This window comes from Triticum urartu, chromosome 7A (assembly GCF_056163025.1).
Source record: "Triticum urartu cultivar PI428250 chromosome 7A, HENAU_Tu73, whole genome shotgun sequence".
NCBI classification, from domain to species: domain Eukaryota; kingdom Viridiplantae; phylum Streptophyta; class Magnoliopsida; order Poales; family Poaceae; genus Triticum; species Triticum urartu.
This window is the reverse complement of record NC_141879.1, coordinates 337466420-337610598: the sequence shown is the minus strand read 5'-3', so window position 1 is coordinate 337610598 and position 144179 is coordinate 337466420.

Genomic DNA, 144179 nt, shown 5'->3' with positions numbered 1-144179 from the left:
GAATAGCAAGGTGTTTGGAGTTTGCTATAGCTCACACGTGTGGAGATTAAGGCTGAGCTTTGATAGATGTTGATCATTCACTAAGGTGACTTAGATGGCATGTGTCGGTGTCAAAACCGGCGGATCTCGGGTAGGGGGTCCCGAACTGTGCGTCTAAGGCGGATGGTAACAGGAGGCAGGGGACACGATGTTTTACCCAGGTTCGGGCCCTCTTGATGGAGGTAAAACCCTACGTCATGCTTGATTATTCTTGATAATATGAGTAGTACAAGAGTTGATCTACCAAGAGATCGGAGAGGCTAAACCCTAGAAGCTAGCCTATGGTATGATTGTATATTGTCCTACGGACTAAAACCCTCCGGTTTATATAGACACCGGAGGGGGCTAGGGTTACACAAGGTCGGTTGCAAAGGAGGAGATATACATATCCGTATTGCCTACCTTGCCTTCCACGCCATGTAGAGTCCCATCCGGACACAGGACGAAGTCTTCAATCTTGTGTCTTCATAGTCCAACAGTTCGGCCAAATGATATAGTCCGGCTGTCCGGAGACCCCCTAATCCAGGACTCCCTCAGTAGCCCCTGAACCAGGCTTCAATGATGATGAGTCCGGCGCGCAGTGTTGTCTTCGGCATTGCAAGGCGGGTTCCTCCTCCGAATACACCACAGAAGAGTTTGAATACAAGGATATTATCCGACCCTGCAAAATAAGTTCCACATACCACCGTAGAAAGAATAATATTTCCACAAATCTAATCTGCTGACACGTTTTGGTAGCATGACATCATGCCATGGCCCGGTAATTATTCGAACCGTTTTTCTTTAACCAGCCCTGCACATAACGCGAGGCGGTTTCTTGACACGTCTTATCAAAGCAGAGACCGCGTTCCCCTTATTACGGGATTCTCATCAATACGGACGTGGGTAACCCAACCGCACCATCAATTACGACGCTTGGGGGATAAGCGAGTTTTACCAGGCTAGTGGGGCGCATAGCTTAGTCCGCCCTTATAAAGGGATAAGATCTCACATTTTTTCTTCCCACGCCTTCTTCCTCCTTGCTCATCCATTCTCGCGCACTCGAGCTCCAACTCCCATGTCCACATCCTTCTCCTCAAGTCTCTCCAAACATGTCCGGAGCGGGAGGCAAGTGGATGGCCTCCTCCGTCATGGAGGGACACATCAAAAAGCTACATGGAGCCGGATACTTAGCCGCGGATATCGCGCACCGGCTGCCAGCCGCGGGGCAGGTCATCCCTACCCCAGAACCTCACGAAAGGGTGGTCTTCCTCCCCCACTTCGTCCGCGGACTAGGGTTTCCCCTCCATCCATTTGTCCGCGGCCTCATGTTCTATTATGGGTTGGACTTTCATGATCTGGCCCCGAACTTCATCCTCAACATCTCGGCGTTCATCGTCGTGTGCGAGGCCTTCCTCCGCATCCGGCCCCACTTCGCCCTATGGCTGAAGACCTTCAATATCAAGCTGAAGGTGGTGGGTGGCCAAAAAGCGGAATGCGGCGGAGCCATGGTGGGCAAGATGCCCAACGTTATATGGCTCGAGGGCTCCTTCGTGGAGACCATAAAGGGGTGGCAATCCGGGTGGTTCTACATCATCGAGCTGCGGGGCACCAACTGGGTGGCTGCCCCCGAGTTTCGATCCGGAATCCCCACACGGATCACTTCCTGGAAGGAGAAGGGCCTGTCCTGGGGTTCATCGGTGGAGCTGGATAGACTCCAGAAGTGTATCTGGAACATGACAAGCAAGAAACTTAAGCTTGTCAACATAGTCCAGGTCATGCTCTTCCGCCAGATCCTCCCGTGTCAACAACGGGACTTCAACTTATGGGAGTTCGACCCGGCCCAGCACCAAACTCTCAGCGAGCTCTTTGACATGACGCATAAAGACATCTGGAGGGTGCTGTTCAAGGGCGCCGAGGTCCCTCCTTCTCTTACCGAGGACCGCGGGCTAAGAGCGAAGCGCCATGCGAATTCGGTAAGTTCTGTACATCTGGCGGGGTATTTATTTCCCATAGCTTAACCATGTGCGGGGTCTGAGCTCCCATGCCTTTGACAGGACTGGGTGAAGACATCGGAGCAGATCAACTGTCCGGCCCCTCTGCCCGAAGACCCTGCAGATGCTCTCCTGATGGAGATGCAGACTACGGCTCCTTATGAGGTGCCGGACAAGACCAAGAAGAAGGCCAAGGGAACCCTAAAGAGTTCCCGGCGCCAAGTGGTATCGGACTCGTCGTCCAACAACACCAGGACACCCTCCTCCCGTGAAAACGAGGAGAAGGATGATGAAGATTCTCCCCCTCCAGCCGGGGGAGACAAGAAAAGGAAAGCGGCCCCAACCGGGGAGGCCGAAGGGTCCAAGAAGGGAAGGACTCTCCTTCCGGAATGCTCCACCACCGCCGTCGACGGCGAATACGAGTGGCTGCTCAGGGCCAAGCCACTGGCGAATTTGTAAGTATTCGGATACCAGAGTAACTCATAGTATACCTTTGTCGCACTACTTCTCCTAACGTCGAATATGATTATGCAGTCCGCCCCAAGCCCGTATCGATGTATCACCATCGGACGGTTCCTTGGACTTGTCGGACATGAATAGTGATACACTTCCAACCGCCTCCTCCCCTTGCCCTACGGACAATGCCGAGGTATTGTCTCAAGGGGCACCGAGCCGGGGGAGACGGTCCCGGAGGCGCCTCAAGGGGACCTCCTGGACTCCAGGAGCAAAGGGAGCAAGGCTCCCGGGGGCTCCAAGTTCGGCTCTCAGCCGAACACCGCGGCGGAACCTCGAGTGGTTCCGGACTCGAGCAGGCGGCCCTCTTCCAAGAGGGGCAAGCCGCCCGTGTTGGTGACCTATGTCCATCCAGAGGCACCGGAAAACCTGCTGGGAGCGCTTTGCGGAGCTTCCATCGACGAAGAGCACCGCACTATTATGAGTGCGGTGATCAAGAAGGTTCAGTCCAGCAAGAGCGGACTGACTGAAGCTTGTGCCAGCCTTCTAACAGGCTTTGAGGTAAGTATTTAGAATATAGGAAAATATTACCACATAGACAGTAGCCCCTGATGCTCTGTTTGGTGTTCACAAAGAAAAGCCGAATAGAGGATCAAATAATATCCGCAGGAGTCTAAGATAAGTATGTCTGCATGCCTATGCAGGCTTCGCTGCTGACCTCTACCGCACTGACTGCGGAGGTCGCCGCACTGAAGCAGGACCTCGAGGGGTCCGAGAAAGATCTCGGCCTTGCCAAGAGGCAGGTCGAGGAGAACAAAGGTAAGTAATACCTTGTCTATATATAAAAGAAAATGTGGTTGCGAAATGACAGGATCATCATGAATGTGCCAGGGGCCACGACCGAAGTGGCGATCCTAAGCAAGCGCTGTCTGAGGCCGAAAAAAAGCGGCCAAGGAGCGCACTGAGCAGCAGAGGCAAGAGGCACGGGTGGGCGAGGTGCAGCAAGAGCTCCAGGCTCTCGTGAAGAAGCACGAGGCTTTGGAGCTTGACTCGAAGACACGAGATTCCGAGCTTGCCGCGGCCCTTGAGAGCGCAAAGAATGCCAAGGCTGAACCCCAAAAGGCCCTCCAGGAGATTGAGGCGATGAGGAAGATAGCGGCGGGTAAGGCATTCAATATGCAAAGCAAGCATGTGAAAGTAAATTACTTGTTACTTACCCGAGTCCAGAGCTCTCCAGGAGCATTCGCAGATTTGCCCCGCAGCTTGTCAGATGCCACGAGATATTACCAGGCCGAGGAGGGAAGCTCGACGAAGAAGTTGTTCTGGTCTCAGTATACTAGGACCGAACACCCGATGCCCATGAGCGACCAGCTGAAGCAACTGGTCGAGCTGCACAAGGCGGCAGAACAGGCCATGAAGGGCTTTATAGTCCGGATGTGGCCTGGCGACTCCCTTCCCAATAGCTATTTCAGCCTGGTGAGGCGGCTTGTGGATGCCTGCCCACGGCTGGAAGTCATCAAGCGGTTCGTCTGTATCGAAGGTGCCCGCCAAGCTTTTGCTCGTGCAAAGGTGCACTGGGCCAAGATGGACGCTGAGAAGCTGGTGAAGGAGGGGCCACCGCAGGGCAAGGAGCATCGCCACCCCGAGATGTATTATGAGGGTGTCCTGTAGGGTGCCCGTCTTGTAGCGGACGAGTGTGCAAAAGATGTTATATTTGAATGAATTTGCTCGTGTGATCCTGTATTATGAAAACTTGTTCATATGCGCTATGCAATGCTTGTTTGAATTTAAAATATTACCTTCTGTTCGGCTGTTTATCAAATCTGAGAGATGTCTAGTCGTCGGCTTCTGCCCCCATGCCACGAGTGCTGGGGTGTTCGGGATAAACCTGAGCACTCTTTTTCCCATTTTTGGGTCCTTTGAGGGAGGTGCTCAGCACAACGAACAAGGCAATCGGACTATAATACTTTATCACTCTCACTTAGACATAGAATTCTATAATTTTAAATTTTGGCGAAGCTCCTAGTATTCGGAAGGCCGAATTTGGGGCGCTATACACGCCTTTAAGCCGGACAAAACTGACTCCTCGCTCTAAGCGGCATAAGTCTTTAGGGACTCGAAACCTCTCGAGCAACGACCAGCTCTCGCCTTATCATGACAGTCAGTTTTAGCTTTCTCTACTGAGGTGCTTAGCCCAGCTGAACCGCGGCACAATCGCAGTAGTTCACCCAGTGCTACCTTAGCCGATATAGCGGAACGTAAGGTACCAAAACATGGGAGCTGGGCAAACCCAACTATTGACCCAAGACATGATTCGGAGCTGATGCATATAATGATATAAGTTCAAGGTGCCGCACTGTCGAAAGTGTTCGGACTTCTCACGCCGTATTATGGGGTATGCTTAAGCCCCTAGCGTACTGGCCGTACAAGAGTGTACGGGTGCTGAATGTCATGAAAGAAGAATAGAGAGTGCGACAATAGTCTAGTGCTATGCATTGTTTATTCAAAAAGGTGCGTTAAAGCAGAATGATACAAGTAGTGCAATAAGCAGAAAGTAGGACTGTTTGACATGTCCCCTCCAAGGGCAAGCTGAGGAATGTTATTTAAAGTAAGTATTTCAATCGTTATCGGAATCCACCTCGGAGTTCAGTGGTGCGACATAGCTTTCTGCCTCCTTGGTTGCCACATCATGTGTCCGGCAATCATACTGCCGGATAGGGTTTCCAGAGATTAAAGTCCTGAACGAGAGAAAAATAACAAAGCGGGAAGCCCCTAGTGCGGTTGAGCCGCGTCTTGGGGCATGCCGTAGTCGTGCCCCCCTCCCCACCTGTGCCCTTGGTATTTTCAATGCATAGTTGTGTACGCGTGGCACGGATTTCGCCATTTGGCTGGGGCTGGGGTGGGGGCCGCATTGCTATGCGAGCTTGGAACGTGCCAGGCGGTATTGTTGCCGATTACTCCGGGCGCGCTTGAAGGTGTCCGGGTCTTTAATCGCCGAACTGGTGGATTGCCTTAAGAGGCTGATTTGCGATTCTGCTATGAGGGCCGCAGTGTGCTCCTCTGTACGGAGAGAGCGCCCTGTGTTTCCATTAACTGTGATGACCCCCCGAGGTCCTGGCATCTTGAGCTTGAGATATGCATAATGCGGTACCGCAATGAATCTCGCAAATGCGGTTCGCCCGAGCAGTGCATGATAGCCACTGCGGAACGGGACTATATCAAAGATTAACTCCTCGCTTCGGAAGTTATCCGGGGATCCGAAGACCACTTCCATTGTGACTGAGCCTGTGCAATGGGCCACTACACCTGGTATGACGCCTTTGAAGGTCGTTTTTGTGGGTTTGATCCTTGAGGGGTCTATACCCATTTTGCGCACTGTGTCCTGATAAAGCAGGTTCAGGCTACTGCCGCCATCCATAAGGACTCGAGTGAGGTGAAATCCGTCAATGATTGGGCCTAGGAACAGTGCGGTGAATCCGCCATGACGGACACTAGTGGGGTGGTCCCTGCGATCGAAGATGATCGGACAAGAGGACCAAGGGTTGAACTTTGGGGCGACTGGCTCCAACGCATATACGTCCCTTAGCGCACGCTTCCGCTCCCTCTTGGGGATGTGGGTTGCGTATATCATGTTCACCGTCCGCACTTGTGGGGGGAACCTCTTCTGTCCTCCGGTGTTTGGCTGCCGGGGCTCCTCCTCGTCATCTCTATGTGACCCGTTGTCTTTGTTTTCGGCATTTAACTTGCCGGCCTGCTTGAACACCCAACAATCCCTGTTGGTGTGGCTTGTCAGGGGTGCCGTGTATTTGACATGAGCGATCGAGTATACGGTCCAAACTGGACGGGCCCGGAGTGCTTCTTTTGAATGGCTTTTTCCACTAATCGGGTTTAGAGCCTTTGAATCCGGCATTGACTGCCGTATCCTCGGTATTGTCGTTGTTGATGCGGCGCTTATGTTTGTTGCGACGTGGCCTGCCATTGCCGTCCATGGTATCCGAAGTACCATGGTTCTTTGATATGTTATTACTACGAGCCAGCCAGCTGTCCTCTCCCGCACAAAAGCAGGTCATGAGTGTCATGAGGGCTGCCATAGATTTCGGCTTTTCCTGGCCAAGGTGCCGAGCGAGCCACTCGTCGCGGATGTTGTGCTTAAAAGCTGCTAGGGCCTCTGCATCCGGACAGTCGATGATTAGATTTTTCTTTGTTAGGAACCATCTCTAGAATTGCTTGGCCGATTCCTTTAGCTGCTGAATTATGTGGCTCAAGTCATCGGCATCTGGTGGTCGCACATAAGTGCCCTGGAAGTTGTCGAGGAATGCGGCTTCCAGATATTCCCAACAACCAATGGACTCTGCTAGCAAGCTGTTGAGCTAATGCCGAGCTGGTCCTTTGAGTCTGAGTGGGAGGTATTTGATGGCGTGTAGATCGTCACCGCGGGCCATGTGGATGTGAAGGAGGAAATCCTCGATACATACCGCAGGATCTGTTGTGCCGTCGTATCATTCGATATTTACGGGTTTGAAACCCTCTGGGATTTGGTGATCCATTACTTCGTCTGTGAAGCATAGGGGGTGTGCGGCGCCTCTGTACTGGGCTATATCGCGACGCAGCTCAATTGAGTCTAGCCTGCTGTGTTCGGCCCGGCCAGATTTACTTTTACTGTATCCGGCGTGACGGTTATCGTCTCGCATAGTGGCGCACCCTCGTGATCCGTAGATTGATCTTGCGTGCTTTGCTTTGTCCTCTAATACGTCTCGCAGGTCTGGCGTATTTCCCCATGCCTTGACATTTTTATTTGAGTGGCGTCAGAGTGCGGGCTGAGCTTTTGGCTGAAATGCCTCTTGTCGCGGCCACGAGGTGGCCGATCAGCCGCGTCATACGCTAGAGATGTAGGTTTTGGTGCTTCCTCCTTCGGTCGGGGTAGCAACCTGCGCTTTGGGTAACTCTTGGAGGGATGTTCGAGTTTATATTCCTCGGCCACAAGGACTTCAGTCCATCTGTCGGCTAGCAAATCTTGATCAGCTTGAAGCTGCTACTGAATTTTGTTAAGGCTATTTGCCGTGGCTATAAGGCCGGCGCTTGAAGCGCTCTTGTTCGACAGGATCCTTAGGCACGATGAATTCGTCATCGTCGAGGCTTGCCTCATCTTCGGAGGGACGCATGTAATTATCATCCTCCGCCTCTCCATCTGCCGCTCTCTTGGGAGGGTTGGCTTCTCCATCCTCCTGCCCTAAATCTTCCTGGAGGGGATTGTTGTCGTCTTCGGCACTGTCCGGAGTGCTATTATCTCCTGTGCCGGTTTCACCGCTTTTGCTTTGGCGAGACTTAGAGCGGCGCCACTGATGTCGGCGCTTGGGTTGCTTCTTGGAGGGGTCATCCTCCGCTGTCCCATTGTCATTGCCTTCTTTGGGTGTGTCCACCATATATATGTCATATGATGAGGTGGCTGTCCAGTGTCCTGTGGGCAGTGGTTCTTGTTCGCCTCCTGCATCGTCATCCATGCCGTCGATGTCTTCGGAGTCGAAGTCGAGCATGTCGGTTAAATCATCGACAGTGGCTACTAAGTGGGTGGTGGGTGGGCGGTGAATTTCTTCATCATCCGCATCCCAATCCTGCCGGACATAGTTCGGCCACGACTCTCCTGACAAGGAGAGAGTCCTTAATGAGTTCAGTATGTCGCCAAAGGGCGAGTGCTGAAAGATATCCGCGGAGGTAAAGTCCATGATCGGCGCCCAGTCGGATTCGATAGGCACGGGCGCAGGCGGTTCGGAGTCCGTGGCCGGAGAAGGATCCGGCAGTTTGGCATCACGGCTCTCGTGAAGGGTAAGGTCGATATTCGGCTCGATCGCCACTGAGGATACGGCCTCCGTGGCGGGGTCTATCCACCCGCCCATGGATGGTGCAACAGGTTCCGAATTGAGGGTCGGAGCGGTTGCCGGTGCGATCTCCTGAACACTGTCCGATGGTAGAACTAAATCATACTCATCGTGACCGTGTGGCGCACAAGGCAGGGGCTCGAATCCGTCGAAGACCAAGTCTCCGCGGATATCGGCTGTGTAGTTTAAGCTTCCAAACCTGACCTGGTGGCCAGGGGCATAACTCTCAAACTACTCCAGATGGCCAAGCGAGTTGGCCCGCAGTGCGAAGCCGCCGAACACAAAGATCTGTCCAGGGAGAAAAGTCTCACCCTGAATTGCATCGCTATCGATGATTGAAGGAGCCATCAAGCCTAAAGATGACGACACAGAGGAACTATCAATGAAAGCACCAATGTCGGTGTCAAAACCGGCGGATCTTGGGTAGGGGGTCCCGAACTGTGCGTCTAAGGCGGATGGTAACAGGAGGCAGGGGACACGATGTTTTACCCAGGTTCGGGCCATCTTGATGGAGGTAAAACCCTACGTCCTTCTTGATTATTCTTGATAATATGAGTAGTACAAGAGTTGATCTACCACGATATCGGAGAGGCTAAACCCTAGAAGCTAGCCTATGGTATGATTGTATATTGTCCTACGGACTAAAACCCTCCGGTTTATATAGACACCGGAGGGGGCTAGGGTTACACAAGGTCGGTTATAAAGGAGGAGATATACATATCCGTATTGCCTAGCTTGCCTTCCACGCCAAGTAGAGTCCCATCCGGACATGGGACGAAGTCTTCAATCTTGTGTCTTCATAGTCCAACAGTCCGGCCAAAGGATATAGTCCGGCTGTCCGGAGACCCCCTAATCCAGGACTCCCTCAGCATGGTTTCAGCTCAAGAGGAGGAGTTTATCTAGTACCTGCTGTACAAACCACCAGACTGAACAGAAATACAAACTATGAAGTAGCACTCACATGGAGAAGCCACTTGATCTGAAATTTGGCAGGTCATGGTGATTTTTGGCATATGAGGGTGCCATAAAAATTTCATACCATTTGGACAATCCAAATTGCTACCTCCTTCATAATGGTCCTCTCTGAACAGGAACTTGAGAAACTTCCTGAGCGAAAATGGCTATATGAAATGAGCCCAAATTTTGGGGAGCTAGATTATATAGATAGGAGAAGGCCTAGGAAAATTTTCAGCCATAATGGAGCAATATAAAATATACTTGCTTCACTAACTGAAAATTTGGACAGAAACAAGGATTTGATGCTCAGCTCACATGGATGCATTGCATGAGCTCAAATCTTGAGGAGGGCTTTGATTTGATGCTATGAAGGACCATGAAGAAATTCAACTCAATTGGATTGACCTATCTAGCACTTCCTTCACAACCAATTCCCTCAGACAGGAACTTTGAAACATTGCTCAGGAATATTTACTAGGCAAATTAAGCTGAAATTTGTTATGAGGTAATTATTTGGACATGAAAATGTACCCAATAAGTTTGGAGTCAATTGGGAAAAGATTAACGGCACTTGCTTCACAATCTGCCATTCAGGACAGAATAGGAAAAGAATTATTTGAGGATGATGGGAAACATGGCCAATGAAATATTTTGCCATATTTGAGAAATATATGACCCAAACAATTTATGAGAATTATTTGAGAATTTTAGGATTGGTGGAAATATAGGTTAATTCACAACCTAGGGCAAATTGAGTTATTCCTTTAATAGAAAAGGAATATCCCCAATAAAAAGGACTATTGGGATTTGGGCTAGGATGAAAATGGAAAGGTCCAGGAAGGATTTGGGTATGACAAGCCAGTCTGGATGCAAAGAAGAGTTCATCTTCTTCAGTTTCCAGACCACAAAGCCACGGAAAAAGAAATCTCAGGCAAAACCCTCAGAAAATCAAAGAAAAAGAAAGGGCCAAAAATCAGGCTGTTACAAACCTTACCCCCTTAAAGAAATCTCGTCCTCGAGATTTGGTTGCTCAGGGAACAAGTATGAATATACTGACTTAAGGAAACCATTTCCAACTCGGGTCTCCTTTTTCTTTATTGTTGTTCCCACTAAATTTTTACCTGACTGGCTCTAGGTGGTTTGATTCAGTGTATCCATATTCTGACAGATCTTACCCAACTTGTTCATGCTTATACAGGCTCCAATTATTTTCATATCTGCTGACTTAGCTCAGATTCCATGACTGAAATATGTGTCTGTCTCACAAATCCGAGAGTGATTTCCGATGGATGCGTCATCCAGCACTGACAACCTTTCATGAAGTTGTGGCCACATTTTCCTGGTGAACACCCAAGCTCTGGCTTCTTGCATTGGGTTTCTTCACTGAATGTAGGTCCTTTGGGTTCCAAATTGTGAGTTGAGGCATAACCATTTCCTAACAGATTTTGACCCATCGCAGAAGTTTCTGAATCATCTTAACTGGATCCACCTTCTGGAGTATCAGGTCCGTTCCAAATATTCGACTGTTGCTTGCCGGGGCCAGCATGAAGGGGTACGACCTTACATGATAATATCCGCAGACTCGACTAGCGGTGGTTCTGGCAGAAGAATTTGGCTCACGACAGGCTATCCTTTGATAATCCTCATAAGTGAGGGCACATGCCTCAAGACGGTTACTCGACATCCCAATTATTCATTCCGTCGGCATATCCTTGGGGATAGTAGGTTGTGCGAGGCTTTACCATAGTTGCTGGAGTCACACTATTGATTTAACCTTTGGTCTGACTTCGCAGATTCGGATATTTGATACTGACAAATCTGAGCATATGCTGTTGACTGAGCGGGTTGTCTGGATATGAAGCCCTTACCAAAATTGAGCATACCCACCTTAGGTGAATATCCATGGTGCTCCATATTGACTCAGAATGTCCGGGTATCTGCACCATGTGGGTCTTGCAACCATTTTCATACCTGCATCACCGGTCTTGCTACTTCATTACTGTTTTTCTTGTCTGGATCCTTGGCTGAAAGAGCTCGGTCATATTGCTTCTTCGTGTGACCATGGGTTCTGTCAGGTGCAATATTCTAACATGCATACTCTTATCCTTATTTCCTGGCATGGTAGCATGATTCAAATTGCTGGTTCATCACCTCTCAAGTTCTGAGTGTAGAAAAATGATCATCCGAACCCTTGCAAAAAATCGGCAAATAAATCAGTAGCCACCAGAACGGTCTTAACAACTCAGATCTAGGACATTACTAAGATAACTCAACCACGTCTCGGGACGGCTGAAAAGTAGCTCAGAACATGAGACTGGGTTGATAAGAAGAAAGTGGCAGCTCCCTAAAATAGCCAAAAGTAGCTATAGGGCTATTGTCACAAAAAGAAACTCAACAGCTGTATGAGACGGCCGAAAAGCAGCTCAGAACTCATGACAGTCATTGAAGAGAGAAATAAAAATCGGCATCCACCCCGGATAGCTAAAAACGGCTCAGATCACAGGCGTGGTGCCGTTGCTGGAGAAAGAAGACAAGGGCTCATCAGGATCATCTTCCTGATTGACAGGTACTTGTACCGAGCTCATTCATTTTTCACACTATGGTGTATAGCTGGATTCGTTCTTTTAACTATCCTCATGTGCCTGTCAAATCTGCTTTCGAGTGACTTGCAAGACCTTGGTGGTATGCTGACTGCTTATATGTGAAAATCTAATTCTCAAGGCAGACTTTCTTTCTGACTGAACTATTGCAGATTTGATTCTTGAGATGTACCACCATATACTGTCAATCTAGCACATAGCTTACCTTCTTGATCATTTCTGCTATGAAGTGTGCACACTGAGGCAAACTTGATTATCCGTATCATGATCAGATATCCCTAGATCTCAATGCACTCGGCTGAGAATTCCATACTGATGCAAACTTGATACTGACAGTCCATCCAGGATTTCTTTTGCATTCAGACAAGGTATTCCAATTTCACTGCAGTCTGCTGATAATTCCATTATGTTTAGCTGACCTTCCAAACATTTGAACTCCTTGCTGATTCTTCAGGTCCGGTGTCGGTTGATGAGGAACTTTGATAAGGGGGAAAATTGTAAGACCGAAGGCCCAAAGAAAGAAACAAAAGAAACAACGAAAACAAAAGCACACAAGCATACTAATAATATAAAGCAATCAACACATATTACTGCTACTCATACAATAATATGCATGCACACCTAAGCACACAATAGTCGCTGAAGCTCTGGTACTACGGTCTAATATGTTGTGGCGGTGTGCACGAAAGTTAGTCTATGTGTGGAAAGAGTTGGCGTAACCAAGGCTACACCAAGCGATGGCTGAACACCGGCTGGATCTAGATGGATACGGAGGCGAAGACGGACTTGGCGATCATGCAGCGAGACACGGAGGTCACGACTACCTCATCATCAAACGTACGAAGGGAATCGTACACGTCCAAAGAACGAGATGATAGGGCAACCTAAGGGGAGGAAAAGCAAGGCTTGCTGGCATTGCCCTCTTCTGATAACAAAAATCAATAAGGGTTGCCAAAGGGACGAGATGGAGGGCACGATTCGGGATAAGGACACATCTATCACCAAAATGATTTGGGTGGAGGAAAAGATATCGACGCAATATCTGAGCATAACTCCTGCAAATGGTGTCTAGAACACTCGGTACCAGGGCATCACTCTGCTGGGACAAAGGTGACGCCGAATACCGAAGAGCAGGCATGCAAAGAAAGAGGGTGCAGCTAATGGATTGAAACCGATACCACCTACACTCACAAGATTAACCGTTAGCGACCACATAATAATCTATATACATGCTATGCAGCAAACAAATGCAGTAATCAAGTGCAACAAACCAACGGGGCTCTATACTACTGCATTCTAATGTTCGCGTGGTTTAGGGCATCCTACAGCCAGACCTGCTCTGATACCAAGCCTGTGGCACCCCGGATCAGAGAAACCGGAACGCCCCGTATTCCAGCCTAGAGATCGAGGAGAAGTCTTCTAGGATACGGCACTACTTAGCACAAAACAACTCAGCTCTTTATTACAATCTATATGGGTACAAGGGGATTACATCGGCACGACGACACTACTCCTGCCACGGTTGCTCCATGAAAGCAGCAGAACAACACGATGCAGCCGAATAACTCCTGGCAGCGGAACAACATCGGCGGTGGTGAACTCCACTCCACAGGGACTCTGGCTGGAACGCTTATCCTAGCTCGGAAACAAGGAATCCACGGCAAACAAGCAATCAAATCTGGCATGACCTGCAAACTGGCATGACACGCCAAGTCAATACATGTAATGTACTTGCAAGCTCACAGGAACCAAAGCAATCAAGTTGAACAATATCATGGCAATTATAGATTATTAAACAATGATGAACACGATACTATCAGAACACATGGCATGTACAATATGATACAGATAGTACAATACGAGCATGGCATAAATATATGAACATGATGAGACTAGCATGCAACATGATGAAACTATCATGCACCAACTTACTCTGCTCGGGTTACCTCGTAACCATCACATGCATCACTTACCATCACGGACATCACACGATCATCTTAGGATCCAATCAAGCTTGGTATTAACAATACCGTAGTAATCATTTATGACCACAAGGAGCTTGACCTTTGCCAAAAAAGGCTTTTGCCCCGCTTTATATATAAAGCAAAGATCCACAGTGCTCGGTACAACCGCACTCACCCATCACAAACACACACATACGCACCCAAGGCAGGATACATAGGCACTGAGCGCCGCAACACACACCCTAGCACTACAAGAGCCGTCGGGCGCTTCATCCGAAGAAGGGAAGCCGCATATGACGAACCGTGGGCTCCAAAGCGGTGCCTTCAGGAAGGATACGGCACCGGAGCGTCGTCACCGCCCGATCTGAGGATCAGAGTTTCCCCTGGAGCACCACGACGGGCAGTGATAGCCGCGACGACGCCTTGAAGAAGGGAGCGATCTTCGTCGTCGCCAGTCCGTCCGAAGATAGAGAGGTTTTCACCCCGGCCAACATTCACCACCACCGAACGCAACACCCCGGCTACCACGCCCCCACACGACCCTAGTAGCCGGCAGCACCAAGGCACGAGCTCTGCCCAAGAGCACCGCGCCACCACCACCAGGGCCGCCGCCACGGAATCCAAGACCTTGACACCAATTCCCCCGAGCCACACCGCTACCCCCACCGCAGAGACGGGCGGAAAGGATCTGCCTTTCACACCCCAGGCCGGTCCCAATGCCGAGACCCAATAGGCCGGCCACAACAAGCCTCCATCGAGCCGTCCTGCTACACCGGGCGCGAGACGAGCGCAGTCCTGCCGCCGGGCGCGAGACGGGCCGGTCCTGCTGCCGGGCGCGAGACGAGCGCAGTCCTGCTGCCAGGCGCGAGACGAGCCGGTCCTGCTGCCGGGCGCGAGACCAGCTCGGTCCTATGTCACCGGGTGCGAGACGGATGATGGACCGCAGCCGGGAGAAGGCCAGCCCTTTGGTGAGAGAAGCGGACGGATGCCAAGGAGAGGGGTCGAAGGCCGATACATGCAGCCTACAGACGGGCCGACACCAGGAAGATCTGGCCGCCGCCGCGATCAACCTGCCACCACCACCGCTGCTAGCGGCAGCAGCAAGTGCGTAGCCGTGGTCGACGGACATGGCCACGACCACACCCGGTCGTAGCCCACCCCGCGCCGCCCGACGCCCACACGCCCGCCAGACCAGAATGGTGCTGGACGGGGCCGCCGCCGCCAAGCAAGCACCACCGCCCCCGCTGCCACGGACGACCACCGCCGGACCTCACGGCACCGTCCGTGGTCCTCGCCGCCCGCAGCCCGCGTCGCGCCACGGCTTGATCTGGCGGAGCTGCGCTGACCCGCACCATCCGCCACCACCGACCGCCCAGCACGCTCCGCCACCACGACGCCCGTCGCGCAGCCAGCAAGAGGTCGTTGCTGCACAGCTCCGGCTGCCCGCCACGCTGCAGCGCCCGCCGCCAGCGCCGCACCCCAGCCCGGCCGCCCCGTCCCGCCTCAGGGCCCCGCGCGAGAGGACGAGATCTCCCCGCCGCCACTGCCAGCCGTGCTTCGCCCGGCTGCGCCCCCTAGCGGCGGCGAGGGAGGGAGGAGAGGAGGAGGGGGAGCCCCGACGGCGGCGGCTAGGGTTCCCTCCTGGCCGCCTGCGGGGGGAGGGGGGTGACGCAGGAGGGTCCAAGATAAATTGTCAGAGCTTGACCTTTACCCTTGACTCTCGCATAACATCCCAAATATCAAACAAGTTGGTAATCACAATACCACAATGATCCTCTCTCGATCACATAAATATCAACCAACTTCTTTCATCATCGAAACATGGTTGTTATTAGGCACATCATTATTATTACTGTTGACCCATAGTGTGACCGACAGGAACTGGGCCCATATCCGTGGGTGCGGCTATCGATAGATTTAACACACACACTCTGTAGAGGTTAGCACACTGTACCCACACCACGGAACCCATGGCCCTGCACTCCCATTCGGGTGGACCAACAGCGTTCCGACAAAACCGTCCTACTGCCATGCATGACACTCTCCCGGCCACTCCGACCAACTACCCTTTGGTCTAAGTCCTGGGTGTCCCCGTGCCTACCAAAGGCACCAACGGCCACCGTCGTGGCAAAACAGTCCCAAACGGGGACAAGGATCCTTACAAAAACAATGGGCACACAAGGCTTATGCCGTCCTACCTAGCCAACGTAGCGCCCGCGCACAACCTTCCCTCGTGGGAGGCACCGGCGAGAGGCATGACAAGAGACCCAGTTAGGACCCCCCCATGAGGTAAGCGTGGTTGCACTGGTCAGCTCGATATGGTGGCACCATGACTCAGCCAACAATTGTTCAAGTTCAATTTAATCTGGTTAAACTTGAATGCAATATGCCGAGTCATGATAAAAACAACATGATGTGGCTACAATGCATGAACATGATATCAACATAAGCATGGGGTGCATCCAAATCAACGAGCATAACAACATTTAACCATTTATCTAGAGGAGCATGGCATACTGACGAGCATGGATATCACAACTAGAACACTACCCATAGCATAACATGACCACTAGCATCAACAATAAATACCATGCAATAACATAATGATAAAACTACCATTCAAGTATTTAATCAACTAGGTGCAAAAGAGCATGCAGAACAAAGGTACTCAGAACAGACAATAGTCATGCACCGAAGCCCATCACCAATATGTACTACTACCAAGCATGGCCAATATTAAAGTAATACTAGCATGAAGATCATAATAACATAGTGCAAGAAAACATATCATGACGGTAACCACCGATCCATAAGCATAACCAAAATAATGACAGCAGTAGCAAAACAACCAGACATTTATTAAAGACTTCTGCATGGCTATCATGCAAATGGTGGTTGTGGCTTTCCTGGGGATGAACAAGGCTCCGGGGAGAAGTGCGGTGAAGGCGCAGAAAGTTTCACCGGAAAATATTCTCTCTCGAAGGGGGCTAATTAGGGGCAAGGGTAGAATGTTCATTTTTAGTATGTTAAACCATAGTGAAAATGTTACCAACAGATAGGGCTCGACGAGAATAAGAAGTAGGCTTTGGATTCACCTCAATCGGAGTTGCGATCGCGAAGTTATGACCGTTCGTTCGTTAGGAAGAAAAAGAAATAAAAAGTATTCATTTCTGCTTTGAACGGACGAACGTTCACAAACTAGAGGTTTCAGCCGGCTGGGTTAAAACAGAAAACGCATTCTTAAAAATATGTCTTCAGAAGTAGAAAGTGTATATTGGTGGATTACGTCTCCACTTACGCTGACGTGGCGGGGCATGGTCAAAGCGTGTGGCTGATGAGCGGGGTCCACAGGGCTGTGGGACCCGCCACATATCCACGCTAGCAACCGGGTCAACGCCCGTGTCACTGCAGTGGGGCCCACCGGATCTTTCTCTCTCCTCCTCGCTCCTTCCCTTCTTCCTCCCGACGTCGGTTGCAGAATAGAGGAGGTGCGAGCGCCGGCGAGGACTCAGGCCGACTCCGAGCATCAATTGGGACGCCGCAGCCACCGACGAGACGAGGAGGTAGAGCCGCACCCACCTGGACATGAAGCGGCCACCGGGGAGCACCAAGACGAACGAAACGTGAACCGCGGCGGAGGATGGTTTCGGCCGGAGTAGGGAACGGGGCTACGGCCATGGAAACAGAGGGAGGAAGCGAGCGGGCGGCTCTAGGAGGTCGAGGGGCTTGCTGGTGGAATCTAGGCAAGGAGGGAGTGGCCGGACTGCTCAAATTTGAGCCGGAGGGGTCAGCAGCCATGGTGGCCAGGGGGAAGATAGAGAGGCTCAGGCGATGGATTGATGGGTCGGGGAGGTTTCTAGAGAGGAGGTGAGGCTGCTGGTGTGCTCGGAGTGCTTGGGGACGGGCAATATATAGCCGTGGCAAGGCGGTTCGAGCTGGATGCTGCCGCTCAGGTCCGGCCGAAGCTCTGGCGACGAGCAGCAGTCACGGGGGAGCTCGGGAAGGCGATGAGAGGGAAGACGACGAGCATCAGAGCGTCACAGAGATGAGTAGAGCTCGGGGACAAGAGGAGGAAGAAGCCAACAGAGGAGAAGACGATGGTCGGCTACAGTGCGCCCGTGGACGTGCTCTGTTCACGACGGGGACGGCTCACTGGGGAAGAAGATGGAGGGGGCAAAGGCTCCAGAGAGACGGAGACGACACGGGGAACATGCTGGACATGGTTGCATGATGATTGTACGAGTGCACAGAGGGCAGAAGAAGACAGAGGTGCCAGAGCGCGCGGAATGTCATGCTAAAACACTGGTCACCGCATGCACACGATGCTCACACGTGCTCCGAGCGGCCAAATCATGTCTGGGAGACAAGGTGTGCAGAGGGTGATGCCAAGGAAGAGAGAAACAAGCATAGTGCTCGCTGAGATGACCGTAGGTAACAAAGATACAAAGGAACAACAAGGTGTTTGGAGTTTGCTGTGGCTCACACGTGTGGAGATTAAGCCTGAGCTTTGACGGAGGTTGATCATTCACTAAGGTGATTGAGATGGCATGGTTTTAGATCAAGATGAGGAGTTTATCTAGTACCTACTGTACAAACCACCAGACTGGACAGAAATACAAACTATGAAATAGCACTCACATGGAGATACTTGAGCTGAAATTTGGCAGGTCAGGGTTATTTTGGCATATGAGGGTGCCATAAAAATTTCATACCATTTGAACAAGCTAAAGTGGTACTTCCTTCATAATGGTCCTCTCTGAACAGGAACTTGAGAAAATTCCTGAGGGAAAATGGCTATATGAAATTAGCCCAAATTCTAGGGAGCTAGGTTATATAGATAGGAGAAGGCCTAGGAAAATTTTCAGCCATAATGGAGCAATATAAAATATACTTGCTTCACTAACTGAAAATTTGCACAGAAACAATTTGATGCTCAGCTCACATGGATGCATTACATGAGCTCAAATCTTTGAGGCGAGCTTTGAGTTGATGCTATGAATGACCATTCAAAAATTCAACTCAATTGGATTAACCTAGCTAGTACTTCCTTCACAACCAATTCCCTCAGACAGGAACTTTGAAAAATTGCTCAGGAATATTTACTAGGAAAATTAAGTTGAAATTTTTCATGACGCAATTATTTGGACATGAAAAGATATCCAAGAAGTTTGGAGTCAATTTAGCAAAGATAAATGGCACTTGCTTCACAATCTACCATTCAGGACAAAATAGGAAAAGAATTATTTGAGGATGATGGGAAACATGGCCAATGAAATATTTTGCCATATTTGAGAAATATACGACCCAAACAATTTATGATAATTATTTGGGAATTTTAGGAGTGACGGAAATATAGGTTGCTTCACAACCTAGGGTAAATTGAGTTATTCCTTTAATAGAAAGGAATATCCCCAATAAAAAGGACTATTGGGATTTGGGCTACGATGAAAATGGAAAGGTCGAGGGAAGGATTTGGGTATGACAAGCCACTCTGGAAGCAAAGAAGAGTTCATCTTCTTCAGTTTCCAGACCACAAAGCCACGGAAAAAGAAATCTTAGGAAAAACCCTCAGAAAATCAAAAGAAATAGAAAGGGCCAAAAATCAGGCTGTTACAGGCTTGACCGAAAGAGACGAATCGGTATGACGAAGTTCCAGATAGAGAGAACATTTGTCACCTCAGCTCACTAGGCAAATAAGATCTCACAAATATTTGCAAGGAATTAACTGAAGGATTTGCAATGAATTGGATGATGGGAATGCAGAACAAAAACAAAGGAAAAGAAAAGAAATCTAGATGAAGGGAAACAAATATGCAAGAGACAAATGCAAGAACACATAGAAACACTAGAGAACTTCATCTAGAATTGGTCGGCGACAAAGTCACCTATGTTAGAACATATTGACTGAGGAGTCAAGTAAGAACACTTGATCGTAGGTCATACTCATCGTCTAAGCTGAAAATGGGGTTACCATTTTTCGTTTATCCTTTTGATGTATTCGCATCTTGTTGAGCTGCTTTGACCCATGACTTGGAGTAAAGATTCTCTAAGATGGAATAGCATACCTTGGGTGGTGGTATTGAACTTGATCATGTAGTTGAACTTGCATGGGGTGCTCAAGGGTGATGAAGCGCATCAATGGTTGGGAGCGCCACTTGTAGTTTGAGTTCATCTACCTACATGGGTTAGTCTTGCAAGGAAGGGAACTTGTGTATCCAATATGACAATCATGAAATTTGATACCAAATGAAATTTGATATATATAATTTGTCAAAGGATATGTTGAGGGGTTTCATGCTTCCTTGTCTTCAACCACCATTGTGTAGAGACTTGGTGATGTAGAGATTGCTCAAGATGTGAGTGAGTTGCAATCTCATGGATTTAGATTCATCCAAGTAACTACAAGGGTTAGATAGCATGCAATGGTACAAATGTATCCAAGACATGTGATCATCGTCATAAGAGAATAAGTCAAGGATTAGTCAAAGGCTTATGCCTTGCATGTATCCAAATGGAGTTCATACTCCAAGTTTGAAGCATCAATGATGTTCAATTCACCTCTCAAACGACAAAAGATTTTCTCATCAAGCGGTTTGGTGAATATATCCGCCAATTGTTTATCGGTACGAACATGCTTAAGATCAATGTCCCCTTTGGAAACATGATCTCGAATGAAATGATGACTAACTTCAGTATGCTTGGTTCGAGAATGTTGCATGGGATTATGAGCATTCTTAATAGCACTTTCATTGTCACAAAGTAATGGAACATGTTTCACATAGATCCCATAATCTTTTAGAGTTTGGGTCATCCAATGTAATTGAGCACAACATGAACCGGCGGCAATGTATTCCTCTTCGGCGGTGGATAAGGATACCGATTTTTGTTTCTTGGAGGACCAAGATATAAGAGATCTACCAAGAAACTGACAAGTACCCGAAGTGGACTTTCTATCAACATTGTCTCTGGCATAGTACGAATCGGAGTAGCCAACAAGATCAAAAGATGTAACATCCCAAATTTTGAATTTGGCATAGTACGAATCGAATGCATATCATGACTTATTGCATTCCAGTTCCGCAATCCTCGTAATCCTAAGCAACTCAAGGACCCACGGAGAGAGTTGGGTATTTTCCTGTTTTCATATTTGATTTTTATCAAATAATGAAACGAGGATTTTGATTTTAATAATTTTTCTCTCCGAAATATTTCATATTAAATCAAATGAGTGGAGATAATATGACTTCTCCGAAATAATTGAAATATTGGAGGAAAAATATTAAAATCATTTATTGGATTTTATTTGGGTTTTTTCGGATTTTATTTGCATTAGAAAAATTGCACGTTTTCAAAATTGCATTTTAGGGCTAAGAAAATGTTCAACTCCTCCTAAATATTTTATATAGACGGTGAATTTTTTTTGGCATTTTTAGATTTTTTTTATTTTTCTAGGATTTTTCTTCTGTCGGCGGAATTATTTTAAAAAATATATATATCTCACGCCCCACTGGGCCTAAGGCCTAGCCGAGCCAGGCCGGCCCGAGCCGCCACCGCCTCGCGTGCGCGCATCGCCGCCGCCGACCCGGACTCCAAGTCCGAGCCGGACTCCCCGCCGCCGCCGCTGCCTTGCCCCCTCCCCCAAGCAGCCGCCGCCCCCCCTCCCCTTTAAATACCGCCGCCGCCCCCCTAGAGCCCAAGTCGCCGCCACCCGCAGCCCCTCGCCCCGCCGCCTGCAGCCGCCCGCGCCACCGCCAGGAGCCGCCGCCGCCGCAGCCCCGCCACCCCACGCCGCCCCGTCGCCGCACCGGAACCCCGCCGGAGCCGACCCAAGGTAGCCGCCGCACCGCCCCGGTTTTCTAAAGAAAAACCGTTCGGTTTTTTTAGAACCCTAGTTTTCGTTTTTTTAAATAGATCGGTTTTTCTCCAGTTTATTTATTTAGCGAGCATTCGCTCGTTCGTTCGTTTTAACGAACGCGTTCTTCGTTTAGAACTAGATAACGAACGTTCGTTCGTTAATCTGTTCGTCGTTTTTCTTTTTCTCGGTTTTATTCCGCGATTTTTCTGATCGAGATTTCGGATCCGAGCTTAATTTCTGTTTTTCTTCTCGCTCGTTTATCGGAATCAGGCGATTCAAGCGCCTGGAGTTTCGTCTCGAAACCTTCTTTCCGGTTAATCAACTCAAACAAGTTTTCATTACTGTAAAATTTGTCCTAGTTTCAGATTAGTAAACGAAGCTTCTTTCTTTCGCCGTTTGACATTCCTTGCTCCGTTTGATTTTATTCTTTTTGCGTACCGGAGTTCTTAAGTTGAACTTTCTGGTCAACCTCTCTTATTTGAGTTTTGTTTGTGCATCATTGCTTGTTAATTATGTATGTTATTGTTTGCTTGCAATAGAATTCCCGGAGTGCGAAGCGTGTTACTACGAGTCTTTAGGATTCGCGGATCGTTAGCAAGGCAAGTAACACTTTGATCATATCCCATTATTACCCAGTTTTTATGCATTAGTTCCAATCCTGAAACATTGCATGATTAGGATATCATTAACTTGGGGGTTGGGAAGTAGTTGCTGAGGTAGAACCTATTGCCCTGTTATACTCAAACCCTTGGGAGTTACTTCTACGTATTGCTCATATTGCTATGCTATGCTCGTAGACGTGGTTTGGGTTTGAGTAAAATTCATGTCAGATGTGAGATTGTTAATTAATGGTTCAACTTAAGGTGGCAACTTAATCAAACAACTGGGTGGATTGAGGCACCTGGGGAACCCAGTGTTGTCTGTTTTTTTGGAAATCCCGGGGTACCCATGTGATCTTCCTATGGACCGCCACCAAGGCTCAAAGGGAACTGAGATGATTCATGCTAGAAACTTCCGTGTGCATCCACAAGATATTATGGGCTCTAGCATAGTTGAGTAGTTACGTGAAGCTCTTGAAGAGGTAGATCAGCAGGTAGTGGGTATTTTGTAGGTTCAGTATGGTCTACTCGGAGTAGAGAGTTAACGTTCCCGAAAGACTGTGTCTCGGTCATCCGTTTCTCAAATGCCATGTAGTCCGAGAAATCCAACGGAGGCGATCGAGTCTTGTGGGGAAAAGTGCGCAAACCTCTGCAGAGTGTACAAACTAATCATGGTTAGCCGTGTCCCTGGTTATGGACAATTCTTGAGTATCTAGTACTTGGGTTATCACATGTATCTCACCATGTTTAATTAATATTGTTGGGTTGTTAATCACTTTAATTGGGATTGAGTTGGGGTTACCTTCTCAATGATGTTTCAATCACCATGATAGTTAAATTAAAATCTATTCCTTTGTTGTAGGAAAAAATTGGCTTTTCGCAAAACTATAACCATAGAGCTTTCCACCAACCAAATATGCATGTAGTGATAGCATTATTCCGTTTCCGCTCTACTGTGTTATATTGCCAGCATATTCCATGTGCTGACCCGTTTTCGGGCTGCAACGTATGATGTTGCAGACTTTTTAGACGACGAGTAAGGTTCGTTAGGTCGTTGCCGTGCAGCTCAGCTACGCCGTTGGAGTTGATGGACTCACCTTATCTTTCGAGCCTTCCGCTGATATCGCAATAGATGGCCTTAAGCCATATTCGTGTAACAAGTTCTCTTCGGAGACATTCGATGTAATAAGTGTGTGATTGCTACTCTGTTATAAATCCTTCGAGTACTGTGTGTGTCAGCATTACCGATCCAGGGATGACACTGAAGTACAGAGACTTGACCATCTGAGGTCGGGTCGCTACAAGATGGTATCAGAGCACACGCTGAGTGTAGGACACGACCACTAAGATAAACCCTAGGTCACACTTCTCTTCTCATTTCTGACTCCTCTCCATTTTCTACTCTTTAGGATGGTGGAGATGAAGAACAAGTTTGCACAACCGGATGAAGACACACCTTTTGGACGCCACTTGAAGGAAGTCACTAGGTACCTGAACATTGGAATACCAAGCTTCACTGGGACGTACAACGCCACTTTACCAGAAGAAGAGCGCTGGATGATTCAAGTACAAGTTCCAGGAAGGACGTTCTCGCCAACCTCTAAACCCATAGAATTTTCCTTCGATGCACCAACCTGGAGTTTAGGAAAGAGTATGGCAGCTCACATCACCATGGGACGCATTGGAGAAGTTTACAACAGGGAGCTTAAGGACACTATCTACCAAATATGTGGGCACCGAGACGAGTAATGGGAAGTGATCAGCACCAAGAAGGGTAAATCCATTGCAGCTTTCATCCAGGAGTTAAACCAGCACATTCAACGTCAGGAGAACCAGATGTGCGCTGACATGATGGACTTGAAGAGGGCGAAGAATAGGATCATCGAGCTGGAGGAAGAACTCAAGTTTACCCGCGATGGATATGAGGAGGAAATCAAGATCCTACTGGAGAAGAATGACGACCTAGTCAAGAAGATTGGAGTATTCATGGGAGGACCAGCACCAATAGAATAAGAAGAAGAAGAACCCAAGGAAATACGCCCCAAGGACTACATCATCATCGACGACACCGATTCCGATCCTAGTGATGATGACTTTGAAGACGAAGCTGGAGCAGACATCATGGAGTCTTCCACCGATCAAAATTTCTAGATGACCACCAACTATTAGTAGTATTTTCCCCATGTATATAGTAGTAGTGAGCACTTTTGCGATAGTTCTAGACCGTTTGTATGCCCTTCCTTGCTTGATTGAATGAAATGATTGTGTTTGTCTCATGTGCATATGGGTAGTGCCTTCTCATTAGACCCCTTTTCTATTCTAAATCTCTTCCATCTAAACCCATCAGATGCCTCCAAGACGTGACACCGGTTTTGCCTTGCCGCCGGAGCTCACCCAGTTGATCCAGCAGCAGAATGCCTTGATGCAATTGCTAGTTCAGAACCAGGGCAACAACAACAACAACAACCCACCGCCAGTGGACAACCTAGCCCGTTTTCTAAGGTTACAGCCGCCAGTATTTTCAAGTAGCACCGAGCCTATAGTTGCTGATGATTGGCTACGCTTTATTGGAAGGGAGTTGACCACCGCAGGTTGCACAGATGCTGAGAGGGTGCACTTTGCTGCACATCAATTGGATGGACCAGCAGCCTCATGGTGGGAGAATTACATAGCCACTTTTCCTGTAGCCAACGTCACTTGGGACTAGTTTCAGCAAGCTTTCCGCACCGCCCATGTCTCAACTGGAGCTATGCAGATGAAGAAGCGGGAGTTCCGCAACCTACGCCAGGGGAACCGTACTGTGGCTCAGTACGTGGATGAGTTTAGCAAGTTATGACGCTATGCCCCTGATGATGTGGCCACCGATGCCGCGAAGCAGGAGAAGTTTATGGAAGGGCTGAATGATGAGATGAGCATGCAGTTGATGGTAGCAACCTTCAACAACTACCAGGAGTTGGTAGATAAGGCTCTTATGATTGAAGGGAAACAGCGGCAGATTGAGAGCCGGAAGAGAAAATATGGACAAGGGAAGTATAACTCAGGAGCTCAGCAGAAGCCTCGTCTAACCCAGAACTCGGGAAGACTTGTTCACAACCATGGAGGTCACAACCACACTGGAGGAGGATCACATAACCATAGTGGTGCTAAGAATGGGAATGGGAACGGAGCTAACAACAATCAGAACCGCCCCAACCCGTCCACTCCCGCCAAAAGAGACTTAAGTCAGGTTACCTGTTTTAAATGCGGGAAGACAGGGCATTATGCCAATGATTGCCCCGAAGGAAGGAATGGAAACAGAAATGGAAGCGCTGGGAAGAAGCCCAATCCATACAACAAAGGACAAGTGAACAACGTTAACGTGGAGGAGGTTGAGGAGCAGCCGGACGCGGTAATAGGTAAGTTTCTGGTTAAGTCATTTACCGCTCTTGTTCTTTTCGATACTGGTGCATCGCATTCATACATATCAAGGGGATTCATGGATAAGTTTAAACTACCAACCCAAACCCTTAGGACCCCTCTTTTAGTGAGTTCACCCGGAGCAGAATATATGGCTAGCCGATGGTGTGACCAGATACCCTTAACCATTGGCACGCATGTGTTCCCGTCCGACCTAATTATCTTGGAGTCACAAGGATTGGATGTGATATTGGGTATGGACTGGATGTCAAAGTATGGAGGAAGCATTGACTGTGCGAGTAAGTCGATTTATCTCACCACCCCGGAAGGAAAAAGGATTAAGTATGTGTCTAGGCATGTGCCTAAAAGGAGCCAAGTGAATGCCCTTATGGGAGTTGTTCAGGAGGAAGTGCCGATAGTAAAGGATTACCCGGATGTTTTCCCAGAGGAGTTACCAGGCATGCCGCCGGACAGAGACATTGAGTTTTTGATAGAGCTGTTGCCAGGTACAGGACCAATATCCAAGAGACCCTATCGGATGCCCGCAAATGATCTGGAAGAAATTAAGAAACAGATCAAGGAGTTATTGGAGAAAGGATACATCCGAAGAAGTTCATCACCTTGGGGAGCCCCAGTACTCTTGGTTGAGAAGAAGGATAGATCCCTAAGGATGGTTGTTGATTATCGAGCCTTGATTGAAGTGACGATAAAGAACAAGTACCCACTACCGATGATCAACGATCTGTTTGATCAGTTGCAAGGATCTAAAGTGTTCTCAAAGATCGATTTACGATCAGGGTATCATCAGTTGAAGATACGAGAGAAGTACATACCAAAGACGGCGTTCACAACGCGATATGGATTATACGAGTACACGGTCATGTCGTTTGGACTAACTAACAGCCCTGCCTATTTCATGAGCATGATGAAGAAGGTGTTCATGGAGTATTTGGACAAGTTTGTTGTGGTGTTTATTGACGATATCATGGTATACTCGAAGAATGAGGAGGAGCACAAGGAGCATTTGCGTTTAGTTCTCAAGAAGCTCAGGGAACACCAGTTGTATGCTAAGTTTAGCAAATGCGAGTTTTGGCTGAAGGAAGTCGGATTCCTTTGACATATCATATCAGGAGAAGGTATAGCAGTAGACCCCAGCAAGGCTCGGTCAGTCTCTAAATGGTTGGCACCCACCTCAGTTAGCGAGATCCGTAGTTTTCTTGGACTTGCAGGATACTACCGGAGATTCATTGAGAATTTTTCCGAGATTGCAAAACCAATGACTGAACTATTGAAGAAGGATACCAAGTTTAAATGGACAGAAGATTGTGAAGCAAGTTTCCAGGAGTTGAAGAAACATTTGACTACAGCCCCAGTGCTAGTACTGCCAGATATACATAAGGAGTTCCAAGTGTATTACGACGCCTCTCGCTTAGGACTTGGATGTGTGCTAATGCAGGACGGAAGAGTTGTTTTGTATGCCTCACGACAACTAAAACCTCATGAATTGAATTATGCTATGCACAATTGGAGCTAGCAGCCATAGTGCATGCGTTGAAGACTTGGAGACATTACCTTATTGGAAACCGTTGTGATGTGTACACGGATCACAAGAGTTTGAAGTACATCTTCACCTAGAAGGAGCTGAACCTTAGGCAGAGGAGATGGTTGGAGCTTATAAAGGATTATGACATGAAGCTACACTATCATCCAGGAAAGGCCAATGTTGTAGCAGACGCATTGAGTCGGAAGAGTTATGCTACTATCCTTGAAAGTAAAGGACTGCCGAAGGAATTAGCAAAGGACATCATGGAACTTCGATTAGAGATTGTACCTGGAAGGTTCATTGCCACAATGGAGGTTCAGTCGACATTGCTGGACAAGATTTGGGAAGCTCAGAAAGATTATAAAGAGATTGCCGAGATAAAGGAGAAGATGGGCAAAGGAAAGGCCAAAGGTTTTCGTGAAGATGAGCACGATACCCTATGGTTTGAGGACCGAGTTTATGTGCCCAACAACCAGGAGATTAGGAAGTTAATACTTCAAGAGGCCCATGACTCACCATACTCGATACACCCCGGAAACACCAAGATGTATTTGGATCTGAAGGAACATTTCTGGTGGACTGGTATGAAGAAGGATATTGCCGAGTATGTAGCTGTATGTGATGTATGTCAGAGAGTTAAGGCAGAACATCAGAAGCCAGCAGGACTGTTACAGCCTATGCCGATACCTGAATGGAAGTGGGTTAAACTTGGCATGGACTTACCCAGGACTAAAGCAGGATATTATTCCATATGGGTAGTAGTTGATCGTTTGACCAAAGTAGCTCACTTCATCCCAGTGAAAACCACCTATACAAGTGCAAAGTTGGCCAAGATCTACATGTCCAGGATCGTATGTCTGCATGGAGTTCCGAGGACCATCGTATCGGATCAAGGAACACAGTTTACTTCAAAGTTTTGGCATCAGTTACACCAGACTCTGGGAACGAGATTGGAGTTCAGTACAGTGTTTCACCCACAGACGGACGGACAAACTGAGAGAGTCAATCAAATTTTGGAGGACATGTTGAGAGCCTGTGCGCTAGATTATGGATCTAGTTGGGATGACAATTTGCCGTATGCAGAGTTCTCATACAACAATAGCTACCAAGCCAGTTTGAAGATGGCACCGTTTGAAGCCCTGTATGGACGCAGGTGCAGAACACCGTTGATGTGGGATGAGGTAGGAGACCAACAGTTGTTTGGACCAGACCTGATTAAAGAATCTGAGGAGAAGGTAAAATTGATACGAGACCGACTGAAGATTGCTCAGTCCAGGAAGAAGAGTTATGCAGACTCAAAACGCAAGGAGGTAACCTACGAAATTGGAGATAGAGCATATCTGCGAGTATCGCCCTTCCGAGGAGTGAAACGTTTTGGAGTTAGAGGAAAGTTAGCCCCGAGATTTGTAGGACCGTATCGCATTTTGGAACGGATGGGAGAAGTTGCCTACAAGTTGGAGTTACCTGAGGGATTGTCAGGAGTCCACGATGTGTTCACGTTTCATAGCTGAAGAAGTGCCATGCTGAGATGGTTGATATACCATTAAGAGATACAGCACCCCTGGAGGCGATTCAGTTGGACAGTGATTTGACTTACGAGGAGAAGCCAGTTAAGATTCTTGAGTTTGCCAGCAGAGTCACCCGCAGTAAGGTTATCAAGTTCTGCAAGGTTCAGTGGAGCCACCATACCGAGGATGAAGCCACCTGGGAACGAGAGGATGATCTCCGCAAGGACCACCCATACCTATTTTCTAGCCAACCCGAATCTCGAGGGCGAGATTCATCTTAAGGGGGTTTGTAATATCCCAAATTTTCAATTTGGAATGTTATACATCGATCACCCATGCATATCATGACTTATTGCATTCCAGTTCCGCAATCCTCGTAATCCTAAGCAACTCAAGGACCCACAGAGAGAGTTGGGGATTTTCCTGTTTTCATATTTGATTTTTATCAAATAATGAAACGAGGATTTTGATTTTAATAATTTTTTTCTCTGAAATATTTCATATTAAATCAAATGAGTGGAGATAAGATGAGTTCTCCAAAATAATTGAAATATTGGAGGAAAAATATTAAAATCATTTATTGGATTTTATTTGGGTTTTTTCGGATTTTATTTGCATTAGAAAAATTGCACGTTTTCAAAATTGCATTTTAGGGCCAAGAAAATGTTCAACTCGTCCTAAATATTTTATTTAGACGGTGAAAATTTGTTTTGGCATTTTTAGATTTTTTTATTTTTCAAGGATTTTTCTTCTGTCGGCGGAATTATTTAAAAAAAATATCTCGCGCCCGACTGGGCCTAAGGCCTAGCCGAGCCAGGCCGGCCCGAGCCGCCACCGCCTTGCGCGCGCGCACCGCCGCCGCCGATCCGGACTCCAAGTCCGAGCCGGACTCCCCGCCGCTGCCGCTGCCTTGCCCCCTCCCCCAAGCAGCCGCCGCCCCCCTCCCCTTTAAATACCGTCGCCTCCCCTCTGGAGACCAAGTCGCCGCCGCCCGCCGCCCCTCGCCCCGCCGCCAGGAGCCGCCGCCGCCCCACGCCGCCGCCGCAGCCCCGCCACCCCATGCCGCCCCGTCGCCGCCCCATCGCCGCACCGGAGCCCCGCCAGAGCCGAGCCAAGGTAGCCGCCGCACCGCCCCAGTTTTCTAAAGAAAAACCGTTCGGGTTTTTTTAGAAACCCTAGTTTTCGTTTTTTAAATAGATCGGTTTTTCTCCGGTTTATTTATTTAGTGAGCGTTCGCTCGTTCGTTCGTTTTAACGAACGCGTTCTTCATTTAGATCCAGATAACGAACGTTCATTCGTTGATCTATTCGTCGTTTTTCTTTTTCTCGGTTTTATTCCAGGATATTTCTGATCGCGATTTCGGATCCGATCTTAATTTCTGTTTTTCTTCTCGCTCGTTTATCGGAATCAGGCGATTCAAGCGCCTGGAGTTTCGTCTCGAAACCTTCTTTCCGGTTAATCAACTCAAACAAGTTTTCATTACTGTAAAATTTGTCCTAGTTTCAGATTAGTAAACGAAGCTTCTTTCTTTCGCCGTTTGACATTCCTTGCTCCGTTTGATTTTATTCTTTTTGCGTACCGGAGTTCTTAAGTTGAACTTTCTGGTCAACCTCTCTTATTTGAGTTTTGTTTGTGCATCATTGCTTGTTAATTATGTATGTTATTGTTTGCTTGCAATAGAATTCCCGGAGTGCGAAGCGTGTTACTACGAGTCTTTAGGATTCGCGGATCGTTAGCAAGGCAAGTAACACTTTGATCATATCCCATTATTACCCAGTTTTTATGCATTAGTTCCAATCCTGAAACATTGCATGATTAGGATATCATTAACTTGGGGGTTGGGAAGTAGTTGCTGTGGTAGAACCTATTGCCCTGTTATATTCAAACCGTTGGGAGTTACTTCTACGTATTGCTTATATTGTTATGCTATGCTCGTAGACGTGGTTTGGGTTTGAGTGATATTCATGTCAGATGAGAGATTGTTAATTAATGGTTCAACTTAAGGTGGCAACTTAATCAAACAACTGGGTGGATTGAGGCACCTGGGGAACCGAGTGTTGTCTGTTTTTTTGGAAATCCCGGGGTACCCGTGTGATCTTCCTATGGACCGCCACCCAGGCTCAAAGGGAACTGAGATGATTCATGCTAGAAACTTCCGTGTGCAGCCTCAAGCTATTATGGGCTCTAGCATAGTTGAGTAGTTACGTGAAGCTCTTGAAGAGGTAGATCAGCAGGTAGTGGGTTTTTTTGTAGGTTCGGTATGGTCTACCCGGAGTAGAGAGTTAACGTTCCCGAAAGACTGTGTCTCGGTCATCCGTTTCTCAAACGCCATGTAGTGCGAGAAATCCAACGGAGGCCATCGAGTCTTGTGGGGAAAAGTGCGCAAACCTCTGTAGAGTGTACAAACTAATCATGGTTAGCCGTGTCCCCGGTTATGGACAATTCTTGAGTATCTAGTACTTGGGTTATCACATGTATCTCACCATGTTTAATTAGTACTGTTGGGTTGTTAATCACTTTAATTGGGATTGAGTTGGGGTTACCTTCTCAATGATGTTTCAACCACCATGATAGTTAAATTAAAATCTATTCCTTTGTTGTAGGAAAAAATTGGCTTTTTGCAAAACTATAACCATAGAGCTTTCCACCAGCCAAATATGCATCTAGTGATAGCATTATTCCGTTTCTGCTTTACTGTGTTATATTGCCAGCATATTCCATGTGCTGACCCGTTTTCGGGCTGCAACGTATTATGTTGCAGACTTTTCAGATGAGGAGTAAGGTTCGTTAGGTCGTTGCCGTGCCGCTCAGCTGTGCCGTTGGAGTTGATGGACTCACCTTATCTTCCGAGCCTTCCGTTGTTATCGCATTAGATGGCCTTAAGCCATATTCGTGTAATAAGTTCTCTTCGGAGACATTCGATGTAATAAGTGTGTGATTGCTACTCTGTTATAAATCCTTCGAGTATTGTGTGTGTCAGCATTACCGATCCAGGGATGACACTGAAGCACAGAGACTTGACCATCTGAGGTCGGGTCGCTACAAAAGAAGACCTCTTAGGATACCAAATGCCAAAATTTGGTGTATGTATTAGGTATCTCACTATCCTTTTCACAGCCTTAAGATGACATTCTTTGGGGGCCGCTTGATATCGTGCACACATGCACACACCTAGCATAATATCGGGACGGCATGCACATAGATATAGCAATGAACCAATCATAAAGCGATAAACCTTTTGGTCAACTAATTTTCCATCCTTGGTCAAGAACCTGATTTGTAGACCAAGAAAGAACTTGAGTTCACTCATCATGGATATCTCAAACTTCTCCCACATTAGCTTTCATAACTTTTCACTAAAATGAGGGTTATTTGAACCAAATATGATATCATCGACATAAATTTGGCACAACAAATAATTCACCATTAACCCTTTTAGTAAAAAGAGTAGAATCAATCTTCCCAATCTCAAAGCCTTTTTCAATAAGGAACTTGGTCAAGCATTTATACCATGCTCTAGGAGCTTGTTTAAGACCATAAAGAGCTTTTTGAAGTTTGTAAACATGGTCATGTTTCTTAGGATTAACAAAGCCGGGAGGTTGTTTAACATAAACTTCCTCCACAATTTCACCGTTTAGAAAAGAACTTTTAATATCCATTTGGTACAAGGTGATATCATGGTGATTAGCATAGGCAAGTAAGATGAAGATGGACTCAAGTCTAGCAACGGGGGCATATGTCTCACCATAGTCCATACATTCGACTTGAGTGTAGCCTTGGGCGATGAGATGAGTTTTGTTGCGGATGACTTTACCATCTTCGTCTTTCTTGTTGCGAAACACCCATTTGGTACCAATGAGGTTGTGGTTGTTGTCGGGCTTCACGACCAATGTCCACACTTGATTTCTCTGAACGTTGTGCAACTCTTCGTGCATGGCATTTATCCAATCCCTATCTTCAAATGCTTCTTCAACCTTCATAGGTTCAATTCTAGAGATGAATGAATAATGTTCACAAAAAGTAGCCAAACGAATTTTAGAGCGAGTGATTCTCCCGGTTTGAATATCGTTGACAATTTGTTCAACGGGGTGGTCTCGTGAAACTCTTTCTCAAACTCGTGGGAGTTTTTGTTTGGATCGGGGTCGAGCATCTTCTTCATCCTCTTGTTCTCCTTCTTGGCCTTCTTTATTGTTGACGTTGTCGTTCTCTCGTCATGGTGGAGAAGGAGGTTGATGAGGTTCATCTTGGTGTACTTCCTCATTTTCTTCATCTTGACGTGTCCCACTTGTGGATGCTTCCATGTCAACTCTTGGTTCACCTTGTCGTGAGGTAGAAGCTTCCAGTCGGACGGACGAGGTACTCTCCTTCACCTTCGTTGGACAAATCTTGCCAATAGACAAGTCTTGGATTTCTTCCAAAGGGTCCTTGTCTCCTACATCAATTGGCTACTGCTCTACTTGTGAGCCGTTAGATTCATCAAACTTAACATCTACCGTCTCTTCAACCTTTCGGGTGAAATTTTTGTAGACACGGTAAGTGTGAGAGTTTGAGCCATAACCAAGTAGGAAACCCTCATGAGATTTAGGAGCAAATTTAGAATGACAATGCTTATCAAGAATGTAACACTTTGAGCCAAATACTCGAAAGTATCCAACTTGGGGTTTGTTATCGGTGAGAAGCTCGTATGTCGTCTTACCGAGTAGCTTGTGGAGGTACAAGCGATTTTTTGTGTGACAAGCTGTCTCAACCGCTTCCGCCCAAAAGTGTTTTGGCGTCTTGTACTCATCAAGCATCGTTCTCGCCATCTCAATAAGAGTTCGGTTCTTCCTCTCAACAACTCCCTTTTGTTGAGGCATGTACGTAGCTGAGAACTCGTGTGAAATCCCTTCATCGTCGAGAAAGGTATCCACATTTGTGTTCTTGAACTCCATTCCATTGTCGCTGTGAACCTTCTTGATCTTCACATCAAATTGATTTTGGGCCTTCCTAGCGAAGTTCTTGAAGATCTTTTGGACCTGTGATTTATCGTCAAGAAAGAACACCCACATAAATCTTGAAAAATCATCGACTATGACTAGACCAAATGAGTTACCACCGAGACTTTGTAGGCGTTTGTACCAAAAAGATACATATGAAGTAGCTCGAGCGGTCTTCTCGTGGTCATGATGTTCTTCACGGGATGACTTCCTCCGACTTGTTTTCCTGCTTGACAAGCACTGCACAATCTATCCTTGTCGAATATAACATCTTTTACTCCAAGGATGTGATCACCTTTAATAAGCTTATAAATATTTCGCATGCCCACATGACCTAACCTTCTATGCCACAACCAAACTTTCGAGGATTTAGCAATTAGGCAAGTTCAAGGTTGAGCCTTTTTAGTGAAGTCAACAATATATAGATCACCTCTATGTATACCGGTAAAGACCATTTTATGATTATCTATACGAAACAGTTGGCAATCTACTTCTGTAAATAGGACATTGAAACCAAAGTCAGCAAGTCTAGATACGGAAAGTAAGTTGTAGCCAAGAGATTCAATGAGCATAACATTTTGTACAGAGCTATCATGTGAGATGGCCACCTTACCAAGGCCAACCACCTTACCCTTTGAGTTGTCACCAAAAGTGACATACTTTTGAGGGTCGTCGTTTTCAGCAAGCTCACGAAACATATCTTTGTCTCCGGTCATATGATCGGTACACCCACTATGAAGAACCATTCCTTTCCTCCTGCCATGTAGCCGCAAATATTTGCCATAAGACCAAAGTGTCTAATAGACTCATCAAGATCAAGGTCACTATCATCATCCTCATCATAGTATCCATGTTCATCATAGTCTTGTGATGGATCACGTCATCACAATAGTCATCTTTATGAATTCTAATGTCTTCGTAGGTGATATTGCTAATGATTCCAACATCTCCTTTGGCACTCACAAGATTAGTAAGCTCAAATAGACAATCACCAAATTTGGGATCATTAGAACTCATCTTACTCAAGGCAATAGACTTGTGAAGGATCTCATCTAAGTTTTTCAAGGAATAGTTTGGAAATCGTTCCTCAAGAAATCTCCCTATGGTGTAGGCACAATCAAGAGCAGGCAAGCTAGCAAGCATGTTTCTAGGCAAACCTCTAGAGATTAAATTGATAGTTCTAAGATTACGGATCATGTCAATAGACTCATCAAGGGTAGGATGCAAAGGATCAACATGAGGTGCACAAGGGCTAGTAATGTACTTGTTCAAATGATATTCATTGAAAATCTCAAGCATCTCAATTTTCCACTCATGAAATAACTCTCCATCAAGTATAGGCACTCTATGTTTAAGACTCCCCAACGTAGACTCATCTGTCTTCCTCCAAAGGTGTTTAAACCAAAGCAATGGAGACCAATGCTCTGATACCAATTGAAAGGATCAAGAAGAGGTGTCAAGCGGGGGGTGAATAGACTCCTATCAAAGAAAAGTTGCAGTTTTTATTTTCTTCAAGTTAATGTAGAGTTTTAGCACAAGTTTAAACATTCACAATACATTCAAGAAAGCATGGCAAGAGTATATGAGCAGCGGAAAGTAAAGCATGCAATTTGCAAGAATGTAAAGGGATGGGATTGGAGTGTGCAGACGCAATTGGAGACACGGAGATTTTTGGCGTGGTTCCGATAGGTGGTGCTATCGTACATCCACATTGATGGAGATTTCAACCCACGAAGGGTAACAGTTGCGCGAGTCCACGGAGGGCTCCACCCACGAAGGGTCCACGAAGAAGCAACCTTGTCTATCCCACCATGGCCATCACCCATGAAGGACTTGCCTCACTAGGGTAGATCTTCACGAAGTAGGCAATCTCCTTGCCCGTACAACTTCTTGGTTCAACTCCAAAATCTTGACGGACGCTCCCAAGTGACACCTAACCAATCTTGGAGACACCACTCTCCAAAAGGTAATAGATGGTGTGTTGATGATGAACTCCTTGCTCCTGTGCTTCAAATGATTGTCTCCCCAACACTCAACTCTTTCTCATAGGTTTGGATTTCGTGGAAAGATGATTTGAGCGGAAAGCAAGTTGGAGAAGGATAGAGATCAAGATTTATGTGGTTGGAGTGGATTATATTGACCTCAACACATGAGTAGGTGGTTCTTTCTCAGAAAATGCATGCTGGAAGTGTAGGCATGTTCTGATGGCTGTCCTCAGGAATGAAGAGTGGGTGGAGGGATATATATATAGCTTCCACACAAAATCTAACAGTTACACACAAACCACCAAACTCGGTGGGACCGAATCAGGCAACTCGGTCAGACCGATTTAGTTCATAATGTGACTATTAGACATTTCGGTGGGACCGATATGATCAACTCGATGGGACCGATGTGCTAGGGTTAGGGTAATACCTCATCTCGGTTTGACCGATTACAAAAACTCGATGAGACCGATTTTGGTAATAAGCAAAACAGAGAGTTGGTCAAGCAAACTCGGTGGGACGGATTGCATATCTCGGTGGGACCGAAATTATTGCAATAGGTAACAGAGAGTTTGCAAGCCCATCTCGGTGAGACCGAGATCCCATCGGTGAGACCGAATTGATTAGGGTTTGTAGCAGTGGTTGTGTCAAGTGAACTCGGTGGCGTGATACGTCTCCAACGTATCTATAATTTTTGATTGTTCCATGCTATTATATTACCCGTTTTGGCTGTTTAATGCGCTTTATTATGCACTTATATTTTTTTTGGGACTAACCTATTAACCGAAGGCCTAGTGCAAATTGCTATTTTTTGCCTATTTCAGTGTTTCGTAGAAAAGGAATATCAAACGGAATCCAAACGGAATGAAACCTTCGCGAGGATCGTTTTTGGAACAAACGCAATCCAGGAGACTTGGAGTGGATGTCAAGAAAGAAGTGAGGAGGCCACGAGGCAGGAGGGTGCGCCCCAGGGGGTGGGCATGCCCCCACCCTTGTGGGCCCCTCGCAGCTCCACCGACCTACTTCTTCCTCCTATATATACCCATATACCCTGAAAACATCCAGGAGCACCACGAAACCCTATTTCCACCGCTGAAATCTTCTGTACTCGTGAGATCCCATCTTGGAGCCTTTTCCGGCGCTCCGCCAGAGAGGGAATCGATCACGGAGGTCTTCTACATCAACACCATAGCCTCTGCAATGATGTGTGAGTAGTTTACCATAGACCTTCGGGTCCATAGTTATTAGCTAGATAGCTTCTTATCTCTATTTGGATCTCAATACAAAGTTCTCCTCGATTATCTTGGAGATCTATTCGATGTAATTCTTTTTGCGGTGTGTTCGTCGAGATCTAATAAATTGTGGCTTTATGATCAAGTTTATCTATGAACAATATTTGATTCTTCTCTGAAATCTTTTTATGCATGATTTAAATATCACATTCTCGGTTCGAGATGCTTCATCTTTTCTTTTTCGGAGTTCGTTCATGATATCAAAATTCTCGATTTCAATTGTTTCATCTTTCTTTTTCCAGAGTTCCAAGCTCTCCCAGTTAACTCGCCGCGAAGCTCCATCTAAATCATTGCAAGGCTTCATCTTATTGTTTTCAAGATTCTTTTCTTTGCGACCATGTTTTTATCTATCTGGAGTTCTTCAAGAGTTTCTACATGGTGGTTCGTCAAGGATTCTTTTCATTGTTGAATTGTTCTTCAAGATATCTCTCGAAGTTATGATCCGCCAAGCTATACTCAAAATTAAACAGGGTGCTCAACACATGTTTTGTATTGAGGAGTTCAAGTATTCTTCATCGTGCATTCCAAAGTGCACTTCTTCCTACCTTATCTCTTGAGATGGTGTTATGTCATTCTTGTTAATTTCCCTTCGTGTTTCATGATTCCCATATGTCAAGAAGGACATATTCTAAATCCATCATTTTTCAGGATCACTTCTTGATCACTTCTTGATCACTTATGGATTTTTGACCGTTGTGTCGCTTCTCTTCTCGCTCTTATTTGCGTATGTTAGCCACCATATTTGGTTTAAGGGTTTTGGATGCACAAGTAGTAACTCTACTTAGTGCATGTCGGCGTTCTGGGAATGGGGGTCCCCAGACTTGCCTACCTGCGGTCCACGGTGTGGCTTTGCTAGCAGGCCTGTACGACCCATCTTCATCAACAAGACATTCAAGACCCTCGCGAGGGGCCAAGCCTCGTGAGGCGGATGACACAAGACCTCCTCAGGAGCGGCCTCACCAGGCTAGCTCACGAGGGGCGGAGAGTTCAAGCCACGGCAAACCTCGCGAGGTTCTCATGACGTGAGCCATGCCGATCGAGACCAGGCGGGTGCCAGGCAGGTGCCTGCACGCGCGGCGTCCTTGTTTCATCTTTGTTGCTAAGGATGCAGGCGCAGGCGCGGAGTACCGAGGTGTCAAGCAAAGGTTTCCATATCGGTGCAATGAGGCCAAGACCAGACGGACAGCAAGACAGAGGTCACCATGGAGCCTAAGGCGGCGTCACCACCAGAGCCTTTTGCTGGCGAAGCTGCTTTTGTCAGGATAAGCTGTACTAGCTGTCCCCTTTCAAATTGGCTGTTGTTGACTCCCTTCCGCTCAATATTTGGGGAGAGGACCAGGACCTCTATAAATAGGATTATCCACCACTGTAGGAAGAGGAGGGAGGCGGAGAGAGAGTCAGTTCATCCTCACACCCACCCAGCACAAGAACACCTCACCTCAGGAAGCTGTTCTTCCCTTTATACTGTTCATCCTCAGCCCAACAGGCAATCCACCACCACCACACTGGAGTAGGGTATTACACCCCAATGGTGGCTCGAACCAATATAATTCTTGTGTCCTTTGTGTTGCGAGTTCGTCGAATTAGTCCATAAGATCTTAGCCGAGCTAGGACATGGATCGATAGGGGGGAGATCTTCGCGTGCACCCCAGTGTTTGAACCTTAAGGGTTTTGCCAGAACCTGTGATCCAACATTTGGCGCGCCAGGTAGGGGTGCGCCGAAGCTTCCCTTCCGTCGCTTCACGTCACGTCGCTTTATCGTCTCCATGGCGGACGCACGCCGTGCTCGCGCCGAGCGCCGGGCTGCCCTCGCCACCCACGTTGCTCAGACGGTCCCTGTCGGCGTGCCACCCCGTCGCTCTCCATCGCCTGCCGCCAACGCCGCCACCGGTCTGACGGGGAACGAGCAGCAAGCATCCTCGCTGCACCCCTCGGTGCGACCGGACGGCTGCACCGCCACTCCATCACCGACTCCCGCTGGTTCGTCGTCTCACGCTCGCCCCGTTCCCACGGACGAACGGGCCGCGCTCCTCATGGCGCACGAGCTCCTGCGCTACCGCCCGGTCGACGACCTCTACGAGGACTGGCTTGACCGCATCGCCGAGCTTGTCCGCGCCGCAGGAGGCTCCCCTGCGCCCTCCTACCTCTGCCTCATCCTCCGCCGGCCACGGGCGACGCGGCTCATGAAGCACCTCCACCACCTCAGCACCAAGACGACGCCCTAGCGCCAAGGCGCGCGGCTCCATGGCGTGAGCCACCGCGTCCGGCGCCCATGCGTGAAGAAAGAAGCTATCAAGAAGTACCTCAACCGCAAGTGAACGCTCTGCCACTCCTCGCACCGCCGCGCCAGGATCGTTTACTACGGCAAGGCCCCGCGCTGCTTGCCGTAGCGGCGCGTGGGCGCCAAGACCAAGTTCCACGTCCAAGACGGGCCCTGGTGACCACGGCCGGCTGCCGCGCCTTCACCCCCGAGCTGTGTAGCGTCGCCTGGCCGGGGAAGTTCAAGCCAGATCTGCCTCCTCGCTACGATGGCACCCATGACCCCGCGGAGTTCCTGTAGCTCTACGAGCTGAGCATCGAGGCGGCCAACGGCGACGAGAAAGTCATGGCGAACTGGTTTCCCATGGCTCTCAAGGGTGGCGCCCGCTCCTGGCTCCTGAACCTGCCTCCAGGCTCAATTTCCTCCTGGGACGAGATGCGCAACCACTTCATCGCCAACTTCCAGGGCATGCGCGATCGCCCCCCGATCGTGGGTGACCTATGCCGCATCAAGCAACAACCAGGAGAGACCCTACAGAAGTACATCCAGCACTTCAACAACGCGCGAATCAAGATCCCCAAGGTGACTGACAAGGCTGTCATCTCCGCGTTCTCCGAGGGCGTCCACGACGTCAAGATGAAGGGGTAGCTTGCCATCCACGACAAGCTGTGTACGACCTTGGAACTGTTCAACATCGCGACCAAGTGTGCAAGAGCCGAGGAGGGGCGCCTCTCCCTCCTTGAACTCCCTACTGCGGACCCAGAAGGGAAGAAGACCAAGGCCAAGGACGTTAAACGCAAAGGAGTGGCCGTGCTCGCGGCGGAGCCAGACACCAAGCACGGCCGAGATCCTCCCAAGTCATCCAAGAGCAGCCGACCGTTCTGTGCCTTCCATAACATGCATACCCACAACACCAGCGATTGTCAAGAGCTCAGAGCCATCCAAGAAGTATGCTTCGGTCGACGCCCCAAGCACAGCGACCGGAGCTACGGCCGAGGAGGAGGACGTGGTGGCAGACACTGGGACGACCGTGGCTCGCGCCAGGAGTGGCACGACCGGCCTCGTGAGGACCCCTGGTAGGATCAGCCCCGCGAGGGTGCCTGGAGGGACCAGCCTCGTGAGGACCGTCCTCAAGGCAACGTTGGCCTTCCTCTACTACCGCCACCACCCAGGAGGTATGACGACCACCATCAAGATGAGGGGGCTAGGGGCTTCTAGGAGCCGCGCGCTATCGCCTGCATCTTGGGCGGAGCTCAAGCCCCAGCCTCGCAGCGTATCTTCAAACAGTTTGCTCGCAAAGTGAATGTAGTATTGCCAAGCTCGAGGCCACACGCCTGCTCAGATGGTCTAGGTGCCCCATCATGTTCTATTCGGTAGATCAGCTCAAGTGCGCAGCTACTGCAGGCATCTTCCCAATGCTTTGTTCACCAGTCATCAGCAACGTGCAAGTTACCAAGACCCTCATCGACGGCGGCGCAGGGCTCAATGTCCTGTCCGCCGACACGGTACCCCATGCCTCAGAAGCTCCTCCTCGCGCTCCTAGTGGCCCCGTGAAAGCTGTGGCACTACTTCCAGGGCCACCCCATCAAGGTCGTCTCAGCTTACCCATTGGAGCGAGTGCTCAGGAGCCCCAACTTTGCCGGAAGAGTCGTTGAATGGAACATCGAGTTACAAGCTTTCTAGTTGGAGTTCAGTACTACCAGGGTCATCAAGGGAGCCACGCTTGCTGATTTCGTGGCAGAATGGAAAGACGCCCCGGTGCTTGAGGAAGGCGAAGACCGGTCCCTCTCGCCGTGAACCGAGGCGCCTGACGGCTGGGTCATGTATTTTGATGGTGCCTTCGCACGCCAAGGTGTGGGGGCTGGAGCAGTGCTTATCTCGCGCAATATGGAGAAGCAATTTTTGGGCCTGGAGTTGCAGCACGTGCCCCGTCGCACCAACAAGGAAGCTGATGATATCGCCAGAAGAGCATCCAAGCGACAACCCCAGGAGCCTGGCGTCTTTGAGGAGCGGCTCTTCAAGCCATCAGCAACGCCACCGCTTTCAAGAACAGCTCAGCCTCGGGAGGAACTCCCGCAGCCGCCTACCACCGGAGCCCCCACCTATGGCTCGACCTCAGGAGCGCGCCTACTCCTGGCGCTCGAGCCTCAGGAGGGATGCTGGACCAAGGAATTCAAGGAATACCTGATGCAAGGGATGTTGCTAGAGAAGGAGGAGGACATGGAGCGCGTGGCCCGTCAGGCCACAACATACTGCATCTGGGACGGTGAGTTATATAGGAAGCGACCAAATGACATTTCACTGCATTGTATCTCTAGGGAACAGGGGAAAGAGCTGATAGGTGACATACACGGCGGCGACTGCGGGGACCACTCGTCGTCGCGAACCCTCATCGGCAAGGCATTCTGAAGTGGATTCTACTGGCCTACGACACTCAATTATGCGGCTGAGCTGATGAAGTGCTGCGAGGCCTGCCAATTCCACGCCAAGCAGGTCCATCTGCCAGCTCAGGGCCTCTAGACCATTCCACTCTCGTGGCCGTTCCCAGTCTGGGGGCTGGATATTCTAGGCCCATTTCCTCGGGCTCCTAGGCTATCGATACCTCTACATCGCCATCGACAAGTTCACTAAGTGGCCGGAGGTTGAAGCCGTCCGCGCCATCCCAACTGGCTCTGCGGTCAAGTTCATCAAGGGCCTTGTGAGCCGTTTTGGGGTCCCCAGCCGCATCATCACCGATAATGGCTCGCATTTCACTAGTTATCTCTTCAAGTCATATTGTGCTAACCTTTGAACGCAGATCTGCTACGCCTCAGTAGCACACCCCAGGAGCAATGGCCAGGCCGAACGTGCCAATGCGGAGGTCCTGAGGGGCCTCAAGACCAGGACCTTCAAGAAGAAGCTCGAAGCCTATGGCAGGGGCTGGCACGACGAGCTCCAGTCCGTGTTGTGGTCAATCCGCACCACCACCACCAAGCCAACGGGCGAAACCTCGTTCTTCCTCGTCTACGGAGCAGAAGCAGTCCTCCCTCACGAGGTCAAGCATCACTCCGCACAGGTCCTGGCATTTGATGAGACGCAACAGGATGCCACGCGGGGTATGGACCTCGTGCTGGGGGACGAACGTCTCCGCGAAGCTGCACTACGGGTGGCAAGATACCAGCAGGCGCTGCGGCGGTACCACTGTCACAGCGTCTTCTCTAGGACTCCTGAGGTGGGTGACCTCGTCCTGAGGCGGGTGCTCTCCAGGGATGGGCTTCATAAGCTCTCACCCATGTGGGAGGGCCCATTCAAGGTCGCCCACATCTCCTGGCCTGGCGCCGCGCGCCTGGAGACGCAGGACGGGGTACCCGTCCAGAACGCATGGAACATCCAACACCTCTGGAAGTTCAACCCATGAAGAAAGGCCCAGTGCCTGTGAAGATGGCCCGGTGCCTGTGAAGAAAGGCCCAGTGCCTCTGAAGAAATACCAAGTGCCTCTGAAGAAGGCCCGGTGCCTGTGAAGAAAGGCCCAATGCCTGTGCAGCAAGGCCCCGTGCCTTTGAATAATCGCCGCCCGTGACACTCTCATATAATAATGAGTGGGGCTGTACACGCCTGGAGCCTCAAGACAGCCGCCCTTGGGCCTCGAGGGCTCCCTCCCATGCCGAGTGGCAGCCCTTAGCTCCGCGCTGGTGAGAAGACGTCAAAGACTAGACTAGGTGCCGGACGCGGCTTTTTATTTGCTTTCCGACCCTCTTTTAATTGAAATTTTCTTTCTGGTGTCTCTTGCTGGTCCCGTCTTATCGCTTTATGCCTCTGTTTCTGCCTTCATCTCTTTGGTCGACCTGTACTCTCCCTCGCATCCCTCGCGAGGGGGCTGAACAGGTACCTTCGTGAGCTTCCTCCTTCTGTCTTTTCGTGAGGCACCCTCGTTCGAGCCCACAAGCTAGCGCACCTCTCCTAGTCCGTGCCCCATGGGTATCGCGATGCAAGGCGCCGGGTCAAGGCCAGCGGCGCCTATGACCAAGCCCCGGGTGAACGATAAACATCTTGACGATTTTTTTGCAGTTCCTAAGCTCATATCAGGACAAGGAGGCCTCAACAGGTACTAGGAAGCAAGCACCTCGTGAGGAGGAGGCCACTCAAAACAAGTCAAGCTAAGTTATCCCTACTGAGGGAGTCCTGGATTAGGGGGTCTCCGGACAGCCGGACAATATCCTTTGGCCGGACTGTTGGACTATGAAGATACAAGATTGAAGACTTCGTCTTGTGTCCGTATGGGACTCTACTTGGCGTGGAAGGAAAGCTAGGCAATACGGATATGTATATCTCCTCCTTTGTAACCGACCTTGTGTAACCCTAGCCCCCTCCGGTGTCTATATAAACTAGAGGGTTTTAGTCCGTAGGACAAAATACAATCATACCATAGGCTAGCTTCTAGGGTTTAGCCTCTCCGATCCCGTGGTAGATCAACTCTTGTACTACTCATATTATCAAGAATAATCAAGCAGGACGTAGGGTTTTACCTCCATCAACAGGGCCTGAACCTGGGTAAAACATCGTGTCCCCTACCTCCTATTACCATCCGCCTTAGACGCACAGTTCGGGACCCCCTACCCGAGATCCACTGGTTTTGACACCGACATTGGTGCTTTCATTGAGAGTTCCTCTATGACGTCGCTGTTAGGCTTGATGGCTCCTTCGGTCATCGATAGCGATGTAGTCCAGGGTGAGACTTATCTCCCCGGACAGATCTTTGTATTCGGCGGCTTCGCACCGCAGGCCAACTCGCTTGGCCATCTGGAGCGGATCGAGAGTTACGCCCCTGGCCATCAGGTCAGGTTTGGAAACTTAAACTACACGGCCGATATCCGTGGAGACTTGATCTTCAACGGATTCGAGCCCCTACCTAGTGCACCACACAGCCACAATGAGCATGATTTAGCTCAGCCATCGGACAGTGTCCAGGAGATCACGTCGGCAACCGCTCCGACCCTCAGTTCGGAGCCAGCTGCGCCTTCCATGGGCGGGTGGATAGACCCCACCACAGAGGCCGCACTCTCATCGGCGATCGAGCCGAGTATCGACCTTACCCTTCATGAGAGCCGTGATGCCGAACTACCGGATTCCTCCCCGGCCACGGACCCCCAACCGCCTGCGCCCGTGCCTATCGAATCCGATTGGGCCCCGATCATGGAGTTTACCTCCGCTGATATCTTTCAGCACTCGCCCTTCAGTGTCATACTGAACTCATTAAGGTCTCTCTCCTTGTCAGGAGAATCCTGGCCGAACTATGTCCGGCAGGATTGGGATGCGGATGATGAAGAAATTTTCCGCCCACCCACCACCCACTTAGTAGCCACTGTCGACAACTTAACCGACATGCTCGACTTCGACTCCGAAGACATCGACTGCATGGACGACGATGCGGGAGGCGAAGAGGAACCACTGCCCACCGGGCACTGGATAGCCACCTCATCATATGATATATACATGGTGGACACACCCAAAGAAGGCAATGGTGATGAGACAGCGGAGGATGACCCCTCCAAGAAGCAACCCAAGCGCCAGCGTCAGCGGCGCCGCTCTAAGTCTCGCCAAAGCAAAAGCAGTGACCCCGGCACATGAGATAATAGCACTCCGGACAGTGCCGAAGACGACAACAATCCCCTCCAGCAAGATCTAGGGCAGGGGGATGGAGAAGCCAGCCCTCCAGAGAGAGCGGCAGATGGAGAGGCGGAGGATGAGAATTACATTCCTCCCTCCGAAGACGAGGCAAGCCTCGACGATGACGAATTTGTCGTGCCTGAGGATCCCGTCGAACAAGAGAGCTTCAAGCGCCGGCTTATAGCCATGGCAAATAGCCTTAATAAAAAGCAACAACAGCTTAAAGCTGATCAAGATTTGCTAACTAACAGATGGACTGAAGTCCTTGCGGCCGAGGAATATAAACTCGAACGCCCCTCCAAGAGTTACCCAAAGCGTACGTTGCTACCCCGACTGGAGGAGGAAGCACTCAAACCTACATCTCCAATATATGATGCGGCTAACCGGCCACCTTGTGGCCGCAATAGAGAGGCATTTCAGCCAAAAGCTCAGCCCGCACTCCAACGCCACTCAAATAAAAATGTCAAGGCATGGGGAAATATGCCAGACCTACGAGATGTATTGGACGACAAAGCAAAACATGCAAGATTGATCTATGGATCACGAGGGCGCGCCACTATGCGAGACAATAACCGTCACGCCGGATACAGTAAAAGTAGGTCCGGCCGGGCCGAACACAGCGGGTAAGATTCATTTGAGTTGCGTCGCGATATAGCCCAGTACAGAGGCGCCGCACACCCCCTATGCTTCACAGACGAAGTAATGGATCACCAAATCCCAGGGTTTCAAACCCGTAAATATCGAATCATATGACGGCTCAACAGATCCTGCGGTATGGATCGAGGATTTCCTCCTGCACATCCACATGGCCCGCGGTGATGATCTACACGCCATGAAATACCTCCCACTCAAGCTCAAAGGACCAGCTCGGCATTGGCTCAACAGCTTGCCAGCAGAGTCCATTGGCTGTTGGGAAGATCTGGAAGCCGCATTCCTCGACAACTTCCAGGGCACTTATGTGCGACCGCCAGATGCCGATGACTTGAGCCACATAATTCAGCAGCCAGAGGAATTGGCCAGGCAATTCTGGACACGGTTCCTAACAAAGAAGAATCAAATCATCAACTGTCCGGATGCAGAGGCCCTAGCAGCTTTTAAGCATAACATCTGCGACGAGTGGCTCGCCCGGCACCTTGGCCAGGAAAAGCCGAAATCTATGGCAGCCCTCACGACACTCATGACCCGCTTTCGTGCGGGAGAAGACAGCTGGCTGGCTCGTAGCAATAACATATCAAAGAACCATGGTACTTCGGATAGCAAGGATGGCAATGATAGTTCATGTCGCAACAAACACAAGCGCCGCATTCACAGCTACAATACAGAGGATACGGCAGTCAACGCCGGATTCAAAGGCTCTAAACCCGGTCAGCGGAAAAAGCCATTTAAAAGAAGCACTCCAGGCCCGTCCAGTCTGGACCGTATACTCGATCGCTCATGTCAAATACACGGCACCCCCGACAAGCCAGCCAACCACACCAACAGGGATTGTTGGGTGTTCAAGCAGGCCGGAAAGTTAAATGCCGAAACCAAAGATAAGGGGTCGCATAGCGATGACGAGGAGGAGCCCCAGCAGCCGAACACCGGAGGATAGAAGAGGTTCCCCCCACAAGTGCGGACGGTGAACATGATATATGCAACCCACATCCCCAAGATGGAGCGGAAGCGTGCTCTAAGGGACGTACACGCGTTGGAGCCAGTCGCCCCAAAGTTCAACCCATGGTCCTCTTTCCCGATCACCTTCGATCGCAGGGACCACCCCACTAGTATCCGTCATGGCGGATTCGCCGCACTGGTTCTAGACCCAATCATTGACGGATTTCACCTCACTCGAGTCCTTATGGATGGCGGCAGCAGCCTGAACCTGGTTTACCAGGACACAGTGCGCAAAATGGGTATAGACCCCTCAAGGATCAAACCCACAAAAACGACCTTCAAAGGCGTCATACCAGGTGTAGAGGCCCATTGCACAGGCTCAGTCACACTGGAAGTGGTCTTCGGATCCCAGGATAACTTCCGAAGCGAGGAGTTAATCTTTAATATAGTCCCATTCCACAGTGACTATCATGCACTACTCGGGCGAACCGCATTTGCGAGATTCAATGCGGTACCGCATTATGCATACCTCAAGCTCAAGATGCCAGGACTTCGGGGGGTCATCACAGTTAATGGAAACACAGAGTGCTCTCTCCGCACGGAGGAGCACACTGCGGCCCTCGCAGCAGAAGCACAAAGCAGCCTCTTAAGGCAATCCACTAGTTCGGCAATTAAGGACCCGGACACCTTCAAGCGCGCCTGGGGTAATCGGCAACAAGACCGCCTGGCACGTTCCGAGCTCGCATAGCAATGCGGCCCCCACCCCAGTCCCAGGCAAATGGCCAAATCCGTGCCGCGCGTACATAATTACGCATTTAAAATACCATGGGCATAGGTGGGGAGGGGGGCACGACTACGGCACGCCCCAAGACGCGGCTCAGCCGCACTAGGGGCTTCCCGCTTTGTTATTTTTCTCTCTTTCAGGAATTTAATCTCTGGAAACCCTGTCCGGCAGTATGATTGCCGACCACATGATGCAGCAATCAAGGAGGCATAAAGCTACGTCGAACGACGGAACTCCCGGGTGGATTACGATAACGAGTGAAATACTTGCTTTAATGCCATTCCTCAGCTTGCCCTTGGAGGGGACATGTCAAATAGTCCTACTTTTTGCTTATCGCACTACTTGTATCATTTTTCTTTAACGCACCTTTTTGAATAAACAATGCATAGCAATAGACTATTATCTCATTCTTTATTCTTCCTTATATATATATATGTTCATTTCATGACATCCAGCACCCGTACACTCTGGTACGGCTAATATGCTAGGGGCTTAAGCATACCCCATAATACGGTGTGAGAAGTCCGAACACTTTAGACAGTGCGGCACCCCGAACTTATAGCATTATATGCATCAGCTCCGAATCATGTCTTGGGTCAATAGTTGGGTTTGCTCGGCTCCCATGTTTTGGTACCTTACGTTCCGCTATATCGGCTAAGGTAGCACTGGGAGAACTACTGCGATTGTGCCTCGGTTCAGCTGGGCTAAGCACCTCAGTAGAGAAAGCTAAAACTGACTGTCATGATAAGGCGAGAGACTGGTCGCTGTTCGAGAGGTTTCAAGTCCCTAAAGACTTATGCCGCTTAGAGCGAGGAGTCGTCTTTGTCCGGCTTAAGGCGTGTATAGCGCCCCAAATTCGGCCTTCCGAATACTAGGGGCTTCGCCAAAATTTAAAATTATAGAATTCTATGGCTGAGTGAGAGTGATAAAGCATTATAATCTGATTGTCTTGTTCGTTGCGCTGAGCACCTCCCTCAAAGGACCCAAAAATGGGAACAAGAGTGCTCAGGTTTATCCCGAACACCCCAGCACTCATGGCATGGGGGCAGAAGCCGACGACTAGCCATCTCTAAGATTTGATAAATAGCCGAACAGAAGGTAATATTTTAAATTCAAACAAGCGTTGCATAGCACATATGAACAAGTTTTCATACCACAGGATCACACAAGCAAGTTCATTCAAATATTACATCTTTCGCACACTCGTCCGCTACAAGACGGGCACCCTTCAGGACACCCTCATAATACATCTCGGGGTGGCGATGCTCCTTGCCCTGCGGCGGCCCCTCCTTCAACAGCTTCTCGGCGTCCATCTTGGCCAAGTGCACCTTCGCACGGGCGAAAGCCCGGCGTGCACCCTGGATGCAGACGGACCGCTTGATGACTTCCAGCCGTGGGCAGGCATCCACAAGCCGCCTCACCAGGCCGAAGTAGCTGTTGGGAAGGGCGTCGCCAGGCCACATCCGGACTATAAAGCCCTTCATGGCCTGTTCGGCCGCCTTGTGCAGCTCGACCAGTTGCTTCAGCTGGTCGCTCATAGGCATCGGGTGTTCGGTCCTAGTATACTGAGACCAGAACAGCTTCTCCATCGAGCTTCCCTCCTCGGCCTGGTAAAACTTTGCGGCATCCGACACGCTGCGGGGCAAATCTGCGAATGCTCCTGGAGAGCTCCGGACTCGGGTAAGTAACAAGTAATTTACTTTCACATGCTTGCTTTGCATATTGAATGCCTTACCCACCGCTATCTTCCTCATTGCCTCAATCTCCTGGAGGGCCTTTTGGGCTTCAGCCTTGGCACTCTTTGCGCTCTCAAGGGCCGCGGCAAGCTCAGACTCTCGCGTCTCCGAGTCAAGCTCTAATGGCTCGTGCTTCGTCATGAGAGCTTGCAGCTCTTGCTGCACCTCGCCCACCCGTGCCTCTTGCTTTTCCCGCTCGGTGCGCTCCTGGGCCGCTTTGTTTTCAGCCTCGGACAGTGCTTGCTTCAGGGTCGCCACTTCGGTCGTGGCCCCTGGCAAATTCATATTGATCCTGTCATTTTGCAATCGCATCATTTTTTTGCATATATATATACAAGGTATTACTTACCTTTGTTCTCCGCGAGCTGCCTCTTGGCAAGGTCGAGCTCTTTCTCGGACCCCTCGAGGTCCTGCTTCAGCGCGGCGACCTACGCAGTCAGTGCGGCAGAGGCCAGCAGCGAAGCCTGCATACGCATATAGACATACTTATATTAGACTCCTGCAGATATTATATGATCCTCTATTCGGCTTTTCTTTGTGAACACCAAACAGAGCATCAGGGTCTACTGTCTATGCTGTAATATTTTCCCTATAATTTAAATACTTACCTCAAAGCATGTTAGAAGGCTGGCACAGGCTTCAGTCAGTCCGCTCTTGGTGGACTGAACCTTCTTGATCACCGCACTCATAATAGTGCGGTGCTCTTCGTCGATGGAAGCGCCGCGAAGCGCTACCAGCAGGTTGTCTGGTGCCTCTGGATGGACAGAGGTCACCGGCACGGGCGTCTTACCCCTTTTGGAAGGGGGCCGCCTGCCCGAGTCTGGAACAACTAGAGGTTCCGGCGCGGTGTTCGGCTGAGAACCGAACTTGGAGCCCCCGGGAGCCTTGCTCCTGGAGTCCGGAAGGTCGCCTTGAGGCGCCTCCAGGACTGTCTCCCCCTAGCCCGGTGCCCCCTTGAGACAATACCTCGGTGTTGTCCGTAGGGCAGGGGGAGGAGTTGGTCAGAAGTGGATCGCTATCCATATCCGACGAATCCAAGGAGCCGTCCGACGAGGATACGTTGATACGGGTTTGGGGAGGTCTGCATAATCATATTCGGCATTAAGGGAAGCAGTGCGACAAAGGTATGCTTCTGGTATCCGAATACTTACGACTTCTCCACAGGCTTGGCCCTGAGCAGCCACTCGTCTTCGCCTTCGGCGGAGGTGGTGGAGTAGTCCGGAAGGAGAGTCCTTCCCTTTTTGGACCCTTCGGCCTCCCCGGTTGGGGCGGCCTTCCTTTTCTTGTCTCCTCTGGCTTGAGGGGGAGCATCTTCATCTTCCTCCACCTCATCTTCATGAGAGGAGTGCATCGCGGAGTTATCAGATGATGAGTCCGATACCACCTGGCGCCAGGAAGTCTTGCGGGTTCCCTTGGCCTTCTTCTTGGTCTTCTCCGGCACCTTAGAAGGAGTTGGAGTCAGCATCTTCGTCAGGAGAGCGTCTGCAGTGTCTTCAGGCAGAGGGGCCGGACAGTCAATCTTCTCCGATGCCTCCACCCAGTCCTGTCAAAGGCATGGGAGCTCAGACCCCGCACATGGTTAAGCTATAGGAAACAAATATCCTACCAGATGTACAAAACTTATCGGATTCGCGGGGCGCTTCGCGCTTAGCCTGTGGTCCTCAGTGAGAGAGGGGGGGACCTCGACGCCCTTGAATAGCACCCTCCAGACGTCTTTGTGTGTCGTGTCGAAGAGCTCTCTTAGAGTCTGGTGCTGGGCCGGGTCGAACTCCCATAAGTTAAAATCCCGTTGTTCACACGGGAGGATCCGGCGGAAGAGCATGACCTGGACTATGTTGACAAGCTTAAGTTTCTTGCTTGTCATGTTCCAGATACACTTCTGTAGTCTGTCCAGCTCCACCGATGAACCCCAGGACATGCCCTTCTCCTTCTAGGAAGTTACCCGCGTGGGGATTCCGGATCGAAACTCGGGGGCCGCCACCCAGTTGGTGTCGCGTGGCTCGGTGATGTAGAACCATCCCGATTGCCACCCCTTTATGGTCTCCACGAAGGAGCCCTCAAGCCATGTAACGTTGGGCATCTTGCCCACCATGGCTCCGCCGCATTCCGCTTGTTGGCCACCCACCACCTTTGGCTTGATATTGAAGGTCTTCAGCCACAGGCCGAAGTGGGGCCAGATGCAGAGGAAGGCCTCGCACATGATGATGAACGTCGAGATGTTGAGGATGAAGTTCGGGGCCAGATCATGAAAGTCCAGCCCATAGTAGAACATGAGGCCGCGGACAAATGGATGGAGGGGAAACCCCAGTCCGTGGACGAAGTGGTGGAGGAAGACCACCCTCTCGTGAGGTTCTGGGGTAGGGATGACCTGCCCCGTAGCTGGCAGTCGGTGCGCGATATCCGTGGCTAAGTATCCGGCTCCGCCTAACTTTTTGATGTGCCCCTCCGTGATGGAGGAGGCCATCCACTTGCCTCCTGCTCCGGACATGTTTGGAGATAATTGAGGAGGAGGATACGGACTTGGGCGTTGGAGCTCGAGTGCGCGAGAATGGATGAGAAAGGAGGAAGAAGGCGTGGGTAGAAAAAGGGTGAGATCTTATCCCTTTATAAGGGCGGACTAAACTATGCGCCTCCACTAGCCTGGTAAAACTTGCTTGTCCACCAAGCGCCGTAATTGATGGCGCAGTTGGGTTACCCACGTCCGTATTGATGAGAATCCTGTAATAAGGGGAACACGATCTCTGCTTTGACAAGACGTGTCAAGAAACCGCCTCGCGTTATGTGTGGGGCTGGTTAAAGAAAAACGGTTCAAATAATTACTAGGCCGTGGCGTGATGTCATGCTGCCAAAACATGTCAGCATATTAGATTTGTGGAAATATTATTCTCTCTATGGTGGTATGTGGAACTTATTTTGCAGGCTCAGACACTACCCTTGTATTCAAATTCTTCCGTGGTGTATTCGGAGGAGGAACCCTCCTTGCAATGCCGAAGACAACACTGGATGCCGGACTCATCGTCATTGAAGCCTGGTTCAGGGGCTACTGAGGGAGTCCTGGATTAGGGGGTCTCTGGACAGCCGGACTATATCCTTTCGGCGGACTGTTGGACTATCAAGATACAAGATTGAAGACTTCGTCCCGTGTCCGGATGGGACTCTACTTGGCGTGGAAGGCAAGCTAGGCAATACGAATATGTATATCTCCTCCTTTGTAACCGACCTTGTGTAACCCTAGCCCCCTCTGGTGTCTATATAAACTGGAGGGTTTTAGCCCGTAGGACAACAGACAATCATACCATAGGCTAACTTCTAGGGTTTAGCCTCTCCGATCTCATGGTAGATCAACTCTTGTACTACTCATATTATCAAGAATAATCAAGCAGGACGTAGGGTTTTACCTCCATCAAGAGGGCCCGAACCTGGGTAAAACATCGTGTCCCCTGCCTCATGTTACCATCCGCCTTAAACGCACAGTTCGGGACCCCCTACCTGAGATCCGCCGGTTTTGACACCGACACCTACGAAAAAGACGAGGTTGCGACACAGCACAGGAACGACAAACATAGCATAAAAATTGAGATCATAGTTCAATAGACGCCCCTCCAGGGCCCATTCTGGTTTCCTTCTGATGCAGGAAAGGAAAAAAAGAACAAAATAGAAGCATCGCCTATAGTAGTCCACGGGGGTAGGCCCCAGCGCCTTCTCGAGTTCAGCCGGACCCCTCCTCGCGCTTCACGGAGGCGTGGCGACGAGACGACCCGCCATCATCTTCGAAGCGGGCACAAAGACGTGACGACTGGTCGTAGCTGCCACTGCTGGGGCTGTCGCTGGGGGAAGAGCCGGCATAGCCGGACGAGACGCGGTCGGCACCAAGGGCGGGTTCGCCCTCATCCTCGTCGCGGCTGTTGCCAAGGCCGAGCACCTCCTCCTCGTCGTTCACCTCGGGGCAGCACCCGGCGCAGCGACCATCTTCCCCAAACACCCTCACATAGAGGGGCGTGGCACCGTCGTATTTGAAGTGGAGGGTGCACCGCCTGCCCAGGCCGCGCGCGCGGGCCAATGTCTGCCAACCGTGGGCCAGGGCTATGTTGCCGCCGGCGAAGACCTTGACCGCGACCATGGAAGCCCTGCTGCAGTAGCTGTCTGCCTGTAGACAAAGCCCTCCTGGAGCTGAGGCCGGTAGCTCGTCGGCGAAGAAGTGCGGGACCTGAAGCCAGTTGCCGGCCAGGTTCGCCGACCAGACAACGATCTCCGACAGCATCTCCGCCGAGTGGAAGCACGACCGGGGAGGCCGCGCAACCACGGCACATCTCCCTTCATCAACGGGACCGCCACGACTGGAGCGACCCCTGCCCCACGAAGCGGCACCAACACGGCAGTGCGGGGCCACTACGGGGGTTCCGGTGTGCTTGCATGGACGTCCACGTCCACGCTTGGGCACCGGAGAGCCGGGCATCTCGCGAGGGGCCTTCCCCTTCTCCGCGGCAGCAAACCTCCTTGACGGCGCCATTGGTAGCAAGAGAGGAGCAAGGAAGGAGAAGAAGCGGGAGAGGCAGAAGAATAAATGGGTGACTGGGGCTCTGCCCCCCCTCCTCCTTTATAGCAGGAGAAGGCCAACCAGCACCCCCCACGATCACAGGTAATGATGGCCTTCCTTGCATATCGCAGGGACTTGTCAAGTCGGGCAGTTGCCGAGGCAGCATGGGGAAGCGGAGACGCCCACGTCCAGTCAACCACCACGCATCGACCAAGGCCGCAGGCTATTGGGGCCCGTGGCGCTCCGCACTTGACCTTTGGCTTCGCCCCAAAGCCAAGCCCGAGCGCTCCTTGGGCCTGGGGGCTACTGTTGGCATTCTGGGAATGGGGGTCCCAAACTTGCCTGCCTGCGGCCCACGGCGTGGCTTTTCTAGAAGGCCTGTACGACCCATATTCATCAACAAGACATTCAAGACCCTCGCGAGGGGCCAAGACTCGTGAGGCGGACGACACAAGACCTCCACAGGAGCGGCCTCACCAGGCTGGCTCGCGAGGGGCAGAGAGTTCAAGGCATGGCAAACCTCACGAGGTTCTCATGACGTGAGCCATGACGATCGAGACCAGGCGGGCGCCAGGTGGGTGCCTACGTGCGCGGCGTCCTTCTTTCCTCTTTGGTGCTAAGGAAGCAGGCGCAAGCGTGGAGTCCCGAGGCGTCAAGCAAAGGTTTCCATATCAGTGCAAGGAGACCAAGACCAGACGGACGGCAAGCCAGAGGTCACCATGGAGCCCAAGGCGGCGTCACTACCAGAGCCTTTTGCAGGTGAGGACTGCTTTTGTTAGGATAAGCTGTACTAGCTGTCCCCTTTCAAATTGGCCATTGTTGGCTCCCTTCCCGCTCAATATTTGGGGAGAGGACCAGGGCCTCTATAAATAGTATTAGCCACCACAGTAGGAAGAGGAGGGAGGCGGAGAGAGATTCAGTTCATCCTCACACCCACCCAGCACAAGAACACCTCGCCTTAGGAGGCTGTTCTTCCCTTTGTACTATTCATCCTCACCCCAAAAAGCAATCACCAACACCACACTGGAGTAGGGTATTACACCACAACGGTGGCCCGAACCAGTATAAATCTTGTGTCCTTTGTGTTGCGAGTTCGTTGAATTAGTCCGTAAGATCTTAGTCGAGCTAGGGCGTGGATCAATAGGGGGGAGATCTTCGCGTGCACCCCAGTGTTCAAACCCTAAGGGTTTTGTCGGAACCCGTGATCCGACAGTGCGGATTTTTGGCTAGCAAAGATATTGAGGAAGCACCACATGTTGAAGGATCTATGACAATATAACTCCATGTGAATATGAACAAAATAAATCATTATGTTGTCTTCCTTGTCCAACGTCAACAATTTGGCATAAGATATTTAATTGGGGCTCACAATCATAAAAGATGTCGAAGATAGTGTATTTGCATGTGAATCTTCTCTTCCCTTATTAATTCTTTCATGAATTGCATCGTTGACCAATGCTATGTTTGTCAACTTTTAATAAAATTTACCACTTATACTTTTCCTTATGTGATGTCATTGCTTACCATAAGATTAGTGTATGACTCTTTTGATTATTTTCCTTTATTTTTATTAGAACATAAAAGTAAAGAAGCAAAAACTCAAACTAAACTTTATTATATAACTCTCACTTGATTAGATAGATAGATAGATCACGAAACTAGCACTTGAAAATAGATCATGCTAAACTTTTATTCAACTAAATCACGAAATAGCTAAAGATCGAACTAAGGTAGGTAAAGGTAATAAAAGTGATGGTGATACGATATCGGGGCATCTCCCCCAAGCTTGGCACAAGCCAAGGGGAGTGCCCATACCCGTGTGCTTAAGTCTCCTTCTTTGGTGATGATGATGATGATGGTGGTGATGATGAGGCAGTGTTTTCCTCCAGCTTGCGTCTGAAGCTAAAGTTTTCCTCTCTTAGGTCATCTTTCTCTAGATCAAGCTTTAATACCCTTTTGCATAATGCCGCCTTGCTCTCCTGCAGAAAATGGGATGGGATAAATTGAAACTTGGGTCTATTTCCTTTGTTAGTGTCGGGTTCTAGAACAACACCTATGGGATCCCTCGACGGGATCCCTTCTATGGTTGCGGGGCGTGGGGCTGCACAAAGAGCGGGTCTAGAAGATCAACTCGATGGAATTTTCACCCAGGTTCGGGCCGCAAGCGATGCGTAAAACCCTAGTCCTGCTTTGTGTGTATTTAGTGTTCTTGAGTTCTTGAACTAGTTGCGGTGCATGCCCAGTCCAAAAAGTCCGAATCCTTCTTCAGTACGCCTCGGGCCTCCTTTTATATGTCAAAGGGGCCGCCACAGTGGCGCACAGGAGATGTAAAGTATGTACAGTGTACAAGTTTATCTCCTGACATCCTACGACAAAACGCATTTAATGCGCCGCCTATGTGTCCTCTTGCTTTATCGGGGACGGTAAAGGAGCCTGTCCCGTCCATCGCCGCCTCGCCTTGCTTCGACGCGCGTCCAAGGTGATGAGGTATGCAGCGCCACGCTGGCTGGCTGCTGAGCTGGTGCGGTGGCAGGGTCTTCACGAAGATCTGCATGCCACCACGTAGGTGCTTGGCTGGCTGGCCTAGAAGCTGCATGATGCCACACAAGTGTGTGCCTAGTGAAGGAAATATGCCCTAGAGGCAATAATAAAGGTATTATTTATATTTCCTTATATCATGATAAATGTTTATTATTCATGCTAGAATTGTATTAACCGGAAACTTAGTAAATGTGTGAATATATAGACACACAGAAGTGTCACTAGTTTGCCTCTACTTGACTAGCTCGTTGAATCAATGATGGTTATGTTTCCTAAATATAGACATAAGTTGTCATTTGGTTAACGGGATCACATCATTAGAGAATGATGTGATTTACTTGACCCATCCATTAGCTTAGCACGATGATCATTTATTTTGTTGCTATTGCGTTCTCCATAACTTATAGATGTTCCTATGACTATGGGATCATGCAACTCCCGAATACCGGAGGAACACTTTGTGTGCTACCAAACGTCACAATGTAACTGGGTGATTATAAAGCTGGTCTACAGGTGTCTCCGATGGTGTTTGTTGAGTTGGCATAGATCGAGATTAGGATTTGTCACTCCGATTGTCGGAGAGGTATCTCCGGGCCCTCTCGATAATGCACATCAATATAAGACTTGTAAGCAATGTAGCTAATGAGTACTTACGGGATGTAGCATTACGGAACGAGCAAAGAGACTTGCCGGTAATGAGATTGAACTAGGTATTGAGATACCTATGATCGAATCTCGGGCAAGTAACATACCAATGACAAAGGGAACAACGTATGTTGTTATGCGATTTGACCGATAAAGATCTTCGTACAATATGTAGGAACCAATATGAGCATCCAGGTTCCGCTATTGGTTATTGACTGGAGATGTGTCTCAGTCATGTCTACATAGTTCTCGAACCCGTAAGGTCCGCACTCTTAATGTTCGGTGACGATCGGTATTATGAGTTTATGTGTTTTGATGTACCGAAGGTAGTTCGGAGTCCCGGATATGATCACGGACATGACGAGGAGTCTCGAAATGGTCGAGACATAAATATTGATATATTGGATGACTACATTTGGACGTCAGAATGGTTCCGGATGAGTTCGGGCATATACGGGAGCACCGGGAGGTTACCGGCACTACAAAAAAAATACACTTCCGTGATGATACGTGTTTGTCACAGTACGTCGCGTTTTTTGTCATGCATGTACATCCATGAAAAATTTATGACAGAATCAAGATAGTCATACCTGTGCTCTCGTAGAAGTGTTCCATGACATTACCAAAATTATCATCACGGAAGTCTCCACTTCCATGACGATAAATTGCGCGTCACAGAAGTGCTTTCGTCAAGGGTGACCGACACGTGGCATCGACCGTAACGGAAAGCTATCGGGTCGGGTTTGGGATCCGATAACCCGTTAACAGCCTGACCAATGGGAATTTTCCATGTGTAAAATCATCATTGGCTGGAGGAGACACGTGTCAGGTCCGCGTTGGCACATGTGTCACTCATCCAATGGGCGAGACGCGCCTATGATATGTTGACACGTGGGCCGGCCCATCAAGTTTAAATGGGTCGGCCCAACTGAAGGCCCACAAGATTTTGCGGACCATAATGGGCCGGCCCAGCTAAAGGCCCATGAGATTTTGCGGACCATAATGGGCTGGCCCAGCTAAAGGCCTACAAGATTTTGCGGGACATAATGGGCCAGCCCAGGTAAAGGCCCACAAGATTTTTGTGTGCCATAATGGGCCGGCCCAGGTAAAGGCCCACAAGATTCTTGCGGATCATAATGGGCCGGCCCAGCTAAAGGCCCACGAGATTTCGCTGACATTAATGGGCCGGACCAGCTGTAGGCCCACAAGATTTTGAGGACCCTAGTAGGCCGGCCCATTAACTGCCTGCCATGTTTTGGGCCAAATGCCGGCCCATATTTGATCCGGTCCATTAATGGCCTGCCACGCTCCGAGCCTAATAGTGGCCCATATGAGATCCGGCCCGTTAAAAGCCTACCACATTCTGGGCCAAATCACGGCCCAGATCAGGTCCGGCCCTTTAAGAGGCTTTGGGCTCAATTATGGCCCATATCAGATTCGGCCCGTCAACTGGACACTATGCTTTTGGGCCCAGTTGTTAAAGACCCACTTAGTAATTCGGCCTGATATTAGTTTTGGCATGTTAAGGGCCCGTTTAACATTTCGGCCCTATATTAATTTCAGTCTTTTAAAAGCCCGTCATATAGTTGGGCCTAACTACGGCCCGGTTTGCATCCGGCTTGCTCAGAGCCGATATCTGAATGGGCCAAACAAGGACCGAGATAATTTTGGCCTATTAAAAGCCTATGATTTTATTCGCACAATCATGGGCCGGGGTTCATTTCGGGCTGCTGCCGGCCCGTGAGCTGTTCGGCACGTTTCAGGCCCAACCTACATCGTGATTGCATGACGGCCCGATTATGTACCGTAATTTTATGGTTTGGCCGGTTTACTGCGAAGACAGGATATATATACAGTAAAATAACTCCAGCATTGTGAATAAGAAAAAACCTAGACTATACAATAAAGAAATTATGGCATATTACATCCACTGGGCATCAAAGCTCGCCACTATGATAATAAAGCACTAGCAGACAGCAGATTACATACACTGGGCATCAAAGATCGCCACCAGTGCAAATAAACACGCCGACAAAATAATATACAAAACCGACAGCACTTCAATAGAGTTCAAGTAAGGTTAGCCCTGCTGGGGAGCTGCAACGTAAGCAGCTGAGCAAGATGATGAGACTGCGCTTGTTCAACACTTATATCTTCCTAACTCTGAAAGATAAACAAGTAGACAGATGACAGGTTTTGCACATAAAAGTATCAGTGCTGACAATTCATCACATTTCTTACTGACGAATAAAGTGACACCGTTTAAAATTGCATTAACACAATATGGTATTGTTCAGGTCAAGACATGGCAGGAAATGACATTGTGAAGGAGTTGGCAGCTTCACGACACCACTGGATTACAAATCAAGAACTCATAAGTATCAATGGTTAGTGTGCTGTCAATTTATACCATTTCAGAATGGCAAATAAAGAGAGGGTTTAAACAATAGTAGAATGATATGACATTGTTCATAGTTAAGACATTGCAGAATATGACATTGTGTTGTAGTGGGTAGGTTCACCACACCACTGGATTACGGATGAAGAATAGAAGCATACATGCAGTGCAAAATAAGATCACTTGCTCTGTATAGTTTAATTTACATGGTATGAAGAAGGAACTTGGTTGTACAACTGAAAAATTAAATTGAGAAAGGACAAACTTTTGTTTATGAACTACATAATAAACTTTAAACAAGCAATTTGATGCAGACACCGAAAAATAAACAGTTGTTGCAGTCATGCCTAACCAAATATATACAAAAAAGATTGAAGGCTTGAGATGGACAAACTTACATTATTGGTGAAGGCATGCTCTATAAAGGCCTTGTCCATGCTGATGGGGGGGCAAGTCAAGAAGTTTACCACAGAATCTTCTTCAAAACCATTGCCTTTATTCTACATTTTGTTAACAGTAAATATAGATGTGATAATATACGAAAAAATGGAGAATATTTAAGATAAGATGAAGAGTGATGCTACATAACCAAGTAGCTATAAATGTAAGTGCAGTGATACAGGCAAAAGGTATAGCCAAGAGCAATGCACAGCTAAACTTCTTCAGTACCAACCAGAGGGTAAGAGTAAATATAGATCTGATGTGTAGAAAATGGAGGGCAAAGGAAAATAAGCTGCAGGGTGATGGTACATGAACAACTACCTGTCATTATAAGTACACTGATAAAGGACAACATGTACTTACAAGAACAATGCAGAGCTAAAAAACATTGGCCTTGGATATATTCTACACTAATGTAACCGTTCATACATATCATACAATTGATAAGCAAGCTATCATGCATACCGCTGTCACATAATGAACCAGGTATATATGCAAGTACAGTGATACAGGACAACAGGTACTAACAAGAGCAAAGCAGCAGGTAGCATATTTGCGATATCCTGTCGTTCTTGTCAAACTGGAATTCTTCTTTGAGCAGATTTCCTGCAAAAAAGATCCGTAAGGCACATGCGGAAAAGTAGAAGTTTAAATTGTCATGTGATTTCATAGACAGTACCTCATCCTGGGAACGAGACCAGTGCATAACAAGGTTTTTCCATTCAATGTCTTCTAAATTTAGCACAGGAGACTTCACCAGAAATTCGTTTATAGACTTGCCATCAAAGTGTGATTTCCTCAGGTAACACCGATACTGCTGCAATGCTTCCTTGAAAAGCACAAGCAAGCTTTGCTCGTCATGACTATCCAGATTGACCCTGGCCTAGTTACAACAATGTAATGTAAATCATTGATGTGTTCAATCAGCAAAAAGCAGGAAAATAATAGCCATGAATAATAGCACTTACACGTAAGTTGGACAGGAAGATGTGAAAATGGTGTTTGTCTTCGCAATAACCTTTCCATGATGGGAATATATGCACGTAGCCCCTAACAACATTGAAAGCATTGTCTTCTAAACTAGGAATAAATGGAATGGGGTTCCAATCTGCAGGAATTGGCCGTCTCTGCAGTGGACTTGCTGTACTTTTTGCTGGAGTGGGATTTTTCTATGGTACAGCTGGTGCTATGGCAAATGAAATCGGTATACCTTTTGCTGGAGTGCAGGTCCTGTGTGGTGGGGCTAGTGGTGTGGCCAGTGAAGTATGGGTACAGTCTGCTGGAGTCGGTCCTACGTTTTGTGTCACTAGTTGTACAGCCAATATAAGTGGGGTGCTGTCTGATTTCTCCGGCACCACCATGTTTTTCAAGGAATTTGCTGGTGCTCCTTCAGGTTCGGCAATCACCCTCTTCATTTTTGATGTCTGATGCACAAGAACAACATTTGAGTGGAAAAACATGGTATGATGACAGATGGAATATGTATTGATAATGGATGGGCATGGCATCTCGACATATATGATGAGTAAACTAAGAAGATGGCTGTGCAACAAAGTAGAAGAAATGCAAGACAACATATGCAAGATACCCGCAATCAATAAAACATTGCCAAATTAGAACAGGCACCTTGATGGGTGAACAGGATAGGCCATCTGCCTTTGACTCCTCGAGGTTAGAATAGTCATTAGGATCATATTGTGAAGAAGATCAACAGGTGGGGAGCGTATGAGTTTCATTGCATCCAGAATGGCACTCAATGCCTTGGTGCCAATTTTGTAAGTCATTGCAGTGTTTAGCTTCGAGAGTGGACTGCTGCTAGTGCGACACAAAGCAGCTACACAGATCATAGTGTAGATATAACGGGAAAACCTTAAGCATCAGAGTAAAATCAGCAAAGTGGAACTTGCTGGAATATATGTGCTAGTATTGCCGGTACAGCTAGAAAGGCTTCGGATACCAGCTCTCTTCAAGTGAAGGTGCGGTACTGTTAATATCAGTGTAACTCTCAAAGGTGACACAGCTCCCTGCATTTCCTTGCTATTCTTATAGGATTCAAGTGTTCAGGCCACTACAAATCCTATTCCTATGTTTACAAGAACCTACGAATCAAAGAGGCTCAAAGTGTCCATTACAACCGACCGTATAGACCTCTACACTGAAAATGTCCCTGCTCATCTTCAGTACAAGGCACATACTGTACTACTATCATACTCCCTCCATTCCAAAATATAAGTCTTGGTAGAGATTTCCACTATGGATCATATACAGATGTATCCAGATACATTTTAGAGTGTAGATTCACTCATTTTGCTCCATATGTAGTCCATGGTGGAATCTATACAAAGACTTGTATTTAGGAACGGAGAGAGTACATATTAAAGAAGAACGAAAGAGGAACATGGTAAAGAAGAGCAAGCAGATTTTGGATAATAAAATGTTGGTTGCGCAGTGCCCACACATGATGAACCAGAGCGCATTCAGAATGCAACTCCCAGCTGTCTCTCGACCATTTCAGGCGGTTGGATGAAGATCCTACATCTCCTAACCCTTCTTCTTCCTCGTCTCTGATTCTTCCCATACAGAACACCGCACGGGCCTCCAGCCAGACCACCGGCCCCCACCGCATGTGTTCCTCCGCCACCCCCACCCCCGCACCAACCCCCACCCATGTCGAGTTTTCTTCATTCGGCGAGGCCCCACAACCACCCGAGCCCCTTCGATCACACCGGCGAACTCCGGCGAGCTCTAAAAAATCGACTAACCCAATTTTGAAATTTAGTCTACTGTGATTTAACTAGTGTGGAATATAAAGGGGGAAAACCATAAGCATTGGGTGTATAGTGTTGAGCGTGCCATGGCGGATCTGAAGGTGCAGACAAGACAAGAAATCAGAGTAAAGCAGTGGCGATCTATTTTCTTGCTGCGATAAATAAGTTGAGCAGATACGCGAGAGTACCGCCTCTGGTGCGGCGCCGTGTACCCATCTGCTGAGAATTTGACAGTGTTGCGGTAGCGATGGCTATCGGCGGCGTTGAAGCAGATCTAGGAGGGTAGACGATGGCGGCGGGGCGCAGTGGACGAGACAGTCATAGGAGCGGCGTCGGCAAGGTGGACGACGGCAGGGATGAAGCGAGAGGACGGGATGCAAGGATCCCGGACCGAAGCCGTGGATGAGAGAGGTCGATCTCTTGTAATGGACGGCAGCGTCGGGGTATCAGCTCCGGCATGGTGGAGGAGGACGGCGGTGGATGGGGTGGCGGACGGCGGCGGACGGAGGAGGGTGGGGTGGAGAGGGTGTTTTGGCGCCCACGGAGTACGAATGGGGAAAAGGGAGGTAGAGAGGAAGGGGGGACCATGTATTCAGGGCGCGCTTGTCTCAAATGCGAGGAAATTTACAAACTTAGCCCCCATTTTAAATTTCTACTACATCACATCAACATTAGTCGGCTGGGGATAGGACGGTAATCTCGCACACACCGAATATTTGCCGATGAGAGTTTGTTTTTGGCGCCCACCGTGTATGAATATGAATCGGGGAGGGAGTCAATTTCGGCCGAGGACACACTGTGTTTTCACGCCCACCGTGTATGAATCCGGGTGAGAGGCGGTTACGTCACGTTTGGGTGAAATTACAAACCTACCCCTATGGAAACCTATAGAAATCCAGCAGATAGGCTTTGCGTGGCAGGGATAGGCAGTAGTGATTTCCATCTTGCAGATTTTGGTTTCGGGCGGTTACTGCGACTTTCCCCGCTTCATTCAAATTTTGCAAAGTGCACGTTTACTCTGCCAACTCAATTCGAATCCCGTTTGTATTCTATTTTTTTCCAGGCGGGATCCATTTTCAATTGGAATTACATTCTATATACATCATTTTTATATATACTTTCAAAAGCACAACAAAGAATTCTTCTCCTTTATATGTATAATATGATTTACAAATACAACGATCTCGAAATCTTAAGGTTGAATTCGAAAAAAATTAACCAAATTATGTTCTACTAAAATGTATGGATCAATAATATGTACATATTAAATAACATAGATGTGCGTGAATTCATATGAGTATGCATGTTTGATAGATCAATTTTGGTTCGAGTATGGATTACATGTATCATCATCTCGAATTCAAATATTTGAACCCCTTTTTTGTTCACTCCTTTCACGCCCATCTCTCTCGCATGCATGCTCCTTCAGGTAGCTATCACTCTCTTTTCTCCAGCTCACCCACACGCTCACTTCATGTTTCTCCTATCCTCGCAAACATGGTCTCTCGATGTCTCCCTTGAGAAGTGTCACACTCTCCCTATCATTATACATTACACGGTTTTCATTATCTCTCACGTCTCTACTGTTCTCTGGTATCACTCGATACCTAAGCTTTCTTTTTCACCGCCACATACACAGTCTCCACTCGTCTTTCACTTTGTCTTTCTCTCTATGGGATTCTCTCACACACCCTATATGTCTCTACATATGACTCATACCACTAAAATTACTCTCTCTCTCTCTTTCTCTCTCTCCTGTAGACATAACATTTGTTGCGGTCTCCTTTTCGTCTCCATCCCAGACTGCATTATTCATTTGTTTACCGATCAGACAACCCCGACTACCGTCTCCTCTCTCTCTCACAGACACACACACACAACTCCTGCTTCCACTCCCCTTTCCGACTACTGTCTCTCTCTCTCACACACACAAAACTCTTGCTTTCGCACCCCGACTCGTATTTCTCTCACAAACATTTATCGACTAGCTAGCCTCTAGATAGGTTTATACACCCGCACACTCGTGCTTCCACCATCGCATACATGTCTCTCTCCCGCTCCTTGTATCTATGTAGATTTTTCTTCCCTTCTTGAGACACGCCCTCTTGATCGTGAACACACACACTATCGCCTCATTTTAAGCTGATACCTATCGCACACACACTCCTTGTGTCTTTGTCACACATGCACTCCGTCCTCCTCCACTCTCCCTCTCTCTCACACACACATGGGCTTTTTGCAACAACTAGCAAGATGCCCATGCGTTGCACGGAACATCAAGATGCATTTGTATAAGTAGTTTATCTTGTGGGGGAAAAGGATGAACGAGGGAAGGCCTTATTTGCAAATGTGGATAGGGGTGTGGGTATCTTTTTGCAAAATTACCATAATTTCCTTCCTATCCGTCAGATATAGATCGGACGGCCTATATTGCAGGATGGCAGGCACACGATTATCACCAACAATGCTTTTTATAAGAGTAGGGATAAAAAATAAAGTTGGTGATGATGGTGGGCCTGCCATCCTGCAATGTAGGTCGTCCGATTTATATCTGACGGATAGGAAGGAAAATATGGCAATTTACCCGCACTCTTCACCACATTTGCAGATAAGGCCTTCCCTCGTTCATCCTTTTCTCCCACAAGATCTTGATGTTCCGTGCAACGCACGGGCATCTTGCTAGTTAGAGTAGAAATTAGACATATACCACTTCTCGAATCTTTAAACCAACAACATTCCTCCCTTATCTCATCAAAACCGCCAAAGGAATATATTTTGAGTGAAACATAACATATTTTTAGTGATATACGTATTTCAAAACTAGACTTTTTTCTATCAAGTCGGTGAATATGTATTAATCTACTTTGATCCTGTGGCAACGCATTGGCACATTGCTAGTAGTTATTTTAATTTTTTGGACACTAGACAAATGGTGGAGTACATATACGAAGAGAAGAGGCGCACGCACACAGTCGGCCTCTCGCTGTCTCGCACACATGAGTTTTACGTAAAGGCGACGTTAACAAATAAACCCTAAAACCCTAGGTGCATGATTGATGCATTCACGGGTACCAGGTACGTGTTGGGGCACCTTTGTAGGAATAGTCAGCTCAGCACGCCTCCTCGCCGCGTAATTGCTCTGACACGGACGCGACCTCTCATAGCGCAGGCATTGAAACGGCGCGCCGGCCAAGAGGGCCGCACTCGCTGCAGGCCCGGCTGAGCACACCTCCTTGCCGCGTGCCCTTGTGCAACCAGCTTAAGACTGCCCCGCCTGCCTTCATTGATCCGCGCGTGTGCCGTCAACACGTCCTTCCGCGAGCCGGCAGGCATTTTAGAACACAAAAAATTTCTAAAATATAATTAATTTACGCATGGTCTTGACTTGTTGTGCTCGCACTGGTAGCAGGAACTAGTATAGGATTTTCTTTATTTATAACTCTCCTCACATTTTTTTGGCTTTGAAATGAATCATGGTTGTGGACATTATGTATGAATGTGCAGATATCTGTGAACATGAGTTTGATGCGAAAGTTGAACATGAGTTTGTCTAGTGTTTGGTCTTCATTGCTCCTCTGCATGTTCGCACTCGTGGTTTTAAAATCTCAACATGGCAAGAAAAATATAGTACTAGTAATACTCGTGCATCTTGTGGGCAACATTAAAGCACTCGTCTGCCATGTTAGAGCATCTCCAACAGAATCGTAACGCGTGGCGCTTTAAAAATCTCAACATGCTATCTCTACTCTCTTCTCTACTGTTATATTTATTTTATATTTTATATTTAATATTTATCTCTACTTCCTTTACTGTCTACTTTTTTTCTCTATATTTTTTTCTTGCAATATAGGTCGTCTGATTTATATCTGACAGACAGGAAGGAAACAAATGGGAATTTTGCAAAAAGATACCCATACCCCTCTCCAGATTTGCAAATAAGGCCTTCCCTCGTTCATCCTTTTCTCCCACAAGATAAACTACTCATACAAATGCATCTTGATGCGTGCAACGCATGGGCATCTTGCTAGTTCTAAAAACCTTTCCATCATTTGCCACACTACTGGTTGCAGATGAAAAACCAACCCAAGCATAGTGCGATACAGGAGCGACACACAATTACAAGCTGATATTCTGTTGGACAATGGAGGCTATAACCAATTACTTTTACGGGAACAATAGCACCCAGGAAATTTGAAGGGTAGGTATGAACAAAATTGGAACTGCACATGTATTGCTAAGTGATTCAGTACACACATTACCAATCGAGGAGGAGAACGATGGTCACGGCGGCCTATGTGAGTCATGGTCGGCAACGGGAGTCAGTTCATTGTCCACGACGGTGGTACTTCTGCGCTTGGCGTTGGCTTCCAGGAAGCAGATCCGAGACCGTGGAAGACGATGCCGGGGAAGAGGCTCCGTGTACGACGACGACCGTGGACCAGCTCCAGTGCGGCGTACGAGGTCGTCGATGAGGCAGATGCGCTGCGGTGGACTAGTGCGCCGATGTAAAGGGGAGGAGCACGAAGGCTGCGGTGCCGTGGAGAAGTCTATTTTGCGATGGGGATAGAAAATGAGGATTATTCAGGTGTACTACTTGGGTGCCGGGGTGGGGTTGGCTGGGTAGGGTGAACCTGAAGTTACGAAAACAGCCCCCTACCAAGCGTCATCCGTAGACCTTTTCCAAAGGCTATGATGGTAAATTTCCACTGCTCGAATCAGGGTCGCGGGAGATTTTCCCGCCGACCTCAAAATTTTGTGACACTGGACTCCCCGTGTGGCGTGTTGAGTGATTCGGCTAAGCAACTAGCGAGTAGTAGTAGTAAACTCTGCATATTAGGTTTGACCGAAGTCAAACTTCCTAAAGTTTGACCAAGTTTATAGAAAAATATAAATATTTACCATAACAAATATGTATGTTGTGAATGTACATTCAATAATGAATCTAATGGTATTTATTTGTTATTGTATATGTTAATATTTTTGTTATAAGCTTTCTGAGAGTTTACAAAACTTGACCTGGACCAATGCTAATACGCGGACTTAAATAAAAACGGAGGGTGTACACATTTTTTTTCTTAGTTTGTAGTGAACTAATCATTTGTTGAAATTGTGAAATAAATATATTAGGCTATTGACTTCGAATGTAATGGTCTATACAATTCAATAGTTACAATCATTGTCGAATCCCAAGATGTATACAAGGTCTATAGTACTTCACAACATGCTCAAACTCACATAATCCCAGTCAAATGAGAGTCTAAATGCATTTCATAGTTATTACTTTGTAGGATGCAACAAAAACAACCATAACTCTACATCAGCCATTATAGAAGCAACATTTTGACATATCCCAATGTGTGAATGAAACGTGTAGAGAGAGCTTTTGAAGATGGAGCAGATAGGGCGGGAAAGATTGTATGTATGTGGACGAGAGAGTAGGAGACAAACCTAACGAGGTACACACACACACACACACACACACAGAGAGAGAGAGAGAGAGAGAGAGGGAAAGAGAGGAAGAAGTTAGGTTTGTGAGAAAGATGGATATATGTAATATACATGAGATGCGTGTGCATCTGGATTCTATATACGTGGAAGGAGAAGAGACAACATGTTTGATGAGAGAGCTGGAAAAACATGGACGAGAGGGGAAGGATCTCGTGGGTTGAGGGATTGACAATTTTGTGCGGGGGAGAGAGGGATTGGTAATTTTGTGCAAGAGAGAGAGAGAGAGGGTGGGGGGAGGAGTCAGTCAGCCGTCGTCACATCACCCTGCTTCCAAATGACCCCGCATTCTCTAGCGCGGTGTGGTCGCCGTCTTCGGTCTGCTCGATTCCCTCTTTGACGATTGAGGTGTTGTGCATGTTCGGGTGCAAAGAAGCACAAGCAAGAGTGGTCACCGTATAACCTTGGATGGGGATGAATTGTGTGCTCGAGGGAGTGTGTGTGTGTGTGTTGTGCTGCGTGTGTCTCTGTGTGTATGTGTGTGTGTGTCAGATATTAAGAGCAAACAAACCTAAGGAGAGAAATGGGTATTCACGAAGAGATTGTGCGGGCCTTGAGGTGGGCAGGGGCCGGGTGAGGGTGAGGGTGTCAAAATGTGCGCGTTGATGCATGTGTTGCATGCGACCGTGCGAGGGACGGACGAATCGAGAGAGATGGTTGTTGTGTTACAGATGCTCCTCTCTCTGTCTCTATCTCCCTCTCTCTCTCTCTCACACACACACACACACAAGTAAGGCCCTGTTTGGTTCCAAATAAGTCACCAACTTATAAGTCGAAAAGGTTTAAAAAGTGACTTATTTTGCCAAACGGACCCAACTTATAAGTCACCCCAACTTATAAGTCATAAGTTACTCCACCCCAACTTAAAACTTATAAGTGACCCCTTTTTACGTGGGTCCCATCACCTTTACATTAAAAAACAAGGTGGGAAGGTGTGGTCAGGTGACTTATAAGTCAGATGACAACCAAACAGGCGTGACTTATAAGTCACTGATTTTAAGTCACCTGACTTATAAGTCAGGTGACTTATTGGAACCAAACAGGCCCTAAACTAGAAGACCGTTCTCTCATGTATACACAATGTATCGGCATCTGTCTATGTCTCACTCATGCATGATCATTTGCACATTCAAACCTCTCTATGTCTGTATCACACGCACGCCGTCTCCACATTGCCCTTCCGCCACAACACACATATGGACACATACACACGTTCTCTTTTAGTCACACACACAAAATCAGTATTAAAAAAAACTAGGGCGCACCTAAAACGTCGAAATCCAAATAAACATGAACTGGAGCTAAATTCAAATATATGGAAATATTGCAGCGTCAAGAACTTTCACAGGAAAAAAAGTTGAGTAATATTCGAGGATTGTTTTCACACACACAAAAAGGTTCGGTGGATGTCCTTCGAGCGCGACATGGTGACGCACCGTTCAATCGACCGCGCGGCCGCGGTTCACGCGCTTGCACAGGATTCCGTATCTTGGCTGTGGTACTAACTAATAAAAGCGCTGCCTAAGTCTAATGTTTACGTGTACTAGTACGGTTTTCTTTTAAGTTTGACCAACCTTATATATATAACTAAAGTAAGCTCCCACACGCGCACTCATCAATATGCCACCGCCGCCGTTGCGCATGCCGGCGCCCGCCTGCTCCGGCCAACAATTTCTCGCCCATCACTGCCGTGTGCCCGCCATCCCTGTGCCATGAAGCCAAAGGCTCGCCCTCTCACGTCATCTGCAGTCCCTCCTCGCGATGCCGCCGCGCTGCCAAGCACGCGAGCAGCTGGTGGAGCCGCGTCTATGCACGCAGTGTACGAAGAGGAGGACGAGTGCGTGCTCCCACACGCCGGCGAGGAGGAACTACCGTGTCATTGTCGTCTCCGGCCGCGTGGAGGAGGCGCGCATGGTGGCTGTCGCGGCGGAAGCCAGTCGCGCGCGCGTCAAGCCCGCAAACCGGGTGCAGACATGGAATCTACCTTCGAGACCTTGAATGCCACGTGGATCCTGCAATCTGAAGGAGCAATTTGGGTCAGTCGACTCATGTGAGCCTTTTGATGCAACATGGATGGCTGGAAGGGCTTCTTCCACCTCTTCTGCCGTCTTCTTCCTTCGCTCCGTCGAACTTCTTTCACAAATCGACTGACCCAAATTATACTGCTAGTACGAACGTATTAAGTACAGTAGGAACACGAAGATACGAGCAGTAGTACCAACAACAAGAAGAACAGTAGTAAGACATAGTACTAGTACTACTGTACGTACTAAAGAGTTCAAAAAACGAGAAAGAACATAAACATAGTTCTGCTGGGGCCTCAGCACAACACACCCTTAAAAATAAACTAAGCAACTAGTCTGCTTGACACTGCAGTAGAACAGCATGAGCGACGGCACTGCCACCTACTCGGAGTCTGAGTCCATGTCCTCGACTTCGTCCTCATCCCTCTTCCTCTTCCTCTTCGCTGACGCTTCTTTGCTTGAACCGGACACTGGGCTCTGCTTCTTCATCCAACCCTTGTAGATATTTAATCAAAGGTAGGCATCCATTGCTGCGTACAGGATGTGATCTTCATCTAATGTCTTTGACTCCCATGCATGATGAAACTCGTGATGAGGTTTCTTCAGTTTAGCGTACAAAGGATCAATCATGGCTGCTGCCAGGGTCAGCATTGAAGGTTGAGAGGAGGACACCAGGCATGCCTTCTGGAGATTGAAGGGCTGGCCTACAATGAGACCTATCCGACGCAGAACATCTCTGTCGTTCTTAAAGCTTACAGTAACGAATTTCACTCTTTTGTCCTTGAGGAAGTTCTTAAAATCCTGGCACTCAACGTCGGCATGGCATATGTGGTAGACCAAGAAAACGTTATGTACGCAAACCTGGATCACGGCGGGCTTCTTCCTCTCTTCGTCCTTTAGATCCTTCTCTCGTCCCAAGACTGTGGTGTACTCAACATCTAGCTCAGCGATCCACTCATCCGTTGAACTGTTGAACATGCGTAGGAAGCGAGCAAGCCATGCTTTCACTATCTCGGATCCACGTGTGTAGATGACGATGAACTGATCGCGGGTGATGGCTCTAACCTGGTACTCAGCAGCGACCATGGAGATTTGGGAGGCCATGGATTTTGGAGTAGGGTTAGGAGAAGTTGAACTATTGTACTCCGCAAAAAAAACTGGGAGCGAACTAATGTGGAAGGACGGGACGACTGGGAGCGAACTGTTGTAAGGTAGAAGACGGGGACGAGTAGGGCATGCAAACGGCGTGGGGTTGCTGGCTTGCCCGGTGGATAAACGACTGCAAGCCCCCAAAGAGTTCTCGAGAACTATGCGGGACCCACTAGATGTCAGGTCTACTAGACCCATATCGTAGGCCTGACGGTATAGCTTCTGCCTGTTCGCACGCCATGCCGGCGCGTGGATGTAACTTCACTTAATTTCGTCAAACGTCGCGCCTCCCACGACCTTCGCCTCCCTCGCGTGGTCGCGCCCTTTGAGACTTCGACCGGCTATAAATGAGCAATTTTTTTGCCTTTTTTTAGACAAGCAATTTTTTTGCCTACTCCGCATGCATGATACTCCCTCTGGTCCTTTTTACTCCCGTCAATCGTTTGCAAAGTGTTTGACCAAATTTATACTTTTTTTAACACCACCTTATATTAATTAACCAACCACACCAGTACACTCATTCGATACAATATTCACCACACTGGGCGGTACGTTATTTACAAGAATACCATCTAATCTATTGTCAAAGCTATACTTAGAGATTAAGTGTGCCACCTTATTGGCCGAACGGCTAATCTTTGACAATTGAAGATTTTTGATCAACTTCGATATGCTCAACGCTTTCATCTTCAGGTCACGCATAGCAGACCTGTCATAGTCCCCCGATGCAAGAGACGCTACAACAAAAGCACAATCAGTCTCTAAAATTACAGGATTATGAAGACAAATACCTATGCAGAGACTGGCAATGCAAGCCCTAAGCTCCGCTTCCTCCACCCTTTGACATGCATCAATGAAATCCCACGACCAAATTTATACTAAAAATATCAATATCTACAATACTGATTATAATGAGTATAAGAACTATGTTTTATAATGAGTGTAAAAATATTTATTTGACATTGTGAATGTTGACACATTTTTCTATAAGTCTGGTGAAAGTAGAGGTACATTAACTTCAGAAAAAACTTAAATGCACAATGCAGACTAGTTCCTCCATCCAGGTGCATGCCATGTCCTATCTTGTCATCACGACAAGGTTAGCTATTAGAGTACCACTACCTCCCTTCTAGTTTAAAGGGCTCAATTCAAAATTTTCAGCTACTCTTAGCAAGATAGTATAGGCGGTGGAATAGTTTTTGAAGTCTACAAAAGTACTCAACTAGTGCTGTCATTCTTCACAAAAAAAATGTGTTGACCAATGTATGCGTGAACACTAGTTACTCTAACCCCCCTCTCTTCTTTAGTTCTTTTCCACATCAGCATGTTTGCTATTCCCGTGTGTAGGATACCAGCAAAGATACCACCATTATGGCCAGCCTTAATCATCGCATGCAATAATTTAATGCACCTTGAAATATGAACATGTGTGGGGCGTGTATGTTTTTAATGACTTGAGACTATACCTAGCCCGGCATGCAAGATGACTTATTATGTATCGTTCCCCATACCTGCAGGAAGCCTGTTCGTCTCCAAATCTTTTCCTCTCCATGTGTGGAAACAATATGCATGCCGAACTCTCCTTCTCCCTCGGGCGGTCCCACCACTCCACCCCATGTGAAAAAAATCTGCATGCATGACTCTCCTCCCCCCACGCTCGTCCAATCTGTTGTGACCAAGAATATTTCCACCCCTTCGCTCCCCTGTAATTTACTCCAACAAATATGCCCACGTAGCTGTTACTTAACTACAAGAGCATTGGGTCACTGACATGTGGGCCCAACAGGGGTCTGGCCCACATGTCAGTGACGCAACTGGACCTGCAGTTAAGTCAGTGTAGCTCAGTCCATATCTTGCGTAGGTGTGCCATTGCTCGCTATAAATACTGCGCCTCCCACAACATCGCTATCTCCTCCCCCTCACGTTCACATCCATCGCTATCTCCTCCCCCTCTCTCTCACGTCGATCCTCCAGCGACTCTGGCATGGTGAATGGGTAGCACATCTCATACTAGATGTTCTCCGCCAAGGGCCAGCAGTGACCGCTGCACGCATCATTGAGGTGATGCACGTCCGCCGGCGAGCCACAAAACGACATCGAGCACTCATAACACTGGACGAAGGGCTCCTTAGAGGCATCGACCAGGCCATCCATGAAACGAGAGTGGCTATAGGGGATGTTGTGCCAGTTGAATATATGAGCAAGTTACTACGAGATTTAATCCGAATAAGCACAAAATAAATCATGAATTCTACCACAATTTCGAACAGGAAGGACAGAAACACATATGGTGCAACGGGAGCAGCACCGTTGGCGTTGAGGTTGTCGCCCATGTCCAAACACCACGTAGACACGGTCTTTGAGCACGGTTCATAGTCGTTCCAGGCTCAGGCATTGAAGTTTGTAACTATTTTAGATTAGAATATACTACTCCTCCGTGCTAGTAGTAGAGCAGAGTCCTACTCTACTGTTGGGGAACGTAGTAATTTCAAAAAATTTCCTACGCACACGCAAGATCATGGTGATGCATAGTAACGAGAGGGGAGAGTGTTGTCTACGTACCCTCATAGATCGGCAATGGAAGCGTTGACACAACGTAGAGGAAGTAGTCGTATGTCTTCCCGATCCGACCGATCCTAGTACCGAACGTACGGCACCTCCGAGTTCTACACACGTTCAACTCGGTGACGTCCCTCGAGCTCCGATCCAGCAAAACGTTGAGGGAGAGTTTCGTCAGCACGACGGCATGATGACGGTGATGATGTTCTACCGACGCAGGGCTTTGCCTAAGCACTGCTACGATATGACCGAGGTGGAATATGGTGGAAGGGGCCACTGCACAGGGCTAAGGAACGATCACGAAGATCAACTTCTGTGTTATGGGGTGCCCCCTTGCCCTTGTATATAAAGGAGGGAGAGGGGGAGGTGCGGCCGGCCCTAGCGGTGCGCCTGGAGGAGTCCTACTCCCACCAGGAGTAGGACTCCCCCCTCTTGCCTTGTTGGAAAAGGAAGGGGGAAGGGAGAAAGAGGAAAGGGGGGGCGCCGCCCCCCCCTTCCTTGTCCTATTCGGACTAGGGGGGAGGGGGCGCGCGGCCTGCCTTGGCCGGCCCTCCTCTTCTCCCTTATGGCCCATGTAGGCCCAATAACCCCCCCCCCCCCAGGGGGGGTCCGGTAACCCCCCAGTACTCTGGTAAAATCCAGATTTCACCCGGAACGTTTCCGATATCCAAATATAGGCTTCCAATATATCAATCTTTATGTCTCGACCATTTCGAGACTCGTCGTCATGTCCGTGATCACCTCCGGGACTCCGAACAACCTTCGGTACATCAAAACACAAAAGCCCTAATTACGATCGTCACCGAACTTTAAGCGTGCGGACCCTACGGGTTTGAGAACTATGTAGACATGACCGAGACACGTCTCCGGTCAATAACCAATAGCGGAACCTGGATGCTCATATTGGCTCCTACATATTCTACGAAGATCTTTATCGGTCAAACCACATAACAACATACGTTGTTCCCTTTGTCATCGGTATGTTACTTGCCCGAGATTTTATCGTCGGTATCTTAATACCTAGTTCAATCTCGTTACTGGCAAGTCTCTTTACTCGTTCTGTAATACATCATCCCACAACTAACTATATTAGTTGCAATGCTTGCAAGGCTTGAGTGATGTGCATTACCGAGAGGGCCCAGAGATACCTCTCCGACAATCGGAGTGACAAATCCTAATCTCGAAATACGCCAACCCAACAGGTACCTTCGGAGACACCTGTAGAGCACCTTTATAATCACCCAGTTACATTGTGACGTTTGGTAGCACACAAAGTGTTCCTCCGGTAAACGGGAGTTGCATAATCTCATAGTCATATGAACATGTATAAGTTATGAAGAAAGCAATAGCAACAAACTAAACGATCAAGTGCTAATATAACGGAATGGGTCAAGTCAATCACATCATTCTCCTAATGATGTGATCCCGTTAATCAAATGACAACTCGTGTCTATGGTTAGGAAACATAACCATCTTCGATCAAAGAGCTAGTCAAGTAGAGGCATACTAGTGACTCTCTGTTTGTCTATGTATTCACACATGTATTATGTTTTCGGTTAATACAATTCTAGCATGAATAATAAACATTTATCATGATATAAGGAAATAAATAATAACTTTATTATTGCCTCTAGGGCATATTTCCTTCAGTCTCCCACTTGCACTAGAGTCAATAATCTAGATTACACAGTAATGATTCTAACACCCGTGGAGCCTTGGTGCTGATCATGTTTTGCTCGTGGAAGAGGCTTAGTCAGCGGGTCTGCAACATTCAGATCCGTATGTATCTTGCAAATTTCTATGTCTCCCACTTGGACTAAATCTCGAATGGAATTGAAGCGTCTCTTGATGTGCTTGGTTCTCTTGTGAAATCTGGATTCCTTCGCCAAGGCAATTGCACCAGTATTGTCACAAAAGATTTTCAATGAACCCGATGCACTAGGTATGACACCTTCATTTGTTGCTTCTGAAGCAGCTACGTACTCCGCTTCACATGTAGATCCCTCCACGATGCTTTGTTTAGAACTGCACCAACTGACAGCTCCACTGTTCAGTATAAACACGTATCTGGTTTCCGATTTAGAATCGTCCGGATCAGTGTCAAAGCTTGCATCAACGTAACCATTTACGATGAGCTCTTTTTCACCTCCATATACGAGAAACATATCCTTAGTCCTTTTCAGGTATTTCAGGATGTTCTTGACCGCTGTCCAATGATCCACTCCTGGATTACTTTGGTACCTCCCTGCTAGACTTATAGCAAGGCACACATCAGGTCTGGTACACAACATTGCATACATGATAGAGCCTATGGCTGAAGCATAGGGAACATCTTTCATTTTCTCTCTATCTTCTGCGGTGGTCGGACATTGAGTCTTACTCAACTTCACACCTTGTAACACAGGCAAGAACCCTTTCTTTGCTTGATCCATTTTGAACTTCTTCAAAACTTTGTCAAGGTATGTGCTTTGTGAAAGTCCAATTAAGCGTCTTGATCTATCTCTATAGATCTTAATGCCCAATATGTAAGCAGCTTCACCGAGGTCTTTCATTGAAAAAGTCTTATTCAAGTATCCCTTTATGCTATCCAGAAATTCTATATTATTTCCAATCAATAATATGTCATCCACATATAATATCAGAAATGCTACAAAGCTCCCACTCACTTTCTTGTAAACACAGGCTTCTCCAAAAGTCTGTACAAAACCAAATGCTTTGATCACACTATCAAAGCGTTTATTCCAACTCCGAGAGGCTTGCACTAGTCCATAAATGGATCGTTGGAGCTTGCACACTTCGTTAGCTCCCTTTGGATCGACAAAACCTTCTAGTTGCATCATATACATCTCTTCTTCCAGAAATCCATTCAGGAATGCAGTTTTGACATCCATTTGCCAAATTTCATAATCATAAAATGCGGCAATTGCTAACATGATTTGGACAGACTTAAGCATCGCTACGGGTGAGAAGGTCTCATCGTAGTCAATCCCTTGAACTTGTCAAAAACCTTTCGCAACAAGTCGAGCTTTGTAGATAGTAACATTACCGTCAGCGTCAGTCTTCTTCTTGAAGATCCATTTATTCTCAACTGCTTGCCGATCAACGGGCAAGTCAACCAAAGTCCACACTTTCTTCTCATACATGGATCCCATCTCAGATTTCATGGCTTCTAGCCACTTTGCCGAATCTGGGCTCACCATCGCTTCTTCATAGTTCGTAGGTTCATCATGATCTAGTAGCATGACTTCCAGAACATGATTACTGTACCACTCTGGTGCGGATCTTACTCTGGTTGATCTACGAGGTTTGGTAGTAACTTGATCTGAAGTTTCATGATCATTATCATTAGTTTCCTCACTAATTGGTGTAGGTGTCACAGAAACCGGTTTCTGTGATGTACTACTTTCCAATAAGGGAGCAGGTATAGTTACCTCATCAAGTTCTACTTTTCTCCCACTCACTTCTTTCGAGAGAAACTCCTTCTCTAGAAAGGATCCATTCTTAGCAACGAAAGTCTTGCCTTCGGATCTGTGATAGAAGGTGTACCCAACAGTTTCCTTTGGGTATCCTATGAAGACACATTTCTCCGATTTGCGTTCGAGATTATCAGGTAGAAGCTTTTTCACATAAGCATCGCAGCCCCAAACTTTCAGAAACGACAACTTTGGTTTCTTGCCAAACCACAGTTCATAACATGTCGTCTCAACAGATTTCGATGGTGCCCTATTTAACGTGAATGCAGCCGTCTCTAAAGCATAACCCCAAAACGATAGCGGTAAATCTGTAAGAGACATCATAGATCGCACCATATCTAGTAAAGTACGATTTTGACGTTCGGACACACCATTACGCTGTGGTGTTCCGGGTGGCGTGAGTTGCGAAACTATTCCGCATTGTTTCAAATGTAGACCAAACTCGTAACTCAAATATTCTCCTCCACGATCAGATCATACAAACTTTATTTTCTTGTTACGATGATTTTCAACTTCACTCTGAAATTCTTTGAACTTTTCAAATGTTTCAGACTTATGTTTCATTAAGTAGATATACCCATATCTGCTTACATCATCTTTGAAGGTGAGAAAATAACGATATCCGCCACGAGCCTCAATATTCATTGGACCACATACATCTGTATGTATGATTTCCAACAAATCCGTTGCTCTCTCCATAGTACCGGAGAACGGCGTTTTAGTCATCTTGCCCATGGGGCACGGTTCGCAAGTACCAAGTGATTCATAATCAAGTGATTCCAAAAGTCCATCAGTATGGAGTTTCTTCATGCGCTTTACACCGATATGACCTAAACGGCAGTGCCACAAATAAGTTGCACTATCATTATCAACTCTGCATCTTTTGGCTTCAACATTATGAATATGTGTATCACTACTATCGAGATTCATCAAAAATAGACCATTCTTCAAGGGTGCATGACCATAAAAGATATTACTCATATAAATAGAACAACCATTATTCTCTGATTTAAATGAATAACCGTCTCGCATCAAACAAGATCCAGATATAATGTTCATGCTCAAAGTTGGCACCAAATAACAATTATTTAGGTCTAAAACTAATCCCGAAGTTAGATGTAGAGGTAGCATGCCGACCGCGATCACATCGACTTTGGAACCATTTCCCACGCGCACCGTCACCTCGTCCTTTGCCAGTGTTCGCTTAATCTGTAGTCCCTGTTTCGAGTTGCAAATGTTAGCAACAGAACCAGTATCAAATACCCAGGTGCTACTACAAACTCTAGTAAGGTACACATCAATAACACGTATATCACATATACCTTTGTTCACCTTGCCATCCTTCTTATCCACCAAATACTTGGGGCAGTTCCGCTTCCAGTGCCCAGTATGCTTGCAGTAGAAGCACTCAGTTTCAGGCCTAGGTCCAGATTTGGGTTTCTTCTCCTGAGCAGTAACTTGCTTACTGTTCTTCTTGAAGTTCCCCTTCTTCTTCCCTTTGCCCTTTTTCTTGAAACTGGCAGTCTTGTTGACCGTCAACACTTGATGCTCCTTCTTGATTTCTACCTCCGCAGCCTTTAGCATTGCGAAGAGCTCGGGAATTGTCTTATCCATCCCTTGCATGTTATAGTTCATCACGAAGCTCTTGTAGCTTGGTGGCAGTGATTGAAGAACTCTGTCAATGAAACTATCAACAGGAAGATTAACTCCTAGTTGAGTGAAGTGATTATGATACCCAGACATTTTGAGTATATGTTCACTGACAGAACAATTCTCCTCCATCTTGCAGTTATAGAATTTATTAGAGATTTCATATCTCTCAATCCGGGCATTTGCTTCAAATATTAACTTCAACTCCTGGAACATCTCATATGCTCCATGACGTTCAAAACATCGTTGAAGTCCCGATTCTAAGCCGTAAAGCATGGCACACTGAACTATCGAGTAGTCATCAGCTTTGCTCTGCCAGACGTTCATAACATCTGGTGTTGCTCCAGCAGCAGGCCTGGCACCTAGCGGTGGTTCCAGGACGTAATTCTTCTGTGCCGCAATGAGGATAATCCTCAAGTTACGAACCCAGTCCGTGTAATTGCTACCATCATCTTTCAACTTTGCTTTCTCAAGGAACGCATTAAAATTCAACGGAACAACAGCACGGGCCATCTATCTACAATCAAACATAGACAAGCAAGATACTATCAGGTACTAAGTTCATGATAAATTTAAGTTCAATTAATCATATTACTTAAGAACTCCCACTTAGAAAGACATCCCTCTAATCTTCTAAGTGATCACGTGATCCAAATCAACTAAACCATAACCGATCATCACGTGAAATGGAGTAGCTTTCAATGGTGAACATCAATATGTTGATCATATCTACTATATTATTCACGCTCGACCTTTCGGTCTCAGTGTTCCGAGGCCATATCTGCATATGCTAGGCTCGTCAAGTTTAACCTGAGTATTCTGCGTGTGCAAAACTGGCTTGCACCTTTTGTAGATGGACGTAGAGCTTATCACAACCGATCATCACGTGGTGTCTGGGCACGACGAACTTTGGCAACGGTGCATACTCAGGGAGAACAATTTTATCTTGAAATTTAGTGAGAGATCATCTTATAATGCTACCATCAATCAAAGCAAGATAAGATGCATAAAAGATAAACATCACATGCAATCAATATAAGTGATATGATATGGCCATAATCATCTTGTGCTTGTGATCTCCATCTCCGAAGCACCGTCATGATCACCATCGTCACCGGCACGACACCTTGATCACCATCGTAGCATCATTGTCGTCTCGCCAATCTTATGCTTCCACGACTATCGCTACCGCTTAGTGATAAAGTAAAGCATTACAGCGCAATTACATTGCATACAATAAAGCGACAACCATATGGCTCCTGCCAGTTGCCGATAACTCAGTTACAAAACATGATCATCTCATACAATAAAATTTAGCATCATGTCTTGACCATATCACATCACAACATGCCCTGCAAAAACAAGTTAGACGTCCTCTACTTTGTTGTTGCAAGTTTTACGTGGCTGCTACGGGCTTAGCAAGAACCATTCTTACCTACGCATCAAAACCACAACGATAGTTTGTCAAGTTGGTGCTGTTTTAACCTTCGCAAGGACCGGGCGTAGCCACACTTGGTTCAACTAAAGTTGGAGAAACTGACACCCGCCAGCCACCTGTGTGCAAAGCACGTCAGTAGAACCAGTCTTGCGTAAGCGTAGCATAATGTCGGTCCGGGCCACTTCATCCAACAATACCGCCGAACCAAAGTATGACATGCTGGTAAGTAGTATGACTTATATCGCCCACAATTCACTTGTGTTCTACTCGTGCACAACATCAACGCATAAAACCTAGGCTCGGATGCCACTGTTGGGGAACGCAGTAATTTCAAAAAAATTCCTACGCACACGCAAGATCATGGTGATGCATAGCAACAAGAGGGGAGAGTGTTGTCTACGTACCCTCGTAGACCGGCAACGGAACCGTTGACACAACGTAGAGGAAGTAGTCATACGTCTTCCCGATCCGACCGATCCAAGTACCGAACGTATGGCACCTCCAAGTTCTGCACACGTTCAACTTGGTGACGTCCCTCGAGCTCCGATCCAGCAAAACTTTGAGGGAGAGTTTCGTCAGCACGACGGCGTGATGAAGGTGATGATGTTCTACCGACGCAGGGCTTCGCCTAAGCACTGCTACGATATGACAGGTGGAATATGGTGGAAGGGGGCACTGCACACAGCTACGGAATGATCACAAAGATCAACTTGTGTGTTATGGGGTGCCCCCTTGCCCCCGTATATAAAGGAGGGAGAGGTGGAGGTGCGGCCGGCCCTAGGGGTGCGCCTGGAGGAGTACTACTCCCACCGGGAGTAGGACTCCCCCCTCTTGCCTTGTTGGAAAAGGAAGGGGGAAGGGAGAAAGAGGAAGGGGGGGGGCGCCGCCCCCCTTCCTTGTCCTATTCGGACTAGGGGGGGAGGGGGGGCGCGGCCTGCCCTGGCCGGCCCTCCTTATGGCCCGTGTAGGCCCAATAACCCCCCCGGAGGGGTTCCGGTAACCCCCCGGTACTCCGGTAAAATCCCAATTTCACCCGGAACGTTTCCGATATCCAAATATAGGCTTCCAATATATCAATCTTTATGTCTCGACAATTTCGAGACTCGTCGTCATGTCCGTGATCACATCCGGGACTCTGAACAACCTTCGGTACATCAAAACACAAAAACCCTAATTACGATCATCACCGAACTTTAAGCGTGCGGACCCTACGGGTTCGAGAACTATGTAGACATGACCGAGACACGCCTCCGCTCAATAACCAATAGTGGAACCTGGATGCTCATATTGGCTCCTACATATTCTACGAAGATCTTTATCGGTCAAACCGCATAACAACATACGTTGTTCCCTTTGTCATCGGTATGTTACTTGCCCGAGATTCGATCGTCGGTATCTTAATACCTAGTTCAATCTCGTTACCGGCAAGTCTCTTTACTCGTTCGGTAATACATCATCCCGCAACTAACTATATTAGTTGCAATGCTTGCAAGGCTTGAGTGATGTGCATTACCGAGAGGGCCCAGAGATACCTCTCCGACAATTGGAGTGACAAATCCTAATCTTGAAATACGCCAACCCAACAAGTACCTTCGGAGACACCTGTAGAGCACCTTTATAATCACCCAGTTACGTTGTGACGATTAGTGAACACACGATTCTAGCAGCAGTGACTATTGGATGTCCATCCAATGGCCGACGTGCTTCTTCAATCTCTGATCTTCCTGCTCCAGCCGCCTAAACTAGCGCCGACGGGACTGCCTGCTCCCTCCTCTTGTGGCCCGCTGTGATGTCGCGCAGGCTTCCCCGGCCCACCCTACTCCCTCCGCTGGCCTGGGCACACGCAATCAACTGCCTCCTTATTACGTGAAAAAAATGATTCCTCCCACTGACATTTGGGGCGCACCGGTTGGGAGGCTGACCTGTGCGCCTACTAAGTTGACGCGTACGCAGGGCTTGTCAACTTAGTCAACAAACGATTCTAGCAGCAGTAACCGTTGGATTTGAATCGAACGATCCTGCTGCTTCTTCAATCGCTACTCTTCTTGCACCAGCCGCCCAAACCAACGCTGGGGAGACCGCCTGCTCCTGCCTCCAGTGGCCGGCTGTGCTGTCGTTGAGGCCTCATCGCCCCCTACTACTCCCACTGCTAGCCAGGCCCTGCAGCAACGGCAGCCTCACACTGCAGCCGAACCAGTGAACCCTCGTACTCCTCTCCGCGTGGGCTTCCCTGGCTCCGCATCGTCCCCTTCCTAGGCCTCGCCATCATCCACCGCCTTGGTGCTCTCGGCGCGGCGTGGTCAACATGGTCAACGACATTCCATCGGAAGAGTACTATACGTGGAGAGGCCGACGGCTGGGTCCACGGCCACAACCCAGTTTTTTTGTGATTTGCCAAGTAAGTCTCTTTGTCAGGCCTGTTGGGCTGCAAATCTTTCAAGACGAGGAGAGCTTTCATTCGGCTAGCCGAGAAAATGGCCCATGAGTAATGAGAAATGGGATGTACATTTTTAAAACACATCAAACCGGCAATTAGTTTCAAATATCTTTTTTTTATTTCAAGATTTTAAATTACATTAATTTTTTGCATGGAGAATTTGTTGGATTTTATATTGATATACATTTATTTTTAAAATCAGTTTGAATGTGAGTCGAAATATTGGGATTAAAAACAGTTTGGACCGCACCGAAATATGCAAAATTTGATATAATTTTTTAACCGTGGCCACAATATGGGCTGTAATGTTAACAAAAAGAATATGGGCTCCAAAAAAAGCTTAATAATTAGCAAATGGGCTGTAAATTATTAGAAATAATTGCAGATGGGCCATATGCTGTTTTGCAAAAATTTGAGGCTTTCCTAAAAAAAGGTTGACGCACAAGCAGTGACTGTTGGATGGCCATCCAATGGCCGTCGTGCTTCTTCAATCTCCGCTCTTCCTGCTCCAGCCGCTCAAACAAGCGTCGGCGGGACTGCCTGCTCCCTTCTCCCCGCGGCCGGCTCTGCTGCCGCACAGGCCTCACCACCCCACCGTAATCCCATCGCTGGCCTAGCCATCCCTCTACTCACCCACACCTGCTGTTATTCTCCGGCGACGGCAGACGAACCAGTAAACCCTCGTACAGTCGTACTCCCCTCCTTGTGGGAAACAACTGCCGAGTCTTCACTGCCTCTGTGTCGTTCCCTTCCTAGGCATCGCCGTCATCCACCACCCTGGTGCTCTCGGCGCGGCCTGGTCAATGTGATCAATGACCGACATGCATCTGAAGTGGACTGTACGTGGATAGGCCGACAACTGGGTCCACGGCCGCACACAAGGAAATGCCTCCTTACGACGCGCAAAATAATGATTCCTCCACCTGACATCAGGGACCCACCGAAAGGGCCTCTTTATTTCACGAAAAAAACATTACCGTCGCTGACTGCTCGGACTCACCAGCTATATCTTCGCACGCAAGGAAGTGCTTCCTTATTACGCACATTAAAAAAATGAATACTCCCCCTGTTAGCTGGGACCCAGTATAGTGGCAGGCTGACTTGTGGGCCTCCTAAGTTGACGGGGACGGAGGGCTTCGTCAACTTAGTCAATATGCACGATTCTAGCTCCAGTGACCATACGATGTCCATCCAACGGCCGTAGTGCTTCTTCAACCTCTGGTCTTCTTGCTCCAGCCGCCCAAACCAGCCGGTCGTGCCTCGTGCTCCTGCCTCCCGTGGCCGGCTGCGATGCGGCAGAGGCCACACCGCCCCCTACTACTCCCACCGCTGGCCAGGCCATCCCTCTACTCACCCACACCCCCTGTTATTCTGCGACGACGACAACCTCGCACCACAGTGAACTAGTGAACCCTCATACTCCTCTACGCGTGGGCATCCACTGCCGCGTCTTCCCCAGCTCCGCGTCATCCCCTTCCTAGGCCTCGCCGTCGTCCACTGCCCTGGTGCTCTCAGCGCGGCGTGGTCAACATGGTCAAGGAATGGCTTCCATCGGATGTGGACTGTACATGGAGAGGCTGACAGCTGGGTCCACGGCCGCAGCAAGGAAGTTCCTCCTTATTACGTGCAAAATAATTATTCCTACACCTGACAGCGGGGACCCACCGGACGGGCCACTGTATTTCACGAAAAAAACGTTTCCCCCCTGACTGCTGGGACCCACCAGCTACACCTTCGCATGCAAGGAAGTGCGTTTGGGCAAAAAAACAAATGATTCGCTCCCCTGACTGCTGGGACGCAGCCGCTACATCTTCGCACGCAAGGAAGTGCCTGACAGTCGGGACCCACCTGGTCGAAGCGTACGTAGCGTTGTCATTCTGGTCGCGAACGTGTACGTACATACTGGTCGATGTAGAGGCACGCACATGTCATAGTAGAGGTGCGCACGTGTCGTAGTAGAGGCACGCATGTAGCATGTACACGTACGAACAACGGCCAGGGTGCAAGAAAGAAAATACGGCCACATACGTGTACATATGGGCGGGGTCTCGAACGCCTACTCGCGCATACGTACGGCCTGGGCTCGTGTACATGGCTGGGTCAGAACGGAGAAACAACGTCGTCATCGTGTTCATGGGGAGGCAACGGAATGCGCCGTGTTCATGGGGAGGCAACGGAATGCGTCATGTTCATGGGGAGGCAACGGAATGCGTCGTGTTCAACGGGAGGCAACGGAACGCGTGGGAGCCAACTGGCTGGGTCGGAACGGAATGCATGGCCGTGTTCATCGGGAGGGCTTGGATGGAACAAGCGATGGAAACGAGGCCTGGCGTACCGCAGAACGGAGGAAATGGACCTCCTATGGTCGAAACAGGGGTCCTGTTGATCGGGAGGTGTGTAGCATACCGCAAAACGGAGGAAACGGACCTCCTACGGTCGAAACGGGGGTCCTGTTGATCTGGAGGGGTGTGGCGTACCGCAAAACGAATGAAACGGACCTCCTCGGTCGAAACAGGGGTCCTGTTCATCAGGAGGGGTGTGGCGTGCCGCAAAACGGGACTCCACGGGATATTGTTCATCTCCATCGTCGACCTCCTCCAGCCTCCACGGGCTACCGTCGACCTCCTCCAGCCTCCATGGGCTCCTGCTCATCCAGCCTCCACCGCGCGCTACTCCACCGACTACTGTTCAACCACCCCTCCAAGGGCACCCCTCCATCGTCTACTGTTCATCCAGCCCTCCACACCACGGGGTCCTGTTCAACCACCCCTCCATGGGCACCCCTCCACCGTCTACTGTTCATCCAGCCCTCCACCACAGCACGGGGTCTTGTTCATCCAGAGGCAACGCCACCGCTCACTGTTCATCCACCCCCCCCCCCCGCAACGCTCACTGTTCATCCAATTGATCGGCTTCAGTTAGCAGCAGTAGCGAAGGAATCGCTCGATCGGGTTCAGTAACAGCCATCGATCGATCGCTCGGGTTCAGTAACGCGTAGCCTGCAGTGCAATCGCTCGGGTTCAGTTAGAGCCCAACGCCTCGCTCGGGTTCAGTTAGAGCCAATGCCTCGCACACACGCGTGTACGTGTTCGAGAGAAACACGCATCGCTCGGCCCCCGACCTCCCACCGTAACCAGGAACCCCCTGAAATTTTCCTCGCCCTCGCTTCTACCACGGTTTTTTCCGTCATGGACGGCCCAAAGAATGTCATGCAGCTACGTCTCCGGCCCGCCCAGGACGAAAAGCCCATTTTCTGTCATGATTTTTTTCATAGAAGTAGGAGCCCACCACATCTATGATGATACCGGGTTTTGTCACAACTATCGTCATAGAAGTTTCATACGTATGACAAAAAAAATTCGTTCGGCCCAAAATGTCACGGATGTATCTTTTTTTGTAGTGCGGAACCCCCCGAGAGGTATATGGACCTTATTGGGCCATAGTGGGAGAGAAGAGAGGGAGTCCTAGGAGGGGGCGTGCCCCCTTCAAGCCCAATCCGAATTCGGTGGGGGGCCGGCCCCCCCTTTCCTTCCCCCTCTCTCCCCCTTCCTTCCACTCATAGTCCAACTAGGGAAGGGGGGATCCTACTCCCGGTGGGAGTAAGACTCCCCATGGGGCATGCCATAGGAGGGCCGGCCCTCCCCCTCCCCCACTCCTTTATATATGGGGGAGGGGGGCACCCCATAGACACACAAGTTGATCACTGATCTTTTAGCCGTGTGCGGTGCCCCCTCCACCATAATCCACCTCGGTCATATCGTAGCAGTGCTAGGAGAAGCCCTGTTTCGGTAGCATCATCATCACCGTCATCACGCCGTCGTGCTGAAGAAGCTCTCCCTCGACACTCTGCTGGACCGTGAGTTCGTCAGACGTCACCGAGCCGAACGTGTGCAGATCACGGAGGTGCCGTACCTTCGGTACCAGGATCGGTCGATCGTGAAGACGTATGACTACATCAACCGCGTTGTCATAATGCTACCGCTTATGGTCTCCGAGGGTACGTAGACAACACTCTCCCCTCTCGTTTCTATGCATCACCATGATCTTGCGTGTGCGTAGGGAATTTTTTGAAATTACTGCGTTCCCCAACACCTAGTTGGTAGGCTGGTCACCATGCCGGAACGGGCATGGGGCAGCGAAGATTTGGTAAGTGCGGGCCTGGATTTGTCCCCATAGACACCCCCGGCAAGGCCCTTGTCGGGACCTTCCAGGGGGGGGGGTTGCGAGCGTCCCCGGCAAGGGTCTTGCCGAGTGTCTTCAGTCGTCCCCGACAAGATCTTGCTAGGGGTCTTCGTCTTCTGGTGCTCACTTAGGCCTGCAGGCCTTTGGTTTCCACAAAGATCTGCACGCCACCATGCAGGCGCTCCCGAGCCTCGGTCTTGATGTTGTCGATAGCATCATGACTCTCAGACTCAAGGGTGGCGGTCTTGCTAGTTTTGGAAAGTTTCCCCGGCAAGGCTCTTGTCGGGGCCATGTAGGCTGCCCCAGCAAGGCTCTTGCCGGGGGAAGCCCATCTTGTCTATTTGCACTTTATGCTTCTGGCTTGGGTGCTACCTCGGTAGACTTGTATCTTTGCTTCCTCTGCCCTGCCGAGCCCGGCCGCAGGTGTGGCTGCGACTGCCTGTGCACAAGTAAAGGGGTACAGAAGGGCCCCTACTTTTGTACACTGACAGGAGCCCCTAGGCCTGGGCCACACATAAGCACGGAGCGTTGTTGGGCCAGGCCCAGAACGGTGCACGAGCACGCTGGTAGAGTTTTTACCATGGTAACTCCATCGCTAGTTGTGCTTCCCCATGGACCGCATTGAGTGTGTGATGTGGGGGTCGTGCGTGGGGTCGTGATGTGGCGCCCAAGACTGGCAAGGGCAAGGGAGTGGCCAAAGCCGGCGGAGGGAAGGAGGCACAGGAGAGTGAGTTGGTGGAGCTTCGGACGCAACACACCCTCTTCACCTCGACGGTCAATGCGCTCATCCTTAGGGACATGTTCAGGCCCCTGTGGGGAAGCAAGACGTCGGGGCACCCTCCCACGCGTATCATACCCGCCGCCTTTGCCAAGGATGGCCTAAATCAATACCCCTTCTTCGTTGATTACTTCTCATGCGGGCTCTGCCCCCTTTCTCCGATTTCTTCAACGACCTCTGCTACCTCTTGAGCACTGTCTTAGTTTTCCCCGAAGAGGAAGGGATGATGCTGCAAAGTAGCGTAACTATTTCCCTCAGTTTTTAGAACCAAGGTATCAATCCAGTAGGAGGCTACGCGCCAGTCCCTCGCAACCAACGCGATAAGGGGTTGTCAATCCCTACACGACCACTTATGAGAGTGAGATCTGATAGATATGATAAGATAATATTTTTGCTATTTTTGTGATAAAGATGCAAAGTAAAGTAAAAGCAAAATAAAAAGCAAAGGAAATAACTAAGTAGTAGGAGATTAATATGATGAAGATAGACCCGGGGGCCATAGGTTTCACTAGTGGCTTCTCTCGAGAGCATAAGTATTCTACGGTGGGTGAACAAATTACTGTTGAGCAATTGACAGAATTGAGCATAGTTATGAGAATATCTAGGCGTGATCATGTATATAGGCATCACGTCCGAGACAAGTAGACCGACTCTTGCCTGCATCTACTACTATTACTCCACTCATCGACCGCTATCCAGCATGCATCTAGAGTATTAAGTTAAAAACAGAGTAACGCCTTACGCAAGATGACATGATGTAGAGGGATAAACTCATGCAATATGATGAAAACCCCATCTTGTTATCCTCGATGGCAAAAATACAATACGTGCCTTGGTACCCCTACTGTCAATGGGAAAGGACACCGCAAGATTGAACCCAAAGCTAAGCACTTCTCCCATTGCAAGAAAGATCAATCTAGTAGGCCAAACCAAACTGATAATTTGAAGAGACTTGCAAAGATAACCAATCATACATATAAGAATTCAGAGAAGATTCAAATATTGTTCATAGATAGACTTGATCATAAACCCACAATTCATCGGTCTCAACAAACACACCGCAAAAAGAAGATTACATCGAATAGTTCTCCACAAGAGAGGGGGAGAACATTGTATTGAGATCCAAAAAGAGAGAAGAAGCCATCTAGCTACTAACTATGGACCCGTAGGTCTGAGGTGAACTACTCACACTTCATCGGAGGGGCTATGGTGTTCATGTAGAAGCCCTCCGTGATTGATGCCCCCTCCGGCGGAGCTTCGAAACAGGCCCCAAGATGGGATCTCGTGGATACAGAAAGTTACGGCGGTGGAATTAGGATTTTGGCTCCGTATCTGATCTTTTGGGGGTACGTAGGTATATATACGAGGAAGGAGTACGTCGGTGGAGCAACAGGGGGCCCACAGGGGTGGAGGGCGCGCCTGGGGGGGGGGGGGGTAGGCGCGCCCCCTACCTCGTGGCCTCCTCTTGTGTGTCTTGATGTAGGGTCGAAGTCTCCTGGGTCTTGTTCGTTGAGAAAATCACGTTCCCGAAGGTTTCATCCGTTTGGACTCCGTTTGATATTCCTTTTCTTTGAAACCCTAAAACAGGCAAAAAACAGCAATTCTAGGTTGGGCCTCCGGTTAATAGGTTAGTCCCAAAAATAATATAAAAGTGGATAATAAAGCCCAATAATGTCCAAAGCAGTAGATAATATAGCATGGAGCAATCAAAAATTATAGATACGTTGGAGACGTATCAAGCATCCCCAAGCTTAATTCCCGCTTGTCCTCGAGTAGGTAAATGATAAAAACAGAACTTTTGATGCGGACTGCTACTTGGCATAATTTTAATGTAATTCTTCTTAATTGTGCTGTGAATATTCAGATCTGAAAGATTCAAGACAAAAGTTCATATTGACATAAAAATAATAATACTTCAAGCATACTAACTAAGAAATTATGTCTTCTCAACATAACATGGCCACAGAAAGTTCATCCCTACAAAATCATATAGTTTAGTCATGCTCCATTTTCGTCACACAAGAATGCTCTCATCATGCACAACCCCTATGACAAGCCAATCAATTGTTTCATACTTTTGACATTCTCAAACCTTTTCAACTTTCACGCAATACATGAGCATGAGCCATGGACATAGCACTAAAGGTGGAATAGAATGGTGGTTGTGGAGAAGACAAAAAGGGAGAAGATAGTCTCACATCAACTAGGCGTATCAATGGGCTATGGAGATGCCCATCAATAGATATCAATGTGAGATGCCTATAAACTTTCACGCAATATATGAGCGCGAGCCATGGAAATAGCACTATGGGTGGAATAGAATATAATGAGGGGGGTTATGTGGAGAAGACAAAAAAGGAGAATGTCTTACATCAACGAGGCTAATCAATGGGCTATGGAGATGCCCACCAATTGATGTTAATGCAAGGAGTAGGGATTGCCATGCAACGGATGCACTAGAGCTATAAATGTATGAAAGCTCAACAAAAGAAACTAAGTGGGTGTGCATCCAACTTGTTTGCTCACAAAGACCTGGGGCACTTGAGGAGGCCCATTGTTGGAATATACCAGCCAAGTTCTATAATGAAAATTCCCACTAGTATATGGAAGTGACAAAACAAGAGACTCTCTATCATGAAGATTACGGTGCTACTTTGATGCACAAGTGTGGCAAAGGATAGTAACATTGTCCCTTCTCTCTTTTTCTCTCATTTTTTGGGCCTTCTCTTTTTTATGGCCTTTCTATTCTCCTTTTTTTATAATTCCTCACTTGGGACAATGCTCTAGAAAATGATGATCATCACACTTCTATTTATTTACAACTCAATGATTACAACTCGATACTAGAAGAAAGTATGACTCTATATGAATGCCTCCGGCGGTGTACCGGGATATCCAGTGAACCAAGAGTGACATGTATGAAAGAATTATGAACGGTGGCTTTGCCACAAATACTATGTCAACTACATGATCATGCTAAGCAATATGGCAATAATGAATGTGTCATGATAAACGGAATGGTGGAAAGTTGCATGGCAATATATCTCAGAATGGCTATGGAAATGCCATAATAGGTAGGTATGGTGGCTGTTTTGAGGAAGATATAAGGAGGTTTATGTGTGAAAGAGCGTATCATATCACGGGGTTTGGATGCGCCGGCGAAGTTTGCACCAACTCTCAATGTGAGAAAGGGCAATGCATGGTACCGGAGAGGCTAGCAAGGATGGAAGGGTGAGAGTGTGTATAATACATGGACTCAACATTAGTCATAAATAACTCACATACTTATTGCAAAAATCTACAAGTCATCAAAAACCTCGGCACTACGCGCATGCTCCTAGGGGGATAGATTGGTAGGAAAAGACCATCGCTCGTCCCCGACCGCCACTCATAAGGAGGACAATCAAATAACACCTCATGTTTAAAATTTGTTTCATAAAGTAAACCATACGTGCATGCTACGGGACTTGCAAACTTCAACACAAGCATTTCTCAATTTCACAACTACTCAACTAGCACGACTTTGATATTATTACCTCCATATCTCAAAACAATCATCAAGCATCAAACTTCTCTTAGTATTCAAAACACTCATAAGAAAATTTTACTAATCTTGAATACCTAGCATATTAGGATTTTAAGCAAATTACCATGATATTTAAGACTCTCAAAATAATCTAAGTGAAGAATGAGAGATCAATAGTTTCTATAAAACAAATCCACCACCATGCTCTAAAAGATATAAGTGAAGTACTAGAGCAAAACTATATAACTCAAAAGATATAAACGAAGCACATAGAGTATTCTAACAAATTCGAATTCATGTATGGCTCTCTCAAAAGGTGTGTACAGCAAGGATGATTGTGGTAAACTAAAAAGTAAAGACTCAAATCATACAAAACGCTCCAAGCAAAACACATATCATGTGGCGAATAAAAATATAGCTTCAAGTAAAGTTACCGATAGAAGTAGACGAAAGAGGGGATGCCTTCCGGGGCATTCCCAAGCTTTGGCTTTTAGGTGTCCTTAGATTATCTTGGGGGTGCCATGGGAATCCCCAAGCTTAGGATCTTGCCACTCCTTGTTCCATAATCCATCAAATATTTACCCAAAACTTGAAAACTTCACAACACAAAACTCAAAGTAGAAAAGCTCGTGAGCTCCGTTAGCGAAAGAAAACAAAAGACCACTTCAAGGTACTGTAATGAACTCATTCTTTATTTATATTGGTTTTAAACCTACTGTACACCAACTTCTCTATGGTTTATGAACTAATTCACTAGCCATAGATTCATCAAAATAAGCAAACAACACACAAAAAACAGAATCTATCAAAAACAGAACAGTCTGTAGTAATCTGTAGCTAGCGCAAGATCTGGAACCCCAAAAATTCTAAAATAAATTGCTGGACGTGAGTAATTTATCTATTAATCATCTGAATAAAGAATTAACTAAATATCACTTTCCAAATAAAAATGGCAGCAGTTATCGTTAACGCTAAAGTTTCTGTTTTTACAGCAAGTGTAACAAGACTTTCCCCAAGTCTTCCCAACGGTTCTACTTGGCACAAACACTACTTAAACACAAAAAACACAAACAAAACAGATTCTAGATAAATTATTTATTACTAAACAGGAGCAAAAATCAAGGAATAAAATAAAATTGGGTTGCTTCCCAACAAGCGCTATCGTTTAACGCCCCTAGCTAGGCATAACAAGCAAGGATAGATCTAGGTATTGCCATCTTTGGTAGGCAATCCATAAGTGGATCTCATAATAGGTTCATAAGGTAATTTAATTTTATTTCTAGGAAAGTGTTCCATGCCTTTACTTAATGGAAATTGGAATCTAATATTTCCTTCCTTCATATCAATAATTGCACCAATCGTTCTAAGGAAAGGTCTACCAAGAATAATAGGACATGAAGGATTGCAATCTATGTCAAGAACAATAAAATCTACTGGAACATAATTCCTATTTTCAAGAATAATAACATCATTAATTCTTCCCATAGGTTTCTTAATAGTGGAATCCGCAAGGTGCAAGTTTAGAGAGCAATCATCAAAATCACGGAAACCTAACAAATCACACAAAGTCTATGGAATTGTGGAAACACTAGCACCCAAATCACATAAAGCATAGCATTCATGATATTTAATTTCAATTTTAATAGTTGGTTCCCACTCATCATAAATTTTTCTACGGATAGAAACTTCCAATTCAAGTTTTTCTTCATAAGATTGCATCAAGGCATCAACGATATAGTAAACGCTTTATTTTGACTATAAGCTTGAGGAGAATTTAGCACGGATTGTAACAAGGAAATACAATCAATCAAAGAGCAATTTTCATAGTTAAATTCCTTGAAATCCATAATGGTGGGTTTAGCAACATCTAGGGTTTTAATTTCTTCCATACCACCTTTATCAATTTTAGCATCAAGATCAAAAAATTCCGAATTCTTGGAACGCCTTCTAGGTAAAGGTGGATCATATTCAGTCCCATCATTATCAAGATTCATATTGCAAAACAAATATTTAATAGGGGACACATCAATAACTTTTAGATCTTCATCTTTATTTTCATAGGAACTAGAAGAACACGCTCTCATAAAAGCATCTTTCTTAGCACGCATCCTAGCGGTTCTTTCTTTGCACTCATCAATGGAAATTCTCATGGTTTTGAGAGACTCATTTATATCATGCTTAGGAGGAATAGATCTAAGTTCCAAAGAATCAACATCAAGAGAAATCCTATCAACGTTCCTAGCCAACTCATCAATCTTAAGCAATTTTTCTTCAATCATAGCATTGAAACTCTTTTGCGAAGTAATAAATTATTTAATATTAGATTCAAAATCAGAGGGCATCTTATTATAATTTCGATAAGAATTGTTGTAGGAATTACCATAATTATTAGAGGGATTACTAGGATAAGGCCTAGGGTTGAAATTTCCTCTATATGCGTTGTTACCAAAATTGTTCCTACCAACAAAATTCACATCCATAGATTCATTATTATTCTCAATGAAAGTAGACAAGGGCATATCATTAGGATGAGAAGAAATACTCTTACTAGCAAATAATTTCATAAGTTCATCCATCTTTCCACTCAAAACATTAATTTCTTCTATCGCATGCACCTTTTTATTAGTAGATCTTTCAGTATGCCATTGAGAATAATTAACCATAATATTATCTAGGAGTTTAGTAGCTTCTCCTAAATTGATTTCCATAAAAGTGCCTCCCGCGGCCGAATCTAAAAGATCTCTAGAAGCAAAATTCAATCCGGTATAAAAATTTTGTATAATCATCCACAAATTTACACCATTAGGGCAATTACGTATCATTAATTCCAGTCTATCCCAAGCTTGTGAAACATGTTCATGATCAAGTTGCTTAAAATTCATAATATCGTTTCTAGGAGAGATGACCTTAGCGGGAGGAAAATACTTAGAGATAAAAGCATCTTTGCACTTGTTCCATGAATCAATACTATTTTTAGGCAAAGACGAAAACCAAGCTTTAGCACGATCTCTAAGTGAAAAAGGAAATAGCTTCAATTTAACAATATCATTATACACATCTTTCTTCTTTTTCATATCACAGAAATCAACGAAGCTATTTAGATGGGTAGCGGCATCTTCACTAGGAAGGCCGGAAAATGGATCTTTCATGACAAGATTCAGCAAAGTAGTATTAATTTCACAAGATTCAGCATCGGTAAGAGGAGCAATCGGAGTGCTAATAAAATCATTGTTGTTGGTATTGGTGAAGTCACACAATTTAGTGTTATCTTGGGCCATCGTGACAAGCAAGCAAACTAACACACAAGGAAACAAAAAGCAAGCTGGCAAAAAGAGGCAAATAGAGAAAGAGAGGGAGGATGGAGAGGAGGGCGAATAAAACGGCAAGGGTGAAGTGGGGGAGAGGAAAACGAGAGGCAAATGGAAAATAATGTAATGCTGGAGATAAGGGTATGTGATGGGTACTTGGTGTGTTGACTTTTACGTAGACCTCCCCGGCAACGGCGCCAGAAATCCTTTGCTACCTCTTCAGCACTGCGTTGGTTTTCCCCGAAGAGGAAGGGATGATGCAGCAAAGTAGCGTAAGTATTGCCCTCAGTTTTGAGAACCAATGTATCAATCCAGTAGGAGGCTACACGCCAGTCCCTCGCACCTACACAAAACAAATAAATCCTCGCAACCAACACGATAAGGGGTTGTCAATCCCTACATGGCCACTTACGAGAGTGAGATCTGATAGATATAATAAGATAATATTTTTGGTATTTTTGTGATAAAGATGAAAAGTAAAGTAAAAGCAAAATAAAAAGCAAAGGAAATAACTAAGTAGTAGGAGATTAATATGATGAAGATAGACACGGGGGCCATAGGTTTCACTAGTGGCTTCTCTCGAGAGCATAAGTATTCTACGGTGGGTGAACAACTTACTGTTGAGCAATTGACAGAATTGAGCATAGTTATGAGTATATCTAGGCATGATCATGTATATAGGCATCACGTTCGAGACAAGTAGACCGACTCTTGCCTGCATCTACTAATATTACTCCACTCATCGACCGCTATCTAGCATGCATCTAGAGTATTAAGTTAAAAATAGAGTAATGCCTTAAGCAAGATGACATGATGTAGAGGGATAAACTCATGCAATATGATGAAAACCCCATCTTGTTATCCTCGATGGCAACAATACAATACGAGCCTTGCTGCCTGTACTGTCACTGGGAAAGGACACCGCAAGATTGAACCCAAAGCTTAGCACTTCTCCCATTGCAAGAAAGATCAATCTAGTAGGCCAAACCAAACTGATAATTCGAAGAGACTTGCAAAGATAACCAATCATACATAAAAGAATTCAGAGAAGATTCAAATATTGTTCATAGATAGACTTGATCATAAACCCACAATTCATCTGTCTCAACAAACACACTGCAAAAAAAATATTACATCGAACAGTTTTCCACAAGAGAGGGGGAGAACATTGTATTGAGATCCAAAAAGAGAGAAGAAGCCATCTAGCTACTAACTATGGACCTGTAGGTCTGAGGTGAACTACTCACACTTCATCGGAGGGGCTATGGTGTTGATGTAGAAGCCCTCCGTGATCGATGCCCCCTCCGGTGGAGCTCCCGAATAGGCCCCAAGATGGGATCTCGTGGATACAGAAAGTTACGGCGGTGGAATTAGGGTTTTGGCTCCATATCTGATCGTTTGGGGGTACGTAGGTATATATACGAGGAAGCAGTACGTCGGTGGAGCAACAGGGGGCCCACGAGGGTGGAGGGTGCGCCTGGGGGGGGGGGGGGTAGGCGCGCCCCCTACCTCGTGGCCTCCTCTTTTGTGTCTTCACGTAGGGTCCAAGTCTCCTGGGTCTTGTTCGTTGAGAAAATCACATTCCCGAAGGTTTCATTCTGTTTGGACTCCATTTGATATTCCTTTTCTTCGAAACCCTAAAACAAGCAAAAAACAGCAATTCTGGGCTGGGCCTTCGGTTAATAGGTTAGTCCCAAAAATAATATAAAACTGGATAATGAAGCCCATTAATGTCCAAAACAGTAGATAATATAGCATGGAGCAATCAAAAATTATAGATACGTTGGAGACGTATAAACCTCATGCACACCTTCGGCTTCCATCTTCTGGATTTCATGCCGAACACCGTGGCGTGCATGGCCTTCTTTGCCCATCTCTGTTAGGGCTTCGTCGGAGTGCACCCCGGCATGGCGCTCTTCCGACATTACTTGACCCCTCGCATCCAGCCAGGGGCGCCAATCCCAGGCTGAATCACCTAGATCCCAAGGGGTCAGAGCAAGGGCACGTACCTGGAGGGTGCCCAGAAGGAGAGGTGGGAAGAGTGGCGGGGCCGGTGGTGCTGGATTGAGGAGGCAGATCCGCAGGAGTTCTGCTGGGTCTGTCAGAAACCGCCGGTCCGCCGAAAGGACTAGAGCGACGTTGACGCTGACGACAAGAAGTTCACGGTCGCCACCACCAGGATCCATCGCCTCACCTTAGCCGGGCTTACACTCGATATGATTGGGGCTGACTTCACTCACCGCCGGATTGCCCCACTACATAACAAGGGGAGGCCGGCCTGGGACTTCAGGAATGCGGCTGACGTCATGAGGCTCCGCCCCGGCCCGAAACAAAATTTCACGGTGCTGCAACATGCTCATCTTTGCCAGAGACTCTTTCATCTTAAGGCCGACGAGGCCGGTGGGGTTGAGAGGACCGGGAAGGCCGAGAAGGCCGGCAAGCCGCCAAGGTCGGTGGGTCTCTGTTTGGGTTGCCAGCGGGAGTGGTCCCATTGAGCAATGATACATCTCCAACATATCTATAATTTTTTATTGTTCCATGCTATTATATTATCTGTTTTGGATGTTTAATGGGCTTTATTATACACTTTTATATTATTTTTGGGACTAACCTACTAACCCAAGCCCCAGTGCAAATTGCTATTTTTTGCCTATTTTAGTGTTTCGCAGAAAAGGAATATCAAACGGAATCCAAATGGAATGAAGCCTTTGGGAGAGTTATTTTTGGAACAAACATGATCTAGGGGACTTGGAGTAGACGTCAACAAAGGAGCGAGGAGGCCACGAGGCAGGGAGGCGCGCCTGCGCCCTGGGCGCGCCCCCACCCTCGTGGGCCCCTCGTAGCTCCACCGACCTACTTCTTCCTCCTATATATATCCATATACCCCGAAAACATCTAGGGGCACCATGAAACCCTATTTCCATCGCCGCAACCTTCTGTACCCAAGAGATCCCATCTTGGGGCCTTTTCTGGAGCTCCGCCGGAGAGAGAATCGATCATGGAGGGCTTCTACATCAACACCATAGCCTCTCCGATGATGTGTGAGTAGTTTACCACAGACATTCGGGTCCATCGTTATTAGCTAGATGGCTTCTTCTCTCTCTTTGGATCTCAATACAAAGTTCTCCAAGATCTTCTTGGAGATCTATTCGATGTAATTCTTTTTGTGGTGTGTCTGTCGAGATCCAATGAATCGTGGGTTTATGATCAAGATTATCTATGAACAATATTTGATTCTTCTCTGAAATCATATATGTATGATTTGTTATATTTGCAAGTCTCTTTGAATTATCAGTTTGGTTTAGCCTACTAGATTGATCTTTCTTGCAATGGGAGAAGTGCTTAGCTTTGGGTTCAATCTTGCGGTGTCCTTTCCTAGTGATAGCAGGGGCAGGAAGGCACACATTTTATTGTTTTTGTCGAGGATAAAAGATGGGGTTTATATCATATTGCTTGAGTTTATCCCTCTACATCATTTCATCTTACCTAATGCGTTACTCTGTTCTTATGAACTTAATACTCTAGATGCATGCTGGATAGTGGTCGATGTGTGGAGTAATAGTAGTAGATGCAGAATCGATTCGGTCTACTTGTCGCAGACGTGATGCCTCTATACATGATCATGCCTAGATTTTCTCATAATTATGCACTTTTCTATCAATTGCTCGATAGTAATTTGTTTATCTTGAGAGAAACCACTAGTGAAACCTATGGCCCCCGGGTCTATCTTCTATCATATAAGTTTCCCGTCTATTTTACTTTGCAATCTTTACTTTCAATCTATATCATAAAAATGCCAAAAATATTTATCTTATTGTCTCTATTAGATCTCACTCTCGTAAGTGACCGTGAAGGGATTGACAACCCCTTTATCGCGTTGGTTGCGAGGTTCTTATTTGTTTGTGTAGGTTCGAGTTGACTTGCGTGTAGTCTCCTTCTGGATTGATACCTTGGTTCTCAAAAACTGAGGGAAATACTTCACTACTTTTCTCCATCACCCTTTCCTCTTCAAGGGAAAACCAATGCTGTGCTCAAGAGGTAGCAAGAAGGATTTCTGGCGCCGTTGCCGGGGAGATCTCCGCACAAGTCAAGACATACCAAGTACCCATCACGAACTCTTATTCCCCGCATTACATTATTTGCCATTTGCCTCTCGTTTTCCTCTCCCCCACTTCTAAAACAATTTTCGAAAACCTTTGCCTTTTCTTCACCTTCTTCCCATATGTATCTTTGTTTGTGTTCCCTTGTGCCTTCCATTTTCTTGCATCTTTGCTTACTAAAAGTCTATTGATATGGATCCACTTAAAGTGTTCTACTTCGATCATCTTCGATCCTTATGCGCTCGTGCTGAAACCCCAACTAGCCTAGTTGATGGGAAATCTTTAGATGAGCGTGTTGGCGTTCTGGGAACGGGGGTCCCCAGACTTGCCTGCCTGCGGCCCGCGGCGTGGCCAAGCAGCAGGCCATACGGCTCATCTTCACCAACAAAGCATCCAAGACCCTTGCGAGGGGCCAAGCCTCGCGAGGCGGACGACGCAAGACCTCCTCTGGAGTGGCCTAACTAGGCAGGCTCACGAGGAGCGGAGATATCAAGGCGAGGTGAACCTCACGAGGCTCTCGTGACATGAGCCATGAGGATCGACACCAGGCGGGCACCAGCGGGCGCAGCATCCTTGTTTCCCCTTTGGTGCAAAGGAGGCAAGTGCAGCCGCGGAGTACCGAGGCCTAAGGCAAAGGTTGCCATTTCGGTGCAACAAGACCAAGACCAGGTGGACGGCAAGGCGGAGGTCATCGTGGAGCCCAAGACGGCGTCACCCTAGAGCCTTTCACAGGCACAGACTACCTTTTGTCAGGATAACTTGTACTAGCTATCCCCCTTCAAATTAGCCCGTCATTGTTGGCTCCCTTCCCTCTCAATATTTGGGAAGAGGACCAGGGCCTCTATAAATAGGACTAGCCACCACCATAGTAGGGGCATCTCATCTTAGCTTGAGGGAGCTCATCTGAGCTTGGGGGCTCATCGGAGCTTGAGGGGGATCTCATCTTAGCATGAGGGAATCTACATACCACAAGTTGATACGCACAAGAACAACCTCAGGAGGCTGTTCTTCCCCTTGTATTGTTAATCATCAGCCCAAGAGGCAATCCACCACCACACTGGAGTAGGGTATTACACCCCAATGGTGGCCCGAAACAGTATAAACCCCGTGTCTTTCTGTGTTGTGTGTTCGTCGAGTTCGTTCGCAAGATCTTAGCGAGATAGATCATAGATCAGTAGGAGGGCAAGACTTCGCGCGCACCCCAGATTTCGAACCTTAAGGGTTTGCCGGAACCCCACATCCGACATTTGGTGCGCCAGGTAGGGGTGCGCCGTAGCTTCCTTTACGTCAGTCCGTCGCTCCGTCGTTTCCATTTCGGATGCTCACCGTACTCGAGCTGAGCGTCGGGCTTCCCTCACCGCCTGCATCGCTCAGAAGACTCCTGTTGGTGGGCCACCTCGTCGTTCTCCGTCCCCCGCCGCCAACGCTACCACCGGCCCGGTGGGGAACAAGCAGCAGGCATCCTTCGGTACGGCAGGACGGCCGCACTGCTACTCCATCATTGATCCTTGGCGGTTCTTCATCTCACACGCACCATGCTCCCATGGAGGCACGGGCCGCGCTCATTGCGACAAACGAGCTCTTGCGTTACCGCCCCGTCGACGACCTCTATGAGGAGTGGCTCGACCGCATCGCTGAGCTTGTTCGTGCCGCAGGGGGCTCTCCGACGCCGTCCCACTCTCTGCCTCCCCCTCAACCAGCCGCAAGCGACGGGGCTCATGGTGTGCCTCCACCGCCTCGACCCCAAGATGGTGCCTTGGCACCAAGGCGCGTGCCTCCGTGGCGTGATCCACCGCGCCTGGAGCCCGCGCGTGAAGAAAGAAGCTGCCAAGAAATCCCGCGGCCACGAGAAGCTACACCGGCGCTCCCTACACCACCTTATCAAGACCGCGTGCCGCCTGTAGTGGCGCAGCGCGGACCTCGCCAAGACCAAGCTCCGCCTCCGAAGCGGGCCCCGGCGACCATAGCTGGCTGCCGTGCCTTCACCCCGGAACTGCGTAGCATCGCTTGCCTAGGCAAGTTCAAGCCAGATCTATCTCCTCGATACGACGGCACTGTCGACCCCGCGGAGTTCCTGTAGCTCTATGAGTTGAGCATCAAAGCGGCCAACGACGATGAAGAAGTCATGGTGAACTGGTTTCCCATGGCTCTCAAGGATGGGGCCCGCTCCTGGCTCCTGAACCTGCAGCACAACTCGATCTCCTCCTGGGATGAGATGCGCGACCGCTTCGTCGCCAACTTCCAGGGCACCCGTGACCGCCCACCGGCCGCGGGTGATCTACGCTGCATCAAGCAACAGCCAGGAGAGACCCTCCAGAAGTACATCCAGCGCTTCAACAACACACGCCTCAAGATCCCCAAGGTCACGGACGAGGCCATCATCTCCGCGTTTTCCAGCGGCGTCCGCGACATCAAGATGAAGGAAGAGCTGGCTATCCATGAGGAGCTTTGCACATCTCAGGAGCTGTTCAACCTGACAACCAAGTGCGCAAGAGTTGAGGAGGGGCGCCTCTCTCTCCTTGAGCTGCCAGCTGCAGGAGTGGAGGAGAAGAAGGCCAAGGCCAAGGACGTGAAGCGCAAAGAGGTAGTGGTGCTCGCAGCGGAGCCCGACACCAAGCGAGGCAGAGATCAGCCTGAGTCGTCCAAGAATGGTCGTCTCTTCTGCGCCTTCCACAACCTGAACACCCACAACACCAAGGACTGTCAAGCGCTCAGAGCCATACGGGAAGGACGCTTCGGTCGACGCCCCGAGCGCAACGACCGGGGCTACGGCCGCGGAGGAGGACGCGGAGGCGGACGCTGGGACGACCGTGGCCCGCACCAGGAGTGGTGCGATCGGCCTCGTGAGGACCGCTGGCAGGACCAACCTCGTGAGGGCGCCTAGAGGGACCCGCCTCATGAGAATCGCCCCCAGGGCAACGCCGGTCTTCCCCCGTTGCTGCCACCAAGAAGGAACGATGACCACCACCAGGACGAGGGTGCTGGGGGCTTGCAGGAGCCGCGTGCGATTGCTTGCATCTTGGGCGGTGCTCAGGCCCCAGCCTCTCAGCGCATCTTCAAACAGTTCGCTTGGGAGGTGAATGCGGCGCTCCCCAAGCTCGAGGCCACGTGCCCGCTCGGGTGGTCGCAATGCGCCATCACCTTCAACTCAGCCGACCAGCTCAAGTGCGCAGCCACCGTTGGCGCACTACCTATGCTGTGCTCCCCAGTCATCAGCAATGTGCAAGTCACCAAGACTCTCATCGACGGCGGCGCAGGGCTCAACTTCCTATCCGTCGACACGTTCGACAACCTCCAAGTGCCCTATGAGCAGCTCCAGCCAACCAAGCCTTTCTCACAAGTGACTGATGGTTCCACCACACCAATAGGGCAAGTCCGCCTGCCTGTCACCTTCGGGGAGTGCAAGAACTACCACACCGAGCTCATCGACTTCAACGTCGCGCACATCCGACTGCCGTATAATGCCATCCTCAGGTATCCAGCCCTGGCCAAGTTCATGGCAGTCACTCACCACGGCTACAATGTCCTCAAGATGCCAGGAAGCGGGGGAATCATCACGGTCCCATGTGAAGAAAGGGATGCGGTGTGCTCCCGTGAGCGCGCCTTCCAAGCCACAGCAATCGACAACCCTGACAGCAGAAGTGAAGGCCCTCCGGAGACCACCCCCAAGAAGAAGCAGCCGCGCCATGAAGGACCCCAAGAAGATGGCGTCGCGTCTGGAGCCTCGTCAGGATCTGCGCTCGCTCTAGGGGCGCCTCCCTCCACCGCATAGGAAAGCGCGCCCAGCGCCCTCCTCGAGCAGGGCTCGGAGGCTCTCTTCTGGAGAGCCTCAGACCTTGCCAACCACACGAGGGAGGCGCTTGGGCACCACTTGGAAGCGTGCTTCATGGCACACTTTCCTTAGGAGAGCACAGGGCGAGGAGTGCCCACCACCCAGGATTTCATCACCAAGACCACCCAAGAGCTACAAGACGCGAGAGCCATGCGCGGCGATAGCCGCTCACCGAGCGCGGCTCACCATCCAGGCGAGGGTGCTAAACTGCGCGTCTGCATCAACATCCCAAGGCTCAACAGGGCCGCATCTCAGGAACGCTTCTGGCCATCACGTGCGGGCCGCTGTGAGGGTCCACCACACAGCTACGTTCGCATGCCCTTCAGCTTGCCGAGCGTGGCGTCGGCCTATCAGCGCAACGAGCGGCAAGTCCTGGCGGGTCAGGAGGCCAGGTTCCACGCTATTCAGGAGGAGATGGGGACGGTCTTCAGGAAACCTCCTGAGCCCCCAGAGGCTCCCAAGGCTCAGGGTCCCGGTGGTTCATGAGGAGCCATTCCTTCAACGTGTGGCTTCAGCTGCACCAACTCTACTTCGTCTACCGAACCAGGTGACATCTTCCAAGTTCATTTAAGCTGGGAGCGCCCCTCGGGCTGCATTATTCCCAGGCCACACGGGTCCGTCCCTGTGGCATGTATCCCTTTTGCTTAAGTCTTTAGCTTACCTTGCTAGGGGCACCCCTCGGGCTGCATCATCCCTAAGCCACTCGGGCCAGACCTAGTGGCATGTATCTTCCTGCATTTATCCAAGTTGATCTGCTCTTCATGCAAAACGTGCCAACTGCTATCACCTGCTCGATCATCGCCTCCCTCGGGGCCTCTACACAGGCACGGCGCTGGTGCATGGGTCCGTCCCTGCCACGACCGACAAATCTAAGTGGGCGAGCTCTGGCTCGTGGCACGCGCCGTGCACGTCACCTCACTAGGCCCTCAGTAACTTCACTTCATCCTGACCAACTAGCGGCAGACATGCGACAATAACGGCAAACCGTGTTTCTTCTTGTGCCTGTCCACAGGGACCCAACGCGAAGGATAGCAGGCGGCACCGCGAGTCTCCTTTTCTCTCGTGCGATTCGTTTGCGCGTTAAAAGGGGGCTCCTGAGCATCGCGACTCAGGAGCTCTTACTGGCTCTCCGGCCCTCACCCCCTGGCCTTGACCATGACATCGTGACCTGGCATACCAGTGGCGGCCGAGCTCACTCGAGGGCTGGGACCTGAGGACGTAGAGCGCTAAGAAGAGCTCGGGAGAAGGAAAACTCGTACGGACCGGCCTAGCTATGTCGCATAAGTTGGCGCGCAGCCCTAGCGCAACATCAGGAATCACCGCGATGTCAACAAGATAAGTCTCGCCCTCGGATCGGGTAAAATATTTGGGCCTAGTAATCGCTCATACCATGCCGCAACCCCATTGTGGCCAAGTCATCTTCCTTTCTTTCCTTACCATAGCCACTTGGGTGCTAAGAAGGACCTCCTGAGCATCGCGCCTCAGGGGCTTTTATTGGACCTCAGGCCGTGCACCTCCTGGCCTTGACCATGGCATCGCGACCTGGCATACCAGCGACGACTGTAGCCGCCTTGGGACCAGGACCCATTAGCGTAGAGCAACAAGCTATCGGGAGGAAAGAAAGGGGGGACCGAGCCTTAATGGGACATGCGTTCATCAAATCTTCATAACAAGGGAAATAAGTACAAAGGCATTGCAGATCTTTACATGCCCCCACGGGGTGATTCATGATTCTTCGCAGGAAACAAAGGCTGATGCTAAGGGGAATCCTATGTATATCCTTTCGTGGCAGACGCCATCATCAACAGTGGGCCACGGGAGGCCGGCGCCAACCCCATCTAGATCAACAGAGGCGGCGGCCGGACGCCGCAGCCCTGCTCCAAGCGCGGGGGCACGTAGCTGTCGTCGCTCGTCTCCGGAGTCTCGCAGAGCTCAGGAGAGCTGCTGGACTCCCAAGGGCTGCTGCTGCTGGAGTGGTCGTGGGCGGAGCATGCATCAGCCTCGCGCTCCTCTCCGGAGCAGAACTCCAGGCGGCGGCCCTCGGCGTCGAAAACCTTGAAGAAGAGCGTGGATGCGCCGTCGTAGTCGAAGTGGATCGTGAAGGCGCCCCTCGCACGATAGACCCGTGCGACCTCGCCCCAGCCGCGAGTCATGAAGATCTTGCCAGTGCGGACCGCTTTGATCTCCGCTCCGGTCGCTGGAGCACTGCAGTCAGCATGCTGCAGCCAGAGCTCGAGCGGCCCCCTCGGCGGCATCACGTCGGAGAAGAACCATGGGAAGCGGATCCAGGAACTCGGAGGCATCGGCGCCCACAGCACCAACTCGCGCGAGGAGTCCACAACATGGACGGCATGCGTCGCCGTGGCCCGACGACCCCGGATGCGGCACTGCTCGTCACTTCTTCCTCCCGAGCCCTCGGCTTGGGCGTACAGGGGTAGTGGATACCCCGGAGGAGGCCGCTTGCACCAAGGCCTCGTCACCACTTGCATCGCCGCTTCATCACGGCGATGGATCGACCTCTTCTTCGGTGGAAGAGGCCCCAGATCGTCACGGAGAGCTTTACCCTTCTCTTCGACGGAGAACCTTCTGGTAGGCACCATTGGAGCAAGCAGGGGAGCAAGGAGGAAGAAGCAAGCAAGCGAGGACTTGTCAAGTCATGCAATTGCCAAGGCAACATGGGGAAGCGGAGATGCCCACGTCCAATCAACCGCCACGCGTCAACCGAGGCCGCAGGCTTTGGGGGCCCGTGATGCTCCGAACTTGACCCTTGGATTTGCCGCGAAGCCAAGCCCGAGCGCACCTTGGGCCTGGGGGCTACTCTCGGCGTTCTGGGAACGGGGCGTCCTCAGACTTGCCTGCCTGCGGCCTGCGGCGTGGCCAAGCAGCAGGCTGTACGGCCCGTCTTCACTAACAAAGCATCCAAGACCCTCGCGAGGGGCCAAGCCTCGCGAGGCGGACGACGCAAGACATCCTCTGGAGTGGCCTAGCTAGGCAGGCTCACGAGGAGAGATATCAAGGCGAGGCGAACCTCACGAGGCTCTCGTGACGTGAGCCATGATGATTGACACCAGGCGGGCGCCAGCGCGCGCAGCGTCCTTGTTTCCCCTTTGGTGCAATGGAGGCAAGCGCAGCCGCGGAGTACCGAGGCCTCATGCAAAGGTTGCCATTTCGGTGCAACAAGACCAAGACCAGGCGGACGGCAAGGCGGAGGTCATCATGGAGCCCAAGACGGCGTCACCCTAGAGCTTTTCACAGGCACAGACTACCTTTTGGCAGGATAGCTTGTACTAGCTGTCCCCCTTCAAATTAGCCCGCCATTCTTGGCTCCCTTCCCGCTCAATATTTGGGAAGAGGACCAGGGCCTCTATAAATAGGACTAGCCACCACCATAGTAGGGGCATCTCATCTTAGCTTGAGGGAGCTCATCTGAGCTTGGGGGCTCATCGGAGCTTGAGGGGGATCTCATCTTAGCTTGAGGGAATCTACACACCACAAGTTGATATGCACAAGAACAACCTCAGGAGGTTGTTCTTCCCCTTGTACTGTTCATCATCAGCCCAAGAGGCAATCCACCACCATAATGGAGTAGGGTATTACACCACAACGGTGGCCCGTACCAGTATAAACCCCGTTTCTTTCTGTGTTGTGAGTTCGTCGAGTTCGTCCACAAGATCTTAGCGAGCTAGAGCGTAGATTTGTAGGAGGGCAAGACTTCGCATGCACCCCAGTGTTTGAACCTTAAGGGTTTGCCGGAACCCCACATCCGCCAGAGCGTGCTCATTTTGTTCGTCACCGTTTGTCTAAAAAAGGGAGACTCTTATGGGATCAAATAAACAGATTGCTGTGTTATGCTTGGAATCTTTGTGAAATTTATGATTTTACTTGTTGCTCTAAGAACCCTAAAAAACACCTCCCCTACCTATTTGAGTTTAATGATAATGAAATCCTATCTTCTTACGCAAAGGGTGTTTATAGTTACTACGATATAGAACAAACTGAAGAATTTGTTGCTTTTAAGGGTGCTTATGAAGTTGCTTCTTCGATTGAAAAGTATGATATTACTTTCTACGAATCTAAATTTTTTGACATACTTAAATATTGCTATGAAAACTATGCTTATAATGTCTATGTCAAAGAATTTATTGAAAGAATGACTATTGCTTCGGAAGAAAATAATGATATGCATGAATCTATAGATAATTTTGATTCTGGTGATTTGATTGAAATATCCCTTGATGAACATGATGCTTTCTATTCTTGTGGCCATGATGCCAATATTTATGAAGATGAAAATGATGTAGTTCCTTATGTTAAACATGAGATCGTTGCTATTGCACCCATGCTTGATAGTTCCTTCGATGAAAATTTTGATTGCAATGATGTTATTATAAATTCTCTTAATGTCAATTGTGTTAACGATATGCAAAACCTCAAGCTTGGGGCTGCTAGTTTTGCTATGACTACTATTTGTTGCAGTGATCATAATTGGGTGATTCCTGTTTTGATCTTGAAAATTTATTTAAGCCCCGTGATGAATATGAGATTGACAATAGTGTTTGCAATATTATTGAAAGTGGGTTTGGAAGAGTGTCAACTTTAGATCCCACATATTTGGAGAATGTTCAATCTTGTGAAATTTTTGATAAAAGTGGGTTTGCAGAGGTCATGACTTTAGTTAATTTTAATCCCACTATTTTGGAAGAGTGTCAACTTTGCATACATGTGGATCGTGTTAAGAATATGTTATGTGATAGCTATTTTGTTGAATTTTCTTATGATCCCACATGTAATTATCATGAGAGAGGAAAATATGATTGTAGTAATTTTTCATGTTACTAAATTACTTCTCGTTATGTTGAGATTGCTATTGTTTCTTTCCGCTTCCTTGCGTATGCTAGTTTTTGCTTGCTATGATAATTTGTTTGCCTATAAGATGCCTATGCATAGGAAGTATGTTAGAATTAGATGTGTTTGTCACATGTTTCATGATGCTCTCTTTGTGCTTCAATTCTTGTCTTTCATGTGAGCATCATTGAAATTATCAATGCCTAGCTAGGGGCGTTAGACGATAGCGCTTATTGGGAGGCAACCCAATTTTATTTGTGTTTATTGCTTTTTGTGTTCTGTTTAGTAATAAATAATTCATCTAGTCTCTGTTTAGATGTGGTTTTATGCTTTTAATTATTGTTTGTGCCAAGGAGAACCTTTGGGAAGACTTGGGGGAAGTTTTTGCGATCTTGCTGTAAAAAACAGAAACTTTAGCGCTCACGAGATTTTCTGCTATTTTTTTTACTAGAGAGTGCGATTAGGTTTATTCTTTTTGAAGATAATTAATAGACAAATTCCTCACGTACACAAAATTATTTCAGAATTTTTGGTGTTACAGAAGTATTCGAAACCTACAGATTACTTAAGACTGTTCTGTTTTTGACAGATTCTGTTTTTCCTGTGTTGTTTGCTTATTTTGAGGAATCTATGGCTAGTATCGGAGGGTATGAACCATAGAGAAGTTGGAATAAAGTAGGTTTAACAACAATATAAATAAAGAATGAGTTAATTACAGTACCTTAACTGGAGGTTTGTTTTCTTATAATAACGAAGCTCATAAGATTTTCTGTTGAGTTTTGTGTTGTGAAGTTTTCAAGTTTTGGGTAAAGGTTTGATGGATTATGGAATAAGGAGTGGCAAGAGACTAAGCTTTATAGAAATTATTAATATCTCATGCTTCCCTTATATTATTTTGAGAGTCCTTTAGAACAGCATGGTAATTTTCTTTGGCTATAAAATTGGTCCAAATATGATAGGCATCCAAGATTGGTATAATAAAAACTTTCATAAAAAAGGTGCATTGAATACTATGAGAAGTTTGATACTTGATAATTGTTTTGAGATATAAAGATGATGATATTAGAGTTGTGCTAGTTGAGAAGTTGTGAATTTGATAAATACTTGTGTTGAAGATTGCAAGTCCCGTAGCATGCACGTATGGTAACCGTTGTGTAACAAATTTGAAACATGAGGTGTTCTTTGATTGTCTTCCATATGAGTGGCAGTCGGGGACGAGCGATGGTCTTTCCCTACCAATCTATCCCCCTATGAGCATGTGCGTAATGCTTGGTTTTTGATGACTTGTAGATTTTTGCGATAAGTATGTGAGTTCTTTATGACCAATGTTGAGTCCATGGATTATACGCACTCTCACCTTTCCATCATTGCTATCCTCTTTGGTACCGTGCATCGCCCATTCTCACCTTGAGAGTTGGTGCAAACTTCACCAGTGCATCCAAACCCCGTGATATGATACGCTCTATCACACATAAACCTCCTTATATCTTCCTCAAAACAGCCACCATACCTACCTATTATGGCATTTCCATAGCCATTCCGAGATATATTGCCATGCAACTTTCCATCGTTTCATTTATGACACGCTTCATCATTGTCATATTGCCTTGCATAATCATGTAGTTGACATCGTATTTGTGGCAAAGCCACCATGTATAATCTATCATACACGTGACTCTTGATTCATTGCCCTTCCCGGTACACCGCTGGAGGCATTCATATAGAGTCATATTTTGTTCTACTATCGAGTTGAAATCATTGAGTTGTAAATAAATAGAAGTGTGATGATCATCATTAATAGAACATTGTCCCAAAAAATGGAAAGTCCCAAAAAAAGAGAAATAAAAAGGGAAAATGCTACTATCCTTTTTTTCCACACTTTTTCTTCAAAGTAGCACCATGATCTTTATGATAGAGAGTCTCTTGTTTTGTCACTTTCATATACTAGTGGGAATTTTTCATTATAGAACTTGGCTTGTATATTCCAACAATGGGCTTCCTCAAATGCCCTAGGTCTTCGTGAGAAAGCAAGTTGGATGCCACACCCACTTAGTTTCTTTTGTTGAGCTCTTATACATTTATAGCTCTAGTGCATCCGTTGCATGTCAATCCCTACCACTTGTTCACATCAATTGATGGGCATCTCCCTAGCCCGTTGATTAGCCACGTCGATGTGAGACTTTATCCTTTTTTGTCTTCTCCACATAACCCCCATCATTATTTTCTATTCCACCCATACTGCTATATCCATGGCTCACGCTCATGTATTGCGTGAAAATTGAAAAAAGTTTGAGATTACTAAAGTATGAAACAATTGCTTGGCTTGTCATCGGGGTTGTGCATGATGAGAGCATTCCCGTGTGACGAAAATGGAGCATGACCAAACTATATGATTTTGTAGGGATGAACTTTCTTTGGTCATGTTATTTTGAGAAGACATGATTGCTTAGTTAGTATGCTTGAAGTATTATTATTTTTATGTCAATATTAAACTTTTGTCTTGAATCTCTCGGATCTGAATATTCATGCCACAATAAAGAAAATTACAATGGGAATTATGCTAGGTAGCATTCCACATCAAAAATTCTGTTTTTATCATTTACCTACTCGAGGACGAGCAGGAATTAAGATTGGGGATGCTTGATACGTCTCTGATGTATCTATAATTTTTTATTGTGCCATGATATTATATTATGTATTTTGGATGTTTAATGGGATTTGTTACACTTTTATATTATTTTTGGGACTAACCTACTAACCCAAGGCCCGTGCAAATTGTTGTTTATTGCCTATTTCAGTGTTTTGTAGAAAAGGAATATCAAACGGAATCCGAACGGAATGAAACCTTCGGGAGAGTTATTTTTGGAAAAACGTGATCCAGGGGACTTGGAGTAGACGTCAAGAAAGGAGCGAGGAGGCCACGAGGTAGGGAGGCGCTCCTGCCCCCTGGGCGCGCCCCCAACCTCGTGGGCCCCTCGCAGCTCCACCGACTTACTTCTTCCTCCTATATATATCCTTATACCCTAGAAACATCCAGGGGCACCACGAAACCACATTTCCACCGTCGCAACCTTTTGTACCCAAGAGATCCCATCTTGGGGCCTTTTCCGGAGCTCCGCCATAGGGGGAATCGATCACGGAGGGCTTCTACATCAACACCATAGCATCTCCGATGATGTGTGAGTAGTTTACCACAGACCTTCGGGTCCATAGTTATTAGCTAGATGGCTTCTTCTCTCTCTTTGGATCTCAATACAAAGTTCGCCTCGATCTTCTTGGAGATCTATTCGATGTAATTCTTTTTGCAGTGTGTTTGTCGAGATCCGATGAATTGTGAGTTTATGATCAAGATTATCTATGAACTATATTTGATTCTTCTCTTAAATATTATATGTATGACTTGTTATCTTTGCAAGTCTCTTCGAATTATCAGTTTGGTTTGGCCTACTAGATTGATCTTTCCTGCAATGGGAGAAGTGCTTAGCTTTGGGTTCAATCTTGTGGTGTCCTTTCCCAGTGACAGCAGGGGCAGAAAGGCACGTATCGTATTGTTGCCATCGAGGACAAAGAGATGGGGTTTATATCATATTGCTTGAGTTTATCCCTCTACATCATGTCATCTTGCCTAATGCGTTACTCTATTCTTATGACCTTAATACTCTAGATGCATGCTGGATAGCGGTCGATGTGTGGAGTAATAGTAGTAGATGCAGAATCATTTTGGTCTACTTGTCGCGGACGTGATGCCTATATACATGATCATGCCTAGATATTCTCATAATTATGCACTTTTCCATCAATTGCTCGACAGTAATTTGTTTAGCCACCGTAATACTTATGCTATCTTGAGAGAAGCCACTAGTGAAACCTATGGCCCCCGGGTCTATCTTCTATCATATAAGTTTCCCATCTATTTTACTTTGCAATCTTTACTTTCAATCTATATCATAAAAATACCAAAAATATTTATCTTATTATATCTATGAGATCTCACTCTCGTAAGTGACCGTGAAGGGATTGACAACCCATTTATCGCGTTGGTTGCGAGGTTCTTATTTGTTTGTGTAGGTTCGAGGTGACTTGCATGTAGTCTCCTACTGGATTGATACTTTGGTTCTCGAAAACTGAGGGAAATACTTACGCTACTTTGCTGCATCACCCTTTCCTCATCAAGGGAAAACCAACGCAGTGGTCAAGAGGTAGGAAGCAACAACTCTCGCCAGATTGCCATCATCGCCATGATGCCGGACTTCAACACGGACGGCCTCGATCCAACCTGGGCTGAGCCGGAAGTGGAGTGGGTGCAAGCATTCTTTGACAACCTGTCAGAGAGGTATGTTCGCTATGAGCCACTACTCATCCACGACACTACTCGGGAAGAGCTGGCATACATCACCGCCAGGGCGGAGGAGGCGGCCCTTGCTATGGAGGCCGGCAGCATCGGCACCATGGAGGGCGAGGCCGACATGGCCTCATAAGAGAAAGAGTTCGCCGAGTGGGCGGGGTTTGCCAGGGGATCCAGCGACACCGGTGCTGGGGCCCCCCTTTTTGAAGATGTGGTCGAGGAGTCGGCCGAAGAGAAGACCGAGGCGGAGGACCCCCTGGCCCCGAAGAGAAAACGCGTCCTATGGCGGGCTAGCTCCGGCGAGCCGGTCCGGCCTGGCAGGACCACGCACCGGCAAGAGGTCCAGGAGCAGCCCGTGCGCCAGACAAGGACTGCAATACCGAAGAAGGCCGCGACCTCCACTTCTTCCTCATCCAAGTGGCGCAGGACGCCTTTGCCTTCCCCTCCCCCCGCGGACGCCGCCCTAGAGGCCCACTTGGACCTCGGGTCCTTCAGCCCGAAGAGGAAGAGGAGGCAAGCAGATGAGGACAAGTAAGGATCTCGCCCTTCATCATTTCGGACCCTCATCTTGCGTCATCTTTCCTAACTTGATCTTATCTTTGCAGCGACACGGAGATGCTGGACCAGAGGACGACGAAGAGGTCCAGGGCTCCGACGGGCGACAAGCCCCCGGCGAGCACCCCTCGCACGCCGGAGCTGGTGTTGATCAGCCCGGACAACAACCCTCAGCGCAGCCCCTGCCTCAGCCCCAGCATGAGTTCATCACTCATTCCTCATCGACGGGTGTTGGGGCACGAATCCTTGGTGCTGACCTTGCTAGGTTTGCAGGAGGAGAGCGGCAACAGGAGGAACCATTGAGGGCCACCCCCGACTCGCCGCCCTCGTCAACCACGCCACCCAGAGGGGCATCCCCGGCAAGGGCGCCTTCCACTGAGCCCACGCGCATGGACAAGGAGGATAAGGAGGCAAGCATGCGCGCTGGCGGCTTTGTCCCGGCCACAAACGTTGGCGGGGAGGGAACCACTTCTTCCCAGCTTGGCACGGATAAGTGGCCCGCCTCCCATCTCTCTTTTTTCTGTTCGTGTCCTTGTTTCATTCTCCTTTCGGGTTTCTAGACCCTCCCTCGATGGACCATGAGGACATCGACACTGTCATTGGGGAGGTCGCCAAGGACGCCAAAGCTGAGGCCGCCAAGATCACGGTTGAGGAAACCGCGAAGTCCGGCGCCGAGGAGGCCGGCAAGGGGCCTGCCGGGGAGACCGGTGGGATCGCTGCTGGGGAGTCCGGCAAGGGGCCTGCCGGGGAGCTAGCTAGGCAAGGCCGCTGCCGAGGAGCCCAGCAAGGGGCCTGCTGGGGAGGCCACCGAGGAGCCTGCCAAGGAGGAGATGGCTAACGACCAACCTTCCTCCCCTGCAGCCCCTGCCCCGGGAAAGTACCTGAGGATGGGCGATGACCTATTTGTTTGCCTCCCAAGGATGGCGAGCACCAGCTGAAGGGGAGGTGCTTGATGATGATGTGCTCGCCACCGCCGGGCTCCAGGTTGTCGATGAACCGAGCACCGGCGGCGACAATTCCTAGGAGGAGCAGCTTCTTCGGGCTATGAGCGCCGACTTCCAGAAGCTCCAAGCGCTCCACCATGCCAGCCAGGACAAGGTGAAGTCCAGGATGGCGGTGGTGGACAAGGTGGAGGCGGATTTTTAGGAGCGCGTTGCCTAGACGCAGGTCTGGTTTGGCGAGGCCTGGGAAGAGCTAATGACTGCCCAGGGTGAGCTGGATGAGCACAAGAGGGAATAGGCTAACAATGAGAAGGTCCAAGAGGCGGCGAAGGAACAGACCGCCAAGGATGAAGCTTCTCGGCAGCAGCAGCAAGCTCTGCTTGACAGCCAGGAGGAAGACCTCGTTGCACGTGAGCAGGCGCTTGCCGCCACGCTCCGCGGCAAGGACGAGGAGGTTGGGAATATTGTTGTGCAGCGGACCCAGGAGCTGGAGCAGAAGCACAAGGACGCACTCAATGCTTTGGCCCTAGACCACGCTGGCAAGGTGGAGAAGCTGGAGCTGGAGCGTGAGGAGCTGAAGAAGAAGGTCTCAGGGCTGACGGAGGAGAGGGACGCGGCCAACCGTTCTCTGGCGGATTCGCAGGTCACCGTCTCTGACCAGACCGAGCGTCTCTCTAAGGCTAACAGCTCCATTGACAATCTGAAGCTGCAGGTGGGCGCTTTGGAGGGGATGCTTTCAGAGGTCACGACCCGGGAGGAGACCCTGATCAAGGCCCTGGAGACCAAGAAGCAGTTGTGGAGCGATGACGCCGCCACCCATAAGGAATATGCGGGCAACATAAACCTCTGGATCAGCCGTCTCGCCAATGTTTCCAAGAGGCTCACTGCGCAGCTAGCCGTCATGGGCATGCCGGATATCAGGTACTCCCAGGAGCCGAACATGAGCCCCAATGCCAGGTTGATCTTGTTCTTCGAGGGCGTCATCGATACTCTGGAACGGCTCCGCTCCAACCGAGCGACCTATCTGTCAAATGGCTCCCAGAGGCTTTGCCGGGGTGCCCTGACCAAGGTGCTCACCAAGATGGCATTCTAGAACCCCAATGTCGACTTCGCTAATGCGCTTGAGAGGCTGCCGGAGGGCACAGACCTCACGGCGCTCGAAGAGTGCATCGATGTAATATAACTCTACAGTACTTTGAAATGAAGCATGCTATCTTCCTGTTTGATCTTTCTTTGTATGTACACACCCTACGCCTAGTTGGACAGGTTTGCCGGTGCGTAAACCCATGCTGTGGTGCTTTGAGGAATGGATCCTTAGCAGCCCGCCGGGGGGCGCTTGCTGCCGGGCAAATCACCTTGCCGTTCTCGGCGCAGCTGCCTGTTTCGTCGAGCGGACTCAAAACGGAACATGGGTGTTGCCAATAGCGGAAGGGTTCCCTTGCTTGCAGGTTTTCCACACAAGGAGCAAGCTCTTTCGAGGAAGATAGCCCTATAAAAAAAGGAAAACTGCACAAGGTTTCATGTGACTTAGCATTTTGTCGCCACGCGGATGGTTGTTGCGGCTATGGACAGCACCGCCCTGCCTAGCCGATGGCACCAGAGCGTGGCTGATAGGCGTCACCTTCTTCTCTTGAGCCATCGTGATGGAGGAGTCGATGGGTTGCCTTCAAAACCAGATTTTCACAGCCTCAGCGCCCCTACCTGGCGCGCCAAAGATGTCAGGGTTCTGGAACGACACCTATACGATCCGTCGACGGGATCCCTTCTACGGTTGCAGGGCGTGGGGCGGCGCAAAGAGCAGGTCTAGAAGATCAACTTGGTGGGATTTTTACCCAGGTTCGGGCTGCAAGCGATACGTAAAACCCTAGTTTTTCTTTGTGTGTATTTACTGTTCTTGAGTTCTTGAACTAGTTGCGGTGCATGCCCAGTCCAAAAAGTCTGAATCCTTCCTCAGCACGCCTCGGGCCTCCTTTTATATGTCAAAGGGGTCGCCACAGTGGCACACAGGAGGTGGAAAGTATGTACAATGCACAAGTTTATCTCCTGACATCCTAGGACAAAACACATTTAATGCATCACCTATGTGTCCTCTTGCTTTATCGGGGGCGGTAAAGGAGGCTATCCCGTCCATCGCCGCCTCGCCTTGCATCGACGCCCATCCAAGGTGACGAGGCATGCCACCACGCAGGTGCATGGCTGGTTGGCCTAGAAGTTGCAAGTGACCACACGAGTGTGTGAAGGAAATATGCCCTAGAGGCAATAATAAAGTTGTTATTTATATTTCCTTATACCATGATAAATGTCTATTATTCATGCTAGAATTGTATTCACCAGAAACTTAGTACATGTGTGAATACATAGACAACCGGAGTGTCCCTAGTATGCCTCTACTTGACTAGCTCATTAATCAAAGATGGTTAAGTTTCCTAGCCATGGACATGTGTTGTAATTTGATGAACGGGATCACATCATTAGAGAATGATGTGATGGACAAGACCCATCCATTAGCTTAGCATAATGATCATTTAATTTTATTGCTACTGCTTTCTTTATAACTTATACATGTTCCTTTGACTATGAGATTATGCAACTCCCGAATACCAGAGGAACACCTTGTGTGCTATCAAACATCACAACGTAATTGGGTGATTATAAAGATGCTCTACATGTGTCTCCTATGGTGTTTGTTGAGTTGGCATAGATCGAGGTAAGGATTTTTCACTCCGTGTATCGAAGAGGTATCTCTGGGCCCTCTCGGTAATGCACATCACTATAAGCCTTGCAAGCAATGTGACTAATGAGTTAGTTAAGGGATGTTGCATTGCGGAACGAGTAAAGAGACTTGCCGGTAACGTGATTGAACTAGGTATTGAGATACCGACGATTGAATCTCGGTCAAGTAACATACCGATGACAAAGGGAACAATGTATGTTGTTATGCGGTTTGACGGATAAAGATCTTCGTAGAATATGTAGGAGCCAATATGAGCATTCAGATTCCGCTATTGGTTATTGACCGTAGATGAGTCACGGTCATGTCTACATAGTTCTCAAACCCATAGGGTCCGCACGCTTAACATTCTATGACAATTTGTATTATGAGCTATGTGATTTGATGACCGAAGTTTGTTTGGACTCCCAGTTGAGATCGGGGAGATGACGACGAGTCTCGAAATGGTCGAGACGTAAAGATCGATATATTGGAAGGCTATATTCGGACATCAGAAAGGATCTGAGTGATTCGGGTATTTTTTGAAGTACCGGAGTGTTACGGGAATTCGTATTGGGCCTTAATGAGCCATACGGGAAAGGAGAGAAAGGCCTCAAGGGTGGCCTCGCCCCTTCCCCAGGGACTGGTCCGAATTGGACTAGGGAAGGGGGCGCCCCCTTGGTTCCTTCTCCTTCTCCCTTCCTTTTTTCCTATTCCTTGTGGGAAGTGGAATCCTACTAGTACCAGGGAGTCCTAGTAGGACTCCACACTTTGGGCGCGCCCTATGAGGGCCGGTGTCAGTGTCAAAACCGGCGGATCTCGGGTAGGGGATCCCGAACTGTGTGTCTAGGCCGGATGGTGATAGGAGGCAGGGGACACGATGTTTTACCCAGGTTCGGGCCCTCTTGATGGAGGTAAAACCCTACGTCCTGCTTGATTAATATTGATGATATGGGTAGTAAAAGAGTAGATCTACCACAAGATCAGAGAGGCTAAACCCTAGAAGCTAGCCTATGGTATGATTGTATGTTGTGATTGTTGTCCTACGGACTAAAACCCTTCGGTTTATATAGACACCGGAGAGGGTTAGGGTTACACAAGGTCGGTTACAAAGGAGGAGATATCCATATACGTATTGCCTAGCTTGCCTTCCAGGCCAAGTAGAGTCCCATCCGGACACGAGACGAAGTCTTCAATCTTGTATCTTCATAGTCTAGCAGTCCGGCCAATGGAGATAGTCCGGCTATTCGGAGACCCCCTAATCCAGGACTCCCTCAATAGCCCCTGAACCAGGCTTCAATGACGATGAGTCCGGCGCGCAGTATTGTCTTCGGCATTGCAAGGCGGGTTCCTTCTCCGAATACATCACAGAAGAATCTGAATACGAGGATAGTGTCCGACCCTGCAAAATAAGTTCCACATTCCACCGTAGAGAGAATAATACTTTCGCAGATCTAATTTGCTGGCTTGTTTTGGCAGCACGACGTTATGTCATGGCCCGGTGATTATTCGAACCGTTTCTCCACACATAACGCGAGGCGGTTTCTTGACACGTCTTGCTGAAGCGGAGATCGTGTTCCCTCAATTGCGGGATTCTCATTAATGGGTCGTGGGTAACCCAACCGTGTCTAGGACTCCTAGATTATAGGCAAGTCCTAAACGGCTACAAAGAGGACGCTTGATATTCACCTTCTTTATAAAGGGAAAAGGTTTTTGCTTTTTCCCTCTCGTGCTCAATCGAACCCTTCCCTCGCCTCGAGTTATAACACCCAAAGCCTTGGTTAGGTGCTCCGGATCTTCAACCATGTCCGGATCCAGCCTTCAAGGCCGATGGACTCCCTCCTCCGTTACGGAAGAGGACATTAAGAAGTTGAGGGAGGCCAGATACCTGACCGCCGAGGTTTCGCATCGGCTGCCTGCTCGAGGGCAGATCATCCCTACGCCCGAACCCAACGAGAACGTCGTGTTCATCTCCCACTTCCTCCGAGGTCTAGGCCTCACTCTAGATCCCTTCGTGAGGGGTTTGATGTTCTATTACGGGCTAGATTTCCATGATCTAGCTCTGGACTCCTTTCTCCACATCTCGACATTTATTGTCGTGTGCGAGGCCTTCCTCCGCATCACCCCTCACTTCGGCTTGTGGCTGAAGACCTTTGAAGTGAAGCCGAAGATGATCGAGGGGCATGCAGCGTGTGGAGGTGCATCAATAGGCAAGATGGAAGGAGCTCCATGGCCGAAAGGTTCCTTCCCAGACGTGTCCGAATTATGGCTGCGGGAGTGGTTTTACGTCACAGCTCCCAGAAGTGCCAAGTGGGCGGCTGCCCTTGCTTTCCGCTCGGGCCCCCCACCACAACTGATGTCATGGATTAGCAGCGGTCTGAGTTGGGGTCCATCCAAGGACATGCCTACACTGCAAAGCTGCATCCGAGATCTCTTCGAGGGAGATTTTAATTTGGTTGCGGTAATACAAGTTATGCTGGTTCGTCAAGTCCAGCCTTGCAAACGTCGGCCCCTTCGCTTGTGGGAGTTCAACCCAGAGGGACCACGTGCCATTCAAAGTTTCCTCGGCCTGACGCACGAGGAGATGTACAAGTCATACTTCGGACCTCAAGTAGAATGTCCGGATATTACCGAGGACGTGGGCCTAAGAAGTAATCGCACCGCCGAACAAGTAAGAAATCCTCTAGCCGAACACACTGTCTTTTATTCGAAGTTATTTCTAAGAGTTCGCTCTTTGAACAGGACTGGCTAACAAAGGCGAAGATGATTCGGTATTTGGCCCCCCTCCTTGAGGGTTTGGAAAATCCGTTATTGGAAAAGATGCTCGAGGTCGCACCTTGCCCGGAGCCCTTGAAGGAAGATACCGGGGGGGATAATACGGGCGGACGCGGGCATCCCATCACTGCCCGTTCCAACGGAGGGAACGAGCGTCTCCACAAAGGAGGACAATCGGGGGAGGAAAAGGACTGCTTCCGAGGATCCGGAAGCCAAAGCCTCCAAACGGGAGAAGAAGTCTCCCAGAGAGGGTCCTGCCTTGGGGGTTGCTTGTGCCGCACAAAGTCCATGGGGGGATCAGCCCTCCAACGAGTTGTAAGTGATCCAAAATACTTTAATAGTAAAGGTATGCTATCTTTTTTCTGAGAGAATAACCACCGCATATATCTTGCAGTTCGGGCCTTGGCCCCTCTCAGCTGAGCTCGTCTTCGGGGGATCTTCTTCCATAGATGATGGAGAGCGAAACGCCTCCCCTGGACTTCTCCGCTCAAGAAGCGGGCAACCCTGAAGTGTCGTCATGGAGGGCCTCTCCGGATCCGGTGAGGCCAGAAGATAATCCCATAGACCCTCGAAGTCCCCAGCATCCGGCTCCTGAAGAGAGCAGACAAAAGAGTCCGGCACCGTCTGGTGTGCGGTCGGACATTCTGAGGGAGTTGGTGGGGCGAGCGGCCATCTCACAAGAACACCGTATGCTGATGAGTACGGTGATGGAGAGAATCTCGTCCGCAGAAAGCGGATTACATGAAGCTTTTATGAGTCTACTAACAGGCTTTGAGGTACGTGAGATAATATGTGATAGTACTGCACATGTTAGGTGTGCCCTGTGTAGATAGTAGCCCCTGAGACTCTGGTTGTCGTCGAGAACGGCGGCGAACAGAGGATCATATTCCCAGGCAATCAGACTGCCCCTATGTGCAGGTGGTGGAAGCTCCAGTGGCTAGCCAGACTAGTGAGTTTGCCAAATTAAAACGGCAACTGGATGCGGCAGACGCCGACATCGAGCTTGTTAACAAGAGGCTTGACGAGGCACAGGGTAAGTGTTATTATCTGGTGAATGCCACATAGTAAGAGCAGCATAATGCTAGTATCTTTAATATGTTATGACTGCAGATGGAGCTGCCACCGTGGAAGCCTTGCGGGCAGAACTTGCCCGAGCCAAGGAACAAGCGAGGATTAGTAATGCGGCTGCTTTGAAGGTGGCCGAAGAGTTGAAAGCTGAGAAGGCCGCACATTGCGAGAGCCAAGAGAATATGGCCAAGATGCCCGTAGAACTAAAAGACACTGCCGACCGTTGTTGGGTCCTTGAAAAAGAAAACCGAGCGAAGGCAACGAACCTTGAGAAGGCCACGGCGGCGGACAAAGACACCCGTTCTGCTATGAGAGCGAAGAAGGAGGAGTTGCGAGAAGCCGGGGATATTACGGCTGGGAAACCCTTCATGTTACGGAGGAAGTTCAGAGATCCACGGTATGCCCCTCTGGATCGGCTGTGGAGTTCGGCAGATGCGTATATGGATTTGGCGGCGAGCGCTGCTGATGCAGCCAAGTACTTCCAAGGTCAGACAGATCGTTAAGTCGAGAAGCTATTCTGGTCGCAATTCCACGTTCCAGAGCGTCCGCTTTCATTGACTGGCCAGCTAGCCGAATGGGCTGAACTGAATAGGTTGTCCGGACTCGCCATGAGGTCTGTTGTGGATCAGCTATGGCCGGAAAAGCCAAAGCAGAACAGCTATTTTAGCTTAGTGCAGAAGTTCCTTGGTGCGGTGCCGCACATTAATGCGATGGAGCGGTCGGCGTGCATAGAAGGCTCGCGGATGGCCCTTGCCCGTGTTAAAGCATACTGGGCGGAGATGGAAGCTACCACAGTTGCGGCGCAGGGTTCGGCCATAGGCCGAGTGGCTGCCGAGCATTATTTCGAGGAAGTTCTTGAGGGTGCTCGTTTTATAGAGGCCCAGTGCTCGAAGAATATTATGTTTGAGTGATATGTATTTTCATTGTAAACACAATGCTTTTATGAAGTTTTATATGGCCATGTTTATACTTTTGCCCGAAAGTAGTATGATGCCTCATGTGCGGCCGTTTATGTATACATGTGTATAACCTGAAAGATTGCAGCCGTTGGCTTCAACCCCCACGCATATAATGCGGAGGTGCTCGCAAAAAACGCGTGTTCACACTTAACCCAATGTCTTGGTCCTATTAAGGAGGTGATAGCGTGGCGAACGAGGCAACCGGACTATAATGCTTTAACACTTTCACTTAGCCATAGGAGTTTGACAGTGGGGCTACTAGATAGCCCCTGGTGGCTCCATACTCTCCCGATCGTGGGGTGCGTACATGCCTGGCCGGAAAACGGCCCTTCGTTAAGGCGGAGGAATTCTAACATTCCGATAGGTCATCGAGTTGTTGACCAGTCTCACGCTATATCATGACAGTCAGTTTTTGGCTTTCTCTACTGAGGTGCTCGTCCGGATGAACCAGGGCACAATCGCAGTAGTTCTACTAGTGCTACCTTAGCCGATAAAGCGAAACGTAAGGCACCAAAACATAGGAGCCGGGCAAACCCAACATTTGACCAAAGACAATGATTCGGAGCTGATGCATATAAGGCCAAACTCGCGATGCCGAACACTCCCTAAGGTATTCGGTCTTTATGGTATAAACCGGGCCTAAATAGTGCCCTTTGTAAGAAGCCCCTTCTGTCCAGGTACGTGCATTATTCTGACATGGCCACATGCCAAGACGTCAGCATCCTTCTCAACTGTGCTGAGAATTCGGTGGATATGTATCAACAAGAGACAGTAAAAAAGGTTTACGCAGGGTCTTAATCTAAAAAGAATCCTTGGAGCGGGTCCCTGCTGCACGTCTGCGCCTGTGTCTCTGTTGTGCCGTATCCTGGACGGGTGTAGCATGATGATCATCTATAAAAGAGAGGAACTTAGGTGAAAAAGATGTCGTGCAAAAGGATAGTTTTTAAAGAAACCATGTATAATTCAAGATGAGTAAAAGTCCGGTTTGAATTACATATAGTTGTGCTGGACTCGTCTAACCGTGTCCAAGGTCTTGACGACCTGTTAAATGCTTTAGTTGGTCAGGCCGTTTTTGGTGTGCGGCTGCCTTCGGCGTGCAACGATCGCTTAATACTTCCGTTCACTGTAATGATGCCACGTGGGCCGGGCATCTTGAGTGTGAGGGAAGCGTAGTGCGGTATTGCATTAAAGCGAACGAAAGCTTCACGTCCGAGTAGTGCTTGATAGCCACTTTGGAACGGAGCGATGTGGAAGGTTAAATGTTCGCTACGGAAGTTATCAGGGAAGCCGAATATGACCTTTAGTAGCAGGGAACCCGTGGAATGAGCCCTTGGGCCTGGCGTTACTCCTTTAAAGGTAGTATTGCTTTGGCAAATTTTTGTTGGGTCTATCCCCATTTCGCGGATTGTATCCTGGTATATCAGGTTTAGACTGCTGCCACCATCCATCAGGACTCGTGCGAAGTGGTGTCCGTCAATTATTGGGTCTAATACCAGGGCAGCCCATCCTGCACGACGGATACTTGCTGAGTAATCACGATGGTCGAAAGTGATCGGTTGAGACGACCAGTGGCAGGGCTCTGCAGTGATAGGCCCTTGGGCATATTTTTCTGGGAGTGCCGTTTTGTTTCTTCCCTTGATCACGTGTAACACGTTTACTGTTTTGACTTCTAGTGGAAATTTCTTTTGTTCCCCAGTATCTTGCTTGGGAGGCTCATCCTCGTCTTCGCTTGGTGTGTCCTCCCCCTTGTGTACGGCGTTGAGCTTGCCGGACTGCTTGAAGACCCAACATTCTCCGTGGCAATGATTAGCGGGTTTACCAGGGGTGCTATGGATCTGACATATTTGGTCCAGAATTTTGTTTAGGCTGGACAGTTCGTCTCTGGCGCCCTTACAGGGCGGCTTTTGCTGACCCGGCCAAGAGCTTTTGAATCCGGCGTTTACTGTCGTGCTCTTCATGCTGTCTTCTTTATTCCGGCCGTTTGTTATTGCTGTTGTGCCGTGATTTCCCATTTCCATCTCTAACTTCAGATGTACTGGGGTCGCTGGTGGTGCATCTGGCTAGCCAGCTGTCCTTGCCCGCGCAAAAGCGGGTCATGAGGCTTGTTAATGCTGCCATTGTTCTCGGCTTTTCTTGGCCGAGGTGTCTGGAAAGCCATTCGTCATGGATGCTATGCTTAAAAGCTGCTAAGGCTTCGGCGTCTGGACAGTCGACAATTTGGTTCTTTTTAGTAAGAAACATGTTCCAAAGTTTTCGAGCTGACTCTCCGGGCTGTTGAGTTATATGACTCAAATCGTCCGCGTCCGGAGGTCGGACATAAGTCCCTTGAAAATTTTCTCGAAAAGCGTCCTCAAGCTCTTCCTAGCTTCCAATGGAGTTTTCGGGGAGGCTTTTAAGCCAGTGACGAGCTGGCCCTTTGAGCTTGAGCGGTAAGTACTTGATGGCATGGAGATCATCTCCTCAAGCCATATGGATATGGAGGATATAGTCCTCAATCCAGACCCCAGGGTCTGTTGTTCCGTCGTATGCCTCTATGTTTACGGGTTTGAATCCCTCTAGAAATTCATGGTCCAGCACCTCGTCGATGAAACATAGGGGGTGTGCGGCACCCCTGTATCTGGGTGTACCGCGTTGCTCAGATATTTGTTGTGTTACATCGTATGCCGGGGCGCGCTTGCGTGGTCCATAGATGGATCTGGTTGCGTCGTCCTTTTGGTGCGAGCCCTCGCGTGTATCGCGTATTGGCTTGTTCGTGGCGTTGTTTGCCGCTCGACATTGAACGTGAGGTCGTCTATCCGGCCATGTGGCTGTTTTGATTTTTGGTTGTGGGGGGTCTGAGGCCTCCTCATCGAATTCAGGTAGCAACTTCCGCTTTGGGTAGCTCTTGGTGGGGCGATTGACGCCGTACTTCGCTGCTGTGTTGAGTACTTTACTCCATCTGATTTAGAGTGTGTCCTAGCAGCCTTGAGCCTATGCTTCTGCTTTTTTAGACTCCTCGCGGTGACAACAAGCTTTTGATGGGCATTATGCTGCTCCGGGTGCCTGTCCGGCGTTATGTCGTCCGGACTATTATCTTTGACAAATTTAGTTTGTTCGGTTTGATTCTCCGTATTGCCGTAGTCCGGCAGTGGTTCTCCTTGCTCCAATGCTGGGTCTATATGATCATTATTTCTGCCGAGGCGGGACTTGGGGCAGGACTTGCGCCACCGCTTTGACTACTTCTCGAGGGAACAAGCCTTCGGTGCATCCTTCCATTCCTCGTCGTCGTCTTCTTTTGGTGTGTCCACCATGTATACGTCATATGATGAGGCGGACGTCTAGCGCCCTGTGGGCGGTGGTTCCTCTTCGCCTCCCGCATCGTCGTCCATATCGCCGATGTCTTCGGAGTCGAAGTCGAGCATGTCGGTTGAGTCATCGACAGTGGCTATTAAGTGGGTGGTGGGTGGGCGCCGAATTTCTTCGTCGTCCGCATCCCAATCCTGTTGGCCATAATCCCGCCAGGGCTCTCCTGACTAAGAGAGAGACTTTAGTGAATTCAAAATGTCACCGAAGGGCGAGTGCTAAAATATATCTGCGGCGGTGAATTCCGTGATCGGCGCCCAATCGGATTCGATTGGCAGGGGCGTGGATGGCTCGGAGTCCGGAAAAGAGTCCGACACCTTGGAGTCACGGGCTGCGCAGAGGTGTAGGCTGGTGTTCGGCTCGATCGCCGTTGAGACTGCAGCCCCTGAGGCGGTTTCTAACCACCCGTCCTCGATTGGTGCAGTTGGCTCCGATTTAAGGGTCGGAGCTGACGCGGGCGCGGCTTCTGGGGTACTGTTCGGCGGCAGAGCTAGGTCATACCCATCGCGACAGTGCAGCGCGCCCGGCTGTGGCTCGAATCCGTCGAAGATCAAGTCTCCGCGGATGTCGGGCGTGTAGTTCGAACTTCCAAATCTGACCTGGCGACTAGGGGTGTAGCTTTCAATATGTTCCATATGGTCAAGCGAATTAAACCGCAGTGCAAAGCCGCCGAATATGAAGATCTGTCCGGGGAGGAAAGTCTCACCCTGGACTGCATCGCTATCGATGATAGTAGGAGCCATCAAGCCTAATGGCGACGACACAGAGGAACTCTCAATGAAAGCACCAATGTCGGTGTCAAAACCGGCGGATCTCGGGTAGGGGGTCCCGAACTGTGCGTCTAGGCCGGATGGTGACAGGAGGCAAGGGACATGATGTTTTACCCAGGTTCGGGCCCTCTTGATGGAGGTAAAACCATACGTCCTGCTTGATTAATATTGATGATATGGGTAGTACAAGAGTAGATCTACCATGAGATCAGAGAGGCTAAACCCTAGAAGCTAGCCTATGGTATGATTGTATGTTGTGATTGTTGTCCTACGGACTAAAACCCTTCGGTTTATATAGACACCGGAGAGGGTTAGGGTTACACAAGGTCGGTTACAAAGGAGAAGATATCCATATACGTATTGCCTAGCTTGCCTTCCACGCCAAGTAGAGTCCCATCTGGACACGAGACGAAGTCTTCAATCTTGTATCTTCATAGTCTAACAGTTCGGCCAATGGAGATAGTCCGGCTGTCCGGTGATCCCCTAATCCAGGACTCGCTCAGCCGGCCTCCTCCTCCCTCCATCCTTTATATACGTGGCCAGGGGGCACCCCATAGACACACAAAGTTTATCATTGATCCCTTAGCCGTGTGTGGTGCCCCTCCACCGTAATCCACCTCGGTCATATCATAGCGGTGCTTAGACGAAACCCTATTCCGGTAGCATCATCATCACCGTCATCACGCCGTCATGCTAACAAAGCTCTCCCTCGACACTCAGTTGGATCGAGAGTTCATGGGACGTTACCAAGCTGAACGTGTGCAGATCGCGGAGGTGTTGTACTTTCGGTACTAGGATCGGTCGGATCGTGAAGACGTACGACTACATCAACCGCGTTGTGATAATGCTTCCGCTTATGGTCTAGGAGGGTACGTGGACAACACTCTTCCCAACTTGTTGCTATGCATCACCATGATATATCTTGCGTGTGCGTAGGAAAATTTTGAAATTACTGTGTTCCCCAATAGTGGTATCAGAGCTAGGTCTATGCATAGATGTTATATGCACAAGTAGAACACAAAGGAGTTGTGGGCGTTGGTGTATACATATTACTTGCCATCACTAGTTGATTCTTGATTCGGCGGTATTGTTGGATGAAGCGGCTCAGACCAACATTACGCGTACGCTTACGCGAGACTTGTTCTACCGACGTGCTTCGCACACAGGTGGCTAGTGGGTGTCTGTTCCTCCAACTTTAGTTGAATCGGATTCAATGAACAGGGTTCTTTCTGAAGATCAAAAAGCAATCACTATACCGCGTTGTGGTTTTTGATGCGTTGGTAAGAACAGTTCTTACTTAGCCCATAGCAGCCATGTAAAACTTGCAACAACAAAGTAGAGGACATCTAACTTGTTTTTGCAGGGCTTGTTGTGATGTCATATGGTCAAGACGTGATGAGATATAAATTGTTGTATGAGATGATCATGTTTTGTTGAAGTTATCGGCAACTGGCAGGAGCCTTATGGTTGTATCTTTATTGCATAAGATGCAAGCGCCGTATAATTACTTTACTTTATCGCTATGCGATAGCAATAGTTGCAAAAGCAATAGTTGGTGAGACGACCATGTGATGACACGTTGATAGAGATCAAGATGATGGAGATCATAGTGTCATGCCGGTGACGATAGAGATCATGACGGTGTTTTGGAGGTGGAGATCAAAGGCACAAGATGATGATGGCCATATCATGTCACATATTTTGATTGCATGTGATGTTTATCCTTTATGTATCTTATTTTGCTTAGTTCGGCGGTAGCATTATAAGATGATCTCTCACTAAATTTCAAGGTATAAGTGTTCTCCCTGAGTATTCACCGTTGCGACAGTTAATCGTGCCGAGACTCCAGGTGATGATCGAGTGTGATAAGCTCTATGTTCATATACAATGGGTGCAATCCAGTTTTGCACACGCGGAATACTCAGGTTAAACTTGACGAGCCTAGCATATGCAGATATGGTCTTGGAACACTAGAGACCGAAAGGTTAGAGTGAATCATATAGTAGATATGATCAACATAGTGATGTTCACCATTGAAAACTACTCCATCTCACGTGATGATCGGACATGGTTTACTTAATTTGGATCACGTGATCATTTAGATGACTAGAGGGATGTCTATCTAAGTGGGAGTTCTTAAGTAATATGATTAATTGAACTTTTATTTATCATGAACTTAGTCCTGATAGTGTTTTCATAACTATGTTGTAGATAAATAGCTCGCGATATAGCTCCCCGTTTATTTTTGATATGTTCCTAGAGAAAAACTATGTTGAAAGATGATAGTAGCAATGATGCGGACTAGGTCCGTGATCTGAGGATTATCCTCATTGCTGCACAGAAGAATTATGTCCTTGAAGCACCGTTAGGTGACGGACCTATTATAGGAGCAGATACAGACGTTATGAATTTTTGGTAAAGCTCGGTATGATGACTACTTGATAGTTTAGTGCACCATGCTTTACGGCTTAGAACCGGGACTTCAAAACGATTTGAACAGCACAGAGCATATAAGATGCTCTAAGAGTTGAAATTAGTATTTTATACTCATGCCCATGTCGAGAGGTAGAAGATCTCTGACAGTACTTTGCGTACAAGATGGAGGAGAATAGCTCAACTAGTGAGCATGTGCTCAGATTGTCTGGGTACTACAATTTCTTGAATCAAGTGGGAGCTAATCTTCCAGATAAGATAGTAATTGACAAAGTTCTCTAATCACTATCACCAAGTTACTAGAACTTAGTGATGAACTATAATATGCAAGGGATAACGAAAGTAATTCCCAAACTCTTCGCGATGCTAAAATCGGCGAAGGTAGAAATCAAGAAATAGCATCAAGTGTTGATGGTTAACAAGACCAGTAGTTTCAAGAAAAAGGGCAAAGGGAAAGAAAGAGGAACTTCAAAGAAGAATAGCAAGCAAGCTGCTGCTCCCATGAAGAAGCTCAAAGCTAGACCCAAGCCTGGAACTGAGTGCTTCTACTGCAAAGGAAATGGTCAATGGAAGTGGAACTGTCCTAGATACTTGGCGGATAAGAAGGATGGCATACTGAACAAAGGTATATTGGATATACATGTTATTGATGTGTACTTTACTAATGTTTATAGCAACCCCTCGGTATTTGATACTGGTTTAGTTGCTAAGAGTAGTTACTCGAAACGGGAGTTGCAAAATAAACAAAGACTAGTTAAGGGCAAGGTAATGATGTGTGTTGGAAGTGATTCCAAGATTGATAAGATCACCATCGCACACTCCCTTTACCTTCGGGATTAGTGTTGAACCTAAAATAAATTTTATTTGGTGTTTGCGTTGACCATGAATATGATTGGATCATGTTTATTGCAATACGGTTATTCATTTAAGTTAAAGAATAATTGTTGTTCTATTTACATGAATAAATCCTTCTATGGTCATACACTTAACATAATGGTTTATTGAATCTCGATCGTAGTGATACACATATTCATAATATTGAAGCCAACAGATGCAAAGTTAATAATGATAGTGCAACTTAATTGTGCCACTGTCATTTAGGTCATATTGGTGTAAAGGGCATGAAGAAACTCCATGTTGATGGGATTTTGGAATCACTTCATGCTTGCGAACCATGCCTCATGGGCAAGATGACTAAGACTCCGTTCTGTGAAACAATGGAGCGAGCAACTGACTTATTGGAAATAATACATACTGATTTATGTGGTCTGATGAGTGTTGAGGCTCGCGGCGGGTATCGTTATTTTCTGACCTTCACAGATGATTTGAGCAGATATGGGTATATCTACTTGATGAAACATAAGTCTGAAATATTTGAAAAGTTCAAAGAATTTCAGATTGATGTGGAAAATCATTCTAAAAAGAAAATAAAGTTTCTACGATCTGATTGCGAAGACTAATATTTGAGTTACGAGTTTGGTATTCAACTAAAACAATGTGGAATAGTTTCACAAATTCATGCCACCTGGAACACCACAGCATAATGGTGTGTCCTAATGTCATAACCGTACTTTATTGGATATAGTGCAATCTATGATGCCTCTTACCGGTTTACCACTATCGTTTTGGGGTTATGCATTAGAGACAACTACATTCACGCTAAATAGGGCACCGTCTAATCCCTTGAGACGACACCGTATGAACTATGGTTTAGCTAAAAACCTAAGATGTCGTTTCTTAAAGTTTGGGGTTGTGATGGTTATGTGAAAAAATTTCAACCTGATAAGCTCAAACCCAAATCGGAGAAATGTGTCTTCATAGGATACCCAAAGGAAATTGTTGGGTACACCTTCTATCACAGATCCGAAGGCAAGATATTCGTTGATAAGAATGGATCCTTTCTAGAGAAGAAGTTTCTCTCAAAAGAAGTGATTGGGAGGAATGTAAAACTTGATGAGGTAATTGTACCTTCTCCCGAATTGGAAAGTAGTTCATCATAGAAATCAGCTCTAGTGATTCCTACACCAATTTGTGAGGAAGTTAATGATGATGATCATGAAACTTTAGATCAAGTTACTACCGAACCTCGTAGGTCAACCAGAATACGTTCTACACTAGAGTGGTACGGTAATCCTGTTCTGGAGGTCATGTTACTTGACCATGACGAACCTACGAACTATGAGGAGGCGATGATGAGCCCAGATTTCGCGGAATGGCTTGAAGCCATGAAATCTGAGATGAGATCCATGTATTAGAACAAAGTATGGACTTTGATTGACTTGCCCGTTGATCGGTGAGCCATTAAGAATAAATGGATTTTCAATAGGAAGACTGACATCGATAGTAGTGTTACTATCTACAAAGCTCGACTTGTTGCAAAAGGTTTTCGACAAGTTAAAGTAGTTGACTACGATGAGACCTTCTCACCCGTAGCGATGCTTAAGTCCGTCCGAATCATGTTAGCAATTGCCACATTTTATGATTATGAAACTTGGCAAATGGATATCAAAACTACATTCCTTAATGGATATCTTAAAGAAGAGTTGTATATGATGCAACCAGAAGGTTTTGTAGATCCAAAAGGTGCTAACAAAGTGTGCAAGCTCCAGCGATCCATTTATGGACTGGTGCAAGCCTCTCGGAGTTGGAATATACGCTTTGATAGTGTGATCAAAACATATGGTTTTATACAGACTTGCGGTGAAGCCTGTATTTACAAGAAAGTGAGTGGGAGGACTATAACACTTCTGATAAGTATATGTGAATGACATATTGTTGATCGGAAATAATGTAGAATTTTCTGGAAAGCATAAAGGAGTGTTTGAAAAGAGTTTTTCAAAGAAAGACCTCGATGAAGCTACTTACATGTTGAGCATCAAGATCTATATAGATAGATCAATATGCTTGATATATTTTCAATGAGTACATACCTTGACAAGATTTTGAAGTAGTTCAAAATGGAAAAGTCAAAGAACGAGTTCTTGCTTGTGTTGTAAGGTGTGAAGTTGAGTAAAGACTCAAAACCCGACCACGACAGAAAATAGAAAGAGAATGAAAAGTCATTCCCTATGCCTCAGTCATAGGTTCTATAAATTATGCTATGTTATGTACCAGACCTATTGTGTACCTCACCATAAGTTTGGCAAGAGGGTACAATAGTGATCCAGGAGTGGATCACTGGACAAGACTCAAAATATCCTTAGTGGAATAAGTAAATGTTTCTCGGTTATGGAGGCGACAAAGAGTTCATCGTACAGAGTTACGTCGATGCAAGCTTTGACATAGATCTGTACGACTCTAAGTCTCGATCTAGATACATATCGAAAGTGGGAGCAATTAGCTAGAGTAGCTCCGTGCAAAGCATTGTAGACATAGAAAATTTGCAAAATACATATGGCTCTGAATGTGGCAGACCTGTTGACTAAATTTCTCTCACAAGCAAAACATGATCACTCTTTGGGTGTTAGTCACATGGAGATGTGAACTAATCACATAAAGATGTGAACTATTGGTGATAAATTACATGACGATGTGAACTAGATTATTGACTCTAGTGCAAGTGGGAGACTGAAGGAAATATACCCTAGAGGTAATAATAAAGTTGTTATTTATATTTCTTTATACCATGATAAATGTTTATTATTCATGCTAAAATTGTATTAACCAGAAACTTAGTACATGTGTGAATACATAGACAAACAGAGTGTCCCTAGTATGCCTCTACTTGACTAGCTCGTTAATCAAAGATGGTTAAGTTTCCTAGCCATGGTCATGTGTCGACATTTGACGAACGGGGTCACATCATTAGAGAATGATGTGATGGACAAGACCCATCCATTAGCTTAGCATAATGATTGTTCAGTTTTATTGCTACTGCTTTCTTCATAAATTATACATGTTCCTCTAACTATGAGATTATGCAACTCCCGAATACCAAAGGAACACCTTGTGTGCTATCAAATGTCACAACATAACTGGGTGATTATAAACATGCTCTACAGGTGTCTCCGATGGTGTTTGTTGAGTTGGCATAGATCGAGATTAGGATTTATCACTCCGTGTATCTGTGAGGTATCTCCGGGCCCTCTCGGTAATGCACATCACTATAAGCCTTGCAAGCAATGTGACTAATGAGTTAGTTATGGGATGTTGCATTACTGAACGAGTAAAGAGACTTGCCGGTAATAAGATTGAACTAGGTATTGAGATACCGATGATCGAATCTCGGTCAAGTAACATACCGATGACAAAGGGAACAACGTATGTTGTTATGCGGTTTGACCGATAAAGATCTTCGTAGAATATGTAGGAGCCAATATGAGCATCCAGGTTCCACTATTGGTTATTTAACAGAGATGTGTCTCGGTCATGTCTACATAGTTCTTGAACCCGTAGGGTCCGCACGCTTAACGTTCTATGACGATTTGTATTATGAGTTATGTGATTTGATGACCGAAGTTTGTTTGGAGTCCCGGATGAGATCGGGGACATGAGGAGGAGTCTCGAAATGGTGGAGACGTAAAGATCGATATATTGGAAGGCTATATTCGGACATCGGAAAGGTTCTGAGTGATTCGGGTATTTTTTGGAGTACCGGAGAGTTACGGGAATTCGTATTGGGCGTTAATGGGCCATACGGGAAAGGAGAGAAAGGCGTCAAGGGTGAGCGCGCCCCTTCCCCATGGACTGGTCCTAATTAGACTAGGGAAAGGGGGTGCCCCCTTCCTTCCTTCTCCTTCTCCCTTCTCTTTTTCCTATTCCATGTGGGAGGTAGAATCCTACTATGACTAGGGAGTCCTAGTAGGACTCCACACTTTGGGTGGGCCCTATGAGGGCCGGCCTCCTCCTCCCTCCATCCTTTATATACGTGCCCAGGGGGCACCCCATAGACACACAAAGTTGGTCATTGATCCCTTAGCCGTGTGCGGTGCCCCCCTCCACCATTATCCACCTCGGTCATATCGTAGCGGTGCTTAGACGAAGCCCTGTTCCGGTAGCATCATCATCACCATCATCACGCCATCGTGCTGACGAAGCTCTCCCTCGACACTCAGCTGGATCGAGAGTTTGTGGGACGTCACCGAGCTGAACGTGTGCAGATCATGGAGGTACTGTACTTTCGGTACTAGGATCGGTCGGATCGTGAAGACATACGACTTCATCAACCGTGTTGTCATAACGCTTCCACTTACGGTCTATGAGGGTACGTATAAAACACTCTTCCCCTCACGTTGCTATGCATCTTCATGATAGATCTTGCGTGTGCATAGGAAAATTTTGAAATTATTGCGTTCCCCAACAATGTGTGCCTAGTTGGTAGGCTCGTCGCCACGCCGGAACGGGCGCGGGGCAACGAAGCTTTGGTAAGTGCGGGGTTGGCTTTGGCCCCGTAGACGCCCCGGGCAAGGCCCTTGTCGGGATCTCATGGGCGTCCACAGCAAGGCCCTTGCCCGGGGGAGGGGGGGTTGCGAGCGTCCCTGGCAAGGGTCTTACCGGGGGTCTTCAGTTGTCCCCAGCAAGATCTTGCCGGGGGTCTTCGTCTTCTGGTACTCACTTAGGCCTGCAGGCCTTTGGTTTCCACAAAGATCTGCATGCCACCATGCACGCGCTCTCGAGCCTTGGTCTTGACATTGTCGACAGCGTCATGACTCTCATGCCACCATGTAGGCTGCCCCGGCAAGGCACTTGCCGGGGGAAGCCCATGTTGTCTCTTCGCTCTTTATGCTTCTGGCTTGGGGGCTGCCTCGGTAGCCTTGTATCTTTGCTTCCTCTGCCCCACCGAGCCCGGCCACATGTTTGGCTGCGACTGCCCTTGCACAAGTAAAGGGGTACAGAAGGGCCCCTACTTTTTGACGCCGACAGTTAGGAAGGCTTAACTTCTTGAATTCACGTGCATATCTCCAGGTTGAGGTAGTGGATCTTCATCTTCCTCGGAGCTATCATCCATTGTTTCCTCCATGCCGACGTCTTCCTCCTCATCCGTGGTCCGATCGTAATGATCAACCTCCCCATAGACCTTAGGGTTTTTGATATAATTACCAACATAGCTCTCTCCGAATCTTGAGACGACATATTTTCATATCTGCCAGAAAAACAAGAAGAAACAAGCACAGAGGATTTCTCCGCGATACGAAGGTCAAATCGTCCGGGGGTATATATAAAGATTTTTTATCTTGGGAAACAAGCATATGGAGGGAAAACGGAGTCAGGAAGGTTCCTGAGGGGCCCACTACCCACCACGGCGCGCCAGGTGGGGCAAGCTCGACCTGGTGCCTTGTGGCCACCTGGGTCGCCTTCCCGGTTGTTTCTTATTTTTTTTATTTTTTACAATATTCCAAAATTGACAAAATATATTTTTGCGGAATTTTTGGAGTCTGTTTACTTACTGTATCACGTACCTCTTCCTTTTCAGGGTTCTCGAGTGTTCTGGAAGGTTTCTTTTATGTGTTCCTCCGGTGTCATGGTTTGCATAATGTTAGTTTCAACACTAATAGGCATACCTGAAATATAGTGTTTAATTCTTTGTTCATTGACCACCTTCGGATTGGTACCTTCGGCATTATTAATCTTGATAGCTCTAGGGCAATAAACTTCTTCGATGATATATGGTCCTTCCCATTTAGGGAGAAGTTTTCTTGCAAAAAAATCTAAAACGAGAATTGTACAATGGAACATATTCACCAACTTTGAATTCCCTCTTTTGGATTCTTTTGTCATGCCATCTTTTAACTTTTTCTTTGAATAGTTTGGTATTTTCATAAGCTTGGGTTCTCCATTCATCTAGTGAGTTAATATCGAATAACCTCTTTTCACCGGCAAGTTTGAAATCATAATTGAGTTCTTTAATTTCCCAATATGCCTTATGTTCTAACTCAAGAGGCAAATGACAAGCTTTGCCTTAAACCATTTTATATGGCGACATACCCATATGATTTTTATAAGCTGTTCTATAGGCCCAAAGTGCATCATCAAGTTTCTTAGACCAATTCTTTCGGGACCTATTGACAGTTTTTTGTAAGATTAATTTTATTTCTCTATTGCTAAGATCAATTTGACCACTCGATTAAGGATGATAGGTGATGCAATTCTATGGTTAAGATCATATTTAGCATGCATTTTACGAAATGCCCCATGAATAAATTGTGAACCACCATAAATCATTAAATATCTAGGGACTCCAAACCTTGGGAAAATAACTTCTTTAAGAATTTTAATGGAGGTGTTATGATCAACACTGCTAGTTGGAATAGCTCCTACCCACTTAGTGACATAATCAACAGCAACCAAAATATGTGTATACCCATTAGAGGAAGGAAAAGGTCCCATATAATCATAGCCCCAAACATCAAATGGTTCAACAACAAGTGAATAACTCATAGGCATTTCCTTACGCTTATCAATATTACCAATTCTTTGGCATTCATCACAAGATAAGACAAACTTAAGGGCATCTTTGAAAAGAGTGGGCCAATAAAAATCAGATTGTAATACCTTGTGTGCAGTTCTATCTCCTGCATGATGTCCTCATAAGCTTCGGAGTGACATTTCTGTGGGATTTGTTCCTGTTCATGCTCAGGTACACAACGTATAATAATACCATCTGTTCCTTTATAAAGATATGGGTCATCCCAAAATTAATGTCTTAAGTCATAGAAGAATTTTTTCTTTTGTTGGTACGTAAAACTAGGTGGTGTAAATTTAGCAACGATATAATTAGCATAGTTAGCATACCAAGGAGTATTATGAGAAGCATTTATTACAGCTAGTTGTTCACCAGGAAAGTTATCATCAATAGGTAGTGGCTCATCAAGAATATTTTCTAACCTAGACAAGTTATCAGCTACGGGGTTCTCAGCTACTTTCCTATCAGTAATATGCAAATCAACTTCTTGTAGCAAGAGAACCCACCTAATGAATCTAGGTTTAGCATGGGAGAGGACACCAGAAGATCAAACCCATCACAAAGCACCTCTTCCTATTGCAAGAAAAATCAATCTAGTTGGCCTAACTAAACCAAAGATTCGAAGAATAAATACGAGGCTATAAATAATTATGGATATAAGAGATCAAAGAAGATCAAATAATATTCATGGATAAAAATATGATCATAACTCGAACTTCATCAGATCCCAACAAACACACCGCAAAAGGTCATTACATCAAATAGATCTCCACGAGACCATTGTATTGAGAATCAACAAGAGAGAAGAAGCCATCTAGCTACTGCCTAGAGACCCGTAGGTCTATGGTGAACTACTCATGCATCATTAGAGGAGCAACAATGAGGATGATGAACCCCTCCGTGACCGTGTTCCCCTCCGGCAGAGTGCCAAAAAAGGGCTCTAGATTGGATCTCGTGGTTCAGGAACTTGCGGCGGCGGGAATTGTGTTTCTTGACCCCCTAGGGTTTCTGGAATATTTGGGTATTTATAGAGCTGAGAGGCAGTGGTGGAGACCCCTATGGGCCCCACAACTCATCAGGCACGCTAGGGGCCTCTAGCGCGCCCTAGTGTCTTGTGGGCCCCACAGGCCTCCCCCAAGTGCTTCCTTGGCTCTGTCTTCTGGTCCAAAAAAATCTCCAAAAAGTTTCGCTGCATTTGGACTCCGTTTGGTAGGGATATTATGCAAAGTAAAAACCAAGAAAAAACAACAACTCGCACTGGGCACTATGTCAATAGGTTAGTCCCAAAAAATGATATAAAGTTGCTATAAAATGATTGTAAAACATCTAAGAATGATTATATAACATCATGGAACAATAAAAAAATTATAGAGACGTTGGAGACGTATCAGCATCCCCAAGCTTAATTCCTGCTCGTCCTCGAGTAGGTAAATGATAAAAACAGAATTTTTGATGTGGAATGCTACCTAACATGTTCATCATATATTCTTTTTATTTTGTAGCATGGACATATATGGACTTTTATATGGTTCCAAGAAATAGTCTAGTTTTGAAATGAAGATTTCAATACTCAAGCATATCAACAAGAAATCATGTCTTTCAAAATATCAACACTAAAGAAAGTTATCCCTAGCCCATTGTGCCGAATCATTGATCCATTCATGAAACACACTCGCATATTAGCTACATCCAATGCTCAAGTATGATCATAGTGCTCCCTAGTTGGTGCTTTATAAGAGAAGATGGAGACTCAGATAAAAATAAAATTTGCATAAAGTAAATAGATAGGCCCTTTGTAGAGGGAAGTAGAGATTTGTAGAGGTGCCAGAGCTCACAGCTTAAATTGAGAGATAAAAACATTTTGGGAGGCATACTTTTCCCGTCCACGAAAACGACCTAGTAATTCCGAACACTTTCCATGCTAGATATATCATAGGGGGTTCCCAAACATAAAATAAAGTTTATTCCTTTTTCCATCATACCTTCACACTCCACAGCTAGCCGTATCCACGAGTACCATCCATACCAACACTTTCCAAGGAATTTATTATTTGACAACATAAAGTAAATTTCCTTTTCATTTCGGGACTTGGAATCCCTAATACCATCGTGCTCTTGTGCAATGACAAGTGAATAAACAATCATCTTGAGAATAAGACATCTAGCATGGAAAATATTGTCCACCCCCTGCCGCTTCACGAGCAGTACGAGATGGCACACAAAAAGGAAATTCATTTTGAAAATTAGAGATGGCACATACAAATTTACTTAGAACAACACAGAAATACCGCATATAAGTAGGTATGGTGGACTCATATGGAAAAACTGGGTTTAAGGATTTGGATGCACAAGTAGCATTTCTACTTAGTACAACGAAATGCTAGCAAATAGATTGAGAAGCATCCAACCAAGAAACGAAAATTCACATAAGGGAGCATTGAGCATAACTAAGACCGAATAATGCACCACAAGTAGGATATAATTTCATTCATAACTATTGACTTTCGTGCTTGCATAGGGAATCACAAACCTTAACACCAGTATTCTTACTAAAGCATAATTACTCACCAACATGACTCACATATTACTATAGTCACATCTCAGAACTATTACGAGGACTCAAGTTTATTTTGTCCAGTGAGCTTCATGGAAGTTTTTATTATATTCCTCTTGAATATCTATCACTTTGGGACTAATTTCATATGTTGCAATTGCTTTTGATAAGCTCAATAAATATAAGTGAAGATCATGAGCATAAAATTTTTCATCTCTCAAAATAATATAAGTGAAGCATGCGAGAATTTCTTCAAAAAAATTACTAACTTTCAAATAAATCCAAGTGAAGCATGAGAGAATTCCATAGCTCAAAAAATTTAAGTGAAGCACATAGTGCAATTCTAACAAATCATAGCATAATTTTGGCTCTCTCAAATAGGTGTGTCCAGCAAGGATAGATGAGACAAACTAAAAAGAAAAACAAGAAAAGACTCATATAATACAAGACGCTCCAAGCGAAACTCATGATATGTGACGAATAAATAGCTTCAAGTAAAATTACCGATGGTTGTTAGAAGAAAGAGGGGATGCCTTCCCGAGCATCCCCAAGCTTAGTTTCTTGGTTATCCCTGAATACTAACTTGGAGGTGCCATGGGCATCCCCAAGCTTAGGCTCTTTTAACTCCTTATTCCTTCATCTATTGTGATCTCACCCAAAACTTGAAAACTTCAATCACACAAAACTTAACAAAACCTTTGTGAGATCCGTTAGTATAATAAAGAAAATCACCACTATAAGTACTGTTGGAAACCCATTCATATTTTTATTTCATTATATCTACTATATTCTAACTTTTCCATGGCTTATATGCTCCAATACAATCCATAGATTCATCAAAATAAGCACACAATGCAATGAAAACAGAATCTGTCAAAAGCAGAAAAGTCTATAGTAATCTGAACTCTAACCATACTTATGTAACTCGAACAATTATGAAAAATTAGTACAACATAGGCAATTTGTATATCAATCTTTTGTAAAAAATTCAGAATTTTTCGTCACTTCTGTGATTTTATAAAATTTTGCCACTTGATGCAATTTTTTTGGTTTTCAACATGATCAAATAAACTATCACCCAAAGTTATCGCAAAGGCTTTACTTGGCACAAATTCAAATTGAAACATAAAAATATTATAATAACAGTAGCATAATAGTGTAAACACTCAAGAACATAAATAAAAAGGCAAAAATAAATTCATTCATTGGGTTGCCTCTCAACAAGCGTTATCGTTTTATGCACCTAGCAAGGCATAATGCATAGATTCAATTATTGTCATATTTGGTTTTCAAATCCTTAATCACACAACTAGAATTCCTCAAGGATTTAGCATGCATATTTTCAATAACAATACTTCTAAGAATAAAAGTAAAAAATTCATTCTTGCACGTATGGCATTTCACTACTTCAACAAAATTAGGATGTATACTAATCATTTTAAGATCCTCTTTGTTGCTGTTAGAGGTAGCACCTTTGTTATTAGTGACTTGAGTAGAATTGCAAATTTTTATGGGAGTTTTTTCAATAGTTTTAGCATACGAGAAGGCCGAGCTTAAGTTACTAAAAAATTCTTCCAACTTATCAATCCGAGAAGGACTTTCTCCAACTCTTTTGTTAACTACGGTTTCCTTCTCATTTAGTGATTTAAAAACATCGCCCGCTTTTGACCCAAATTTATTAGCAAGGTTCTGCATCTTTTTATCCAGATTTTATATTTTCTCTAAGGTGACCATCTTCTTTTTAATAGCATCTAACCTTTGCATAACATGCTCAAGAGTTAAGATTGTTTCATTAATAATGATAGGTGGTGCACCCACTAGATCTCCCATGGCATTAAAAGCATCCAAAGATGGACACATCAAGAAATTCCCACCGGTAATTGTATCAACGACAAATGTATACCAAGTGGTAATGCCCACATAAAAACTCTGAAGAAGAATGATGGTAGATTGCTTACGAATAGATCTATTATGAGCATTGCAAATCCTATACCAAGAATCTTATAGATTCTCCCCTCCCCTTTGTCTGAAATTAAGAACCTCGTTCTCGGGGGTACATGCAATAGAGGAAGAATTATCCATAACGATGAAGTAGGCAAACAAGATTGCAAACAAAAAGATAGATCTGACGAGAAAAAGGCGAATGAAAAAGAAGGCGAATAAAAAGGCAAAATTTTGTGAAGTGGGGGAGATGAAAACGAGAGGCAAATGGAAAATAATGTAAATTGCAAGGTGATGATATTTGTGATTAGAAACCTAATAGATGTTGATGATGTCTCCCCAGCAATGGCGCCAGAAATTCCTTTGACGTGGCTAGACTGCGTCTATATTTCCCCAAAGAGGAAGGGATGATGCAACACAACTACGCTAAGTATTTCCCTCAGTTGTGAAACCAAGGAATCTCTACTCCTAATGTCTTAGTTGGTAGTCCTGCCTCACTTCCACCTTGTCCCAGCACTTCTATCTTTCATCGACATTTCACATCACGTCACAACGGCGTATTTGGGCCGGCCCATTAACCCCTCCCATGCCTGCTCCCTCCCTCAGTCCCTCGCTACCCCTTTTCCATCGCCGCCGCACCCAAATCCGCAATCTGTCTCTCCACCTCAAGCCAACGCGGTGTCTCCCAGCGTTGACCCCCTCCTGACACCCTCACCGTCCTTCTCCTCAAGGCGTCGTTGTCGCATCCCCTCCTCCATGATTTGTCCATGGCCACCACCAATGCCCTCCTCTCCACCACCACCGGCCAGCCCTCACCTCCACGTCCTTGTCCCTTAACCTCCGCCGATCTCCTCCCGGATGGATCCTTACATGTCACTAGATTGATGGAGGGGTGCCTCCGCTGTCATCGTTCTTCTCCCTCCCCGAGCTCCCGTCGCCGTGCTCCACGGATCCGGCCGTGGCCACAACCGACACTGCATCCCCGTCCACCACTGATGATACCAGCGATGTGGCCATGATGGTAGCTGCCGGATCCATGGAGGAGCTCACCCGGCCTTCTCCTTGTTTTCCCCCACAGTTGGGGCTCCTGATCACTGGCACTTCTTTGTTACAAGCAGCTCTGTAGGAATGGCACATCATGTGTGGCAAAAATACTTCGTGTATTGTTCTAATTGACCACGAAATTCCCTGGTACATAACATGTGGCAAAAATACTTCTGGTACTAATTTTAACTGAGTCCCCCATAGAGTGCATTGCCACAGATAGCTTTGTACCAGGGAGTGAGGATATGCAGATATGATAATTATGCTATAGATTTTATCTTTTAGCTAGATGTGTACACATAGGCCTATATTAAGTGCATTTCAAATAAACCTGGGCATTTAATGATTATCGGTTTATGTGTGCAAGATACAAGAAGAAGATTAATGATCTTGTTAAGGAGCATGTTGAGAGTCCAAATATGATCTCTTTATGCCAATGTCTTTAGTTCATAATTGAGGATGAGGACGGCGAGGGCGTGAGGAGGGGCTCATCACCGGCGGACACCATGTTGGCTTGAGGTGGAGAGCCTAACTTTCAGAAGCTTATGACATGAGTGAAGGTGTTAATCGAGAATAGAGATTCTCAGTAGCAGTGCAGCGATACAAATATGTATATCATTTACTTGGATCATTATCCATGGTGTAGTCTGATGGTAATTTGTCTACTTACTACAGTTTGCAGATTCTTCCACAACTTCATTTTATGCTTTCAGACTTAAAGTTTTGGGGATAGTTTGGAAGTTGTAATCAAGGAATTATTATTGCTCTATGTTATTCTTAATTTCGTTTATCATCACCTTAGGCTACTCGAACTGTCGACCATGCTTTTGATTAAAGAATTCTTGACTGATTAAATCCATTTGACAGCTGCAAGTGCAATGCAAGTGTTGAATTGTGCTTATGAACAGCAAGCTCATTGGGAGAATGTATTCGAACTATGACCCAAGCAGTCGTACAACTGGATCTGCAAATATTATTATCAAGGTATTGACTCATCTTTTAATTTTCTTTGCCACTCTAAAATAATTGGATTTCTCAAGTTTTATCTCTCATGTGAGCATTTTGATTTTTGTTTTCTAGAAGCTTGGTAAGATAACTGAATTTTTTTTACAGAAGATTAATCAGGCAGGAGTAGAGGGAAGAAGGGAGAAAAAGAAAGGAAATACATAGTAAGTTTATCGATTAAACAGTTATCGAAACACACCTGCTTAACTATATGTAAAGATCTCTCTATATATTTGGTAGCAATATAGGTGTAGTCACTACTCCTAATGCTTTAGTTGGCAGTCTCGCCTCACTTTCACCTCGTCCCACCACTTCTTTCTTTCGCCCATGAAAGTGCAACTATCCCTAGGTGGTTTTGGTAATTCATAACAACATATAGCTCATTGAGCTAATGCTATTTCAAGATGATTATTTCAGGAAAGCTCAATGATTGGCATGGCATGCGTGTGAAAGTGGAACCCTCAAAATGCTAAGGATAAAGGATTGGCTCAAGCTCAAAAGCTCAAGACTCTTCATTTTATATTTTAGTGATCCAAGATCACATTGAGTCCATAGGAAAAGCCAATACTATCAAGGAGGGATGAGGTGTTGCTTAATGAGCCTCTTGCTTCATGTGCTTAGTGATATGCTCCAAAACCCTCAACTACTTTCCCATATCCACATATGACCTAAACTCTAAGCCAAACACGGTCCTACCGATTTTTCCTATCCGGCGCCACCGAGTTTCACTTGTCATTAGCCACTACCAAACCCTAGGAATTCGGTTCTACCGATAAGGTTCTCGGTCCCACCGAGATGGGGTTGCAATCTCTCTGTTTCCCTTTCGTAACTTTTTGGTCCCACCGAAAGAGCGAATCGGTCCCACCGAGATTGCAATGTAAACTCAGTGTTTCCCCTTTGTAACTTTTCAGTCTCACCGAGTTTCACTCGGTCGCACCGAAAGAGCAAATCGGTCCCACCGAGTTTGCCTGACCAACTCTCTGGTTAGCTAATTACCAAACTCGGTCTCACCGAGTTTGTGTGATCGGTCTCACCGAGATTACGTTATGCCCAAACCCTAACCGAATCGGTCCTACCGAGTTGCATGTCAGTCCCACCGAAATCACTAATGGTCACTAGGTTTACTATCTCGGTCAGACCGAGTTTATTGATTCGGTACCACCGAGATTGGAAAACTGTGTAACGGTTGGATTTTGTGTGGAGGCTATATATACCCCTCCACCTCTTTCTCATTCCAAGAGAGATCCAACAGAACACACACATCATTCCAACTCATTTGTTCTGAGAGAGAACCACCTACTCATGTGTTGAGATCAAGACATTCCATTCCTACCATATGAATCTTGATCTCTAGCCTTCCCAAGTTGCTTTCCACTCAAATCTTCTTTCCACCAAATCCAAATCCTATGAGAGAGAGTTGAGTGTTGGGGAGACTATCATTTGAAGCACAAGAGCAAGGAGTTCATTACCTACACACCATTTGTTACTTCTTGGAGAGTGGTGTCTCCTAGATTGGCTAGGTGTCACTTGGGAGCCTCCGACAAGATTGTGGAGTGAACCAAGGAGTTTGTAAGGGCAAGGAGATCGCCTACTTCGTGAAGATCTATCGCTAGTGAGGCAAGTCCTTCATGGGCGATGGCCATGGTGGGATAGACAAGGTTGCTACTTCGTGGACCCTTTGTGGGTGGTTGCTTCTTCGTGGACCCTTCGTGGGTGGAGCCCTCCGTGGACTCGCGCAACCGTTGCCCTTGGGTGGAGCCCTGTGTGGACTCGCGCAACCGTTACCCTTCGTGGGTTGAAGTCTCCATCAACGTGGATGTAGGATAGCACCACCTATCCGAACCACGGGAAAAACATCCGTGTCTCCAATAGCGTTTGAAATCTCCAAACCCTTCCCTTTACATTCTTGCAAGTTGCATGCTTTACTTTCCGCTGCCAATATACTCTTTGCATGCTTGCTTGAATAGTGTGATGATTACTTGACTTGTCCTAAAATAGCTAAAATCTGCCAAGAACTAAAATTGGGAAAAGGTTAAGTTTTTATTTGGTCAAGTAGTCTAATCACCCCGCTCTAGACATACTTTTGATCCCACAAGTGGTATCAGAGCTTTGGTCTCCATTTGCTTGATCTCCATAGCTTTTGGTGGTCATAGCCTTGGTTTCACAACCTAGGAGAGTATGGCATCTAGCGAGGGAAATTATCACCGTAGAGGTCCTTACTTTGATGGTACTAATTTTGCTAGTTGGAAGCATAAAATGAAAATGCATATTCTTGGACATAACCCCGCCGTTTGGGCTATTGTGTGTGTTGGCTTGCAAGGTGACTTCTTTGAAGGGAGAGAACCAAACCGTGAAGCTACCGCGGATGAGTTGAAGATGTTGCAATACAATGCTCAAGCTTGTGATATTCTCTTCAACGGATTATGCCCCGAAGAATTCAACAAAATCAGCCGCCTTGAGAATGCAAAGGAAATTTGGGATACTTTGATTGATATGCACGAAGGTACCGACTCCGTCAAGGAATCCAAGTTGGATGTGCTTCAAAGCCAACTTGACAAGTTCAAGATGAAGGATGGTGAAGGTGTCGCTGAAATGTACTCTAGGTTTGCTCTCGTCACAAATGAGATTGCCGGCTTAGGAAGTGAAGAGATGACCGATAAATTCATCATCAAGAAGATCCTAAGAGCCTTGGATGGAAAATATGATACCGTGTGCACATTGATCCAAATGATGCCCAATTACAAAGATCTCAAGCCAACGGAAGTGATTGGAAGAATTGTTGCTCATGAGATGTCACTTAAGGATAAAGAGGAACTTCACAACAAATCAAGTGGTGCCTATAAAGCCTCATGTGAAGCCCCTACATCATCAAGTGAGAAACAAGACTTCAATGAAGAATTGAGCTTAATGGTGAAGAACTTCAACAAGTTCTACAAGAATAGAAGCAAAGATAGAAGCTCCAAATCAAGGTCCTACAATGACAAAAGATCTTCTAGTCGAGAGAGAAACTGTTACAATTGTGGAAGACCCGGACACTATTCCAACGAGTGTACAGCTACTTACAAGAGAAGAGAAGATTCTCCAAAAAGAAGAAGCAAAGGATCACCACCAAGAGAGAGAGGGAGTAGAGATGATCGTTATGAATGAAGATACTCACGGAGAAG